The following is a 144,179-nucleotide window of genomic DNA, read 5'->3' as shown; positions in this document are numbered from 1 at the left end:
AAGTGGACCCTTCAAGCTCTATCATTATATTCAGGGGTCTTTTCAGACCCCCGAGTATAATAATCGGAGCCCCAGGGGAGATGAGAGAACATAATAAACACTGTTACTTTCATCGGTTTGGGTAAAGGCAGTTCTATATACTGCTGGAAAGCCGACAGTGCGCTGAATTCAGCACACTTTGGCTTTCCTGATCTGTGCCCCGGGTGAAGAGCTATCGGTGCCTGTACTGTAGCTCTTCACAGTCAGAAGAGAGAGAGGGGCCATCTTCCACAAGGAGGACGGTCCCTCTTTCACTTCACAGTCAGAAGGGCATTCCTGACAGTCTGTCAGGGACGTCCTTCTTCCCAGCAGCGCCAATAGCACTGTACAGTGTGAGTGGGGAGGAACGCCCCCTCCCTCTGCTCACATTGCTCGCCCATAGATGAATATTATCAGGAGGGGAGGGGGGCGTTCCTCCCCGTTCACACAGTACAGCGCTATAGGCACTGCTGGGAAGAAGGACGTTCCTGACAGACTGTCAGGAACGCCCTTCTGACTGTGAAGAGCTACAGTACCGGCACCGATAGCTCTTCAACCGGGGCACAGATCAGGAAAGCCGATAGTGCACTGAATTCAGCGCACTGTCGGCTTTCCAGCGGTATATAACACTGCATGTGCCCCAAACCCATGAAAGGTCCTCTTTAATCCTAGCAGGCTTTGGGCCTATATGGTTTTGCTAGCACAGGCTTTGGGCCTATATGGTAATATACCAGACCACGTGACATCTGGGCATTACCATATAGACCCGAAGCCAGCTAGGATTAACATCAGATCCCGGAGAGGTAAGTAACATTGTTTATTATGTTCCCTCACCTCCCCTGGGGCTCCGATTATTATACTCGGGGGTCTGAAAAGACCCCTGAGTATAATAATAGTGGCAGTGGGATCGCGGCTTGGCACGGGCCTATTCGCTGACGGCCTCAGTGGCCTATAGTACAAGGGAAAGCGGGGGTGGCAGTGAGCAAGTCCGGGGAGGTTGGTAAATAGGCCGCTACCTGCTGGAGATACTCCAGCAGTTAGTGGCCTATTATAAAAGAAAAAAAAATGTTATTATTCTTATCGATCGCGCTGCTGCTGCTCCCACTGCCTCCGCGATCCTCTTCTCTCGGCAGACGTCTACGTATCAGCGTAGGCGGCGTCATCACGCTGCCTACGCTGATATGTAGACGTCTGAACCAGCGCAAGGAGAGCGGCAGCTCTCCTGCGCTGGTTCTAAGGAAAAAAACCTAAAAAATAAATAAATAAATCGCCCGGGCTTCCGCCCCCCTCCCGTGCGCCGCCTGAGGCGGACGCCTCACCTCGCCTCATTAGAGGTGCGGTGCTGATTAGAAGCAAAGTGTAAGATTCAGCACTTGCCCGGGTATGCCGGGTGCTGACGCCGGCCCTGGTTGCCCGTACCGTAGCTCTTCAGCGCTGGAAGAAGACACATGAAGAGGCCGTTCCAGAAGAAGATGGAGGCTGCGCTGGAGAGTTATCTCGCAGCATATGGGACGCCCCCAGTGCTGTATAAGCGCCGGGGCCCGCCCCCAGTGCTGCGAGGAAACTCATTTTCCGACGAAAACCGGGATTTATACCGAACGGCGGCGCAGAGAAAACATCTAAAGGTAGGAGAAGTATAGCCTTTCTTAAGGCTATTCCTATGTGTTCGGGTGCATTCACACTACGTATATGGCAGCTTATTCTGAACGTAAAACACGTTCAGAATCAGCGGCGTATAAAGCAGTTCCATTCACATGGTAGCCGGCATTCGAGCGCTCCCCATAGAAATGAATGGGCTGCTTTTTTCACTACGAGCAGTCCCATTGAAGTGAATGGGATGTGCTGGCATGTACAGCTAGCTCTGTTCATGCCAAGCCGTACACGCGGGCACTTCCCATTCACTTCAATGGGACTGCTCGTAGTGAAAAAAGCAGCCCATTCATTTCTATGGGGAGGGCTCGTATGTCGGCTCCCATAGAAATGAATGGAACCGCTTTATACGCCGCTTATTCTGAACGTGTTTTACGTTCAGAAGAAGCTGCCGTATATGTAGTGTGAATGCACCCTTAGTCACAAAAAATTGCTTTTTAATGATAGGATCCCTTTAAGCCATATTAGGCTATTTTTTAATGAATTTAGTAAAATTTATGTTTTATACTCTCTGTTTGATCCTGAACTGAATAGACTATAGACTATATATTCTTATTTGGATCCATGGCGGTAGTGGACTCCGTAATAAGCAGTTTGGGTTTGTTTGTGTTAATGTTTTTTCATTCGGTAGAATGCTGTCTCCCCAATGTAGCCAAGCATGAATGTTTACTTCCAGAAGACAAGAATGAGCTGCTGCCAGACATCTCTGCCTCTGCTTATCTTAGGGGAACAACAAATTAGGATTATTACATTCCAAATTGTCAATTTCTGTTCTCCCTAAGAGTAGATGTCGGACTGCCCTGATACACACTAGATTTTCAGTGGATCTAGTGTATATCAGATGTGAATATTTTGTTCATAGAGCAGGGAACTCATATTCTTGTTAGCTCTTTTTCAACAAGCTGTGTTGTGCTCGTGATCTTAGTATAAAAAACCTGAGCTGAAGGTTTATCAGGACACTTCTAATATATAGCTATGAAATGTCAAGCTTTACCCCTTCTAAATGACCTTTAAAGTATACTTGTCATATTGGACATGCAGCCTGATCTGCAGGGACTATGTTATAAAGAAGGGAAACCGAGTAGACTTATATAATAATAATACTATAATATATATATATATATATATATATATATATATATATATATATATAATATATTTTATTTTTTTAAGCTAGTGATAAGTCACTTATTCATTTCTCTTTTTAATGTTCACTTAAAGGGGTTGTCCCATCACAAGGATCCTATCTATACTGTTTGCTAATATGAATATAAGACTTTTCCTAAATACATTGCTTCAGCAAAACTGCTTTGTTTGTCCACTATCTTACTTTATTCATTTTTTTGGGACACATCCCTTGACTTATCTGGTCATAAGTTAAGTGATGTATCTGCCTGCCCTGAGGGGGAAGGGAGGAGGGGCTATGTGCACGGGAGCGAGCCTGGAGGGGGGGGGTAGTTTACCCTTTGGGGGGAAGGGGCCGCCAATACAAACCCGGCATCCGCTGTAATAGAGAGGCGGATGCCGGGGAGGGTTAGAAGCCAGCACAGATGCCGGCAACATCGCTATGCTTCTGCCCTGCATGAAGCCAGCAGCTGCAGGAGCGATGCTGCTATTCCGAGGGGGCGGAGGAGCGGAATAACAGCATCGATTCTGCCACTGCTGGCTTCATGCAGGGCAGAAGCATAGCGATGTTGCAGGCATCTGTGCCGGCGTCTGTGCATCTGTGCCGGCGTCTGCACTCCCCAGCATCCGCCTCTCTATTACAGCGGATGCCGGGTCTGTATTCACATATGCAAAGCCAAGCGGCGAGATGCCGCTGGCCCTGCGTGCGCGCTCAAAGACCAGTCTAGCCTTCACAATGCGAATACAGACCCGACATCCGCTGTAATAGAGAGAGGCGGATGTCGAGTCTGTATTCGCATTGTGAAGGCTAGACTGGTCTATGAGCGCGCACGCAGGGCCAGCGGCATCTCGCCGCTTGGCTTTGCATATGTGACCCCGCCCACCAATGACGCAACAAAGCCGGAAGACAGAAGAATTTATAGCAACGAAGACTGGTGAGTATGCGACGTGGGACAACCCCTTTAAGTTCTCTTTAGTTACAAAAAGATTCAGTATAACCTGCCATTTATTGATCTAAATCTTTGCTCATTTCAGTGGGTGGTTCTACTCATTGACATCATCCCATGTATGAGTGCGCATACAAAAATAACTGTTAATGTGAGTGAGACCACCCACTGGACTCCAGGATGAGCTGAGATTCTGCTAAATAAAAGAGAAATACTAAATGTTCTTCTGTATAACTATATATATCAATTCGCTTAGCTCTCCAGTTGTGGCCACAAATTTTGACACTGACACAAATATTGGTTCTCACAAACTTTGCTCATTCAGTGAGTTTAGATCTTATAGTTGGATGTTTCTATGCGGTGGCATAGCTAGCGGGTGGCAGGAGGGCGACTGCAATTTCAACTACTGTATATCAGCGTCTACAACTGCATCGATACAGTTATTATGCATGGTAGAGTAGGAAGCTCTAATGACTTCTTGCTATACCATGGTTAATTTGGCTACTGCCAGGTGAAAAGCCTATTTAGGCCTGTGGCCTACAGGGTGCCTTGGCCACAGCTAGGACGTCTTTGTCCCAGCGTCTTGTAGGTTGCAGGACTGAAGAGGTTTGCAGCCTACAAGTAAGAAGGAAGAAGTGGAGGTGCAGTTCCAGTCTGACTCCGTGCATCTCTGAATTGGAGGAGAGTATAATATTTTTTAAACTAGGGTGGCGTTATTAATACCATAGTGTAAATAGGCATAGGATTAATATATGGGGTAATAATTAAAAGAGGCATTAGAGCCGGTATTTACCATTATATGGTCATTGTATAGTGGTAATATTGGAATACCTGGGTAGAAAGGCCACTTAGATGTATTTGTCCACCCTGTACCAAACCTCTAGCTACGCCTCTGTTCCTATAGTATACTGAAGTACAGTTAGGGCTAGTTCACACGGGGGAAAAGAGGCTGATTTCGCTTCAAAATCTGTCCCTTTACAATAGTGGTCTATGTAAACTGCTAGCTGTTTTTTTTTCTGCTAGCAGAAAAAAAGCGACATGACCTTTTTTCAGGCGTTTTCCACCTGAAGAAAGCAATAGAAGTGAATGGCCCATTCACTTTACGGAAGGGGAAAACAGCCTGGCGTTTTTTGAAGCTGTTTTTACAAAAAAAAGCTCCAAAAAGTGCGGCAAGGTCCAAAAAAAGCTTCCTAATTAGGAAGTGTTTTTTTCCAGTGCCAAAATAAGCCACACGTAATTTACATGTGAACTAAGCCTTATAAGCATTTCAGAAGTTTTTACACTTTTATTAACAAATAAAAGAAGATTAAGCAAAGACTATTTACAGTGTTGATGCTTATTTTGCCTGTTTGCACTCCGGGTATGTTGGATATCAAATTCTGACTGATGACAACCCATTCTTACATAATCAGTGTATGGAGTTTATCACAATTTCTGTGTTTTGTTTGTCCATTAACCAGAGGTTCTCAATGGGATTAAAATCTGGGGCGTTCTCTGGCCATGGACCCAAAATGTCAATGTTTTGTTAACCTAGCCAGTTAGTTATCACTTTTGCCTTGTGACATGGTGCTCTATATACATTACCAACACACATAAGACTGACCCCCACAATCACAGGCTTCAAGAAGGCCCTGAAGACCTATTCAGGAAGGCCTACATCCTCCAATAATGCTACTGCCACCACACCACCATCTGCACAGTCTCTACCCTCACCTTTTGTCTCTATCCCTCTTCCTTCATAGATTGTACGCCCTTGCAGGCAGGTCTCTCTATCACACTGTGACAGTTGGTCACTGTTAGCATTGTTTGTTTTGTATATTTTGTGTACAGTATGTAAACCTGCAAATGTAAAACACCATTGAATTATTGGTGCTATATAAATAAAAATTAATAATACTGTAAAAGGGATTGTTAATCACCAAATTGTTCCTGGATGGTTGGGAGAAGTTACTGTTGGAGGATGTCTAAATACCATTCTATATTCATGGCAGTTAATATACTGTTCTCTTGACTCTCCTGGGAGTCTTATGGTTTTCAAGTCCCCTCAGCTAGTGAATAGACACTTTGGCCTGGCTGCTGGCTCAATAATATTCACAGCACGGTGAGGTCACCTCAGTACAGTGAATCAACTTTCTTCAATGGGTGCTTTAAATATAGTTCCACACTACTAGGGGGAAAGGACTTATTCTATAGTACTACTTGGTGGTGTCATGGCCCATGGCACATGTCGGGAAATGAAGAAGATTAAAGCAGACAAAGCGGGAGGACTTGATGGTATAAGTGCAAGAGTTCTTAAAATGTGCAGTGAACAGCTAGGTGGCATTATTACGCACATGTACAATATGAGTCTAAAGCTGGGAGTGGTACCAGTCCCAAAGAAACTCAACCCGATGGGCTACAATGACTACCGACCTGTAGCACTGACATCCCACCTGATGAAGGTCCTAGAGAGACTGGTCCTGACACAACTACGCCCCCTAGTGAGCTCCACTCTGGACCCCCTCCAGTTTGCCTGCCGGCCGGGCATTGGGGTAGATGACGCCATCATCCACCTTCTTCATAGAGCTCTTTCTCACCTAGAGAAACCCGAGAACACTGTGAGAATAATGTTCTTTGATTTCTCCAGTGCGTTCAACACCATTCAGCCAGGGCTACTGAGGGAGAAGCTGAACCTTGGTGGTGTAGACCACCACCTGTCCAACTGGATACTAGACTACCTGACAAACCGCCCTCAGTATGTGAGAGCCCAAGACGGTGTGTCTGACACTGTGATCTGTAGTACGGGGGCACCACAAGGTACAGTTCTTGCCCCATTTCTCTTCACACTGTACACTGCTGACTTTAGGCACAACTCATCCAGCTGTTACTTACAGAAGTACTCCGATGACTCTGCTATAGTAGGCCTTATCACTGATGGCGACGATAGGGAATACAGAGACTTAAACCGGGATTTTGTTGAATGGTGCCAGCAGAACCAGCTCAGGATTAATGCTGGGAAGACCAAGGAGATGGTGGTGGACTTTAGTAAACGGAGAGGTGCTCCGACCCCGGTGGAGATCCAAGGGACATGCATTGAGATAGTCAGGACCTATAAGTATCTGGGCGTACTCCTCAATAATAAACTAGACTGGGCTGATCACTTGGAGGCGCTGCACAGAAAGGGCCACAGCAGACTCTACCTGCTCAGGAGGCTGAGGGCCTTCGGAGTCCAGGGGACACTTCTTAGGGCCTTCTTCAACTCTCTGGTTGCCTCAGCCATCTTTTTCGGTGTGGCCTGCTGGGGGAGCAGTATATCAACCAGGAACAGAAATAGACTTGACAAGCTGATCAGGAGGGCCAGCTCTGTCCTGGGGAGCCCCTTGGACCCAGTACAGGTGGTGGGTGACAGAAGGATACTGTCTGTGGTGACCTCCATGCAGGAGAACCAATCCCACCCCATGTATGGGACCCTGATGGGACTTGGCAGCACTGTAAGTGACCCTTTGCTTCACCCCAAGTGTGAGAAGGAGCGCTATCGCAGGTCCTTCCTTCCAACCGCGACCAGGCTGTATAATCTACATCAGACCAAGCGAAGATCACTCCGCACAGAGAACTAATGAGTATGAGTATGACCATGAGGTCTTCCTCTTTCTCTTCCGTTTTTCCTTAGCTGCTATGGACTCCTAGTATATCTTCTCTTCTCAGCTTATGTGTCTACGTCTGTAATATATTACTGTGTATTATCCTCTACCTGGATTACTATGCTGCTGTAACATGCTGAAATTTCCCCAATGTGGGACTATTAAACGGTTATCTTATCTTATCTTTCATTAGTCCCCAGCAAACTCTGCATAAGCAATTGCCTATTTCTAAAGGGAGAAGTTTGTTCCATAAATCACTAAACATCATTTTTTCGGTATGATACTTCATCCTATAAATATTTCTACCTCAACCAGAGGTCTTCATTGTGTTCCTACTGCCCCCTAAGTATTGGCCCTTACTTTATACCCAGCTATACCAGCAATTAATTAAAATACCCCAACATAAAAACTCTTTATTTCATACTCATTTAAAAAACAAATGCATCTAAAACTATTCAGTATAAAAGTGACAGTGTGAACTCCAAATAAGCAAACCTAAATGACCCCAATACCACAACCTGGAACCCCTCAATCTTCATACCATGTTTTTCTTAATAATTTCTTGAAAGTGAGTGACCCTCTACACCTTAATTAAAATGTTTTGTCATGGCACCACAAGTACACATTTCTACCTAACAAATTAATATAACACTTACTTAAACTAAACATTCTTATAATAAATAAAACCGAGACACAAAAAATTAATGGTGAAACTGGCCACGGTGTTTTATTGTATACATAATTAAGAAATTAAATAATTCATTAAAATATTCAAATTAATTTCATCAATACTAAAAACAGTACTAGCTGGTAGACCAACCTACAAGCCATGAATCTAAGAGACATGCCCCATCCCCCCCAAAAAAAACAAAACAAAAAAAACAACAAAAAAACCGCAACCAATATTCTATCATGTTCTGCAGGCCAACATTGAAAATGTCATTGCCCACATCTGATAAATAAATACCATCCATTCTATAAAGACCAACAACAAAGCCCTCTAAGTCTACATATCTGTAACTGAAGCCATTAATAGAAGGCAATTTTTTTTTTTTTTTAACAGCGTAGGCGCATTTTTCGCCTTTCTCATACTGCCTCCATCAGCTCTCGCCACCAGGAGGCCAGCTACAAAATCTTGTCCCGATGGTATAGGGTTCCTACGAGACTCCATGCTATGTTCCCTCAGGTCTCCCCATTATGTTGGCGCTGTGGCGACGAGGAAGGCACGCTGCTACACATTTTTTGGTCCTGTCCTGCCCTTTCGTCCTTCTGGGAGGGGGTCAAGCGGATAACCCTCCAGCTTACTGAAACTTCTCACCATTTGGGCCCTGCCCTGTTCCTCCTTAATCATTGTGAGTCTTCTGTAAAGGTCTTTAAGCGTTCCCTACTTAGATTCCTGATCCTCGCTGCCCGGGCTTGTATCCCCCTTTTTTGGAAACGAGTGGATCCTCCTCCTCTCTCCCTCTGGATTTCGAAGGTCAACAAGATAATGCGCATGGAAAATCTCACGTCTTTCCTGCATGGCACGACTGAGGCGTACATCAAAACCTGGTTCTACTGGTTCAGGTTTCAACAGTCTGCAGAGTACCGGACGCTCCTGGGCTCTGACCCCTCCTCTGATTGATACTCTTGTTGTTCGTCTCAGGTATTTGACCAGTGGTTGCTCCCGAGCCCTTCCCAACTGGCTGTGGTATGGATGACCTGGCGAGCGCTCTCACTGGTTTCCTGACTGCTCACACTCACCCCTACCTACCCTTTCACCCCCCACATTTAGTCCTCTCCCCCACTCATCTGTCCCACTAACCCCTCCCTCCCCCCCCCCTTTTTTTCCTTTTTCTTTTTTTTCTATGTTGCTTTCTTTGTCTTTAATTTTTTTTTTTTTTTTTTATTTTTTTTTAATTTTATTCTTCTGATTGTATTTTGTGTTGCACTGTGTGCTTTTTCTGTTCGCAGGGCGGGTGTTCGCCTTGTAACTTGTAATTGTTTTTTCTTTTCTTATTGTTTAAAAAAATTTTCAATAAAAATTTGAGTTATAAAAAAAATAGAAGGCAAATTTTTTTCCACGGCTCTGTATACTCTTCCGAATCTTCTCATAGAACTTACTAGCCTTCCTTACCAGCTCAGTCTCGGAACAGTTTCTGAAAATGCAACAGTGTTGGGTAAAATTCATTTAATCAATGCCAAGTCACGTCTCATTTCCCAAATTAAATTGATAATTTTGATTTTTGCAATGTCGTTACCTCCGGCATGGATGATTAAAAAATCCGGATTAGGCCAAGCCCTGCATAACAATTTAATTTAGTTAACTGCATTTTTCCATATCAGACCTCTCAAACCCCACCATAAAATAGTAAAATCATTAGTAAAAGTCAAGTTTTCTGTGCAAACTTTCTTCACAGCTCTCTTCTGCGCCCAATGAATAAAGGAATGGCCTAATATCCAAACAACCTATCTATTACCTGAAAAGAAAAATACAATTATCTAAGCATAACTCTGGTCTAACATAAAGTCTGAATCTATCAGAATTCCACCAACCAAGTTTTTGATTATTGACTCATCCAAACACATTCTGGCTACCTCTGTAGCAGCAACTATTCTAAAAGAGTGTGCTGTAAAATTAAGTTTAACCACACCAGGTCCTGTGAGAGCTTTATGTACCACATTAATTTCGAATCTTGTTAATGGTCTAAAGTCCTTATAAGTTAAAAAGGAACCCACAGCTTGTGGTCTAAATTTTTTTCATTAAAATCTTCATTAAAGTTTTTCGCAAAAGGATAAAGCCAACAAAAATCACAACTGAATGTGAAGGAGAGGTAGGATCAGGGGTCGCGGGAGGGTATAGATAATGAATGGGGGGGGCATATAAGGACTATGACGCAGCACAGTAAACATTACATCAAAGAAAAAAAAAATTAACTAACAGTCAAAACAAAGAACAAGTAAAGGGTGCACAACCCAACCAGGGATAAAGGGAATAGGAGAAAAGGGGGCGTAGTTGCCCTTCCAAGAGCCAGGAGGGCAGAAAGGGAACAGGGAAGAAACAGAGGAAGTGAGGAGCAAAGGGGAAAAGGCATGCGAGGGAAGAAAGAGAGGACTACTGAGGGTATCATGAGGATGGAAGAGCAAAGGCGGACTGGAAGTCAGCGGAGTGAGAGAAAGCTTTCCAAAGGAGCCATGTTTGTTAGTGGTTGCTATCATCACTTTTCAGCTCAGCAAGCAGACTTTCCATCCTGTGGACGCGGAGAAGTTCCTGCAGCCAGGATGCCAGTGAGGGTGGGGATAATGATTTCCACAATCTAGGAATGACCGATTGGGCAGCAACCAGCATTAAACCAAGCAGCCTACTAGTATGACTCTTAAACTTCCTGGAGAAGATGGAGAGGAGAATAGGGGCCAGGTCATCCTCCAGGGCAATACAGTCACCACCCGAATTATACATCTCACCTCTGTCTAAAACCAAGATAAAATTCCGCTAGCAGAAAATTCCGCTAGTGGAAAAAAAAGCTAGCAGAACCCATTGAAATCAATGGGAGGCTTTTTTTTTTTCAGTGCTGAAAACTCAGCGCCAAATAAAGCACCATTTTCCTCTGTGTGAATGGACCCTTAGAGGGAAGCGTCCTACTCATGGAGTGGAACAGGGCAGGGGTGTGGTACCATTGCATCCAGAGCTTATTCCAGATGACATCAAGTCTCACCTGAGTGCATTCTGCTTAAAAAAATATCAGAGTCTCCTAGGCCTGCTAGGTGCATGATGCAAGTAATTCTGACACATCTTTGTGCTGTTGGGGAATGAATTGAGACTGGAGTAATAATTGCCAATTTTAATAAATTCCCCCCCGAGGCCGAGGCTCATGTCGTGTAAACATCGCGATTTGCCTGCGGCGAAAAAGCTGCAATTTTTTTTCCTCCCCCATCCCCATGCCATTTCTACCGCAGGCAAATCACGGCATTTACGCCATGTGGGGCCCAAGCCTCAGGGGGAAATTTATTAAAATGGCGATTCTTACTCCATTCTGAATTCATTCCCCAACATAACCAAAATGCGTCAGAATTTCTGGAATCTCCTAACTCCCTTTCATTGCCGTTCCCCATCCATAAAGGGAGGCTCGAGGGTTGTCCTTTTATTCCCACTTTTATTCGCATTGTGTATAGAACCCCTGGCCTCCCAGATTCGATCTAATCCCGACATTACTGGGGTGACGGTAAGGGATAGGGACTTCAAGATTAGCTTGTTTGCAGACTATGTCCTCTTGATCCTTACTAACCCTCACACATCCCTCCCTAACCTCCTCCAGATATATGATGATTTCTCTGGTTACAAAGTTAATCCCACTAAAACCAAATCTTACAGCTGCTTCTTTCCAACTTCGAATTTCAGTGGAGGGAGTGTTTCCTTAGTTACTTGGGGATTCAACTATCTCCTTCTTACTCCACCCTCTACTCGGTTAACTATCCTCGCCTGTTTAGTGAATTATGTTTCCTTAAAGATAAATGGCACCCTCTCCAGATTAACCGCAGTTAAAATGTCCCTCCTCTCAAAGCTCCTTTATTTTTTTGAAACGCTCCCAGTCGCTGTCCCCCGTTCGGACCTGCGTGCCCTTCAAAAATCGATTTTCCAGTTTATCTGAAATGGTAACCACTATGCTACATTTGCCTACGTCTGAATGGTTCCACTACTAGCAAATTGCCCACTTCATAACCTCTCAGTTTAGTTCTTTGAAGGTCTCTGTACCTACTGCATTTGAGAGGATTTGCCAAGCAGGTACCACCACAATGAGCCTGATATCAAGCATCTACAGGTTCCTCTCCAGAGGATTGAGCCCCCTCTCTCATAAGTATATGGTTAAGTGGTCTGGGGCCCTGAATAGGCAGATCTCTCCCGGGCAATGGCAGATTATTTGGTTCCATGCAGTGGTACCACACCCCCTCCTTGCTCCACTCTCTTAATCCTAACATTCCTTCCACTTGTTAGAGTTTCCAGGTGAGGTATGTTATGCCACATTTTTGGGGGAATGCTCGGGAATCCATCTCTTCTGGTTAGAAGTTACATCCCTCACTGATGCCCTTTTTGTTCAGGAGGTTCCCCTGGACCCCCTTACCTATTTGCCTAATCTTCCCCCAATGCAGAGGTAAACTGACCTCTAAATTGCTCTCCACTGGAGAAAGGCTTCTCCTCCCACTGGTCTAGAGCTTATTGCTCAAGTTAAAGACATCTGTAGTATGGAGTTTTTGACAGCCTCTCTTAATCATACGACCAAAGCCTTTACTGTTGTCTGGTCATCCTGGGATGCATATTGTATTTTACACAGTCTTTGATTCCTCATTCTCCCTTCCCCTTTTTCTCCACTTCCCCTCTCTTCCCTGGTCATCCCCCTCCTGCCTGGGTACTTAATGTTGCATTTGGACGGCTTGTTGTAAATTTTTCTTTTTCCCTGTTTATTTTGATTCTGTTACTTATACTGTTATTTATAAAAACTTTAATAAAAATTACAGTTTAACCACTTCCATACCAGATCCTTTACCCCCCCTTCCAGACCAGACACATTTTAAGTTTTTTTTGTATGTTCTGTTTTGAGGGCTGTAACATTTCTTATGTGTTATTAAACTAATTCCTTCATCTTTTTTTTGGTGACACACAGGGCTTTATTTTTATGTTGTTTTTATCTTTGGATGTGATTTAATTTTTTTTATATCTGGGAAAATATAGACAAAATAGGAGGGAAATCTTGTTTGTTTTTCACTTTTCTTTCTTTTCTTTTTTTACTTAATAGCACAAAGTGCCACTAAAAAACTTTATAAAACATTTTTTTCTCTCCGTCACGGTAATTTTTATTTTGTATGGTGTCGTCGAGGGTGGCGCTATAACCGTTAATAACTGCGTATTATTTAATTTATTTTAATTATTTTATTTACTTTTTAAACATTTTTCTATTAATTTAATTAAATTTTTTACATTGTGTCCCCAAAAGGTCATAACAGACCTTTGGTGACATCTGATCACTGTTTCTTTTGTGTTGGAGGCTGATTTTCCCTGAAACTGGTGCTGGAATATTTAGCCCCAGTTGCAGGAGGAATACAGCCTCCTGTACGTTAATATATAGAGCCGATAGAGCTGATCTGGCTCGTGTAGGACCCAGCAGCTCTTAGAAGACGCTGACACCAGTGGATCACAAGATTGCCAAGTCAGAGGGCGGGCGCATTATGGCGGTGGATGTCCATAATAAACCTTCACTGCCTTCTCTCTGGGAGCTCCGGCTAAAGTTACAGCCGGCTCCCAGTTTCAGCAGCTGCATGAGATTGTGCAGCTGCTGAGTTCTGCTTGGATGTACCGATACGTCCTTGCAGAACAAGGCAGCCACCTTCCGGAAGTATATACCCAATGGGTGGTCTGGAAGTGGTTAAAAAAAAGAATTACTGGTATCATGCACCAAGCAGGACAAGGAGACTCTGACGGAAAAAAAATTGCAGCGTCTTAGTCAGAGCAAAGTGGATGGGATTCTAGCTAATCACATGCCCACTTTGCGGTAAAATCTGTGGTGCGGTGTCAATTATACCCATGGAAAGCTGGCTGTTTTCCCCATAGGTATAATTGAAACAAAAAGTCCGCAGAGGAAAGCACTGCGGGAAGAACACAAAATGGCAAAACAAAGAAAAAACAAAATGTATTGAATGGCGGACTATTTAAAAATGTATTATTGACTAAGGCTATGTTCACACTTGAGCTGGTCTCTCCGTCATACAGTTCTGTTGGGGAATCTGAACTGCTAAAACACTGGTTATTCGTGGACACCCACAGACCCCATAGACTCCTTGCAGGACTTCTCTCTCCACCAATTTTCAGCAGATTCTGCGGCGGAGCCTCTGACACAGATGAGAACCTAGTCTAACCTGTAAAAGCTGAATATAGTGTTTTTCAAGGGGGGGCAAAAAAATGCCAGAAACATGACAAACGCGCAAAAAAAAAAATCAGTCACTGTACTTTGTGATAGATTTTTGCTTTTATGACAAGGGGTGTCCACTTGAGGCCATTAATTTATGGACGCATATTAAATGGACACTAATTCTGTACTGTATCCTGTATACTGTCTATATACTGTGTTCATCCTGTTATCAGCTACTACCTTAACTATAGTGTTCTTTGATGGGATGACCTGACAGTCCATTTAGAAAATGTCTCCACTAGTCACTGGTTATCCCATCTACAGTATAGAGAACATTTCCACACGTGAGCATGGATGTCCATTTTGCATCACTTGTTACTTGGGCTACAGGTTATTTACTTTCCAAAGATCTTCTGTAGAGGAGCACTTGAATTGTATGTCATGTACACAAAATGCTGTAGTGCACTTCAATGTCATTATAGGAAGCAAACAGAGCTTGTATGTAGATGGCACACCATGGTGCTGGCAGGACTTGCTCCAGCTTCTGCAGTACTGTATGGAAGGTAATTGCAGTATGATTGCCATGGAATTGCAGAGCCCATCACGTAAGTTCTGCTCCCCGTAGCTGTCTACTTCACTCTGCAGGATTCAGGCGGCGAGTAAAATGATGACAGATGATTCCGGTGATGGGGAAATAATTCTTAATTTTTCCTCCTCACGGGTTTCAAGGCATCAGAGCGTGTTCTACAAGCAAGTCCCACCCTTCCACTGCTCAAGAAGAAGCCCTCCCTCTCATACACATTCATATAACGTGCCCAGCACATAAACACTGCCTTACACACAGATCTGCAATGCAGACTATTAACCCTTTCAGTGAAGCAAACCATAAGTCGCTCCGTTTCACCGAGAACTGACAGAGAACCAATAGAAGCTGTAGCATAGGTTTATACTTACGGACAAAAAGAACTTTTGCTTCTAATGTCAGGATCAACAAATGTTTAGTCCAGATGCCATAGAACCAATAAACCTAATGCACATATTCTACATGAATTGTTAATGCCATTGGCACATACAGTGCAGACCAAAATTTTGGACACACCTTCTCATTCAGAGAGTTTTCTGTATTTTCATGACTATGAACATTATAGATTCACACTGAAGGCATCAAAACTATGAATTAACACATGTGGAATTATATACTTAACAAAAAAAGTGTGAAACAACTGAAAATATGACTTATATTCTAGGTTCTTCAACGTAGCCACCTTTTGCTTTGATTACTGCTTTGCACACTCTTGGCATTCTCTTGATGAGCTTCAAGAGGTAGTCACCGGAAATGGTCTTCCAACAGTCTTGAAGGAGTTCCCAGAGATGCTTAGCACTTGTTGGCCCTTTTCACTCTGCAGTCCAGCTCACCCCAAACCATCTGGATTGGGTTCAGGTCTGGTGACTGTGGAGGCCAGGTCATCTGGTGTAGCACCCCATCACTCTCGTTCTTGGTCAAATAGCCCTTACACAGCCTGGAGGTGTGTTTGGGGTCATTGTCCTGTTGAAAAATAAATGATGGTCCAACTAAACGCAAACCGGATGGAATAGCATGCCGCTGCAAGATGCTGTGGTAGCCAGGCTGGTTCAGTTTGCCTTCAGTTTTGAATAAATCCCCAACAGTGTCACCAGCAAAGCACCCCCACACCATCACACCTCCTCCTCCATGCTTCACGGTGGGAACCAGGCATGTGGAGTCCATCCGTTCACCTTTTCTGCATCGCACAAAGACAAGGAGGTTGGAACCAAAAATCTCAAATTTGGACTCATCAGACCAAAGCACAGATTTCCACTAGTCTAATGTCCAATCCTTGTGTTCTTTAGCCCAAACAAGTCTCCTCTGCTTGTTGCCTGTCCTTAGCAGTGGTTTTCTAGCAGCTATTTTACCATGAAGGCCTGCTGCACAAAGTCTCCTCTTAACAGTTGTTGTAGAGATGTGTCTGCTGCTAGAAGTCTGTGTGGCATTGACCTGGTCTCTAATCTGAGCTGCTGTTAACCTGTGATTTCTGAGGCTGGTGACTTGGATGAACTTATCCTCCGCAGCAGAGGTGACTCTTGGTCTTCCTTTCCTGGGGCGATCCTCATGTGAGGCAGTTTCTTTGTAGCGCTTGAAGGTTTTTGCAACTGCACTTGGGGACACTTTCAAAGTTTTCCCAATTTTTTGGACTGACTGACCTTTATTTCTTAAAGTAATGATGGCCACTTGTTTTTCTTTACTTAGCTGCTTTTTTCTTGCCATAATACAAGTTCTAACAGTTTATTCAGTAGGATTATCAGCTGTGTATCCACCTGACTTCTGCACAACACAACTGATGGTCCCAACCCCATTTATAAGGCAAGAAATCCCACTTATTAAACCTGACAGGGCACACCTGTGAAGTGAAAACCATTTCCGGTGACTACCTCTTGAAGTGACTATTTCCGGTGACTACCTCATTCTCATCAAGAGAATGCCAAGAGTGTGCAAAGCAGGAATTAAAGCAAAAGGTGGCTACTTTGAAGAACCTAGAATATAAGACATATTATCAGTTGTTTCACACTTTTTTGTTAAGTATATAATTCCACATGTGTCAATTCATAGTTTTGATGCCTTCAGTGTGAATCTACAATTTTCATAGTCATGAAAATACAGAAAACTCTTTGAATGAGAAGGTGTGTCCAAACTTTTGGTCTGTACTGTATTTATGTAAATATTCCAGTTAATTGACAAAGTGAATTGAAGAATATTTGCCATTCTCCAAACCACTGTATGCTGCCAAGACATTGTAGAGTCAAGGAGATGAAAAGAGTAATAAAGTGTGCATCATTGCCACGATGATTGACCAATGACCTACTAGATAAAACTGAGACTCCTTAATACTTTTACCTTTTAATTGGTCATTAACTATTCAGGCAACTTAATCTCATTTAATAGAGCGTGTGATTCTGAACTAAAATATAATACTTATATTATATATAATTACATTTATATTACTTATAATTATTATACTTATATAAGGATGTTGTTTTCTGCCCGAAAACCTCTCTAACATTTCCAACACTCTGTGTCTCTTATCTCTCAATTTGCTGTTCACTCCATTACTAAGGAAGTTCTGACTATAGAAGCAAATAGTCTTAGACCAGGGGTCTCAAACTCAACTCAGCATGTGGGCCGCAGAGCAAGATCCCAGCCAGTCGGCGGGCCGCACCGTGGCAAATTTAGCTCCACCCACTTTTATGTTGACTCCGCCCATTCATTTTCCATGTGGCCCCCACACTGTATAATCCTCCTACAGTCACCCGTAAACTATATGTCCCCCCTCCATCTTTTCCCCAGTTACATATACACCCTTCATCTGCCCCCAGATTCATGTCCCCCCATCTCTGTCCCCAGATTCATGTCCCTCCATCTCTGCCCCCAGATTCATGTCCCCTCCATCTCTGCCCCCAGATTCATGTCGCCTCCATCTCTGCCCCCAGATTCATGTCCTCTCCATCTCTGTCCCCAGATTCATGTCCTCTCCATCACAGCCCCAGATTCATGTCCTCTCCATCACAGCCCCCAGATTCATGTCCTCTCCATCTCTGTCCCCAGATTCATGTCCCCACATCTCTGCCCCCAGATTCATGTGCCCCCATCTCTTCCCCCAGATTCATGTCCCCCATCTCTGCCCCCAGATTCATGTCCCCACATCTCTGTCCCCAGATTCATGTCCTCTCCATCTCTGCCCCCAGATTCATGTCCCCTCCATCTCTGCCCCCAGATTCATGTCCCCCCATCTCTGCCCCCAGATTCATGTCCCCTCCATCTCTGTCCCCAGATTCATGTCCCCCCATCTCTGCCCCCAGATTCATGTCCCCTCCATCTCTGCCCCCAGATTCATGTCCCCCCATTTATTCCCCCAGATTCATGTCCCTCCATTTCTGCCCCAGTGTCATGCCGTTCTCCCCCCTCCCTTCATCTGCCCCCAGTGTCATGAGCCCCTTCATTCCACCTCAATGTTTAAAGATGACCTTTCACCATTTTGCCCACATGCAGTTCTATATACTGCCGGAAAGCTGAGTTCAGCACACTGTCGGCTTTCCCGATGTGGGCCCAGTGTGAAGAGCTTACGGTCCGTTACCGTAGCTCTTCTATGGTCAGAAGGGAGTTTCTGACAGTTAGTCAGAGACGTCCTTCTTCACAGCACAGCCAATCGCGCTGTACTGTGAGAGCCGGGAGGAACTCCCCCCACCCTCTGCTCGCAGTACTCGTCTATAGACGAGCATTATCAGATTCATGTCCTCTCCATCTCTGCCCCCAGATTCATGTCCCCCCATCTCTGCCCCAGATTCATATCCCCCCATCTCTGCCCCAGATTCATGTCCCCCCATCTCTGCCCCCAGATTCATGTCTCCACATCTCTTCCCTCAGATTCATGTCCCCCCCATCTCTGCCCCCAGATTCATGTTCTCCATCTCTGCCCCAGATTCATGTCCCTCCATCTCTGCCCCCAGATTCATGTCCCCCATCTCTGCCCTCAGATTCATGTCCCCCCCATCTCTGCCCCCAGATTCATGTCCCCCATCTCTGCCCTCAGATTCATGTCCCCCCATCTCTGCCCCCAGATTAATGTCCCCCATCTCTGCCCTCAGATTCATGTCCCCTCCATCTCTGCCCCCAGATTCATGTCCCCCATCTCTGCCCCAGATTCATGTCCCCCATCTCTGCCCCCAGATTCATGTCCCTCCATCTCTGCCCCCAGATTCATGTCCCCCTATCTCTGCCCCCAGATTCATGTCCCCTCCATCTCTGCCCTCAGATTCATGTCCCCCCCATCTCTGCCCTCAGATTCATGTCCCCATCTCTTCCCCCAGATTCATGTCCCCCATCTTGCTGACACACAGCCTGAACCTCCTATCATGCTCACACACAGCCTGAACCCCACTATTATGCTGACACACAGCCTGAAACACCCCCATCTTGCTCACACACAGCCTGCATCCCCTCCTATCATACTCACACACTGCCTGCATCCCCTTCCCACCCCCACCCCCTCTTGCTTACACTTGCTGTCTCCTCCATCCATCTTACCTTCCAGTCTCCACTCACTGCAGCCTTCCCTTTCTGTGTAACTCGGCACTGTACTGAATAGCTCCGCCAACACCAGAGTCCGATCACATGGTCCTGACGTCATCACAGGTCCTTTACCCCACTAGGATCTACCCTGCTGCAAAGGCAGTGCGGCTTCTCAGCGGCTAAAGCCATCAGAAATATGTATTTTCCGATGGCTTTAGGCGACCCCTGTGTTTTGGTCATTCGACCCCCGCCGGGGTCGCGACCCACAGGTTGAGAACCGCTGACGTAGGACCTAAACTGTATTATGCGTCGTAGGATGCTTCTGCGGGCCACACAAAACTGTTTGCCGGGCCGCATGCGGCCCGCGGGCCGCGAGTTTGAGACCCCTGTCTTAGACTATGTTCACATCTGCATTGGAGATTCTGTTGCAGTGTGGGTTGAAAATCGCAGGATATTAAAGTGCTGCAAGTCCAACTTTTTCAGCAAGTGGTTTCAGTTTAAAAGAATGGATACCCAACTGATCCCATAAAAGTTAATGGGGTTTTTGTTGGGCTCTAAATATGACCATTGTTGTAGCAGTCTGCCTATCCATTGTTCCTTTGAATTTGAATTTAGGGTCAATACAGAACACAGGAAGTGTGGGGAATGTATCTCTGGGACCTAGTGACATCACAGACATGCTCTGTAACATCATAACAGAGCACTGTGACATCACAAGAAGTCATTGTAACATCAAAATGCTGCTTCTTGACATCATTTATAGTGGGGCACTGTGACATCACAATTGTGATCTTAGTCATCACAATGGGTCATTTGTAACATTATAGTGGTGCTGTAACATAGCTTATTTATTTTGTGTTACTTATATTCTACAACATTGCCATGACTCATTGTCCCAAGTAGGGATGATAATCTAAATTCTATTTGTATGACTTTTAAAGGGATTCTACCATTAAAAACTTTTTTTTTGTCGTTGACACGTCGGCTATCCTTCTCCTACCTTTAGATGTCCTCCACCTCGCTGTTCGGTTAAAATTCCGTTTTTCGTCGGTATGCAAATGAGTTCTCTCGCAGCACTGGGGGCGGGCCTCAGTGCTCAAACAGCACTGGGGGCGTCCCCAATGCTGTGAGAGAACTCTCTAGCGCTGCTTGCATCTTCTTCTGGAACGTCATCTTCATACGACTTCTTCCGGTGCAGGCGGTGAAACTTGTAGGCCTCAGGCAGAGCCGACTGCGCATGCCCACAGGCCACAAGAAAATGGCCGCTTACTTACCAGCGTTGATTTGCCGCAGGCTCGTCTTTGCTAGTCGGGAGAGCTGGCAGCTTGCGGTTACGAGGGAGCTTACTTTTTATCAGCGCAACTGCAAGCGCTGTGCAGTTAAAGCGCACGGACCCCATTATACTCTATGGGGTCCGTGCGCTTTACCTGCACTTCGCCCCTCCTAAACACTCTCCTCCTGCTACTCGTGGACTTGGTGACTCTCCTTTAATCAAATAGTGGCTTCCCCTGAAACGAGCATTTTTTCCCATAGACTATAATGGGATTCGACATTGGATCGAGTAGTCGAATATTGAGGCTCTAGTTGAAACGAATATCAAATATTTCACTATTCGCTCATCTCTAGTCAATATGATACTGCAATGAGGAATTTTATCATCACAACAGGTCATTGTTACTTCACAATAGTGCATGGATGACATCACAATGTGGCACTATTATGCAGAGCAGCAAGTATGCATTTTATTAATCGATGGCTGCATGGTTTCCAGGGGGACTGGTCCGACTCCCTAGTAGTAATTTCTAGAATGAAAGATGAACAGCGCTCCAAATGTTTTTAATGATTTAGTTTTTATGTTTATTTAAGATATATAACAGTACCCGGGAATTTTAATAAGGCTGCTAAAGATTCTTTGGTGAGCTGAGGCAAAGTGAAAGATATCAGGAAGATAAGAAGCAAACATGGCAGGATGAGCAGGGATTGTGGTTGAATATGGGACCATTATTACATTACAACAGTTCTCTTTGATATCATGGTCTGGCACTGTGACATCAAAATAGTGCGCTTTAGCATTGACTGAATGTGATATTACAGTGGTGCTCTTTGGCTTAACAATGGGTCATTTTGACATCACAATGAAGGCAATGTAACATTACAAAGGAGCATTGTGACAACAGAATGATACTCCTTGACATAATAATGGGGCATTTTGATGTCACAATGGTGGATTGTGGCATCACAATGATGCTCTGCGACATTGCAATGCAACACTATGACATCATAAAAGGTACTCTAACAGAACCATGTTGCTCTGTGAAATAACAAAGGGGCATTTAAAAATAAAAGGTATATGGCACAATAGAATGGGAGAGTGGGGTGCAGGTCAACCTTGACCTGGTTGAATATCCAACCCTCCCTCTAAACTTGTCACAACACAGAGCAGCGCTTCCCTCTGGGCCTTCACTTTTGTTTTCCTACTACCACAATGGGGCATTGTGACATCCCAGTTGTGCATTGTGAAAAAAAGAACAGTTTTAAATGGCATCACAATAGACATGGTAACACCACAGTGGTTCCCCTTGTCATCACAACAGGGCACTGTGTCATCCCAGTTGTTCTCCAGTGTCTCAGGCATAACAATGGTGCTCTATGGCATCACAATGGGGCATTTTGCCATTGCCCTCACCATTGGGCATGATAACATTACCATGAGCTATTTTGACATCACATTGGGGCAGGGTCATAACGTGTCTTTTTGATATTATGATGAGAAATTGTACCATCACAATGGTGCTTTGTGACAGAACACTAGGGCTTTGTGACACCATGCTGCTCCTTGGCATCACAAAGGTGTTCTGTGTTATGGGGATATTGTCACTCCTTAGGGAGAGACCACCATATAGGTGTGTGGAGACTCATTAAGCCTTTAGCACTCCACTTTGCAAAGGACCATGGGAAGAATATGCAAATCTGTCTTCCATGATGTAATTAGGAAGTCAGATGCTGCCTCTGTATTGCAAACCAATAGAGGGCGCTCGCTGGAATGTGCAAGCCTGTCTTCCCTGATGTAGTTGGGAAGACAGAATTTCAGTGAAATAACCCAATAAAGTTTGCTCCCTTTTGCGTCATGCCCGACCTTCCAAGAGGCCTTTGTTTTGCAATGATGCTGGGATTATTACCAGGTATAGTCTCTCAATCGAGGACAGGTGTTCTGTGTCATTAGAGTGGGGCACTTTAACATCGCAAGGAGACATCATAATGGGTCGTTTTAATATCACATTTGGACATTGTGACATCACAGTGATGCTCTTTGACAGAAAAATTGGGCATTATGTTACATCACAGCTGGCCTTTGTGACATCACAGAGCCGCTCAAATTGCCGACAAGAGCTGCTAGCTCATAATAAATAAAAAAAGGCAATACAGTTTTATTAAAAGAAAAGCAATGCATACGTCGATCTGCTTTCTTCTTTAGGCATAGAAACAGATACACAATATAGGCTGAGCAACTGTTGTTAATATTTCACTTCAATGTACATTTTCTTTGTACTCCAGATCTCCAGCCAAAGGAAATTTCAGAATCAGGTAAGAAATTTCTACTTTGATTCAGCACTTGACATCTATGACATCCACAAAATATGTTTCCCGTCAACTCTTACCACATGGGTTATATTTTGCTGCATGTTACTCTTACCTACTGAAGCCAAAAAGGGTTTTAAGATCCAATTAACTGGGATTCTCTATTCTTGAAGCAGGAACACATTGGTCTCGTCACCTCTTCTGCCCAGAATTAAGTCTAGACTGCAAAGATTAAAATTAATTGAATTTTCTCTGTTCACATCATATACATAATGGAACCAGACCTTTCCTCTTTCAGTCCTGCTATGTATTCTAGTAATGGAACAGTTAGAGTCAAAGAAGCATGTTTAATGGAGACAGCAGGAGGTATGAATATTAAGCTTCTGTCTCTGCCACTGACATGTTTCCGTATCTATTCTTCCTAACCACTTCTTTTTCCTATGTTATTAAGGAGTGTGACAGATCTGGTTATTTTAGAAATGAATTTCTGAATGTACAACACTTAAGATTAAGATTTCTCATCCTATCACTTATGTACAGTAATAATGGACATGTAATCAGACAGGCTACACAAAGAAAAGACTTACTGACGTGGAAAGAAGCTTTTTTATTGCATTGATATGCATGAAATGAAATATTATTAAAAACTCGCATAAGCATTTGGGAGGAAGTGACTGGCTAAACTTATGGCCTCCTGCAAGTCCTTTTTCCATCAAACAAGAGGCAATAGAATAACCCAATGTGTTCTAGGGAGGCTACATCTCATATTCCCTTCTTGGCAAGCAATTCCTTATCTATTTATATTACTAAGGCCCGGTTCACATCTGCGTTCAGGCCATTCCGTTTCCCTATCTGCATGAAATATATGGAGAGAAAAGTCCTGCAAGCAGCAGGACTATGGGGTCCGCTGGTTTTTTAGGTAATCGCTTAGGTTTCCATTCGAGGGGTCCCGAAGCGGACTCCGCGAACGGAAACCTGAACGCAAATGTGAACCGGGCCTCCTGATGTATGTATGTGTATCTACAGTCCTATGAAAAAGTTTGGGCACCCCTATTAATCTTAATCATTTTTAGTTCTAAATATTTTGGTATTTGCAACAGCCATTTCAGTTTGATATATCTAATAACTGATGGACACAGTAATATTTCAGGATTGAAATGAGGTTTATTGTACTAACAGAAAATGCGCAATATGCATTAAACCAAAATTTGACCGGTGCAAAAGTATGGGCACCTCAACAGAAAAGTGACATATTTAGTACATCCTCCTTTTGCAAAGATAACAGCCTCTAGTCGCTTCCTGTAGCTTTTAATCAGTTCCTGGATCCTGGATAAAGGTATTTTGGACAAACAATTCAAGTTCAGTTAAGTTTGATGGTCGCCGAGCATGGACAGCCCGCTTCAAATCATCCCACAGATGTTCAATGATATTCAGGTCTGGGGACTGGGATGGCCATTCCAGAACATTGTAATTGTTCCTCGGCATGAATGCCTGAGGATTTGGAGCGGTGTTTTGGATCATTGTCTTGCTGAAATATCCATCCCCGGCGTAACTTCAACTTCGTCACTGATTCTTGAACATTATTCTCAAGAATCTGCTGATACTGAGTGGAATCCATGCGACCCTCAACTTTAACAAGATTCGCGATGCCGGCATTGGCCACACAGCCCCCAAGCATGATGGAACCTCCACCAAATTTTACAGTGGGTAGCATGTGTTTTTCTTGGAATGCTGTTTCTTTTTGGACGCCATGCATAACGCCTTTTTTTATAACCAAACAACTCAATTTTTGTTTCCAAAATGAAGCTGCCTTGTCCAAATGTGCTTTTGCATACCTCAGGCAACTCTATTTGTGGCGTACGTGCAGAAACGGCTTCTTTCTCATCACTCTCCCATACAGCTTCTATTTGTGCAAAGTGCGCTGTATAGTTGACCGATGCACAGTGACACCAGCTGCAGCAAGATGATGCTGCAGCTCTTTGGAGGTGGTCTGTGGATTGTCCTTGACTGTTCTCACCATTCTTCTTCTCTGCCTTTCTGATATTTTTCTTGGCCTGCCACTTCTGGGCTTAACAAGAACTGTCCCTGTGGTCTTCCATTTCCTTACTATGTTCCTCACAGTGGAAACTGACAGGTTAAATCTCTGAGACAACGTTTTGTATCCTTCCCCTGAACAACTATGTTGAACAATCTTTGTTTTCAGATCATTTGAGAGCGGGCTGTCCATGTTCGGCGACCATCAAACTTAACTGAACTTGAATTGTTTTGTAGAAAGAAATGGTCCAAAATACCTTCATCCAGGATCCAGGAACTGATTAAAAGCTACAGGAAGCGACTAGAGGCTGTTATCTTTGCAAAAGGAGGATGTACTAAATATTAATGTCACTTTTCTGTTGAGGTGCCCATATTTTTGCACCGGTCAAATTTTGGTTTAATGCATATTGCGCATTTTCTGTTAGTACAATAAACCTCATTTCAATCCTGAAATATTACTGTGTCCATCAGTTATTAGATATATCAAACTGAAATGGCTGTTGCAAACACCAAAATATTTAGAACTAAAAATGATTAAGATTAATAGGGGTGCCCAAACTTTTTCATAGGACTGTATATTGCTTATAATATAAATATTTTGATTATATAATACTAACATATTTTGTTGTTATCCTGCACAATTGAGCCCCCAACCTAATTGTGGGTCCCCAAATGGACCCACAACCAAATTTATTCCATTTTTTTCTTATGGCATTTAAAATGTGCTCTCAGTTCATAGTGGTATGGTTGGGGTCAGGTCTACACTAAATGCAGCTCAAATAAAAAAACAATAAAAAAAATAAAAATCTGGCTACTGTAAAACGTAATAGTGTTCTGAACAAGCATTAAAAATTTTAACAAGTTATGTTTATTACAGTCTGCCTCCTATGGGAGCTACACTTTATGGACGAAGGCAACATGACATTTCTAATTGTATAGGCACTAATATGGAATTGGTACCCTTCAGGACCGAGCCAAAGTATGGCACCTAAGAATGGGGTCTGGCCACACATTTGCTATTCATTCAATACCAAGGAAGTTAGGTTTTGGGTGCACTTACTTGACAGTTTTCAAAACTTCTACATCCATTCACTTTGGCCACAGGTTGTGTGCCCATGACCTCTATTCAAGAGAAAGGTGCAGTCTCCAGATGGGATCCACATAAGACATTTAAGGCATAGAATTTGGTCTTGTCATAAATATCTGATACTAGCTGGTACCCGCGACTTCGTCTGCGGTGATTGTAGAAGTAGGTAAATACAGGCGCGGGTAAGGTTTTCGTACTGTGTATAAGGGATGGGATATAAAATGTAACTTTGTATCTTGTTTTTGCTGTAATTCTGAGAATACGTGAGACTTTTGTGCTGAATGTAATTTGTATTTCAGCTGCTATACGGTGTTGTTATAAACTGTACATAGTGTCTTTGGGACAGAGGTATGTCAAGTTAATATACTTCGATATATGACATTGTATGATTTGTTATTTTCCGCCAGTACATGTAAGTTTTGCGCACAGGATACTCTTGAGCAAGCAACATAAAGTTGTCCATGTGAGAAGCCTGGTGTGGCCAAATGTATTTCTGCTACTTTCAGTGTTTGTCCTTGGGATTTATTAATGGTCATTGTAAAAGCCAATTTAAGGGGAAATTGTAGTTGTGTGAATTGAAATGGGAAATTGTTTGGTATAATTGGGATGCGTGGGATTAACACACTGTCACCTTTAGCTGCTCCTGTAAGAATAGTGGCTTCAATAATATTTGTTCCTAGTTGTGACACGTAGCCTCGTGCCATTACACAATCGGGGTGCATCGAGATTACGCATGAGGAGAACTGGGACGCCAATCTTGAGTTCTAGTTTATGTGAAGGGACGCCGGGTAATTCTAAGGTGGGCAGTAAGGCAAATTGGTGATATTATTATCAACTGTTACGTGTTCGTGGTGTGTTGAAACGGTACATCGGTGACTTTGGCTCATAAAACCGAAGCAAAATTTGCAACCAAAACGCTGTGTTAACGCAATGTGGTGCTTCAGCCTTAGGCCTCCTGCACAGAAATAGCACGGATATGGTTTTCACTGACCTATAGATTAAAAATAAATTGACAGGGCTGCAAATACGGACAGGTGTAGGGAAAGTATAGGACCTGCTCTATATTTTACAGCTCAATTTGTCCCGGACACACAGCCGCAAAAACAGGATCTATGTGTATGGGCCCATTGAAATGTACAGGACCAATCCTATTAATATTATAAATGTGAAAGTTTGTGAGTTTGGATGTTTGTGGGTTTGTGTGTTTGGATGTTTGTTCCTCAATCACGCAAAACCCGCTCGACCGATTTGGCTGAAATTTTCCACAAACATAGTCACTACACTCGATTGCGCAATAGGCTACTTTTCGTCACAACAGCGCACATACGTTTGTGCCAGGACCCCCACAAAACCCAAACTCACACCACCATCTCTGCAATCTCACACACTTTGGACCATAGCAAGCCACAAAATTCATATTGCCCTCTGCAGCCTAGCCCCTAACCCCACACAATCACATATACATATACTCATATACTTTACCACTTTGCCCCTCCCCTTAACGATACTCCAGGAGGCTCTCTTTAACGCTCCGGAGCAGCCATGTTTGCCGACCCCCACCGCTCTGACAATCCGCGACACCACCCACCCATGTCAATACCCCTAGGAAGTCTAATAAATGCAAAAAAAAAAGTTTTAAAAAAAGTAAAAAAAATATAAAAACAAATAAAAAGGATTAAAAATTCAAATCACCCCCCTTTCCCTAGAACACATATAAAAGTAGTTAAAAACTGTGAAACACATACATGTTAGGTATCCCCGCGTCCGAAATCGCCCGCTCTACAAAGCTATACAAATATTTTTCCTGTTCGGTAAACGCCGTAGCGGGAAAAATGGTCAAAAGTGCCAAACCGCCGTTTTTTCACTCTTTTGATTCTGATAAAAATTTGAATAAAAAGTGATCAAAGCAATAACATTTCCCGAAAATGGTAGAACTAAAAAGTACACCCGACCCCGCAAAAAAGACGCCCTATACATCCCCGTACACGGACGTATAAAAAAGTTACGGCTGTCGGAATATGGCGACTTTTCAAAAAAAAATGTTTTAACACAGTTTTAGATTTTTTTAAGGGGTCAAAATGTAAATAAAACCATATAAATATGGTATCCCCAGCATCGTAACGAAACACAGAATACAGGGGACATGTCATTTTGGTTGCACAGTGAACGCCGTAAAACCAAAGCCCCTAAGAAAGTCGCAGAAATGCATTTTTTTGTCAAATCCACCCCATTCAGAATTTTTTCCCTGCTTCCCAGTACATTATATAGAATAATTAATGGTGGCATCATGAAGAAAAAATTTTCCCAAGAAAAATTAAGACCTCATATGACTCTGGGAGCGGAGAAATAAAAAAGTTATGGGGTTTAGAAGGAGGGGAGTCAAAAATGAAAAACCAAAATCAAAAAATGCCATCGACGGGAAGGGGTTAACTTCAAATACCTCTGTCCCAAAGTCACTATGTAATGTTTCTCACAACACCGTATAGCAGCTCAAATACAAAGTAACTTCAACACAAAAGTCTCACGTATTCTCTGAATTATAGCAAAAACAAGATACAAAGTTACATTTCATATCCCATACCTTATACACATTACGAAAACCTTACCCACGCCTGTATATACCCACTGCTACAATCACCGCAGACGAAGCCGCGGGTACCAGCTAGTTGTAGATAAAAGTCTGGCCCTGTGCATGACAGTTTAGTAACTCCATGTGCCTCTTATTAATAGCAATTAACCCCATCATGTCCCTCACATTAACCCTTGTGTAAGAGTTACTGATATATGAGAGACTTGGAGGTAATAATTAAGTATCTTCATTATTGAGGTCTTTTATTAGTACCTCCATATGTCTCACATATTAGTAACCTTTATATGAGGCACACAGGGGTTAATATGAGTGACATGATGGGGTTTATTCCTACTAATGTGAGGCACATGGAGTTACTAACACTAAACTAATAACCCCAAATGCCTGACATTAATGAGAAAAGGAACTAAAGGAAGGAACCTGTGTGTTTCTTACTTGCACTTTGCTAGCAGCATCCTCTCCTCCTCGGGGAATCTTTGCAGAATGCAGACCACTATAGCAGGCACAGACCTGAGCGATTAAGATCCACCCCCTGGGTTTCCTGCACCCCTCTCAAAGGGGAGTGTCCTTATGCCTCAGCTCTAGCAGAGCACTGAAGGGACGCTCGGACTTAATTTAACTCTTGCAGGTCCTGTACTGCTGGCGTGCCAGTGAAATATGGCAGGAGTGCCACTCTTGGCATGTGTGCCAGGGGTTGCTGACCTCTGCTGTAGAGGGTAATATGAATTTTGTGGCTTGCTATGGTCCAAAGTGTGTGAGATTGCAGAGATAGTGATGTGAGTTTGGGTTTTGTGGGGGTCCTGGGAAAAACGTATGTGCGCTATTGTGACGAAAAGTAGCCTATTGCGCAATCCAGTGTAGTAACTATGTTTGTGGAAAATTTCAGTCAAATCGGTGGAGCGGGTTTTGCGTGATTGAGGAACAAACATACAAACATCCAAACTCACAAACTTTCACCTTTATAATATTAATAGGATTGGAAACTCTGTTCAAACTCTCCGTCATTGAAAACTAAGTCACCCAACTGCCCCATGTCATAGAGGTCTAGTACACCAAGGTCTATGCAGTTGTTTGTATGTTACATGCACTGAAAATCTATCCCTTTGGTTGGAAACCTTTGACCCTTGTAAGTATGAAATTTGCCTATGAAACCCCATGGCAGCTTCATGGGTATATGGACAACTTCAGTAGGATCAAATACAAGCATTTCTATTTCATGGCCCCTACATTATTTTGGGAATTAGAGTAAGGCGAGTACCGCAGTCATTCTTGAATTTTCTGGTTTCATGTGGTTAAGCTGATCGGTTCTGCTCTCTTCATATCATTATTTGTTCATTTTTTGTAACAACTTTTCCATTTATCTATTGTCATTAAGCCTTCTTAGATTTTATATCTCATATTTTCTAGATACCTTTATAATGCTGTATCACAAAGAGCCTAATTTTACTTGCAGTAGCAGTAAAGGTGGCACCTGATATGGGTAACCATATACTTTGAGAAGGCTGGTAGCCAAGAACAATAAAATATATTAATGGACCAAAATGTAATAAAACCTATGCATAACTCAGCAACAGCACCTTTTGTTTGAGAAATGTATATTACAAAGCGCAAGGCACCTGTCTTCAAGTATTGTGCATCCTTCCTGGAATGTTTTATTTGCTAGGTCACCCTGTAATATTCAATGCATATCATTCTACACACATACTTACAAGAACAGTGAAGGCAAGATCTAGTACAAATAAGAGGATTATTTTTTTGTGCTTGGTATAACAAGATCTTAAGGATCCAGACAACAGAAAATGAGCCACGCTGGAAATTGGTGCTCAAACATTAACCCCCACCATCAATTTCACAGTTTGGGGAGTATGTTCATCATGTTGTATGAAACACATGTCAACTTTATTTTATGAGTTTTACTAGTTTTTTCTGTCTTACCGCTTTTGTATATATTTTTTGCAATAAAAACACTGTTACGGTAGTTTTTGCTATCACTATATTCCAAAAGCCAGATTTTTTTTTTAATTTGCAGTTTGCAAGAAGTCATTCCCACCAGCACTGTGAAAAGATGTCAAGATGTTAAATATACAGTGGCTTGCAAAAGTATTCATACCCCTTGAGCTTTTTCACATTTTGTCACCTTACTACCCCACACTTAAATGTATTTTATTGATATTTTAAGTGATAGATCAACACAAAGTAGCAGATAATTGTGAAGTGGAAAGACAATGCTACATGGATAATTAGTTAATAAAGTCCAATATAAATACACCTGTTCTGTGAAGGTCTCAGTGGTTTGTTAGAGAACTCTAGTGAACAAACGGCATCATGAAGACCAAGGAACTCAACAGACAGGTCAGAGATAAAGTTGTGGATTAGTTTAAAGCAGGGTTAGGTTATAAAAACATATTCCAAGCTTGGAGTATCCCACTGTTCAATCCATCATCCAAAAATGGGAAAAGTATTTTACAACTGCAAACCTATCAATACATGGCCGTCCACCTAAACTAACAGATTGAGCAAGGACAGCACTGATCAGAGAAGAAGCCAAGAGGCCCATGGTCACTCTGGAGGAGTTGCATAAGACCATAGTTCAGCTGGGAGAATCTGTCCACAGGACAACTATAAGTCATGCACTCCACAAATCTAGCCTTTATGGAAAAGTGTCAAGAAGAAAACCATTGTCGAAATAAAAATATAAGCAGTTCCCTATGTAGTTTAACACAAGCCATATAGGGGAAACAGCAAACATGTGGAAGAAGCTGTTGAACTTTTGGGCCTAACTGTAAAGCGCTATGTGTGGTGGAAAAGTAATCCTACTCATCACCCTGAACACACCATCCCCACTGTGAGACATGGTGGTAGCAGCATCATACTGTGGGGAGGCTTTTCTAGAGCAGGGATAGGGAAGCTGGTCAGAGTGGATGGGAAGATGGATGGAGCTAAGTACAGGGCAATCCTGGAAGAAAACATATTTCATCCTACCAGCAGCACAATGCAGGGTTTTTCTGCCCGTGTGCTGGTAGGACAGGCAGAACTTTTAATTAACATAAATGAATATACCCTATAAGAGGGCACAGAGACCTTCCCCCCTCGTGGTTTTTTCTGTCCTGTGTGGAGGGACAGGTGGTGGAGGCTCTATGTCCTCCTATATGACCTCCTTGTTAATATGGTTGGGGCCTTAGGGCTTCAAAGTCCTCCATTTCAAGATGGATTAGGGAGGCTATTAAAATATCATTTTCCGTCCAGGGGTTAACTCCCCCTGAATTTCTTAGGGCCCATTCCACATGAGTGGTCTCTACATCCTGGGTGGAGAATAGGGTGGTGTCCCTAGACCAGATATGCTCCGCAGCCTCCTGGTCCTCTCAACTCACCCTTGTCAAGTACTAGAGGTTGGGCTTCCGTGCTTCAGAGGCTACCGCCTTTGGACTGTCTGTATTGAAGTCCGTAAGGCGAGGAAACCCTCCCTAGGGGAATTACTTGCTACATCCCCGCATTGTGCTGCTGGTAGGATGAAAGGGAATTGTTTATCATTTAGATAATCTGTTTTCCCTTAGTCCTAACATCAGCACAAGCTTCCCCTCCCTAAGTTATGTCTTTGTAGTACTCTTGTATTAACATGCAGGGGAGAGGTCTCTGTGACCTCTTATAAGGCTAGTCATGCATATTCATTTATTTTGATTAAAAGTTCCACCTGTCCTACCAGCACACAGGGGCAGAAATACCCCACATTGTGCTGCTGCTAGAACTAAGGCAAAACAGATTATCTACATAATCAACATTAGACTGGGAAGGAGATTCACCTTCCAGCAAGTCAATGACTCTAAACATACAACCAGAGCTACAGTGGAACGGTTTAGATCAGTGGTTCGTAACCTTTCTAATGTCATGACCCCGCAATACAGTTCCTCATGTTGCGGTGACCCCAAACCAAAAAATAACGGCGTGCGTTCCAGCTGAATAGCGCTGCTGCAAACGGTAGCGCGGCTTCTCAGCGGCTAAAGCAGGGGTCCTCAAACTTTTCAAACAGGGGGCCAGTTCATTGTCCCTCAAACCAGTAGAGAGCCAAAATATAGCTTAAAAATAAATTTAAGATTAAATACTCTACAGTAGCGCCCCCCCCCCACTGTATTATATGCTCAGTACACCCCCCCACTGTATTATATGCTCCTTATTATGCCCCCCCGCTGTATTATATGCTCCTCAGTACACTCCCCACTGTATTATATGCTCAGTACACCCCCCCACTGTATTATATGCTCCTTATTATGCCCCCCCACTGTATTATATGCTCCTCAGTACGCCCCCAACTGTATTATATGCTCCTCAGTACACCCCCCACTGTATTATATGCTCCTCAGTACGCCCCCCCACTTTATAATATGCTCAGTATGCCCCCCCCACTGTATAATATGCTCATTACGCCCCCCCCCACCGTATATGTTCCTCATTACAACCCCCCCCCCACTGTATTATATGTTCCTCAGTACACCCCCGTATTATATGCTTCTCATTACACCCTCCACTGTATTATATGCTCCTCAATACGCCCCCACTGTATTATATGCTCCTCAGTTGGCCCACCCACCCCACTTTATAATATGCTCAGTATGCCCCCTCACCCCACTGTATAATATGCTCATTACGCCCCCCCCCACTGTATTATATGCTCCTCAGTACGCCCCCATTGTATTATATGCTCCTCAGTACGCCCCCCCACCCCACTGTATAATTTGCTCATTATGCCCCCCCCACCGTATATGTTCCTCATTACAACCCTTCCCACTGTATTATATGTTCCTCAGTACACCCCCGTATTATATGCTCCTCATTACGCCCCCCACTGTATTATATACTCCTCAGTACGCCCCCATTGTATTATATGCTCCTCAGTACGCCCCCCCACCCCACTGTATAATATGCTCATTACGCCCCCCCCCACCATATTATATGTTCCTCATTACAACCCCCACCACTGTATTATATGTTCCTCAGTACACCCCTGTATTATATGCTCCTCATTACGCCCCCCACTGTATTATATACTCCTCAGTACGCCCCCACTGTATTATATGCTCCTCAGTACGCCCCCCCACCCCTTTATAATATGCTCAGTATGCCCCCACCCCACTGTATAATATGCTCATTACGCCACCCCCCCCCCCAGTATTATATGCTCCTCATTACACCCCACTGTATTATATGCTCCTCAGTACAACAAACACACACAATCACACACTCACTCTATTATACTTACCTATGAAGCGCGTCCTTCTCCTCTAGACTGCAAGCGCGGTGATGTCATCGCGCTTGCGTCAGGACAGAGGTCACTCTCTGCAGTCAGTGTAGGCCGTGGTTGCACAACTTACACTGATAGCTTTCAATTGTATGTGCAGTGATCCACTCACTATCGGGGAATCGGATTCTTCGTTAGTGAGCGATACAGGCTATGGCGCGCAGGATAAATGTCCTCAGCGGGCCGTGGGGTGTAGTTTGAGGACCCCTGTGTTTTGGTTGTTTGACCCCTGCCGGGGTCGTGACCCACAGGTTGAGAACTGCTGGTTTAGATCAAAGAATATTCATGTATTAGAATGCCCCAGTCAACGTCCAGACCTAAATCCCAGATAACCAGACACCTTCATGTAGCTTTGTAACAAACTATTTAAAAAAATAAATCAATAAGTAAAGCACAAACACATATTCGCACCTAAAACTCATTCAATCTTACATTCACACACACAAAATAATAAATCAAGGTGTACACTATATTTACTGAAAACATCAAAAACACTGATACACATGACAAGCAGGATTTTGCTGTCATTCTCTAATATGTTAAATGTCTATACTGCTTCTAGAAAACTCTTACTGATACCAAAATCTACATTTTTTGAGAGTGCACAGCATACGTTGTGCATTGCAGTGTATTACACATAGACTCTCTATGTGCAATAGGTAAAGGCATCCAGCAGGAAACTGTTGCTTGGTCTCCTGGCTGCCATGGCAAACCGGCAGACCCCATCTGAGTGTTGAGCGATCTTGCCCCCAATACACTCAGATGCAGTGATCTCACTATCTCGGGAGTTAAGCCGCCAGAGTTGAATTGTGCACATTGCATGATAGTTCTGCACTATTAGGGTGCTGAGCTTTAACCATATGGTAATATTATACGGAATAGAGCGGGTAGGGATAAACAGATGACAAACTTAAATATGGTTATGTTCATGGGCAAACCACTTTAATATGGAACCATAGTGAGTCAGCAAGTAAAAAAGCGGGTCATGTAGCTCTTATATTGTGGAGTCCAAAATTTTTTAGCTAGTGTTCAATCATTTCTCTGCTACCGCTCCCTGCAAGTGCCTTACTATATGCCCTCCTAAAGCACACATACAGGCAATAATAGTGAATTTTCCCATTGTATTGTACCTATAGTGTGCACATATCTGTGACAGAATGAAAATTTATGAAATTCTAACTACACACTGCAGGAAAAAATAACAGGGAAAATGTTTTCTTTGAGAATGGGTTCATACAAAAGAGGTTATCATAGAATTTAGTTCTGGATGTTAAAGGAGTTGTCACATTTTTGCTACTAATGACCCATTGATAAAATAAGTCATAGTATAAGATCGATGGGGATCCCTCACATGGAGACTGCACTGAGCACACATCAAAGCCATGAGATGTACAGCAGGCAGAGCCAAAAGAAGGCGGCACCATCAATTGTTTAGTGCAGAATACTACAGTCCTTCCCCCCCTTCACTTGAATAAGAGTGGAGCCTGGACAACCCCTTTAAAACCCTCCTGCCAAGTTCTTACCACAACCATTTTGCTCTTTTACATATATCATAGACCCAAACTCTGGTCGGCCTTTATCCGAGAACACTGAGCATTTATATGATGGACCCTGACTAAACAGATCCAATCTTATGCCACAAGAAATAAAACTTCCAAATGACTTGTAAAGAGCACGTTTAATAAGTTTGAAGGAGACATTTATTACTTTAAGGAACATTGCTCCAACACATTAAAAAATCCTAAGCCTTTGACAGAAAAAGCAAAAAAGGAATAAACATGTTATGGAGCCTGAATTCCCCTCGCTCCCCAATCACAAGGTAACCATCATATTGTGGAGCCTCAAACACCCTGTAGAACTGTACAATGCATGAGTATCCCCACGTACTAAACTAAAAAATATTAAGGCTCAGTCATCCCCTTGTACTTTTCATGTAGGTCAAGCACATCATCTTGTGACACACGCAGCCATCCGTCTTCTTTCACATGGTAGAGGTTCACCACTCCACCTGAGTAGGCATCACGATATGTAGCCTGGTAAATGGCGCGCCGTGCCAGTTCTTGGGCTTCCTCTGGTTCTAGATCATAGTTGTATCCTCTATCCAACACTCCATAAGCATACATAGAGCCAGAACCCACTGAAAAGATTGAACCAGACACCCGATTTCCTTCACTGTCCACGTAATAAAGACCTATGCATAGAGAAAAGATTAAATATATGTAAAAGTAATCTCCAATAAACTACTATTGTGATAGAAAAGGCAATACAAACTGAAACTCTTGTTTCCACAGGCATTTTTTTTTTTTTAAACTGTGACGTTTTACAGTTCCTGGAAAGGCTGAGATTTCCAAAGCCATTGAGTTTTTGAAAATCGCAGCATGTCAATTATGCCGATGGAAATGCTGGCAGTTTCCCTATAGATATAACGGCAGTAGAAAGCCATCAAAGAAAAACTGCAGATTTTCTGTGAAAAGTGATTTTTTTCCCCAGTGCTTTTTTTGTTGTGGCCCGCTACGTGGGGTCTTAGCCTAAAGGAAATTTCTGGGACTTGGAAGAGGACCTTTCATGTCGTCTGAGATGGGCGGTATTATATGCCACTAGAAAGCTAACAGTGTGCTGAATTCAGCTTTGCCAGTATACACTCAAAGGTGCCAGAAATATTCAGCACCAATATCCCTCCTCTGTCAGGAGGGTGGTTCTTACAGCTCAGTGTCATGGTTGGGCTATGAAGAACGCCCCCCTGATAGTACTCTTCCATAGCCTTGTACTGTCAGGGAGGGCATTTCTCACATCCCAGCGATGATGCTGATCTGTAAAAACCGGCCTTCTGACAGTGGAGGGATATCAGTGCCATAACTAATGGTAACAGATCTCTCTGGCACTCAAATGCATACTGGTAAAGCTGCCACCAATCTCTTCTATGATGTGATATAATATATACTTCTGTATAGCTGACAGAGCTCCAATTTCCGTAGAAGGATAGTTTTCGCAGGTATGTGCCCAAATGGCAGATATCACTGCACTGCAGAAGGGCCCGCCAGTACTCTTCTATAAACTTGTACTGTAAAGGGGGGCTCCTCACCACCAAGCGATGGTGCTGAGATGTGAGGATGGCCGCTGGATCAGTACAGCGATATTGATAGCTGAAACTAATGGCACAGATCTCTGGTACCGGGGCACATACTGTACCTGAAAAACTGACTGTGCAATGAATACAGTAACCAGCCGTCCTTCATCAGGTAAATGGGAAAAAAGGCTTTATAAGCTTTCGGAGTCACTACAAAGTGTACTGCTCTCAGTTGTACAATGTGGTTTTTGGGGGTCAATCCCCCCACAATCTGATACTGGTGTTCTATCCCAAGGATTTTGCTTCAAAATTCAAATCCCAGAAAAACCCCTTCAAGGAATAACATGTGTTGCCCTCAGCATGAATTGTGTGTTTGGTTACTAAGAAAAATCACAATTTCTATTGGTTCTCAGTATACAAAACTGGAAACTATAGAAAGCAGACAGCAAATTAATAAAAATGCAGGTATTCCCGTTCTTTACTTACCTGGCCCTCTTTTATCCCATCCACAGATCATGGTTCCCATGGAGAGGCCCATGCCTTTGTATTGATATACCATATTAGCAAGCAGTTTTGAAGCTGCAGCCACAGATATACGTTCCTTGTTCCTGAGTTCATAGATGCGGCACTGACGGGCAAGGAGCCTCTCCCAGAAGCTACAGTCGGCAGCGCCACCTGCCATTGTGCCCAACAAGTATGGGTTAATTTCAATGACTTTCTTCACTGTCTGTGAGGCGATGTAAGAGCCAGCTGTAGCTCTGGAGTCAACAGCCACAATTACTCCATGACGGAACTAGGGAAAGAACACACATGCTTACTGTTAGTTTCAATTATTAGTGACAATATAAACAGCATAAATAATGTTACATCAATGTGACATTAATATTTATACACCATGTCTTTCAGAATATTCTCATGTATTTGGCAAGTACCAACATATCAGTATTTGGCATTTTCATCAGCCGAATTGCCTGTTTGTTAAAGAGGACCTTTCATGTCCTCGGGTATATGCGCTTTTTCATACCAGTAGTTCGCTGACACTGATGAATTCAGTGCACTGTTGGTTTTCCCGTTATGTTAGTTTCAGCACCGATCTCTCCCCACTGTCAGAAGGGTGTTCCTCACAGTCTAGTGTCATTGACTGTCCATAGAATTATACTGGTAGAGGTGGCGTGTTCCTCATAGTTCAGCGTCATCGCTGGGCGGTAAGGAACGCCCCCTCTAACAGTGCAAGGTTATGTTAGAGTATTGTCAGGGGTGGAACATTGCTCACAGTCCAGCAATGATGCTAGACTGTCAGGAACACCCCTTCTGACAGTGAGGAGACATCATTGCCAAAAATAACAGAACCTATGTATCCAGCTCCAGGACACGTAACGGGAAAGCAGACAGTGTGCTGAATTCAGCACACTGTTAGCTTTCTAGTGGTATATAAAACCACGCACGAATGAGGACATGACGTGTCCCCTTTAATGGCTGGATTATTTGTATGAAAGAATCTGTTCTGGATAGACACCCTGCACAAATCTGAACAGAACCTGTAAATCATAACTTGTAGCCAAACGTCCAATAGGATTAGATACTTGCACCTATTGTGTTGCAGTCTCATTAAATCAAGCACATAGACAATCAGATGCAGTGTCGTCCCATCCTGCAGGTCTCAGTCCCGCACGCAATTCTAGGAGACGTCACCCACCATACATGTCTCTTACAGTATATGCTGGCTACTGTATAGGCTACCAATGCCTGTACACTATAGCTCTGTGACTAGCACCATCACCAAGCACTGCCATACCTTGAAGGCCAGGGTGGTTGTTCCGTGCAGAAACTCAATCCCAGGCTCAGCGGTTCCTTCCCCAAGTCCAGGCACTACCTGGAAGCTCAGCCCAGCGGTCTCCAAGCAGCAACTCACATGGAAATCCCGGGGCCGGTTCCACAAAGAGCCCTCCGAACTTACAACACTCGCCAGCGCCATGTTCACGGTATAGCAAGCAGAGCGGCGTGCAATGTCCTATTGGGTAGAGCGGCCCTTACGGCTGACGTCATAATGACAGTGCAGTATCAGCGGCCATGCTTGAAAAGGGCATGACTAGGGTAGTTACGAAGTGTCTGGCGCCATGTTAGCTGAGGGCATTATGTACGCTAATGTTGAAGTAGTGTAATTCGTATAGTAGATGAGTGTAGTAGTGGAAGGCTACTTGTACACATGAGTATTGTGTTAGTCAGTGAGCAGCTAACCTGAAGAACAGATTAAACGTGTATGGCAGTGAAATGTCTGCGTGGGGAATAAGTTATAGAATTTACAAACGTGTTCCCCCACTTATTGCATTACTATATACCGTATATACATACAGTATATATATATATATATATATATATATATATATATATATATATATATATATATATATATATATATATATATTCACAATAAAGTGTCTCATGCATCATGTCACAACTTTATTCTGACAACAATTTATATGGACATCAACATGCGGAACCACTCCACAGGTCTGTCTCATACTGTATGATACAGTAGGGACCATAATCATATGATACAGTAGGGACCATAATCCTGTAGGATATGTCTGTTGTACCAGAGCCTTAGACTGAGGTCACACATGGTGGAAAAGCTGCGTTTCTGTGAGTCAAACCCAGGAGGGAGCTTCAATGAGAATTTGGTAATGAATTCAAGGTCTCCAAGGGAGAAATTTAAATTTTCTTTTAATTGTAACCAGTGATCAGACATAGATCCATACAGAGCAAATGTTTTCAGCTTAATAGCCTATATCAAACTGATGCAAAAGTCTCAAATCCATCTGTAATAAAATAAGATAATCCTTTAATAGTCCCACCATGGGGAAATTCAGTGTGTTACAGCAGAATAGGTAATACAATAATGATACAAGAATACAACATACAAAAAGCTCAGATAAAAAGATAGAGGAGAGAAGATAGTAGGAGGCATTATCCCAACTTCAGGATCATTTAGTTCTCTGTGCAGAGTGATCTCCGCTTAGCCTGATGTAGATTATACAGCCTGACCACGGTTGGGAGAAAGGACTTCCGATAACGCTCCTTCTCACACTTGAGGTGAAGCAGTCGGTCACTGACAAGTGCTGCCCAGGGCCGTCACGGTCTCATACGTGGGATGGGATTTATTCTCCAGCATGGAGGTCACCACAGACAGTATCCTTCTGTCACCCACTACCTGTACTGGGTCCAGGGGGCTCCCCCAGGACAGAGCTGGCCCTTCTACTAAGCCTGCCAAGTCTATTTCTATCCCTGATTGGTATACTACTCCCCCAGCAGGCCACTCCAAAGAAGATGACTGATGCCACTACAGAGTTGAAAAAGGCCCTAAGAAGTGCCCCTTGGACTCCAAAAAGGCCCTCAGCCTCCTGAGCAGGTAGAGCCTGCTGTGACCCTTTCTGTGCAGCGCATCCAGGCGATCTGCTTACTCCAGCTTATCTTATTGAGGAGCACACCCAGGTACTTATAGGTCTTGACTGTCTCAATGCCTGTCCCCTGGATGTCCACCGGTTTTGGAGCACGTCTCCACTTACTGAAGTCCACTACCATCTCCTTGGTCTTCCCAGCATTAATCCTGACGTGGCTCTGCTGAAACCATTCCACAAAATCCCGGTTTAAGTCTTTGTACTCCCTATTGTCGCCATCAGTGATAAGGCCTACTATAGCAGAGTCATCAGAGTACTTTTGTAAGTAGCAGCTAAAGTCAGCAGTGTACAGTGTGAAAAGGAAAGGCGCAAGAACTGTACCTTGTGGTGCCCCCGTACTACAGATCACAGTGTCAGACACACAGTCCTGGGCTCTCACGTACTGAGGGCGGTTTGTGAGGTAGTCTAGGATCCACTTGGACAGGTGATGGTCCACTCCAACAAGGGTCAGCTTGTTCCTCAGTAGCCCAGGCTATATAGTGTTAAAAGCACTTGAGAAATCAAAGATCATTATCCTCATGGTGTTCCCTGGGTTCACAAGTAGAAGTGAAGAAATTAACAAAAATTCAGCAGGATGAAAGTCCTGTGTGACAGTCTTGTGACTGTCAAAGGTCCACATCTTTGGGAGGTACATGTATATACAACAGGACATAGTTGTTGGTTGTAGGGCTATCCACCGCTGTTTAGGCATCAAATTACCTCCTTCACGTTGGTTAGCCGATGTCCACCGCTCGTAGGCACTAACCACTGACACCAAGGTTGTCTCTATTTTTTAACAGCAGTCCTGGCAAATATTTATCCCAGGGACTGTACCATAAAAGTAGGACTGCGGAGTTGGAGTCGTTACGAGTTTCGGGTGGAAACAGGGAAATGGCAAAAATGTAACAGTTCTAACTCTAACTTCAAAATAAAATGATTAGCTCCTTCCCACTCTGCACCATACTATAACAGTGCATTGAGTGTATAGCTAACGTAATAGTACTGCACTGTAATGCCGCAGGGACAGGAGCTGGGCCCGTGGCATTACTTCCGGCCAGGGTAGCGATCATGACATCGAGGGGGCAAGAAGGTGTTCTGGTAAGATGAGACCAATATTGAACTTTTTGGCCTAAATGCAAAGCATGTGGCAGAAAAGGAACACACCATCCCCACTGTGACATATGGTGGTGGCAGCATCATGCTATGGGGTGGCTTTTCTACAGCAGGGACAGAAAAGCTGGTTAGAGTTGATGGGAAGATGGAAGGAGCTAAATACTGGGCAATCCTGGAAGAAAACCTGTTGGAGGCTGCAAAAGACTTGAGACTTGGAAGAAGATTTACCTTTCAGCAAGACAATTACCCTAAACATACAGCCAGGGCTACAGTGGAATGGTTTAGATCAAAGAATATTCATGTGTTAGAATGGCCCAGTCAACGTCCAGACCCAAATCCCATTGAGCATCTGTGGCAAGGGGGAGGGGGGGAGCAGAATGGGCGGCTGCCCTGGGCCCACTAACTCTATAGGGCCCACCCCAGGGCCGCCGGTACTGCTTTATTTTTAACTAGATTGGTGTCTGCACGTAAGGCCCCACGGGCCAGAAACGCCACGCTAAAGCGCTGCCGGAACAACTGCGGCGTGAACGCATTGAACAGAAGGTTCACAGAGTTTTCCTCCATGGGCTTTCTGTTACAATTATATCTATGGGAAAGCCGCCGGTGTTTCCGTAGATATAATTGACATGCTGCGATTTTCAAAACCGCAACGGTTTTAGAAATCGCAGCGTGTCCGCGCCACGTTTTTTTCCGCAAAGTGGACATGGGATTCGCATGAATCTCATCCACTTTGCAAGTACTGCAAATCGCTGCGATTTTTCCCGCGGCGTTTCCACTACGGGCAAATCGCAGCGTTTCCAACCCGTGGGGCCTCGGCCTTAGGGGCATAACATAAGGGAACAACTCATTTAACTAAGCTGGCACCTGAAATTTAATAAGGCTAAGGCCCCGTGTAGTGGGCCGCAGCAAAAAAATGCTGCAGAAAAAATCGTGGCGGAAACAAACCACATTTTTTCCTGCAGCACTTTTTCTGCTTCCATTATACCTATAGGGAAATTGTCAGCGTTTCCGTAGGTATAATTGACATGCTGCGATTTTCAAAAAAACAATATGTGGATGGAATTTGCTAAAATCCCATCCACTTTGCTGGAACTGTAAAATGCTGTTTTTTTTTGCAGCGTTTACACCATTGCCACACCACAGCATTTTCACCACATGAGACCTGGCCTTAAGCTAAGGCTCCACATTACGGGAACTCGCCTTTTTATGTTGCAGATTTTGTTGTGGTTTTTTGAGCCAAAGCCAAGAATAAGATAAGATAATCCTTTAATACTCCCACAGTGGGGAAATTTCAGTATCTTACAGCAGCATAGTAATACAGATACAAGATAAACAGTAATATACAGTCCTATGAAAAAGTTTGGGCACCCCTATTAATCTTAATCATTTTTTGTTCTAAATATTTTGGTGTTTGCAACAGCCATTTCAGTTTGATATATCTAATAACTGATGGACACAGTAATATTTCAGGATTGAAATGAGGTATATTGTACTAACAGAAAATGTGCAATATGCATTAAACCAAAATTTGACCGGTGCAAAAGTATGGGCACCCTTATCATTTTATTGATTTGAATTCCCCTAACTACTTTTTACTGACTTACTGAAGCACAAAATTGGTTTTGTAACCTCAGTGAGCTTTGAACTTCATAGCCAGATGTATCCAATCATAAGAAAAGGTATTTAAGGTGGCCAATTGCAAGTTGATCTCCTATTTGAATCTCCTCTGAAGAGTGGCATCATGGGCTACTCAAAACAACTCTCAAATGATCTGAAAACAAAGATTGTTCAATATAGTTGTTCAGGGGAAGGATACAAAAAGTTGTCTCAGAGATTTAACCTGTCAGTTTCCACTGTGAGGAACATAGTAAGGAAATGGAAGACCACAGGGACAGTTCTTGTTTTGCCCAGAAGTGGCAGGCCAAGAAAAATATCAGAAAGGCAGAGAAGAAGAACGGTGAGAACAGTCAAGGACAATCCACAGACCACCTCCAAAGAGCTGCAGCATCATCTTGCTGCAGATGGTGTCACTGTGCATCGGTCAACTATACAGCGCACTTTGCACAAATAGAAGCTGTATGGGAGAGTGATGAGAAAGAAGCCGTTTCTGCACGTACGCCACAAATAGAGTTGCCTGAGGTATGAAAAAGCACATTTGGACAAGGCAGCTTCATTTTGGAAACAAAAATTGAGTTGTTTGGTTATAAAAAAAAGGCGTTATGCATGGCGTCCAAAAAGAAACAGCATTCCAAGAAAAACACATGCTACCCACTGTAAAATTTGGTGGAGGTTCCATCATGCTTTGGGGCTGTGTGGCCAATGCCGGCATCGGGAATCTTGTTAAAGTTGAGGGTCGCATGGATTCCACTCAGTATCAGCAGATTCTTGAGAATAATGTTCAAGAATCAGTGACGAAGTTGAAGTTACGCCGGGGATGGATATTTCAGCAAGACAATGATCCAAAACACCAACTCCAAATCCTCAGGCATTCATGCAGAGGAACAATTACAATGTTCTGGAATGGCCATCCCAGTCCCCAGACCTGAATATCATTGAACATCTGTGGGATGATTTGAAGCGGGCTGTCCATGCTCGGCGACCATCTAACTTAACTGAACTTGAATTGTTTGTCCAAAATACCTTTATCCAGGATCCAGGAACTGATTAAAAGCTACAGGAAGCGACTAGAGGCTGTTATCTTTGCAAAAGGAGGATGTACTAAATATTAATGTCACTTTTCTGTTGAGGTGCCCATACTTTTGCACCGGTCAAATTTTGGTTTAATGCATATTGAGCATTTTCTGTTAGTACAATAAACCTAATTTCAATCCTGAAATATTACTGTGTCCATCAGTTATTAGATATATCAAACTGAAATGGCTGTAGCAAATACCAAAATATTTAGAACTAAAAATGATTAAGATTAATAGGGGTGCCCAAACTTTTTCATAGGACTGTATTACAGACGTAGACACACATATGCTGAGAAGAGAAGATATACTAGGAGTCCATAGCAGCTGAGGAACAGAAGAAGAGAAAGAAGGAAGACTTCATAGTCATAATCATTAGTTCTCTGTGCGGAGTGATCTTTGCTTGATCTGATGTAGATTATACAGCCTGATCGTGGTTGGAAGGAAGGACCTGCGATAGCGCTCCTTCTCACACTTGGGATGAAGCAGACGGTCACTTACAGTGCTGCCAAGTGCCATCAAGGTCCCATACATGGGGTGAGATTTGTTCTCCCGCATGGAGGTCACCACAGACAGTATCCTTCTGTCACCCACCACCTGTACTGGGTCCAAGGGGCTCCCCAGGACAGAGCTGGCCCTTCTGATCAGCCTGTCAAGTCTATTTCTGTCCCTGGTTGATATACTGCTCCTCCAGCAGGCCACACCGAAAAAGATGGCTGAAGCAACCACAGAGTTGAAATGGCTAAAAAAAATAAAGGGAAATATATAGGAAGCTCTTATACTTCTGCCTTTTGCTCAATCTAGTCCGGGTTTTGACTTAACAAAATCTGCAACAAAAAAAAGCTGTTTTTCCGCAATGTGAAGCCTCGCCTTAGGGTCAATGGGAGGCTTTTTTTTTTCAGCGCTGAAATTCCACACCAAATTCCTCACCATTTTCCTCCATGTGAATGAACCCTTGGGCTAAGGCCCCACGGGCTGTAAACGCAGTGATAAAGCGCTGCGGGAAGAACCGCTGCGTGATCGCATTGCGGTTCTTTCCACAGCACTTTTAAGAGAAAGTTCACAGAGTTTTCCTCTACCGGCGTTTCCGTAGATATAATTGACATTCTGCGATTTGCAAAGCTGCAACGGCTTTGCAAATTGCAGCGTGTCCGCGCTACAATCTTTTCCGCAAAGTGGAAATGGGATTCGCATGAATCCCATCCATTTTGCTTGCACTGTAAAACGCTGCGGGTAAATCACGGCGTTTACGTCCTGTGGGACCCCGGCCTTGAGTTTTCCAGCTCATTTTTATTGATGATCTCTCCACAGAATAGATCATCAATATCAGATCAGTGAATCCCCACTGACCAGTTGTATGTAGGGGCCATGGTGCTTGTTTATATCACATGCTGTCTGTTTATAGTGACCGTGTGATGTAATTCCAGCCTTGTCACGTAGACGAGTATAGGACAAGGGTGTAGTTACATTACATGGCAGCTATTAGATGTATGACAAGCTGATCAGTGGGGGTCTTGAGTACTGGAACCCCACAATTTTTTTTTTTACAAATTAGGAAACACCTGGGAATTTTTAATATGGGGCACTATTTAAAGTGGGTAGACAGGGAAGTTATTAATTTAGAGATGCACTTAGGGGTATTATTCATTATTGAGGATTATGATATATTTTATAATTGGGGGTAGCAGCACAATGTTTGTGCAGGTGAGGACAATGTGGGTCAGGTGCCTGGAAAAGTAAACAGCCAAAGATGTCTGTACTGCAAACTTTACAAAGATTGAAAGAAGTGGTCATGGCGGTCCAGATGGAAGAGAAATGGAATGGAAATGTGAACGATTAGATGAGACGTCAATCGTAAGTGACTAAATGTTATTGCACTGTATGCATCTTAATCGTCTGCAGAGCCCTGTGTAGAGCCGATATATACCGCTATACAGTCACCGTATAGTGATGATATTGATTTACCTAAGTTGGGGGCCTACTTGGACCTGTTCACCCCCTCTATGCTAAACCCCTAGCTATGCCTCTGGTTATACCTCAGTCAATTCTTACCAGTGTGTGAGGAGACTTTTATTGCCTGTTGGGGAGGGGGCATTATAACTGTAATAATGCCCTTATACTGGCCCCCACAGTTAGTGTTATTAACTGAGTGATGACTATTACTGTAATAGTGCCCTAGTAGTGCTTTCCCAGGTAATATTATTCAGGGGGCACTATTACTATGATAGTCCTAGTGCCCACACACATGTAAGGGCTCGTTCACACGGTGTAACGTCCCGCGAGATTTGGCACGTGTACGCCGCGTGACCCTTTGCGTGCCGTACACGCTCCCATTGAGTTCAATGGGAGCGGGGAGCGTATGCGCCGCGCTAGTTTGCGGCCGTGAATAAATGCACCCTAATAGGTGTCAACCGATGCTCCAGTGCTGCAGATTACATACATCATAGTATCAGCTGACAACTAGTAGCCTAAAGAGGTCCCTAATGTCCGAACAACCCAGTACCAAGTGGTCTACGACCTGGTACTGGTCCATGGCCTGATCATTGGGGACCTCTGTGTTAGGCGATGCATATACAGTAGCTTAGTCATTCATACACTGGTAACCTAATCACGAATAGTGCATATCGTTCCTGTTTCACAACACTGTATTCACGCTCAACCTACAGAATAAATACAGATCCCAAAATAAGTACAATCATCAAAAAATACAGATGCTAGATTAAGTACAGCCTCTAAACCCCAAAATACAACCAAACCCAAGCCAGAACCCAGAATAAAGTAAATTCTCTCTTCACAATAAATATAGACCCCAAAATAAAAACAGACTTTACACCAAACCCCTACAAGCCCCTAGAACACAGACTCCCATAACAAGTCAATACTAGATTCCAAATTTTATTTTAAATAAGACTCCAGACCAGGCCCTATAGTAAAACCAACTACATACTAGGAATTTGTGCCTTTTACCTTTTTTTTATTTTTTAAAAAAGAGAAAAATAGGTGCAAATGCACTCCAGTCTATGGGCAGAGTAACAGTGACCTGGATAGTAGCAGAGCTGAGGTGGAGGGGAAGATGGGATACTGGATGGAGGGCACTGTAGGGCATATGTGGAGGTCAAAGTGAGTGGAGTGGCTGGGGACAGCTGGAGCTGTGGGGTCCAGAAGTTGGCATGTGCGGCGCGGTAAGATTCACAGTTGGATAGGATGGAAGATTTTCCCGTGCAAGAGTAGTATCACTCCCCAAAGCAGTGCCAGGGAGACAGGGACACAGCGGAGGCAGATGGCTGTGGCTGCTTGTGCCAGGAAAGCTCAGGCTGCAGGCCCATTATCAGCGCTGGAGGAGTGCAGGTGCTTTCCAGCCTGCACCAAACCAGCATCACTGTCAGAAAAATGTCGGCAGTCCCCTAGGGGAGGAAAAAATTGGATACAGGCACATCGGGTGCTTGAACCCCCAGGGGCTTTCCTTGAGCGAGTTTTACTAATTTTTCAATTCTTGTGCCTTTTTGAACATAAAGGCGCAAAGTGGACAAAAAGGCGCATCTAAACTAACTTACACGTGCACCACATTTAACCCCTTGGAGACCCAGGATGTAATACTACGTAACTGAGTCACATGGGGATGTATGGAAAGAGCTCAGGTGCTGAGTTCTCTCCATACAAGGCGGATGCTGGCTGTATAATACAGCCAGGACCTGCCACTAACAGCAGTGATCGGTGCCCGCACATTGCCCCCAAACACCCTGGATGCCGTGATCACTATTGATCACGGCATCCAGGGGGTTGATCTGCCATAGAGTATTTTCCAACTTTGGCGGCTGGTATGACTTACAACGCTATACTATTACAGTGCTGAGCATTAACTATATGCTCAATGCGACATAATAGAATGGCACAGAGCAGGAAGGGGTTAAATTAACACTTTCACATGTGACTGTAAACTACTGATTGGGCACACGTTAGCAAATGGAAGTGAAGGAGCGCCCCCGGGGTTTAAAAATCAGAATTTGCTGGAATAATTTTCAGGTGCCATGTCATATTTGCAGAGCCCCTAGAGTATCAATACAATGGAAAACCTCAAAAAGTGACCCCATTTTGTAAACTACACTCCTCATAGAATTTATCAAGGTTTATAGTGACCTCACACCCATTTCACAGATTTTATTAATATTGGGATAGATAAATGAAAAATTACTAAAATGTCACTTTATCCCCAATGTTTTCATTTTCACAAGGGGTACAAGGAGAAAAGCCCTACATTTTGCTAAACAATTGCTCATGAACAGGGCAAAGACCCCATGTATGGTTATAATCTGTTGAAAATCCTCAAAAAGTGAATCTATTTTGGAAACTACACCTCTCACAGAATTTATCAAGGGGTATAGTGCACATTTTGACCCCACAGCTCTTTTTTTCCCCAATAAACCGTCAATTTATCCCCAATTTATTTTCACAAGAGAATTGTAAGGTACACCTTAGGCTTAAGGCCTCACATTGCAAAAACGCAGTTTTTTTTTCGCTGCAGATTTTGCTGTGTTTTTTTTAAGCCAAACCCAGGAAGGGATACAAAAATGGGAAATATATATGAAGCTCTTATACTTCTCCCTTCTCTTTAGGCTAAAAAAAACCACAGCAAAATCTGCAACCAAAAAACGGCTTTTCCGCAACGATCCTCTTCTCTGGGTGACGCTTTTGGACACAGAGAAGAGGATCGCGTGTGAAGGAGGCGTAGAAGAAGACAGAGGCGTCACTGGAGAGTTTTCATGCAACACTGGGGACAACCCCTGTGTTGTTTGAGAGCAGGGGAACGCCCCCAGTGCTGCGAGAAAACTCATTTACTGTACATATGGAAGAAAGAAGATATTTCTATGGAACAGCTGCACGGATCAGAATAATAAAGGTAAGAGAAGAATAGCCTTTCTTAAGGCTATTCCTACGTGCATTTACTGTAAAAGGGGTTTTTAATGAAGGAATCCCTTTAAATAGAGTAGGAAAATGATGTTATTAAGTATATGTGAGTAATTAAGGTATTTACATAATTAAGGTGTGTACCTGAGTGTATAAGGTATATACATGGTTACGGTATATACCTGAGTAAGTAAGGTATATATGTGATTAAGGTGTGTACCTGAGTGTATAAGGTATTTACATGGTTATGTTATGTACCTGAATATATAAGGTATACACATGATTAAGGTATGTATCTCAGTAAATAAGATATGCTCATGACATGCTTACTGTTGTCAGAAAAAAAAAAAGTTTGTTTGGTGGGCTAGTGCCTCTGCATCATGAAGCAGCTTCTCCTCATTTATCATCTCCTCTTCCTGCTTTGGCATGCACTTTAGCCCAACTATCTTATTTCAGAGGGATGCTGAAAAGGTATTGGATCTCCAAAGAGCATTCATTGCGTATTTTCTGTGTCTACAAATACCCCTTCCCTTCACAGAGTAAGATAAATTATCAGCTTTTTCATTCATAGAAGTTTGGACTTGGAAGAAACTGAAAGACTTTCACCACTATCATAGATGAAATGGCATTGCAGAGTGTCTGTGGTTGGGATGCTACTGATTTGAGAGGGGACCTGTTTTCCTCCTACATTTTAGCAAACAAACATTCTTCTAACTTTCTTCAGACATTCAAAGACTCTACTTCTCATCATCGTGATTCTGGACCTCCACCACCAGCACATGGCACCACCACTTTGGCTTTCCGTTATGCAGGGGGTATTGCTGTTGCCACTGACTCACGTTCCTCTGCTGGAAAACTTGTCTGCAGCCCAGATTCCCGCAAGGCTTTTCTAGTTCACAGTCACCTGCTGGCCACAACCTCAGGAAGTTCAGCTGACTGCCAGTTCTTTGGTCGAGCTTTGGCAAGAGAGTGCAGGCTGTATAAAGTGAGGAATGGGAACATGCCTAGTGTTCGAGGAGCAGCCAGAATGATGAGTTTCTTGATGATGCCATTCCGTGGAACTGATGTTTGCGCTGCCTTCACCCTTTGTGGCTGGGATCGAAATGGACCTTGTATTTGTTACGTATACAATGATGGAACCCGTCTTTGTTCTGATATAATTTCTGTGGGATCAGGCTCCCCGTATGCATATAGCATTATCGATGAAGGTTATAGACCTGGAATGGAGGAAGAGGAAGCCCGTCAGCTAGCTAGGCGCGCAGTTTGCCATGCAGGCAGAAGAGATGCCTACTCTGGAGGATTTGCAGATATATACTGGGTTAGAGAAGGGGGGTGTGAGAGGGATCCTAGGGAAGACCAGGTACAACTTTATGCCAAAATGGAAGAAGAGGAAAAGGAGAAGATGCAAAGCAAGGGAGATATCAAACCGGAAGAAGAGTCCCAATGCAAAGTCTGATTGGTAATGCCAGGAGGGCAAACAAACCTTGCCAATAAATTGCATGTCTATGTAAATAAAAAGTGTTCATTTATGTGTACTACATATGTTTGCTCACTTAACCACATACTACTAGCTTCATAACTGTATATTAGCATATTTTCAGATTGTATGTCATATCTGCTATTATAAGCTTGTATTAGTTTATCTTACCAATTTGAGTATAAAAGGCACTTGAAGAAAAACACAAAACTGTGTGAGATAAGCTAAGTGTTTAACATGATCTAAGTAGGAGATCAGACTAGAAGATGTAATATATGTATGTATGGTAAGGTATTGGAGATTAGAGAAGCGGTTTCCTTCCAGTTACCCATAGTGACCTATAAGACTGTTGCTATAATATAAGAGGTAGACTAATCTATATGCTGATAAAGTGACTCACTTGTGGCTTTCTATCTTCCAGAGCTCTTGGTTCTTGGTTGCTGTAGCTTAAAGTGCACTTGTCTCTTGACAGGAACAGGTTAAGGAGCCCTCCATTAATCAAAGCATTACCTGGAGATGTAGTTGTTCTCGCGTGTGAAATCTTTAATATTCTGTTCGGTTGTTTTGGAGTTATCTTGCCCTAACAGATGCTGGATTTCCAAAAGTGATAACTGTTTTTGGCAACTACAACTATGCTCTTAGGGGTTGTAACCCAGCCTTTAACAAAGCCTAACACATGGAGAAAATAAAACAAGAATAAATATAAAGGCTAGCTACACCTTTGTGTTCAATTGAATGGTTTCCGTGCATCTAAAATGGAATAAATGAAGTTTTTCTTGATAACCAACAGACAGTAGAAACAGGGACAAATGGATGGGAGTGCTGTATCTGGCCCTACACAGGGTTTGCTTATATACTGTAACTATGGGGAAACATAGGTTTGCATTGGAGCTGTATACACAAGACAGTAGAATATCATATAGTGAAAGCTTTGAACTGCTCATCTTAAAAAAAAATTACATATGATTCCAACTACCTAAAGTAGTTCAATGTAAAGTCTATCACTGCATTAAACGGAATCTACCACCTCCCCTAAATATATACAACTGCTACCACTGCACTACATAGCACAATACAGTGACATCCCTTTGTTATGTATGTGAAGCTTTGAAGTCTTCTGGGAAAGAGCCTTCAGCACTGCTCTTGCCGCTCAGACCCCTACTATCTCCAGCCTGTACCACCAACCAGTGCAGTTGGCGTTGATTCTCCACATCACTCTTCCTACTTGAGCAGCAACAGCTGAGTTTCTATGGTTGAAGGCCCGCCCCTAGTGCACCAACTATACACCACATATGGTTAAAGAGGACCTTGAAGTCTTTAAGACTTCAAAGTTGTTTTTATCCATATCTACACAAAGTGACAACCACGACAAAGGTATGTGTTTATCACTGTAATGTGTTCTGCAGTATCTTGGTGGTAGTTAAATATGCTTTGGGGAGGTGGTCTTTAAGAAAGACTATTTATTACATGGTCTTTATAAATCACATCAGCAGGTGTTATCACTGTGGGCCCCACTGCTGGGACCAAATCAATTACTAATATGAAAGTCCAAAATGCCTTGATCCTCCTACCCAGCATATTGGGAAATACGGATATTGCATTGAAATACAACGAGAAATTTACAAGCTACATCTCTGCATGTTGAGCTTGCTTCTAAAATAAATTATATTGTTTTCTCTTAATTATATAAAACAAAAACCATAGAACAAAAACATACACCTACCCAGATGTGTAAGGAGTGCTGAGCACGGCCGGCTCCAGGTTTGTGTGGGCCCTTGGGAGACAGAGCCCCAGTGGGCCCCTTTTGGAGTAACTCATGCACACTGCAGCAAAAAAGCAATTGAAATTGGGTGTTTTTTTGCTGAGGGAGATGTATGGAATGGACTGTATCGCAGTCCACTCCAGTAGAAGTAGATACAACCTGTTTGAACATCGGAAAGTAAAGAGGAATTTGAGGCGGACATCTCGGATTCTTCTTTATTTTCTTCCCCCGATTCACGGTGCAGAACATCAGCCTTCTGTTGCAGTTTTCCACCACTGATTAGGCCCAAATGAATGAGTCTAACCAGTGGGGAGTCTAAAGCCATGGCCTCTGAATCAACTGCAGTATCTGCAGCAAGATCCACCAGGAGGCTTTTTTTTCCGGCTTCCTGCACAAATTAGTTTCAATAGGAGACAGAATTATGGAGGAATCTTCTGCAAAATCAATGCTAGATTCCACCGTGTGAACAGGGTCTCATATTGTTAATAGTGTCACTCCACAGAGGCCCCCTCCCACATATGACCACAGTGCCCCCCCCCACAGTATTATATGGTCACAGTGGCCCCCACACAGTATTATATGATCCGCAGTGGCCCCTACACAGTATTATATGATTCACAATGGCCTTCACACAGTATTATATGCTCACAGTGGCCCCCACACAGTATTATATGTCCACAGTGCCCCCCCTCAGTATTATATGCTCACAGTGCCCCCCCCCACAGTATTATATGGTCACAGTGGCCCCCACACAGTATTATATGATCCGCAGTGACCCCCATACAGTATTATATGATCTACAGTGGCCCCCCATAGTATTATATGTCCAGCAGTGGCCTCTACACAGTATTATATGATTCACAATGGCCTACCCACAGTATTATATGGTCACAGTGCCCCCCCCCCTCAGTATTATATGCTCACAGTGGCCCCCACACAGTATTATATGATCCGCAGTGACCCCCACACAGTATTATATGATCTATAGTGACCCACACACAGTATTATATACCCAGCAGTGGCCTCTACACAGTATTATATGACCAAACAATGGCCTCACACAGTCTTATATGAACACAGTGGCCCCACACAGTATTATATGTCCACATTGGCCCCCAACAGTAATATATGCTCACAGTGGCCCTCACACAGTATTATATGATCCACAGTGACCCCCACACAGTATTATATGATCCGCAGTGACCCCCACACAGTATTATATGATCTATAGTGACCCACACACAGTATTATATACCCAGCAGTGGCCTCTACACAGTATTATATGACCAAACAATGGCCCCACACAGTATTATATGTCCACATTGGCCCCCAACAGTAATATATGCTCACAGTGGCCCCCACTCAGTATTATATGATCCGCAGTGACCCCCACACAGTATTATATGATCTACAGTGACCCCCACACAGTATTATACAGTATGCTACCAAGACCCATTCTTCTCCTAGAGCTGGTGATATTATTATACTGTTGGGTCTCCTCATCAGAGGACCAGGGGAAGTAATTAAAAATAACAAACACTTATACTCACCTTACCTCACCTCTCCGGGGCATCCTCGCTCATCTTCTTCCTTGTGACTGAGGTCCTGCTACCCAGACGTCACTGCTGGGGCATGTGATTGGGCCTCAGAGGTCACGTGGGGGTGTGATCACATCATTACACCGATGTGCTCCATATGACCTCTGGGGGACCTCCGTCACCGGCTGGAAGAGCTCCAGAAAGGATGCCAAGCCCAGGACAGGTATAAGTATTTTTTTAATTTTTAATCACCTTCACTGGACTGGCATCTAATTGAAAGGGGTCTGGCGATCGCTAGGCCCTTTTCAATTAGCAGTATGTATAGTGGTCGGGAACCCAGCTTTCCCCGACCGCTATCATGGTGGTCCGGGGCTCCGGCCATTTCCAGCTGGTCGCAGGCCCCATACCCTATGCCACTGCCGAGCGGGCCCCCTCAGGAGCTTGGGTTTCTAGCACTTGCCCGGGTATGCTGGGTGCTTACGCCGACTCTGGTACTGAGCATAATGATATGCCTTTAAAGCTTGCAACATAAACTTTGGGTCCCTCTCCTGACAGCCTTTCTCCTGGTATGTAGGCCCTCATTCAAATCAGCATTTGGATTCCGTCCGGGGGAGTCTGCATGGGGACCCCCCGAATGGAATACCAAATGCAAGTGCAAAGTACTGTAAAAGTGCACGGACCCCATAGACTATAATGAAGTCCATGTGCTTACTGCCAGATCTCCGCAGGGATCGTGCGGACAAGAAACTAGTTCCCAATCTACTTTCCTGTCCACATGATTTGTGCGGGCAGCGCGTGGCAAGCACAGGGACCCCATTATAGTCTATGGGGTCCATGTGCTTTTAGAGGACAGCACTTGCAATTGCGTTTGTATTTCGTTCGGGGTGTCTCCATGCGGACTCTCCCCAGATGGAATACAAAAGCAGATGTAAACAGGGCATAAAGCTTGAAATGGTTTTTGAGATGCTTTCCTGACTTCTTTGATATACCATAGGACTTTACAGTATTGCACCACTACAGCCAGTAATTAGCTGCAATGGTCACATGGCTGTGTCTGATGGTCATCACTGTATTAAGAAGTACAGAGACTGTCAGGGCATTGGGAAGTGCAGGAACTGGAGCGCTATTTCTTCTTTTATTATTTCCTTCTGAGTTGTTTTGCAAATTATATTTCTGGACTGGACCACTTTGAAATGACCATAAACAAAATGTGAATGAAATATAAGATGAGTTTTGCTGGTTATACCACTCTCAAACCATCAGCCTTATATTCCCATAATGCTTTACTACCAATTTATTATTTAATAGTATAAAGTTGACTAGCCTCGCCTCTTGCATTCATAAAGTAAACCAATATTACCATACCAACCAATCATTACATTATGTTTTTCTTATCATAACTATACGTTTTCAAGACACAGGAAAACCAATTAATATGTTAGAAAAATGCATAGCTTTTATGTGAAAATCCAATACAGATAATTTCCTGCAATCTTATATAAACAGACAAAACTAACTAGCAGCTTAAGAAGCGACTTGGTATTCCACCCACACATGCGTTTATCAGTCCCAATAGAATAAGTCCTGTCCACCAGTAATAAAAGCGGGAGAAGAGAGATAGAGAGTGAAAAGGAGGATGCAGAACGGGAAAATACAGAATTCTGTGTCTACTTTTACATTTTCCATTAGTTAAAAGACTTAGGGGAGTGACATGGAACTATTTTCATGTATTCAAGAAGTCCTCTATTTTTTTTTTACTCACAATATTAGTGTACACATGGGCATAACTAGGAAAGACTGTGCTCCATAGCAAGCTTTTGACTTCTCCACACTATAAACATCCACTTTCCATATGGTCTAACACCCCTTTTACTGACCCCGCCACATGGTATATTGCCCTTTAGTGGACCTCAAACATTATACTGGCACCCCCACAGTATACTCCCCACTTTACAGGACACCATACAGTAAAATGCCCACTTTACAGGCCCCCAAACAAAAAGTGTTTCCCTTTACTGGCCCCCATAAAGTCAGGATCCCCTTTACAGGACTACATAAAGTAAGGTCCCCCTTTACTGGCCCCCACAGAGTAAGGGCACACCATACAGGCCACACACAATATAATGATCCTCTTACATTGAATTTAAATTGCTACCTATTGGATTACTCTAGTAGGTAGCGGCCGATACTTACTTACTAATCCCGGCTCCTGCCCAGGGACTCCCCAGCTTTGCCTTCAGCTGCTTGCTGCATATTACGTCCTATCGCTGAACAGCACCAGAACCCATCATCCAAGTACTGCTCAGGATCATGAAGTAATGTACAGCACCATGGAAATTAAGTCAACTAATAGGCTAAAACAGCATTACTATATTTGCCCCATTGAGTTGTATGCAAATGTACAGAAACTGTAAAACATAGCGGCATTTACACCAGTGGGGTCCATGGTTTAAGAGGTTGTCCACTTTCGGCAAGAAATTTCCCTCATAAGCTTGTGGGAAATCCGACGTCGGGTTTTATCCCAATGCAGGACACGTAAACACCATATGTATGAATCTTTGCCCATAGTAGTGTTTCATACCTTATAAAATTAGGTTAGAACACCTCTTGTGCCATATACTAACCAGGCCTGAGGTGTCCACTGAGCGTATCCTGTTTCAGATTGTCTGCTGACTTCAGTCCTAATCCAGCCCACCTTTCCTTGATGATTTAATTTCCTTCTATGCACCAATTCCCATCTAATACCTTAGTTACAAAGATGGGCTTGGTTAGAACTGCTTGACACTTCCAAGCTCTGCATTTACCCTGCAGACACTTCAGGGTTAATCTTTATATGGCATGGGATATAACTCGTATCTTCTTTAAGGGCAAAGTATTTACACATGCTAAAGAGTGGTAAGAATGCTTTATAGGGCAAAAATTAGTTATAGATTTTACATCAACATGTGATGTCAAACTGCTAGGACCCTTGGAGATCAGATGTAACCTGCTGGCTCCTCCAGAGCTAGAGATGTCCTGTAGTCTTTCTCCATTCTGGCTAATAGATTAGGGTAATTCCTTCAGTTGAGTTCACACATTCAAGTTTTCTGATAAAAGGAGAGAATGCGTAAATGACAAGTGGTTCTTCTTATCTTTCACTCCATTTCAATAAGGGTGTCAAAAAACTTAAATGTGTATACTATAATTATTAACACTCCAGAGTATACAGGAGGCTCCCGAAATAATGATGACCTCCTGGATTTCCAGGAAGAGCTGTCATGTCTCCTGGGCTCAGTGAAATACTCCTGCATCCGCCATCTGTTAAAACAGACCGTGAAAAAAACACAATCGTGTAAATAGCCTCATTCACATGAATTGATTTAAGTGTAGCCGTATAGAAGAAAAATCACCGTCACATGGATGTTAACATTGTGTGAATAGAGCTTTAGGCTTTATTCATACAGTATGTCAGTGTTTGGCATCAGTGCGTGTAGTCCAAACCAGGAGCAGGTTGAAAACACAGAACAGGTTTAATTCTTTCCATTATGGCCCTTTCACATGCCTCTATTGGGACCGAGAAATGTGGTCCATGTGTTGGCTTCATGTCCCAGCCTGGCCATAGCCCTGTCAACTGAATTTACAGCATCATGATTTATGATGCTTCAGAACTACTGCAGATTTACTATCCTGCACTCACAGTATATTGTTCATATATGTTTTTGCATCTATCAAATAAGATGTGTCTTATAGTTTAAAAATATGGCACAGTGTGCAAAGCAACACTTATGGTGTATATATGGCGGTAAAGTTGCCTGTAAATTAGTAATAAACTAGACAGGAATGATCCAATGGACATGGCTTCCATATCAATAGGCCATACACTGGTTTGTCACGGTCTATTGGATGTCTGCTATAAGTTTGGATTTCTTAATATGGAAGCCCACCTGTCACCAAAAGTGAGAATATACTTTAAAAGTAGCATTCTATATTACAGAGAATGTTGTAGTGCTTTCAGGTGATGGAACAATCCATGCAATCTGCAGTATATACTGTATATATATATATGTTTAGCCTTTTCCCAGTTTCTTCTCCACCTCTATATTAAACTATTGATATATGTAGTATTTCTTTATCTACTGAGGGCTCTAACCATATTCCTGAATGCATAAGTACAGACGCACATTATCAAGGCATGTTGTCTGTCCTTGTCTGGACCAGCAGGCGACTTCCAGTGTAGTCACTTGCCGACTGATCTACCGGTTGCTAGGTAACAACCACTGATACAATTGGCATAGCTGAGTAAACACAGCTCTTGAAAAAAATAGAACTCCCTTATGGCTAATACCAATAGACATTTTCCTGATAGTAAAGAGGAATGGTAGTAATTTTAAATCTGAATCAGTCTTGTGCAAAGTATATAGACTTGTCTTTATATTTCTGGCTCCTTTGGGTAATCTGCACGCAATAGCTGAATGTAATGAGCCATTCCCTGGCTAAAACCTCAGGTTATTCAAAATCTTGTGGCCTACAAAAGTTGTGGACAAGAGATTACAGGCGTCTATATCTACATACCTCTTACTGTATACAAAATCTGCCGTAATTCTGTTCCAGCGCCAAATAAAGCTCGTAATGCAGCAGTTTTCTAAAAAGCTTTGGCTACGATTCTTTGCAGATGCTTTTGAAGAAATCTCTAATAATTCTTTGTTCTTGCTATCAAAGATAAAGCGCATACTCTTACTTTCGGAATGTAACACATCTAAAGACTTATGACTTATTCATCCAAGACAGCCTGGATTTACTGAAGGAGATCATGTCAGACACTTTTATTTGATTTCTTTCAGTGTAACTAAAGTGACAATGCATGAGGGAGCACAAACAACTGGTTCACACATGGAATGGTTTAGTATTGAAATCAATTATGCCTCAGTGAATATCGTCTTGGTTAAAACAGACTTTTCAAACTCAATATCATAAGCTATTCGGCAACATGAGCTCCGAGAGTACAAAACGTAACGTGCGCGTTCACTCAGTGGGCCAGCCATTTTGTGTGCTGAACCAATATTTATTACAATGCAGCCTATCCAGTCACAGGGAACTAAAAAGAAACCATGAATAGTCAAAGGAAATTAACCAGAGACATACTGGCATGTATCTTGCTGCAATGGACACAAAAATATTCACAGTGTTGGTAAAACATACACGCACAGCAAATACACTCTCACATATTATACGCCCTGACATATACTTTGCTTATGTAAGCTTTTTATTTTGAAAATAAAATGTTTGCTTTCCACAAATGGCACACGTCTGACTGTGTCGGAGACACCCGCAGCAAGCGGTGGGAAGACTGGAATTTAATGCAATTTTGTAAACACAATACCTCTAGGAACTTTTAATGTCTGCATGACCCTCCTACCAAAACCAAGTTGGTTTCTGATAGCAAAACAGTTAATCTGTTGTTCCCTTTCTACAAGTCTACAGTTCTTTCTGGAGAGGAAAGGGATTCTCTTCTGATATTCTAAGTCTCTTTGCTGAAAGGAGGAAAATAATGATCATTCTGCAGTTCACTCACAAGAAAAAAAGTAAACAATCATTTGGCAAAGAGAGTTTTAATCTTCTGCAGTGGAGTTTCTTCTTTTCGCTCCATAGATTTCTGCTAGTGTCCTGAAATGGGGACCCCAATCCCATATGTCTTCACCCACAAGTTCCTCCTCTCCTAAACCTCCAGAACTGCTGGTCAAAGAGCTGAGGGATCCAGCTGAGGAACCTCCACCCTCAAAACCATAAACCTGGATGGAGTCGTAGGGTGGTGCCACAGGGTCTCTTTCTGCTTCTCTCAACCGGAGTGCCAGAAATCGCTGCACATCAACAGGGGCAGTTTGAGGTGAGCGTGGGGCTGACTGGTGAGAAACTCGAGGAAGAACGTCCATTCGAGGAGGGTGGAAGAAGCCTCCAGTAAGGCCTGTCTGTGGAGGCTGCAATGCTGACATGTCAAAAGCCTGAGTGTCTTGCTCTCCACCACCTTCATCATCATAGGTAATGATATTTTCTCTGATATCTTCATCCTCACACAGAGACAGAGGAGATGGCTTGTGTCTTCGCTGCAAGTAAAAAAGGGACACCAGGGCTGATGTGGAGAATGATGAGTAGAACATGAATGACAAGAGTGTACGCCATTATAAAAAGGGTGAAAAGATGTAACAAGAAGATTTGTGGTTTAGAATAAAAGGTAGACAAAGGAAAAGAATGTAAAAAGAGGATGAAGAGAGAACAGAAGTTTTATTATTATCAATAGGAAGACAACAGGAACTTTATAAGTGATAGTTTTAGTAGGGTCATAAGGAATAGAACTGATACATGTATATACAGTATAAGGTAAGCACTTACACTTATTGTCACTACAGTTCATAGTAAAACGTAATGGAAATTTCTCTGTTTTGTAGACAGTTTTGACCTTGTACAGTGGCCATGGCATCTTATTAGCATTAGTTCAATATATATTTGAACAATAGCTCAAAAGCAGAAAGTATTCGCTAACAAAAAATGGAAGACAACTGGATATTTACCCAGAAGGCTAAATGCGCAAGCCAATATAGCCAGCAAAGCAGGAGTACTGAGTCCAGCAGCTGATCCTGTGGTCATATGACAGGTCAAGACTGCTCCACCTGCCTCACAGTGACATAGAGAGACTGTCAGAGTATCAGTACTGCTAAGAGGAGGATCTCCACTGTCCTTAATCTCTATCGGTACTAAGAATATGTCTCTTTGTGACCTCCAGAATCCACTATGTTTCACCAGAAGTGATGCACTTCCATCTATAAAACAAGATAGGTTCTCCATTAACTTCATATATCTCTGTATTCTGTACAAAATAGTTAAGGATTTCATGGAAAAATGCCAGCAATACCTTTGTTGTCTTGAAGAGTGAAGTTTCCACCTGAGGCAGTACTAGGGCTTTGAATATGGAAAACACCATTTTCAATGTCAGCATCTTTAACTCTGACTGTCTGGATGACCTGCAGAAAAAAAATGCTATAGCCAGTTATAATAAAAAAAAGATAAGCTGGAAAAAAAAGAAAATTGACTAAGAGGTCTCATACACACTATAAATGTAATGTATTGATCTATACCAAAAGCACCACTTTCAGTTATCTATACTAAAGAATTGTTATATACAGTTGAGAAATGACATTGTATCCTATCTACGTTACATGAGCTGTATTGACTATTCCACACATAATCTCACATAGAGATAACTAAATGCCCCATTGCATGAAAGGAAATGAATAATCAGAAAATGGCAGATTTTATAGGAGAGTGAGTGGTGTCATGAAACCGTATTGTGCTGCAGAAGGCCTATATGCAGTAGAGCAGAATAGCAATGCAATATACTAAACACTCAGATAAGGCTTACTAGGCAGCTCCCTTGTTACAGGGGGATTTACTCTATCACTTTAATAATGTACTATTAATTGTACATTCATATATTTGTAATAATTGTATGATTCTAATATGGCCATCTTGCGTCGTACCTAACATTTTTCAAAAAAATGGAACATACACAATGGTCCACGTTTGTTCAGTTCACAACTTATCTTCGTGGAAAATTAACTGGTTAAAAAGTTGTATCCATAATTGTGACGTTTGCCTTATCACAGGCAAAAGAGGCCACAGTCAGTACATGTAGACTAATTTGTCAAATGCAAAAGGTTAACTTTCACATATTAGCAATGCAAATGACAGGTGTAAATCTAAATTTCTAATGCACAAGATTTAGTAAGACGTGCACATCCTTTAATAAATAAGATGTAATTCTTGCTAAATGCCCAGACCAATTTAACTGATGCAAAGTATATCATTATTAACAAATATAGGCCCTTCATGCTCTTCTATAGATTAACATCTATTTCATGAAACTATTAAATATATGAGACATTCCTTTTAAAAGAGCTCAGCTAAACAGTTTATGATGTATCTGATGACAAGCTAATGGACCGTTTCCAATAACAACCAGCAGAATTGTGAATGCAGCTCTGGAGTATAATAAAGGTTGTAGATCAGGATTAGTACAGCCATTTACCTTGTTACTATAACTTTTTAAGTAGAATGGCATAGAAACTGTAAAATGTTGTTCAGAGGTGATCATACTCATTCATCTTAAAATAAATACATCTTTTGGGGAATATAACAATTCGAACCATTGCCAAAAGCTGGATTTTTTTATTTTTTGCCTTTAAAGTGGCTTCTAGATAGAGCTTCATTCTAGGTAAATAACACAAGATGCCAAAATGTGGCAATTATTGGTCTCTGATGTGATACTTTACACAGTGTCTTCACAGGATATGGAAGTGAAAATGTGTATATGTTCATGGTTCCTATATTTCATGGTTTACATTTGAAGTACCATAAATTACTAGAAAATGGCAATATAATTATATAAATAATTGCAAAATTGTTAAATAGTAATGAAAACAAAACCCACAACTAGTAAATTACTTTACTCCATTTCAGAAGGGTAGCTCTATGCTTCAGGAGACTTTTTACGAATACATAAAGATTTATATAGCAGAGCACTGCAAAGTTAAAAACCAGGCTTTGTTTCAAAACTAGATTTATTTTCAGACCCTTTGTGGTTCTTTGGGGATCTCTAACTCTAAATAATTTCTTCCAGGAACCTGGTTCCCCACCTGTTTTTCCTTGCATTACAGCAAACCAGAACAGGAGGTAAGGGAATTACTAAGGAACAGGTGAGTTATTCCATATAACAGAGCCACTGAGCAACCCATCTCTATACAACATTTGGTAAGATGGAAATTGTTATAATATTTCCATCTTTCCATTGCACTGTCTGCGCTGTTTTACAAATAGTTGAGTTAAACAGAAGATGACATACAATGTTATGTAAAGTGTAATATACAAGGGTGGTTTTATAGTCCAGGATAGGAAAGAGAATGAAAAATGAAGTTTTATGCGCCCATATTATGGAGACTCAAGTAGTCTCTAATTACTGGGACTCATATTTAATGGGGTTGTCCAGAAATTGGAACAACCTTTCTGGAGGCCCAGGAAGGTGTAAAATGAAACAATAAAGCATCGTCACCTGATTCCAGAGCTCCCTTGTCTGCCACAGGCTTCTGTTAGATGTTGGGCTGATGCCTGGATGGCACTTAGCCAGTGGCTAAGTGAGACTAAGGACATCCGGCATTCAGGCATCAGTGCAACACCATGAGGACACCGATGGTGGACAATGAAGTGCTAGGGACAAGTGACTATACCTTACGGGCTGCGCCAATACCAGGACAACTCCTTTAAGACATAAAACACTAGTTATTTTATAATAAATGACAATTATTTTGAAGATGATTTAGATGCACATATAATGGGCAAAATAAGTGCCCAGTAAATCAGATACTTATTGCACACCTTTTAAATGCTTGAAAATACGTTACAGTACGAGGTCTGCTTTCAGATTGTGTCACTGCCGTTTCTTATACTCCTTTATATCTCCAAAAATTTACATCTTTATGTTACCTGCTTTATTTAATGCATGGACTGAACTTGCAAATTCTTGCAAATGAGATTAGAATATTCACTCAAGATCATGCTGTTTCCACCCTCTTCCATCATACACAGTCTTTAGGACCTCAAAATTAATCTGGTTCAAGGACATAAATAATTTTAACCCTTTTACTGTCTGCTATTTTGCCTACTGTATCTACTCTATGATGTTATAAAGACAATTGCGGAAGAATAGAGTTACAAATAGTCAAATGTAATTCTCTAATACAAGCGAATTTTAAAGAAATGCTACAATACATTATACCCCATTAAGGCTAAGGCCCCACGTAGTGGGCGGCAGCATAAAAGTGCTGCGGGAAAAACTGTGGTGGCAAAGTTTTTCCTACAGCGCTTTTCATAGAAACCTCTGTGGATTTCCTGCCTCCATTATACCTATAGGGAAACCGCTGGCATTTCCATAGGTATAATTGACATGCTGCGATTTCCAAAACCGTGATGGTTTCCTCAATGTGTGGATGGGATTTGCTAGAATTCCATCCACTTTGCAGGGACTATAAAACGCCGCGTTCTTTCAGCAGTGTTTACGCCACGTGGGGCCCCAGCCTCACACTATTTTCAAATACTCAGAATATAGCTGATTTATTTTCCATAATGGAGAAACACACCTGTCCAGCTTGTGCATTGTCACACACATGTGGCTTATACATCTCAGCCAGCGTTGGGGGATTGTCATTTACATCTAAAACGTGGATCACAACTCCAACCTGTGACATCCGGGAGGGGCTGTCTGAAACAAAAACACAACACAGAAACACAACCAAAAGAAAAAAAATCACAACAACAAGACAAAAAAAAAATACACAACACAAATACATGAAACAATTATAAAAACATCATACGGTACAGAAATACACAATACAAAAAAAACACATAAAAATACATTAGTAAATTCATGCATTAATGTACAAAATCCTCTGAATTTTTCATAATACACCATAATACATGTTGCTGTTTAGTTGTTTTTTTTCATTTTCCTTCTCTGTGCATACATACCCCTAACACAGTAAAGTTTCATGCTCTTTTTCAGACAGTCCGAATTCAACTGTAAGTGACACTCAATGTGGCCTACTTGATACTCTGCAAGGTCAAACCTTCCTGTCATCGATTTTAAATAGCATCCTTTCTATATCAGAACGGCTTTCAAGACCTTCACAGACGCTTCATATTAACCCCTTCCCGACATGCGCCGTAATAGTACGGCGCGTGTCGGGTCTGTAACTATGGCGACCGCCCGGGAGCCGGGCGGCCGTCATAGCCGCCGGGTGTCTACTGCTTTAAGCAGTAGACAACTGGCTCTAATGCCTCCGATCGGTCCCCGGACCGATCGGAGGCATTAACCCCTCCGGCGCTGCTGTCAAAGGCGCCGGAGGCGCCATTTTCCCGGCGGTGCATGGGCGCCGCCATTTTGGCAGGGATCGCCGGCTCCTGGAGCATGCTCCAGGGCCGACATCACGTTCCCATGACAGCCGGGAGCCTTGTTAAAGGCTCCCAGCCGGTCTGCAAAGTCTCTCTTTTGCAGGCTGGTGTATACAGCCTGCAAAAGAGATGATGATTTTTTGCAATGCATTAGCATTGTAATGCATTGCATTAGTGATCAGACCCCCTGGGGTTCAACACCCCTAGGGGGTCTAATAAATGCAAAAAAAAAAAAAGTAAAAAAAAATATAAAAAAATATAAAAAGTATTAAAAGTTCAAATCACCCCCCTTTCCCTAGAACAAATATAAAAGTAGTTAAAAACTGTGAAACATATACATGTTAGGTATCCCCGCGTCCGAAATTGCCCGCTCTACAAATCTATAAAAATATTTTTCCTGTTCGGTAAACGCCGTAGCAGGAAAAATAGTCAAAAGTGCCAAACCACCGTTTTTTCACTGTTTTAATTCTGATAAAAATTTGAATAAAAAGTGATCAAAGCAATAACATTTCGCGAAAATGGTAGAACTAAAAAGTACACCCGGCCCCGCAAAAAAAGACGCCCTATGCATCCCCGTACACCTATGTATAAAAAAGTTACGGCCGTCGGAATATGGCGACTTTTAGAAAAAAAATTTTTTAACACCGTTTTGGAATTTTTTTTAGGGGTCAAAATGTAAATAAAACCATATAAATTTGGTATCCCTGGAACCGTACCGAAACACAGAATATAGGGGACATGTCATTTTGGCTGCACAGTGAACGCCGTAAAACCAAAGCCCGTAAAAAAGTCGCAGAAATGCATTTTTTCTTCAAATCCACCCCATTCTGAATTTTTTTCCTGCTTCCCAGTACATTATATAGAATAATTAATGGTGGCATCATGAAGAAAAAATTGTCCCGCAAAAATTAAGACCTCATATGACTCTGGGAGCGGAGAAATAAAAAAGTTATGGGGTTTAGAAGGAGGGGAGTCAAAAACGAAAAACGAAAATCAAAAAATGCCATCGGCGGGAAGGGGTTAAGGGCTAGTTCATACGTGGCCAAAGGGGAGGATTTTGACAGCGGAATCCACGTCATAATCCGCCCCTTTACAATGGTGCTCTATGGAGACCACTAGCGTTCTTTTTTCCGCTATCAGCAGTTGCCCTTTCTTCAGGCGGATTCCGCGGCTCGCTGACCCGCAGCTTCCGCCTGACAGTCGCAACCTCCGGCATCAGCCCATTCATTTGAGCCGACTCCGGGGTTGGGGGAAGCCGCGACCGCGACATTGTGGCAGGCGGGTTTTGACCATATTTTGACTTGGCTCCCTGAGTCAAAATATGGTCAAAATCCGCCCCACCGCCCCCTGTGTGAACGAGCCCTAAAGAGGACCTTAGTGTTATATACAGTCCTATGAAAAAGTTTGGGCACCCCTATTAATCTTAATCATTTTTTGTTCTAAATATTTTGGTGTTTGCAACAGCCATTTCAGTTTGATATATCTAATAACTGATGGACACAGTAATATTTCAGGATTGAAATGAGGTTTATTGTACTAACAGAAAATGTGCAATATGCATTAAACAAAAATTTGACCGGTGCAAAAGTATGGGCACCCTTATCATTTTATTGATTTGAATTCCCCTAACTACTTTTTACTGACTTACTGAAGCACAAAATTGGTTTTGTAACCTCAGTGAGCTTTGAACTTCATAGCCAGATGTATCCAATCATAAGAAAAGGTATTTAAGGTGGCCAATTGCAAGTTGATCTCCTATTTGAATCTCCTCTGAAGAGTGGCATCATGGGCTACTCAAAACAACTCTCAAATGATCTGAAAACAAAGATTGTTCAATATAGTTGTTCAGGGGAAGGATACAAAAAGTTGTCTCAGAGCTTTAACCTGTCAGTTTCCACTGTGAGGAACATAGTAAGGAAATGGAAGACCACAGGGACAGTTTTTGTTAAGCCCAGAAGTGGCAGGCCAAGAAAAATATCAGAAAGGCAGAGAAGAAGAATGGTGAGAACAGTCAAGGACAATCCACAGACCACCTCCAAAGAGCTGCAGCATCATCTTGCTGCAGATGGTGTCACTGTGCATCGGTCAACTATACAGCGCACTTTGCACAAATAGAAGCTGTATGGGAGAGTGATGAGAAAGAAGCCGTTTCTGCACGTACGCCACAAATAGAGTTGCCTGAGGTATGAAAAAGCACATTTGGACAAGGCAACTTCATTTTGGAAACAAAAATTGAGTTGTTTGGTTATAAAAAAAGGCGTTATGCATGGCGTCCAAAAAGAAACAGCATTCCAAGAAAAACACATGCTACCCACTGTAAAATTTGGTGGAGGTTCCATCATGCTTTGGGGCTGTGTGGCCAATGCCGGCATCGGGAATCTTGTTAAAGTTGAGGGTCGCATGGATTCCACTCAGTATCAGCAGATTCTTGAGAATAATGTTCAAGAATCAGTGACGAAGTTGAAGTTACGCCGGGGATGGATATTTCAGCAAGACAATGATCCAAAACACCGCTCCAAATCCTCAGGCATTCATGCAGAGGAACAATTACAATGTTCTGGAATGGCCATCCCAGTCCCCAGACCTGAATATCATTGAACATCTATGGGATGATTTGAAGCGGGCTGTCCATGCCCGGCGACCATCTAACTTAACTGAACTTGAATTGTTTGTCCAAAATACCTTTATCCAGGATCCAGGAACTGATTAAAAGCTACAGGAAGCGACTAGAGGCTGTTATCTTTGCAAAAGGAGGATGTACTAAATATTAATGTCACTTTTCTGTTGAGGTGCCCATACTTTTGCACCGGTCAAATTTTGGTTTAATGCATATTGCGCATTTTCTGTTAGTACAATAAACCTCATTTCAATCCTGAAATATTACTGTGTCCATCAGTTATTAGATATATCAAACTGAAATGGCTGTAGCAAATACCAAAATATTTAGAACTAAAAATGATTAAGATTAATAGGGGTGCCCAAACTTTTTCATAGGACTGTACCAATAGAAAGCCAACAGTATGTGCCCTGGAGATATTGGTGTTATTTTTGGTAACGATATATCTGCACTGTCAGAAAGGTGGGCCTTAATGCCCGGCATCATCGCTGAGCTGTGAAGAATGTCTTCCTTGACAGTACAAGGCTATGAAAGAGTACTGTTGGAGGGGGTCATTCCTCACAGTCCTGCGATGACGCTGGGCTGTAAGTCCTGCCTTCCAGATAGTAGAGAGATATCAGTACCAAAACTAACGGTCCCAATATCTACAGCACCAGGGAGCATACCGGGAAAGCTGAATTCAATGAAATAATGTGCCAGATATGGCTTCACAGTCTATGAAGCACTGATGGGGAACTGGTCCTTCCACTGACAGCACCCTGCCCGCCCAGTAATAAGTTTATTAATAGGATTTACAGTTCTGTTGTACACTGCACCAATGTTTTTGATAACTCCCAGGTAATGGGATTCAAAACCCTTGAAAGGCCAACTTTATTTGCCTGCTCCATTACTCTAGAATATGTCTCCATGAATGTTAAACACCTAGCCAATTTTACTCTCCCTTTCTGGAGCACTGGACAATCACAAGCCCTACACTCTGGGCATCAGGATGGCTCTACAATCCAAAAACCAAGACTACTACTAGACTGTTCATTGGTCTACATAAAGTAAGTGACTGACACATAATAAGTAGGTCCAAATTCAAAGTACAGCAAGGAATCAATGATGTAATAATAATAATACATTTGGGTGACTGTTACATTTTGTCTGATATATATTTTATCATACTATGCATGTTCTACTAGTGGAGGATATATGACAATTTCTGTGCCTCTAATTTAGGTTTAATATTTTGATTGTTTATTTATATATTAAAATATATTTAAGAAATTCTGCTTTCTCCATCAATATGTCTCAAGCAACACCTTCATTTTATGCACTTGACCCCTACTGTCTGGGTCTCAAGTGAAATTGGTTCTGACTGTTACAGCTAAAGTTGCCTAATGACTCTGCAACCTTAAGAAGTATTCCTATAGTATGCGCTTACTAAATTATTCCTGGTCCTTATAGTGCAGCAGATTCGATTTTTATTATATTTAGTTGTGAAAGGACTAACCTACTGGATCTTCAAGCATTTGTATTTTGTACATGGGTCCTATAATAACTTTGTCTTCTTTATTGCCTATATGCTTGTATGAGGTTTAAAAATCCACTAAGAAAAAGGAAAAAAAAATAAATAAAGCTGAGAACTCAGTGAAGAACTTTTCTGAAGATTAAGTTAGTCTAATGGGTGCTTCTAGGCAGCAATAGGTCCATAAAGAGCAATATTTACCATGTATGACGTGTTACAGAGCCTAAAAGAAGCCTATTACTCTGTAGGTAAATGTAGGTGCACTACATACAACCCTGACATGTAACGTGTACTCCTTATTCCTAAGGATTGGCTGACCACCATACAACGCACTGAAGATCCCTCTCACCGATCTCGCTAGCTGTTATAGTGACAAGGTGCTCTTTCTTGTTTTCCCTGTCCAAGAAGACACTTGTTCTGAGAGTCCCATCTTCTGGATTTATTGTGAACAGTTCTTCAGGATTGGAGAGGGGCTCAATCGAATAACTGATTGAAAAACAATATGGTAAAAACATGAAAAATATGAATACAGTAGAAATGAACACTGAAAGTGTTGTAAAGTCTTTACATTTGGGTTCTTTCATCCATCTTATCTACCTCTGGCACTACCATTCAAGTTACTGGAAGCGTGTATGTATCCTTTCCACCAAGGGGCATTCAGTCTGCCGATAGCTGGAGTCAGGCACAATTTGCAATGGAGAACACCCAATATCTAGGCTGTGCAGCTACATTAAAATTAACCACCCTGCTGTACAGTCTGTACAGACAAAATAGGAAGGAAGCAAGTGCCACCAATATAGTCCCTCCCAATAGGGCTACAACATTTCAGAAGTTAATAAATTAGAGGGAATTTATCCTACAATTTACACCATTTCCTGATGTATAATGCATAATAAAAGTTACAGATTCAGGGTCATGGCTGTTTTTGCACAATTTGTCACTTTTGCTTTGCATGACACATTAGCCAAAGCAGGTGTTTTGAGCAAAGGACATAGTTCAAGGGGACATGGCATCCTTTGGCTTTACACATTTACGATAATTTACTCCAGAAACTGGTGTATAGTTTAAATCTAACCTAGGAGCTAGTGTAAATTTAAGGTTCTGGAGCACAGTGGGCAGGAGAGTTTTTATGTTAAACATATTTTTAACTTTTAAATTTTCTACGCCACTAAAAATATATTACAAAACTATATCCTGCAATTTCAACCCTGGCCACTAAGTCTAATAATAGCCTTACTCTTGCCAATTCTATGGGGAAAGAATTACAATAGCAGATAAAAGCTCTATAGATAACATAACTGGCGCATCATTGCATCCACCACTGACAATAGATGGTCATGTTTTATCTACTTCCCCTCCCTGCACAGAAAATGCATAGAAAACTCTCCCACAGTCCTCAGGTCTGAGTCGTCTCCAGACTGATGCTGCCTAAAGCCATGACTATGCTGTGAAGCATATCACTAAATGATTTTAACAGAGCAGAAAAGAAACTCAGGCAAGATGGAAGTCATCATAATCATGTACAGAAAATAGATTAAAATATACAATAAAAAACAGATTAGAAAATTGATTTGAATTAATGAATAAATTAAATAATTTGCAATACATTCCTTTTAAACATAAATAATGAAGCATATGTTAAAGGCAGTGTACCTTGTATTTAATCTATATCCACTTGTGACTATGTATTATACAGAATATGAATTTACACTAGAATTTCAGCATCTCTCCACTAAGGACATCAACAGATTTTAATGTTACCTGATAGAGCTGCTCTGTAGGTCTGGGTCACGGGCCTGGACCACTCCTACAAGTGTTCCAGGAGGCTGGTTTTCCAACACGCTTAAGGTATAAGGGTTTTGGGTGAATAGTGGGGACTCATTTACATCTCCCACAGTCACCCTCACAGTGGTGACATCTTTAAATGGTCCTCGACGAATATATTGAGGATCAATCACAGTGTTCATCACTTCAATACGAAATGTGAAGGAGCGACGGGACTCAAAATCTAGGGGCTGAAACACAAAGAAGTCAAGTGAAGTCATGTTGAAGTAACAGCCCATGCAAAGACTGATGTAATTCGTGTAAACCATGGAGTAGGATGTTAGAGGTAAGAAAACTAGCACATGAAATTGACATGCCTTTTCCTTTTCTAGAAGGTTTATTGGTCTAGATAAAATATGAAGCCTCATTATATCTGCTCTAAGCAGACTACCTTTTCCATAACTTATAGGCTAAATGGTGGATGACTTCATAACATTTTTATTGTTAGTCACTCTATGAGTAATTTAGTAAGGGATTTGATCACATTTTTGTGAATATATTAATTTCATGTTTTCACAATTCATTTTGTAGTGTATAACCTTTTGTACTTTGAGAATTCCATCTTGTCCAGCAGAGTCTGACATCACAGTAAATGTGTCCCCGGCATCACCATCCAGGATACTGTAGGACATTACGGCATTCTCACCAATGTCTGGGTCATGTGCTCTCAGCCTGCCAATTACAGATCCAGGAGCTGTATCCTCTAAAACAGTGAACTGATACAAACCTGTAATGAAATAAAAGATCACAGTTTTTTTCATAGAAATTTGGTTGATACATTGTTAAAGGGGCTTTCTCATTGGGAAAAGTAATTTTTAACTAAGCTCATCCTTGCATAGTCTTTAGAAAGGCTATTCCACACATACCTTTTGTATGTAAATCGCCTCAGTAGTTTTTGAATGAGTTTTTGAACAATTTATTCATATGCTAATTAGCCTCTTGCATGAACCCCTGAAGTCTCATCGTGCTTTGCAGTGGCACCTCAATGGTCTTTGGGTAGGCTGTCATGTACACCAGGACTACTCTGAAAGGTAACAACCTGGTAGTCTTCTCGTGGCAAATACCAGACCCTGTACAGGGGTTAAAGGTTCAATACTGGGGAGGCTACTCAGATAACGTCCTTGGTAGTGACCCAAAGTTAAACCAGTTAGGTCCAATGGACATCATGTCACGTTCCTGAGAAGAAAACATGGAGCTCTTTTTGAAAGAAAGCAGCCATGTTTTTCAATCCTGGATACTCCCTTTATTTATAGTTGAAAAGTACTTATAAAAGTTTGGTTTCTACAGTAAAAATATGATAGGGTCTTCTAACCTTTTTTTTCATATCAAAACTGTTTTATTGTGTGATTTATTAACTTCCATCCTAAATTTACTCCATAATATATATGCTACTATATACTGTATTATTACCACAATATTTAAAATCAGTAAGTACTATGGTAGACCAATGGTTCATACAAATAATGCATAAGTAGGTTTTCTGGGATCTTGATACTGATGGTTTATCCATCATTATCAGGTTAATGGTCCAGGTGAGCCTGGTACAACTCCATATATTTTGTAGTGAGTGAGCCTGGTATTACAACTCACTACAGCACAACACATTCAAGTGAATAAAACTAACCTGCAAAACAAGACATAGTCAATATAAAAATTACAGAGTTGTGTCTTGTGATTGTAGAGTAACTACATTCTTATAGGTCATCAGCATCAGCAGCCTGGAAAAAAACTTTACGTCAGGGCCACACATTGCAAAAATGCAGCGTTTTGTTCACAGTGGAAACTCTGCAGCAAAATATACTTTGTTTTACTTTACCTGCAAAGTGGATGCAATTCTACAAAAAAAAAAAAAAAAAAAAAAAATGCACAGAAATGCTGCAATTTAACAAATGTGATCATTTTTGCAAATCATAGCATTATACCTGTATAGGTATAATGGAAGCAGAAAGTCCACAGAGGAAAATTCTGCAGACTTTCTGTGAAAAACAATGCAGAAAAAACTGTTTCAGGCTGTGGCTCACTACGTGGGGCTTTAACTTTAACCTATCAGCTACAACCATTTCCCTCCTCGTCCCATCTTCAGCTCCTTCCCCTATCCAATAAATGGAATAGTGGAATATACTTGGCAACCAATTATGAAAATAGACTAGAAACCAGTATTCCCTCCAGTTGTTAACGTTACCTTTCATTTGCTATCTGTCACAGAAAGGGCAAATTATAGGCTTTATCTTTATTTAAAGGAATTGTCCGGGTTCAACAAATGTTATTGTTGGTATATTGAAAATGTATCCAATATACTTTTGGTATCAATTCCTCAGGGTTTTCTTGATCTCTGCTTGCTGTCACTTTGTGATTACTTCCAGTGTATAAAAATCTGTCCATGGTCATGTGATGAGAACATAGATGCACCGCTCATTATAGTCACAGCATAGCAAATAGAGCACTGTCTTGTAACACGCTGTGCACCTGTGTGTCCATCACATGACCATGGACTGATTTTTCTCACTTGGACTAAACAGAATGAATGACATCAGGCAGAGATCTAGAAAACCAAGAGGAATTGATGCAGAAAGTATATTGGAAAATTGTATAACTTTTCATTTTACAAACACTAACATTTATTTTCTGTAACTTGACAATCCCTTTAAAGTGGGTCACAGCGAGATTAGCTGACCAATAAATTACCATCTTTCATGATGCCCACACGAACATACCCATTTGGCTCATTCATTTTGGTATTCCATATTTATGGTTGAAGAGTGATAATACACCACTGATGGTGCTGCTCTAGGGAAAGCAATAGGATCAGGCAGAATTAGGCTATTTTGCCAAATGGAAGACACCAGAAGACAGATGGGCTCTCCCCATAGAAAATCTCATTGTAAGTTCATTCTCTCTAAACTATCAATAAAAATCTCACTACCTGTTTTATCAGGAACTGGCCCGTGAACGGTTAAATTCTTTACTATTTTCACCAATCATTAAAGGTTGGACAAAGAGTCTTTTAACAATGTACCCTATACCCAAAAGAGCATGTTGTAAAAAGCATTTCATGTATATCCATTTAACTTCTGCATTTACTGAGCAAGTATGAAAAAATATATATTTTAAATTGTAGAAATTATAATAAAAAAGAATATGTTTAATTTAAAAAAGTTAAGTTTCTAATATTAAAACCACTTATAAAAAAAAGCTTGTCCTACAATACATGTCTCTCTTAGGTCACAAAAGCATACTTATGGTGTCCCCGTTGTTTTTTTGATGAGCTCGCAGAGAGTACACCTAATGTGCTGAATAGTGGTAAAAAAAAGGAGTTTTTAGTGAAGTTACTGCTTCTCTGGTCTGCACACCAGCAGGAATCACATTTATAAAAGAGGAGGTGAAAAGACTGACTAAGGTACTGGACATGTGTGACCTCCAGCACTGAAGTGTAACCGCAATATCTAGGTAAAGACAAAAAAAATAAAATAAAATATTAAATATATATATATATATATATATATATATATAATGTACAATATATTATCTGAAAATATCACTGTAATAGTTAGTTATAACAATATAGAATGATCTAAGTGCGATAAACGTGTTGCTCTTACTTTGTGGGAATTTGGGTGGGTTGTCATTGACATCTGTCAATGTGATAGTAACAGTGGTGGATCCTGAAAGCCCTCCTACATGGCCTCCCATATCTTTGGCCTGTATGACAACAAGAAATTCATCCTGAGTCTCTCGGTCCATGTTTGGGATTGCAGTACGTATTACCCCTGAGAAGAGAGGAATAATAACAAATAGTAAGTAGATGCATTTTACTGTGTAATCTGTTTTAAATTAATGAGGACATAGATTCACATATTCTAAAATGGTTTACTTTACATATTGCCTGCCATGATATCCATACCCTAAGCTATAGCATCGGATCACTGGTACCCCAAAATTTTAATTTTCCAATTAGACTAGTTTAGCACATCAACAGGAATCCAAAGAGGAGACGCGCTCATTGTATAATGCATTTACAATTTATTTGTTGAAGTATGTTACAAGTATAATCTGATTTAGCATTATGCACATGCAGAGTATATAACGTGAAGTGGTCTAATCCCTTAATTACTAATCCAAATAGGAAATAAATGAAGGATTATATTGCTTGATGCACCGATTCTCTGGACTCCTACTGAGGCGCAGGTTTACAATCAGGCTGCTGGAGGCCATTAAAATTTCAAGGTAGAATTGAACCATTTCAGAATATGTGAGGGACAAGGTGCAACAACGATTAGGTAACTGCTTATAGCAGCATTGGTGGACTAGGGGTGCAAGTGCAATTTATGGCTTTAAAAAAAAAATTATATATATGAAAACAACAACAAAACTTTCCCTCGAGGGTCAAAGGGTGTATCCTGAAGCCCATGTTCTACTCCGGCCTAGGAAATCCGAGGTTTGCAGCCCTCCAGCTAAGTCATTTAATAAATGGCATGAATCTGTTTATTTCCAGTTACTTAATCACTCTCAGTTTAAAGGAATTAGCTCCTTCCATTACTAATCCAAACAGTAAATCTGAATTGTCTGGCCATCGGACAGCTAAAGTGTTTACTTCAGGCGCTGAGGGTTGTAGGGTGTATCCTGAAAGGTGAGTAAACAGAGTGGTTGCCTGCCTCTGTCTGTCATTCCAAGTTCAGCAGCCCTCTAACTTGCAATTTCATTTTGTATGAATGGAAAATATGGGGTGGACTGGTACATGCTTGTAGCCAAACTACGGTAACAAACAACAATGGCAAGCACAGGTGCAGCATGGCAACTAGATCCATGATCTGGTGTTTGAATGCAGTTTTTAAAGCCAAAACCAGGAGAACAGACTGTTGTAAAAAAAAAAAACAGAAGTTTGAATGAAGACATTGTAATCAATGTGCACGTATGGCGTCCGGACAGCACATGTACATGAAATGGAGATATGAGAATAAGGCCTTAGATTAGACAATCTTAAAATGTGACAGATGCTGGATGATAAATCTGCATTCTTACATTGTCTAGACCATGTTGAACCTAGAAAATACAGCTGTATTTCTGTCTGTATTTCTCTGACTGACTACACTCACCTGAAACTGTTCTAACCCTGTAAATGGCAGGAATTTTTATGTTTGGTTTATAATGTGGCATGGGCATCTCAATTTTCTCATAAAACCACTTACTTTTTTCATACAAGTCATAAAAGTATCTAAACTATTTGAAAAATATGGCACCTAGCATGTAACCCAATTTTTTGTGTGCAAATGGTGCATTCACACGGAGTGAAAATCACGGCCGCAAAATAACGTGGCGTTTACGATCCACACTCCCATTTAAATCAATGGGAGCGTATACTGCCCGCAAAATCTCACACGGCGTATACGTGCCAGGTCAAGCGGCATGTTACTCCGTGTGAATGCACCCTATCCAGAATTGCAGCACATTTTGGTTAGTAAATCTCCCCAGTTTAGGTGAAGCTGAGTTCAGGTTCTTTAGCTCACAAAACTGGATAAAACTGTAGCAAACTCTTTTCATTGCAATATTATTATTCCTTATGCAAAGCTGTTATTATAATGATAGCAAAGTAATCATGACAACTAATGGCTACATTTAGTGAACAATTCAGTCCTGCTTCCACTTGCCTGTTTGAGGGTCCACAGAAAAGTATGGTTGCCCTTCCAGCACAGTGTATACAAGTCTGGCGCTGTTCCCATATGACGGGTCATCAGCATCAGTGGCGGTCACCTGGATCACCGAGGTTCCTGTAGGGGTTAAATGATTCAGTATTGTTTTATATTGAACATAGTAAATGTTTGCATTGATAACTACAGCAGGCATGTCAAACATGTGGCCCGCGGGCCGCATGCGGCCCTTTACAGGCATATCTGTGGCCCGCACTTTTGTGCGGGCCGCAGATTTACAAGGAAAGTGAGCGGTGGAAGCAAGTAAGCTTCTGCAGAAGAAATTGTGATTTTTCAAGTATTTAACCCCTATCCTACGGATAGGGGATAAATACTAGATTTATGATGATGGGGGGGTTGGAGTGCTGGGGAAGGGTTGGGGTGCTGGGGGAGGGGGGCTTTTTGATGTCTGTCTGGCCCTTCCTTGGGCTTGAGGACTGTTTTTTTTCCCACACACCTTGTAATTCTTTCACTTGGGGGTTAATTGGAGCATTACAGTCTGTAGTGCTCCTATTAACCCCCAAGTGCAAGAATTGCAAGTGAGTGGGAAAAAACAGGGAGGGCCAGGCATCCAGAAGCCCCCCTCCCAAGCCCCCCCAACCCCCCCCCAGCACTCCAAAACAATAATGGTGTCTGCCAGCTTTAACTGAGGTGCCATTTTACCGGCAATCGCAGGCACCCGGAGCAAGATTCAGGGCCTGCGTGCATTTTTATGGCAGCCGGGAGCCTTGTGAGGCTCTAGCCTGTCATTCTATACTTTCTATTGTAGGCTACTCTATGTAGCCTGCAATAAAAATGCTAGATTTTTGCGATGCATGGTATTAGTGATCAGTCCCCTAGGCCCTAGCCATTAGCTGCTGTGTGCAGCCCTCGCAACAACCTCTTGTTACTCATGTGGCCCTCGGGGTACCCTGAGTTTGACATGCCTGAACTACAGTATCCTCAGTACTTTTACAACTGCTTTTTGGTTTCTGTGTGCCACTGTCAACATATTTTAAGTTACTATTGTCCCCTATTATTATAAATTTCAGGCACACTTAATATTTCAAGTGTTGGTTTATCTTTGGTGAATCTTATCTTATATGCTAAATGCAAGGATGCTGAACTGGTGGCCTTCATGTGTCTGTTCTTTGAGAAAGACATATCTATCATATACAGCTGCTTTCCCTAGAATGAGCAAGCATATGCTGTTGTGTACGCTCTGCCCAACCTTAAAGGGAACCTGCCACCAACTACAAAATGCGCTCCTGATCAATCTACCCATCCATTCAGTCAATAGATTGATTGGATGGGTATCAACCATCCTCATCAATAGATTATATGTAAATGAGCTCTTAGTCACCAAGTGGGTGGTAACAAAATAATGTAGGAATTTATTAAGCCTGGCATTTCCTACTCCAGCCTTAATCCAGAGCTCCTAGCTCCGACCTCTTAATAATTGTGGCACATGTCAGGAGGTTTGCGGTGCCTCAACCGAAATCTATACCGGCCATGGACTTGTTTAGATTTCTGTCATAACTCACATCAATTTTATGGCATGGGTTACAATAAATCTGACAGTCCGTACTCTGGGCTATCTAGATTGCTGCCCCGCTCACTATCTAAGAAAGTGGAGGGTGGGGCGAAAAATTGTCATTTTGGCAAATCAGATATGCTGTCAGATTTCTTGCAGTGATAGTAAATTCCTTTAAATGTGTGTCTTGGTGTACACCACTTTAGCACAGTTGACCACCAATGCACTTCATTGTCCTTAACAATCCGCTTTTTGAATAAGCACATTGTATATTAAATAATAATAATTTCCTGCTGAAAATATATTTCTCTGTACAGGGTGGTCCAAAGGTAAGGAGACAACAGGGTGGCCCAAAGGTTTTGAGAAACCTTAATAAATGGAAAACGGTGGTTGGGATATGCCATCCTGTGTGTGACATGTCGCTAAGGGAAATGGGACAAATCTGTGTGGGGCAGTGTCAAAGCAAAATCTAACACATACATAACCCTAGCAGCATGCCACACACAGGATTGCGTTCCCAAACACCATTTTCCATTTTCTCAGGTGTCTCCATACCTTTGGACCACCTTGGTGTCTCTATACCACTCTGTATATGAAAATAGTTCACTAATGTATTTGGAATTTAAGAAATGAATTGTACTAAACTAATTAGGTGTTACAGAGGTTTACCTAAAATGCTATGTGTATGTCATCCCTGGTCTATAATCAGAATATATTGACACAATGGAGCAGGGTTACTAGTTATGCTCTTTCTACCTTAATATTCTGAAAAGTGTTAGAGATTAGAGGCCATGTCCTCTGCAATGTAGAATTGGATTACACTGGCTGTAGCTTGGCTGTAGTAACATTCCTGGAGAGCTGCCCAAACACATTTGAGCGCACCCAAGCAAGCATATCATATAGCATAACATATACCGGTAGCTATTAGTCATATAAAACATACATCACGTGTGCTGTAGTAATTCAGCTAATATCAGTAATCCTTTAGGTACTGATAATTCACCGTGTCACCAAAAAAATTTAGTGTATGCAAAGGATTGTTAGTTAGAGTTGCTATTATGTTCATTGACTTTTGTTTCCCAAAATGGCTCTCAGTTCTGCATTCATTAATTCTAAGTTATCTTCTGCAAACTGTCAGCACAATAGGATAGCTATACATTCATCACTGTCACTTGTGCTGTACTACAAACGCATCCCTGTACCTCAGAGTATAAAAGTGCTAACTTATGTTTAAGCACAAACACCTCAGTTCCCCCCTCACCTACGTTGGACATCTCCGGCACAGAGGCCCTGTAGGGAGGGTGCAGGAAAACAGGGGGGTTGTCATTAATGTCCTGCACCTTGATGATGAACTGGGAAGGGGGTTCAAGTGGTCGAAGGGTATTTTTGTCCACAGCCTGCGCCAACAGGATGTACTCTTCCTTTTCTTCACGATCGAGGGATTTGGTAACATGGATATTGCCAGTTTTTTCATCAATGACAAACACAGAACCGGCACCTTCTCCAGTCAAGATGTACTTGGCTCGTCCTTCCCCACGATCCACATCTGTGTGCAGCTGTGAAGCCATACGATGCATTAGATAAGTGTTAGAAAGAGTATAATTGTTATTAGTATGCTTTATCCAGACCAAGAGGCTCCATTTCAACAGTTGTCCCATATCATTTTATTATTCATTACCTAAAGCCTCTTAGGCACACAACAGTGGAATGCCGCCAGCTGCCAAGATAAGTGATCGGTAATGTAAGCTATATGAATGATCCGTGCACCTGCTTGTGTACAAAAGCCATTATAGTTACACTGCTTGTAGCAAAGCAACCTGATAAAATGTAATATTCAGATACAGTGGGGGGCATGTCGTGTTATGGAAATACCTTACTTGGTTATTATGATTTGAACCCTTTGCACATTTGAACTAGAAGTATCTGCAGACTAACAAAGCTTGCCATGGGCTTGAAATACTCATCCAAGAGCTATTCTACTCAATTTCTTGATCCCTGTAGTCTGTAATCTTACAATGGATGTCTGGTCACTAGATGTTAAAAACAATTGAGGTCCAATCCACAGGATTATGAGAACTGAGAATTGGAGTGGCCGGTCGTAAATGTGCACTATGGCTCCATTCACTTCAAGAGGGACCACTAGAAATGCTCAAGTATGGGGTAACTTGTTTTTAACTTCTAGTCCTTTCAGTATCTATTAGTTTCCAGTGGAATACGACATGATAATCTTAGATGTGAATGCCAACCTGCATCCTTTCAGCCTACATTTGACTGGTTTTTAATATTATAATCCTAGAAACACACATTTTTCAGATATATCTTCATAGATTCCTCTTATTACTATAAGACAGTTTTTTCCAACCCTTTCAGACTGAGGGCACCTCTGGGAGAAAAAAAAATTCCACAGGGGACTCCCACTAAATCATTTTACTAATTACTTCATTTAAGGACGTGGTCATCTACCCAACTGGAGTGTCATGGCCACCTGGTGGGATTCCAAGGCACCCCTGTTGAGAATCGCTGCTGTACGGTATGATTTCTTAAATATTTGCAGTTTTATTTTGATGACTCTTAATTCTTCAACATGATTCCTTAGTTCACAATGAAATTACCATATAAATGATGCCTATTTATTTGTATTATTTTCTTGTGAGTGTAGTACATCAGTCAGGTAGTGACAGGCCATATCACAAACCTGCCGAGTGAATTTATAAATGTCAAGCTTTAAAACATTATACAGTAGCACAACACCTTATTTAGTGCAATGTAAGGGTGTATCTGTCTATACACACAATCTGACAGATCATTAGTCAAAATCTGGCTGACCCCCACCGACTTCAGTAGGATCCAATGACGATCTAGAGTGTATGAGGACCACCCAACTCTCCCCCAATGGCAGATGTGGAAATAAGGCTCACGCACAATGGATTTGTTCCCTCACTGACAGAAATGGATGGCAGCAACATATCTCAAAAAGGATGGCACAAAGTTAACAAAAGGGCTGAAAAGTAAATGGAACTAATGGAAAACAACTGGAGGGTCAATATTTAGGTTCACCAATCTATAAAAAGAACTGGGTCTAAAAAATGTGGAAAAATTTCAGAAAATTGTTCTTCAATGTAAAAATTGCAATATTCCACCATTTACAGTACATAATATTATCAAGAGTCCATGTGCACAACCAACAACGGTGGTGGTCAACATTGGGTGCTTGTGAGCTACACTCTTATGAAAAAGTTTGGGCACCCCTATTAATCTTAATCATTTTTAGTTGTAAATATTTTGGTGTTTGCAACAGCCATTTCAGTTTGATATATCTAATAACTGATGGACACAGTAATATTTCAGGATTGAAATGAGGTTTATTGTACTAACAGAAAATGCGCAATATGCATTAAACCAAAATTTGACCAGTGCAAAAGTATGAGCACCTCAACAGAAAAGTGACATTAATATTTAGTACATCCTCCTTTTGCAAAGATAACAGCCTCTAGGCGCTTCCTGTAGCTTTTAATCAGTTCCTGGATCCTGGATGAAGGTATTTTGGACCATTCCTCTTTACAATACAATTCAAGTTCAGTTAAGTTTGATGGTCGCCGAGTATGGACAGCCCGCTTCAAAATTTGGTATCCCCGGAATTGTACCGACCCATGGAATACAGCTGACAAGTCATTTTAGCTGCACAGTGAAAGCCATAAAAAACGAAGCCCGTACAAAAGTCGCACAAATATAGTTTTTCTCAAATTCAATCTCATTCAGAATTTTTATAGCTTTCCATTACTTAATAATGTATTAAACAATACCATTGTGAAGTGCAATTTGTCCCGTGAAAAATTAAATATACATATAGTGAAAAATGGTCACAGCTTTTGGAAGGCGAGGAGTGGTTAGAGCTGTATCATACAAAGCAGAAACCATTTATCAACATAATCAAGAAATACCTCCATTTTCTCTGAGCCAAAGGTCAGTTAAATGGACTGGGACAAAATGGAAAGCTATTCTGTGGTTAGATGAATTGAAATCTGAAATCTTTATAGAAACAATGGATGCCGTGACCTGCAGACTCAACAGAAGAGGGACCATCCAGCTTATTATCAGCACATGGTTCAAAATCCTGCATGAGGGTATGGGGTCGTATTACTGTCTAAAGCATAGGCAACTTACACATGGGCACTGTCATTGGTGAGGAGTATATAGAGATTTTAGAACAACATATGCTCTCATCCAGACAATGTTAAACCACATACTACATCCATCATGGCTTCACAGTAGAAGAGTCCAGCTGCTGAACTGGCCTACCCGCAGTCCACATCTTTCACCAATAGAAACATTTGGCACATTATGAAGCAAAAATTCTAGCAAAGAAGATCCAGGACTGTTGGGCAGCTAGAATCCTACAGCAGGCAAGAATAGGACAACATTCCTCCCTCAATTGGCCTCCTCATTTCCCAGACATTTAAAGGCTATTGTAAAAAGAAGAAGGGATGCTGCACAATGGTAGACATGACCAAGTCCCAACTTTTGTGAGATGTGTTGCTGTCATCAATTTCTAATTGAAATGGAAAAACTTTGTAATTCTGATATGTGTTCTATGTTCTATTGTCAATAAAATATCGTTATATTAGGTTTACAGGTCACTGCATTCTTATTTTCTAAACATTTTATCTAGAGTCAGAATTTTTTTGGAAATGGGGTTGTACTTATCTTTTACCTATCTTTAGTTGTGTCATTCTTTACAGTTTATTCTAGTACACAGCTATTTTCCAAATTGCATGCTGGCCTATGACACCATATCTCAGAAACGTAACATATTTGGTTCAGTTTTTGTATAGAGAGTACTCCTGCTGATTTGCATTCCTACAGTAAACACAGTACAGTAATCTGAAATAAAAATGAAAATAAATAAGATAGATATACACATGTGGACAAAATTGTTGGTACGCCTCATTTAATGAAAGAAAAACCCACAATGGTCACAGAAATAACTTGAATCTGACAAAATGGAATTGGCCAAACTACATGTTGACAAGCCACAAAGCTTCTGGGAGAATGTCTTATGGACAGATGAGACAAAAATCGAACTGTTTGGCAAGGCACATCAGCTTAAGGGCCCCTTCACGCGGTGTAAGCGCTCGGCTCATTCCGAGCCGTACACGCGAGCGCTTCTAAACACTTCCCATTCACTTCAATGGGAGCGCGCTTAAAGCCGCCTTACGAGCTCTCCCATTGAAGTGAATGGGAAGTGTTTAAAAGCGCTCGCGTGTACGGCTCGGAATGAGCTGCGCGCTTACGCCGTGTGAAGGGGCCCTTATGTTCACAGACAGAAAAATGAAGCATATCTTGAAAAGAACACTGTCCCTGCTGTGAAACATGGAGGAGGTTCTGTTATGTTCTAGGGCTGCTTTACTGCATCTGGCATAGGGTGTCTTGAATCTGTGCAGGGTACAATGAAATCTCAAGACTATCAAGGGATTCTAGAGAGAAATGTGCTGCCCAGTGTCAGAAAGCTTGGTCTCAGTCGCAAGTCATGGGTCTTGCAACAGGATAATGACCCAAAACACACAGCTAAAAACACCCAAGAATGCATAAGAAGAAAACATTGGACTATTCTGAAGTGGCCTTCTATGAGCCCTGACCTAAATCCTAATGAGCATCTCTGGAAGGAGCTGAAACATGCCGTCTGGAAAAGGCAGCCTTCACACCCGAGACAAGTGGAGCAGTTTGCTCATGAGGATTGGGCCAAAATACCTGCTGAGAGGTGCAGAAGTCTCATTGACAATCACAGGAATCGTCTGATTGCAGGGATTGCCCCAAAAGGTTGTGCAACAAAATATTAAGTTAAGGGAACCATCATTTCTGTCCAGTCCTGTTTCATGAGTTTTATTTTGAAAAAAAATTCTGTTGAAGCGAAAAGCAATGTCTGACTTTCATTTGTTCATTTTCATACAATTTTTATTTATTATTACTTTTGTCAGATTCAAGTTATGTCTATGACCATTGTGGGGGGTTTTTCATTAAAAGAGGGGTACCAACAATGTTGTCCACGTCTGTATATATGATCAATATCACATCACTGGGGGTCTGCCACCCACCATCTTCCCCAATCACCTCTTCTCAGCAGCTAATACACAGAATACAATAGGAAGCAAACAGTTTTGTTCTTTGCGTAGGGGCTGAACAACATATACTGAATTCTATATATTTCAATTACACACTTCTGAACGCCGAACAAGATCTGATGAAGGGGTGGTGCCTGTGGAGTACCAAAGGACCCCGAAATGCGTTATCTTAAATAAATCATGTTCTTGTTATATCAGCATACCAGCATTTCATTCCAGCGAAAGGAGCGCGCAACCGATTCCTCCATTTTGAGGGTATATCCCTCAGAATAAGTTATTCATATATTTCAATTAAAATAATTATTTAGGGGTTATCTGGCCTCAAATCAATTTTACATACTTATGACCTATCCACAGTATGTGATTTGTTGGGGTCCAACACATGAAGCCTGTACTAGTCCGCTGTACTGGCAGTGTGTGTGTGTCGGAAGCTATAACAGTGCAAAGGAATCCGATGGCCAGATTCAAATTGTACAATTAAAATGTGTCCAAAATTTTCATATTAGATTATTCCCCAATGTGGGACTATTAAAGGATTATCTTATCTTATCTTATATACTTATGAATTGCTTTCAACATCATAAGAAAGTACAAAAATAATGTGCTATGAAAAGAACGTAAGATCACATTCTTTCCATACCGAAAGCATTCTGAAGATTTATACATTTCCAATACACCTTGAGCCATAACATAAAGTTTGCGGTTTAACTCTCATGATGAAGATTAAATAAGATATTTTTGCTGTGATTTATGATAACAGAAATACTGTAGATTAAAGGAAAAGGAAGACAAATATACCATGTGAAGATGATAAGAAAAGGCAGAGGAAAGTAAAAGAAACGATGGAGGAAAAGAAAGTGACGAATATGATGGACTACAAATGGTGAGCCATAAGAAGGGGGGGGGGGGTGTCACTGCGACCAATGGCAATTAAGGGGCTTTAAGGTTTGATAAATGAGTGTAGTATGGACAAGCCAAATAGTTATACATAAGTGAGTTAAAGATAGCGCTTGGTAGCCAGGGTAGGAAGAGGTCTTAGTGTCAGACTAAGGCCCCACGTAGCAGGCTGTAGCACAAAGGCACTGTGGGAAAACCAAGGTGGCAACACATTGCGGTTTTTCCCACAGCGCTTTTCACAGAAAGTCCGCAGAGGTTTCCTCTGCGGACTTTCTGCTTCAATTATACCTATAGGGAAATCGCTGGCATTTCCATAGGTATAATTCACATGCTGCGATTTCCAAAACTGCAACGGTTTTGTAAATTGCAGCATTTCTGTGGCACATATTTTTTCGCAAGGTGTGGATGGGATTCGCTAGAATCGCATCCACCTTGCTCTTATTGTAAACAGCCTTGCTTTTTTCCATGGTGTTTCTGCCACAGGCAAACCACGGCATTTACACCACGCGGGGCCTCGGCTTCAGAGAGGTTGTCTAGGGAACAAAGAAACATACTTTTATTAGGAATAAAGAACAGGTAGCTTGTAAGTAGGGTTATCTGTATAAAAGGGCTGTGCTTAATGGGGATAGTCAGATGTGGGAACTAAAATCTTTCTGCAATGTACTCACTATATCATATAAGCTCACTTAGTAATAAACACCTCAATGCTCTGTCTGACTTTCATAGCACTGCAGGGAGTGAGAAGTATTGTTGTCTCCTCTGCTGACGCTACAACTTTAGGTCATGTGAATTACCCCAGTCTAGTCTTAATGCTTGTACACTTAAAGGGTTTGTCCCATCACAAGGATCCTATCTATACTGCTGGTTAATGTGGATGTAAGACTTTTCCTAAATACACTGCTTCAGCAAAACTGCTTTGTTTGTCCACTATCTTACTTTATTCAATTCTTTGTGGCCACAGCCCTGACTTAGCTGCTCATGAGTCAAGTGATGTATCTGCTGCTCTCAGGGGGGGGGGGGGGGGAGGGGCTAAGTGCAGGGAGCGAACCTGTGTTTCTAGCTAATTCAGTTGTGTTCATTATGATGGCAGAGACAGGCAGTCTCTGTATGTAACACAGAATGGAGTTGCTGCTGCCTGTACTTCATAGTCCAATATGGCTGGGCGGAGATACACGCGAATTTGGGGGCGGAGCTAAACGGCAGGTTGCATGTGAAACCCCGCCCACCAAATGATGCAAGAAACCAGGAAGAAAGAAGATTTTACAGCAGTAAAGACTGATGAGTATGTGAGGTGGGAATACCCCATTAATGGAGTCACGTGAACCAGAGTCAGAGTATCAGCAGAGGAGGCAAAGGGACAAAACTTCTGGCACCCTGCAGCACTGTAAAGTCTAAAAATTGTTGCAATGGGGGATTGGAAGGTGCTTATATGGTGCAGCAAGTACATTGCAAAAATATTTTACTCCCCAAACAACCCCTTTAAAATTGCAATTGTTGTGCTGATAGTGAGTTAGGATGTACAAAATTAAGTTGGGTTGGATTTTTTCCAACAGTGAGTTTGCAGGGTTTCAACGCAACGACATTCTCTAACATTAGCTGCCATGTACAGTAGTAGTGGTCTTATGTCGAAGAAATAATAGTCACCGAGTAGCTTTTCATCCCAAGGTACTGTATATCAAACAAGAAATGTAAAGATTGTGATATGACTAGAGATGAGCGAACACTAAAATGTTCGAGGTTCGAAATTCGATTCGAACAGCCGCTCACTGTTCGAGTGTTCGAATGGGTTTCGAACCCCATTATAGTCTATGGGGAACATAAACTCGTTAAGGGGGAAACCCAAATTCGTGTCTGGAGGGTCACCAAGTCCACTATGACACCCCAGGAAATGATACCAACACCCTGGAATGACACTGGGACAGCAGGGGAAGCATGTCTGGGGGCATAAAAGTCACTTTATTTCATGGAAATCCCTGTCAGTTTGCGATTTTCGCAAGCTAACTTTTCCCCATAGAAATGCATTGGCCAGTGCTGATTGGCCAGAGTACGGAACTCGACCAATCAGCGCTGGCTCTGCTGGAGGAGGCGGAGTCTAAGATAGCTCCACACCAGTCTCCATTCAGGTCCGACCTTAGACTCCGCCTCCTCCGGCAGAGCCAGCGCTGATTGGCCGAAGGCTGGCCAATGCATTCCTATGCGAATGCAGACTTAGCAGTGCTGAGTCAGTTTTGCTCAACTACACATCTGATGCACACTCGGCACTGCTACATCAGATGTAGCAATCTGATGTAGCAGAGCCGAGGGTGCACTAGAACCCCTGTGCAAACTCAGTTCACGCTAATAGAATGCATTGGCCAGCGCTGATTGGCCAATGCATTCTATTAGCCCGATGAAGTAGAGCTGAATGTGTGTGCTAAGCACACACATTCAGCACTGCTTCATCAAGCCAATACAATGCATTAGCCAGTGCTGATTGGCCAGAGTACGGAATTCGGCCAATCAGCGCTGGCCAATGCATTCTATTAGCCCGATGAAGTAGAGCTGAATGTGTGTGCTAAGCACACACATTCAGCACTGCTTCATCAAGCCAATACAATGCATTAGCCAGTGCTGATTGGCCAGAGTACGGAATTCGGCCAATCAGCGCTGGCTCTGCTGGAGGAGGCGGAGTCTAAGATCGCTCCACACCAGTCTCCATTCAGGTCCGACCTTAGACTCCGCCTCCTCCGGCAGAGCCAGCGCTGATTGGCCGAAGGCTGGCCAATGCATTCCTATGCGAATGCAGACTTAGCAGTGCTGAGTCAGTTTTGCTCAACTACACATCTGATGCACACTCGGCACTGCTACATCAGATGTAGCAATCTGATGTAGCAGAGCCGAGGGTGCACTAGAACCCCTGTGCAAACTCAGTTCACGCTAATAGAATGCATTGGCCAGCGCTGATTGGCCAATGCATTCTATTAGCCCGATGAAGTAGAGCTGAATGTGTGTGCTAAGCACACACATTCAGCACTGCTTCATCAAGCCAATACAATGCATTAGCCAGTGCTGATTGGCCAGAGTACGGAATTCGGCCAATCAGCGCTGGCCAATGCATTCTATTAGCCCGATGAAGTAGAGCTGAATGTGTGTGCTAAGCACACACATTCAGCACTGCTTCATCAAGCCAATACAATGCATTAGCCAGTGCTGATTGGCCAGAGTACGGAATTCGGCCAATCAGCGCTGGCTCTGCTGGAGGAGGCGGAGTCTAAGGTCGGACCTGAATGGAGACTGGTGTGGAGCGATCTTAGACTCCGCCTCCTCCAGCAGAGCCAGCGCTGATTGGCCGAATTCCGTACTCTGGCCAATCAGCACTGGCTAATGCATTGTATTGGCGTGATGAAGCAGTGCTGAATGTGTGTGCTTAGCACACACATTCAGCTCTACTTCATCGGGCTAATAGAATGCATTGGCCAGCGCTGATTGGCCGAATTCCGTACTCTGGCCAATCAGTGCTGGCCAATGCATTCTATTAGCTTGATGAAGCAGAGTGTGCACAAGGGTTCAAGCGCACCCTCGGCTCTGATGTAGCAGAGCCGAGGCTGCACAAGGGTTCAAGCGCACCCTCGGCTCTGATGTAGGAGAGCCGAGGGTGCACTTGAACCCTTGTGCAGCCTCGGCTCTGCTACATCAGAGCCGAGGGTGCGCTTGAACCCTTGTGCACACTCTGCTTCATCAAGCTAATAGAATGCATTGGCCAGCGCTGATTGGCCAATGTATTCTATTAGCCTGATGAAGTAGAGCTGAATGTGTGTGCTAAGCACACACATTCAGCTCTACTTCATCGGGCTAATAGAATGCATTGGCCAGCGCTGATTGGCCAGAGTACGGAACTCGACCAATCAGCGCTGGCTCTGCTGGAGGAGGCGGAGTCTAAGATCGCTCCACACCAGTCTCCATTCAGGTCCGACCTTAGACTCCGCCTCCTCCAGCAGAGCCAGCGCTGATTGGCCGAATTCCGTACTCTGGCCAATCAGCACTGGCTAATGCATTGTATTGGCGTGATGAAGCAGTGCTGAATGTGTGTGCTTAGCACACACATTCAGCTCTACTTCATCGGGCTAATAGAATGCATTGGCCAATCAGCGCTGGCCAATGCATTCTATTAGCGTGAACTGAGTTTGCACAGGGGTTCTAGTGCACCCTCGGCTCTGCTACATCAGATTGCTACATCTGATGTAGCAGTGCCGAGTGTGCATCAGATGTGTAGTTGAGCAAAACTGACTCAGCACTGCTAAGTCTCTGCATTCGCATAGGAATGCATTGGCCAGCCTTCGGCCAATCAGCGCTGGCTCTGCCGGAGGAGGCGGAGTCTAAGGTCGGACCTGAATGGAGACTGGTGTGGAGCGATCTTAGACTCCGCCTCCTCCAGCAGAGCCAGCGCTGATTGGTCGAGTTCCGTACTCTGGCCAATCAGCGCTGGCCAATGCATTCTATTAGCCCGATGAAGTAGAGCTGAATGTGTGTGCTTAGCACACACATTCAGCTCTACTTCATCAGGCTAATAGAATACATTGGCCAATCAGCGCTGGCCAATGCATTCTATTAGCTTGATGAAGCAGAGTGTGCACAAGGGTTCAAGCGCACCCTCGGCTCTGATGTAGCAGAGCTGAGGGTGCACAAGGGTTCAAGTGCACCCTCGGCTCTCCTACATCAGAGCCGAGGGTGCGCTTGAACCCTTGTGCAGCCTCGGCTCTGCTACATCAGAGCCGAGGGTGCGCTTGAACCCTTGTGCACACTCTGCTTCATCAAGCTAATAGAATGCATTGGCCAGCACTGATTGGCCAGAGTACGGAATTCGGCCAATCAGCGCTGGCCAATGCATCCCTATGGGAAAAAGTTTATCTCACAAAAATCACAATTACACACCCGATAGAGCCCCAAAAAGTTATTTTTAATAACATTCCCCCCTAAATAAAGGTTATCCCTAGCTATCCCTGCCTGTACAGCTATCCCTGTCTCATAGTCACAAAGTTCACATTCTCATATGACCCGGATTTGAAATCCACTATTCGTCTAAAATGGAGGTCACCTGATTTCGGCAGCCAATGACTTTTTCCAATTTTTTTCAATGCCCCCAGTGTCGTAGTTCCTGTCCCACCTCCCCTGCGCTGTTATTGGTGCAAAAAAGGCGCCAGGGAAGGTGGGAGGGGAATCGAATTTTGGCGCACTTTACCACGTGGTGTTCGATTCGATTCGAACATGGCGAACACCCTGATATCCGATCGAACATGTGTTCGATAGAACACTGTTCGCTCATCTCTAGATATGACCACTAAAGATTCAGTACAAAGCACATGGCACGATCTGCAAGACGTTCGGTTCTCTTATGGCTGTATATGACTAAGATTAGCAGCTTCTACTTAGTAATCAGCATCATTGTTCTAATCTAACCGCATAGACATCCTATTGTATTTACATACTGATACAATGTGGTGCCTAGAATACAACACCAAATAAAGCAGCATCACATTTTACAAAATGCTACTGACAAGCTGAATACGTTTATGCATCTCACGTTTTCCAGCTCCAGCTAAAATGAAAATAAATAATAACGATAAATAATAAATTGCTACGAAGTGTCCTCTACTCCTGCCATCCTTCCTTACCCACTGGTGCTCAGTAGCAGGATGTTTATTCCAGACTGTTTTGGAGAATAGGTCAGTACACTGCATGAGGATGAATTCTGAAAAAACTGGGACATGAGACCTATAGTGCTGCAAAGCTTTTGTATGGTATGGGGTTTGTGAAAATGGCAAATCCTTTAGGACCCTGGGACCAAGCTGCTCCGCTCTTGCAGTAATTATGTTTTCTTCTAAATCCGGCTCAATGTTCAGCACAGTCAGCTGTTGCTATAATGGGGTACCCACACACTGGTGCTCATAGAAAGCAATTGATTTCTAAAGTCTAATCTTGGTTCAGCTTAAAATAACACTGAGAATTACCTGTCTATCAGCTACATACAGTTCTGTGAACAAGTCACACAATACCTTTATATTTAACCACTGTCAAATCAAACACCTACCCTAGCAAAGTAATGGTTTGACCAAGAGGTCCTTTAGGGTGTAGTTACTGCTAAAGCAAAGGCTCTGAATGATGCCCAAACTTCCAACTGGGAGCCATAATGAATGTGCACAATATATGCTGACTGGTCAAGAGGGATTACCCAAATAACTCTGCACGGCCTTGTTCAAGAAGGGTCTGTGCCAACATAGTGACAGATGCATGCCGACAAATCCCCGCCTATATGCACAAATATACAGGTGTACAGACTATCCTCCTTGAGTGCCAGCAGCACTTTATTCAGAATACAGGTATTCTGCTACAGCTGTATTCACTCCTTTTCAAAAAAAAAGAATGCTCTTGTCTATGTAAAACCCATCATGGACAGGTTCCCTGCTGTTGGGAGAGGGTTTGATGTTTATCAGCCTGACAGAACACCTGAGACAGTGACTATGACTGCACTAACGCCAGAAGATGGTGCAGCATGGTGTCTCAGTGGGGCAGCGCAGTGGCCCCCTGTCTTGCAGCCAATCTGCATGGAGTATATTTATTCTTCCAGTCTGTGTGGGTTTCCTCTTGGCACTCCAGTTCACTCCAGAGACATACTGATAGGGAATTTAGATTGGGAGTCCTACTTGGGACAGCGGGTGATTTGTGCATATGCTGGAGCTATATAAGTAAGTAAAATAAAATAATTGGTGGAGGAGCTGAGACGTCACTGTCACTGCCTCATAATTCCCTTATAGCTGATACATAGCCTTGCCCAATGGCAGTGAAATGAGTTCCTTACAAAAGGGTACAGGTAGGTAACAAAGCAAGTATTCTGACTTTTTTTTAAAGTTTTTATGTTTTGGCCTATTCCTGGACAATCCCTTTAAAAACAGTTAAATGATCCCATTTTGAGTAGTGTTTTTAATGAAATATTCACATTGGTATCACAAGTAATTTAGTTTGATTAATTACTCTTTTATGATTATGAGGAATAGTAAACCATTGATGTAACCCTTATCAGTACAGAGCTGCTTGTCAATAAACTCTAAAGACTTTTCTGTAATAACACAGTGTGCAAAGCCGCCAGAGACCAGGCGTAAACCTGCAGCCCTCCATATTTTAATATTAATAACATGATTAAATAGCGGCACATAGACAAATGCAAACAGGAGTCCAATATATACAGCATCATTACTTTAATGCGGACCGCAAATTATAAATGAACTTATCAGAAATGAATAGTACATAATAAGGAACTCTGTAATATATCTAACAAGCAGAGTTAGAGGATGGGGATGTTGCAGGAAAATACATTTATACAGCAACTACTTAGCTCTGCTATCCTTGGTATTTCTTTTGACACTGCTATATCTAGCAAGACCGTGCTTTACCACTGTACAGAATGAGACAATAGTGAAGAGCAGCCTATTAAACAGAGAAGGTAACACATTTCTATAAGATATGCTACAAAGTTTCTTCTATTCACATACAGTATCCATTTATGAAAAGTTGTTTTATATTTTGGAGACATGAAACTTCAACCTACAGCCAAAGGAAATATAATATACTAGGTCCCAGGCTTTATAGTAGGGCTATTCACATTGCTATGTACATGTACGTGATTAGGCGTGAAGGGCTGTATGGAATGGGCTCCATGTGTATGTGCCGGCACTGATCGCGACCGTTAATACTTCAGATGCCATGGTTACCACCCTCTGGAACATCATTGAAGGGTGGCGATCGGATGCCATGACACCAGTGAGCCTACTGCAAGCCCCCAGGCTTGTCATTACTATAGTTCTAGTACACGCTGCCTATTGCAGTGTATTGTATGAGCGATCAGACCCCCCTAGGGTTTAAGCTCCCTAGAATATATGAAAATAACAGTAAAACAAATGGCCAAAAAGAGATCAAACCATCAGAACTCCTTGGTTTGAATCCTGCCAAGGACAACATCTGCAAGGAGTTTGTATGTTCTCCCCATGTTTGCGTGGGTTTCCTCTGGGTACTCCGGTTTCCTCCCACACACCAAAGACATACTGATAGGGACTGTAGATTGTGAGCCCTATATGGGACAGTGACTGTCAATATCCGTAAAGTGCTGCGGAATATGATGGCGCTATATAAGTAAGCATAATAAATAAATAAATAAAAGACGTCACACCCAGATTCATAAATAAAAATATGAAAAAGTTACAGGTGTCACAATATGGCAACACAAAGTTTTACATTTATAAAAGTTATCAAAACATTAAAAATAATATAAATTTGGTATCGCCGTGGTGTCATTTTTACCACATAGTGAATGCCGTAAAAATGAAACCCATAAGAAATTTGCACAAATGCATTTTTTTCCAGTTCCACCTCATTCTAAATTTTTCTTCCAGCTTCCCAGTACATTGAATGGTGGCATTACAAAGAACAATATGTCTCACAAACAATAAGCCATCATGTGACCTGAAAAATAAAAGTTATGGTTCTTGGAATGTAGGGAGGGAAAAACGGAAATGCAAAAACAAAAATTGGGTTGGTCCTGAAGGAGTTAATTCCATTTCTTATTAGGGTAAAATCACACTATGAGACATATTTATTTAGACTGGCATTACAATAGCACACTGACCCATTAATTTCTATGGGCCTGTACACATGACTGTGAATGACACAGTCCTGGGTGCAGGCTAACATTCCGGGCAAATATGGAACAGGTCCTAATCCTGTCTGATTTTGCGGCCCTGCTTCTGCGGCTCCTATTCATTGAATGGAAGGAGCTACGGAAACACGGCTGGTGTACAGCTGGCACACGGGTGACATCCGCGTGTCCCCCATGTGTCGCCCATGTCATTCATTCACGGCAGTCAGTTAGCACATGGTCATGTGCAACTGCCTTAAGGATGCGGAAAAGCAGCTTTTTTTGTTCCAGATTTTGTTGCCTTTTTTTGAGCCAAAGCCAGAAGTGGATTGAATAGAGGTAGGGCTCGTTCACATCTGCGCCAGCACTCCGTACTTGAGGTTTCCGTTTCCTGCCTAAAACAGAGGCAGGAGACAGAAACCTGCAGGAGACTTTCTCACCCATTCATTTGAATGGGTGAGAAAGCTGTCCGGCCGTGAGCGGCGGTGAGCGTTTTGCGCTCTCCGCCGCGAAACCGGGTTTTATAATCCGGACACAGAGTCGGACATGCAGTACTCTGTGTCCGGATAAAAAAATCCGCTTTCGCGGCGGAGGGCATAAAACGCTCACCGCCGCTCACGGCCGGACCCGGTCTATGGTTTCCGTCTTCTGGCATGCAGAAGACGGAAACCATAGAACGGAGACCAGAACGCAGGTGTGAACCTAGCGGTAGAAGTATAAGAAACTTCCTATATATTTCCCATTCCATCTCTAGCCATTTTTGGCTTTGGCTCAATAAAACACAGCAAAATCTGCAACAAAAAAGCTGCATTTCTACAACGTGAGGCTATAGTCTTAGGGTTAATACATACACTCATGTTTTTTTGATGCCTTTTTGCAGTCATAAGGCAAGTGTGGATCATAAAAGCTGAGAACCTATAAAGAATAGATAGTACTTCCTATTGTCTTTCAATCCAATCCAGGTTTTGGCTTTAAAAACTGCAACAACAGAACGTGCAAGGGTGTCTTTACACTGAAGGGGCCTTATCAGCCTTCATCAGATAATGTAACAAGTGTGTTACTGCAGTAGCATGTCTCACACCTTTTTAGTGTACAGAAAACACAGTGGATAAAGAACAGCTGCAAATAAATCATTCTGCTGCCATTCCTTGTTGCGGTGTGCTGAAAACTGTGTAAGCACACTGCTTGTGATGTATATGCCAAAGAGAGAGACATGACTAGCAATAGAATAGGCAAACATTCTGACAGTGGAGAGTAATACTGTTGACAGACAGCGTCCTTTACTCAGAAAAATAGAATAATATAATTTACCATTTACAACTATTTACACACCCTTTGTTTTTTCTGTTTGCAATGTGACATCATGTTTCTTGTTAAAATGAAGCGTTACCTTTGATAAACATGTATTAGAGACACAACAAATGGAGTAATTCTGAAATGTATCTTCATGATGTCTTTTGCTATCATTTCTTTTTCGGTTTGTTTTTAGTTTATACAATATAATGTATATAGTTAAATGAGCCTAAAGTCTGATAATATTGGGTATTCATGTGACAATGGTCAGGGCTGCAGGGAGTGTTCTAGACCAACACACTTTCACCAAACTATGTGATGTGTTACTATAGGGGCAGTCACACACAGGCAATTGCTTTCCATATACTATTAAGGCTTATGGTTGTCATAGAAGGGGGTCCCCAACTCAGAGCAATCCTCTATGAACCAGAATGTAGAACCATTCTGTAAGAGCATATCCTGATCTGATTGGCTCAAGCCGTTCATTTGAATAGCTACTACATAATAATACTACATTTCCCCAGCAGTGGGTGCTGGTGTCTAGGCAGATATGTGTGGCAGAAGCCAATCAGATGAATGTTTCAAGGGCTTTAAAGCATATCTCCATGAATATAAAAAAAAATGCACAACGTGAATAGTACACATTAATATCAGCAAATTTGTAATATAACTTATTAAAGAAATGTCTTCTGCTCCACTTTTCATGTTACCTTGCACATATTAGTCCATGGAGAGGGGAGGGGAAAGGTACAATGAACAGGCTGCTCAAAAACACACTCAAATAATTGCTGCTGTTAAATTCAGCTATTTTGTTCTCCTTTATCACTGCTACGTTGTAGATGAGGACACCAGTGCACAAAATGAGGCAATAAAGTTATTAACTAGAAGATATCAGTCTAATACTCCACCTCTCCCTTCTCCATAGGCTTCTACTGTATGTATGAGGCTGAACATGGAGATCTTATGTAATCAAGCAGTCGGACTGAAGAGAGGAGCAAGAGAACATCTTACTAAGAGGATAAGGAAACAGATCTTATTAATAAGATATATTACAAAGTTTCTTACATTCACATGCTCTATTCATTTATGAAAAGTTGTTTAGAACTGGCGGCACAATTTAACGGGTAATATCTTGTTTTGTACAACATAAAGTATTATATAGATATGAATAATAGTGCAAATACATCAACATTGTGGTAAGAGGTTCTATGATCTCATGACACCAAACCTGAGGCATAAAGGCTCATGGCCATGTTTTATTGCTCTATAGAACCTCCCAGTTGGATAAAGTTGTATAATATGTTCACATGACAGATGTCACAAGCTGCAGTTATGTCTATGTTAGCTCCGCTGAACTGTGCTGCTTTACTTATCCACATTCTGTAGAAATTGAACAGTTATTAACCCATCCAGTTCTGGATTCCTAGGTTTTGCAACTGCTGCTTTCCCGTTGGCTGTTGCTGACAGTCTTTGCTGGAGGATTAAGGTCCATTCTGTTTCTCGGCCTGTTCTGTATTCCTGTGGATTTTCCTTCTTGCCATCAGGTTTTAATCCAGCCTGTGAACCCTGAAACCTGTATCTGTAGGATACCACGTTTCCTAGTATTCTGAGTAGGCTTCATTGATTATGTTATAAAGTGGTGTAAAATATAACTTTTATTGTAAATCGATAGAAATAAATCATATATAAATAACATAGGGAGTGCTCAACAAAAATGTGCTATAGACAAAAATAATAATGTTAAAATTATTATTAGCAGCAAAGGGATTGATCTGTATCAACACAGATACGTCCCTTGCAATTGCGAAATCAGGGCAGAGCAGACTGCACATGCCCACAGGCCACGGGAAAATGGCCACTTACAATACTGTGTAAACGGCCATTTTCTTGTGGCCTGTGGGGATGCACAGTCTGCTCTGCCCGAGTCCTAGAAGTCTGAAACCTGCACTGGAAGAAGAGGATGAAGAGGACGTTGCTGACGAAGCTGGAGGCGGCGCTGGAGAGAGTTCTCTCGCAACATTGGGGACACGTTTTTTGACGTGTTTTTTTAAACGTGTAAAAAAATGTCATTGAGGTCAATGGGAGTCTTATTTTTACACATGTATTCTTTACACGTGTATTTTGCCAAAATGAGCTCACGTTTACTCCGTGTGAATGGACCTGTGCGTTCTGAAAACTGAGCCTGTATCCTGTGTACCCTATAAACTTTGCATGTTTCCTGATATTATGTGCTCTGCCGTACGTGTACCATGTAGTCTGTGACCTGCTGCCTCTCACATTAATCATATGTCTGTTACAAGACCTCATTCCTGTGATAAGGCCCCACCTGCTTCTAGATGTTATTCCTGGTCCAACCTTGGTCCAATCCTGTTCATGGTATCTCTTGCTTCTGAGTCTACTGCTTTTGTCTGCTCATCCTTTCTTGGTTACATCTAAAGCTTATGTCTGGTTAAATCATTTAACCCACCTACACACATCTAGAAAGTCAAAAGTTTTTATCCCAAACCAGATTTGTCAAACTGTACCAAAGTTGAGCCATGTTTACCCGTGTCTTAACCACAATAGTAAATCTGGGCCTGTGTGCAACAAGAAAGCCCACATACCCACGTGCCTGCCCACGTACCTCTTTTTCCACATAAACACTGTAAGCATCATTAGCATACAATCCCAGCATAAAGTGTGCTGGACAAGACTGTGTGAATGTCTGTCTGTAGAATGCCCAGGAAGATATGATAAAGTAAAACATAAAAGAGATGTAGAAAAATACAGAGATCCAGAGAAATCTAGATCAAGACAACTGCAACGTGTAAGTAGCACTTATTTCTTAACCAGACAAATTTCAATCCAAAGTTATAGCCAGCCTAATGATCTATATAAGACGTCTCAATGTAGGTCATATTAAACTAGTCAAGTAGCATATCATGTATATTTAAGTCTAGTTATCCATTTTTACTTAGGGGGAGCTCCAGAGAATTCAAGTTCCTGTGGATTTATGCATTATGGTTGTATTCAGCTACTGACAGTGTGGAATTGGAATTACTTAGGATGCGATTGATCACATAATATATAAACCAAGTTAACACCCAAATTAAAGCTTAGAACATACTACATAATACATACTAGTCTGTTTTATCCCTGCTAAATGAATGGCCATGAAATGCATATTTTATGTTCAGACAAAGTGGGATTTGTCTGCTGCCCCTCACTGAACACACTGCCCTGCTATACTAAAGGCAGAAGACAAATACCTGCAAACTCCTTTATAATCTAAATATAGATATATGTATCTATAGTTTACCCATTATATATAATTTATTTACTGAAGAAAAGATTAAGGGACTATTCTCCAGCGTGTCTCATCTCTCCCATAGTCATGCTTCTCCGCGTAGCTCATTCATCCAACACTGAGCTATTTAAGACACTTTATCTGTCCCAGGTGAAAGGAATAATAACCTTTGATGAAAAGATGCTTAAGTGAGTTGTTTTTCAATTGGTGACTGGCGCTGGAACAGCAAATGCTCGTCCCTTGTGCCTTGTTTTGGAGTTTTTACAAATGCAAATTTTTAAAAGAGTGATGGAATAAAGAATTGTACATCATTTAAAGGTAATGAAAGTTACCTGTCATGCACAAAGTAATGTCTTCATTTTATCTAAAATTGTATAATAAATACAGTTTTGTCTTCAGCACTTTCCCTAAGTGTCTGTATAAGACAATTATTAGAACATAAGCAGCAGCTATTCTTAATTACACACAATTGTACGGAAATATTGTATCTTTCATAATATGCACAGTACAGGCAGTCTGCTACTGGGTTCATCAATCCTGTAGTATACATGAAATTCTTGTTAATAGTCATTAGCCTACTGAGGTTATGGCTAAAGTCCCACATTGCAGAAACACTGTGAAAATACCGCAGAAACAGCATTTTACAGTACCTGCAAAGTGAATGAGATTCTGGCTAATCCCATCCACACATTACAGAAAAAAATGCTGTGAAAAAGGCTTCGCCTTATGAAAATTGCAGTAAGGGGCAACATGGGGGTTCAGTGGTTAGCACTACAGCCTTGCAGCGCTAACATCCTGGGTTCGAATCCCGCCAGGATCTACCTCTGCAAGGAGTTTGTATGTTCTCCCTGTGTTTGTGTGGATTTCCTCCCATTCTACAAAGACATACTTAAATGAAAAAATAAATAAAAATGTACATTGTGATCCCTATATGGGGCTCATAATCTACATAATAAATAAATACAATTGCAGTATGTTAATTCTACCTGCAGAGGTGCTCAAGTTTTCTCTATAGGTTTAATAAGGGAAGAAAAGCCACAGAGAAAAATGCTATGAAAAACTGTGATGCGTTTCTACTGCATTTTTTTCCACTGCATTTTTAAGCTGTGTTTCACTACGTGGGGCCTTAGCCTAATAGAGTTACATGAGCTCAGAGTTTCCAAGTTGTAATGATTCATAAGAGGGTGCACAGCAGCAGATACGTAGCAATATAACTAATATGTTAATGACAACCTCATATCTCCATTCTCCTGTATAAGTACTGTTAGTAAGTATCCACCTAGCACTTCCCGCCCAGTACATCAGGAAAGAAAATATCAATATTAGGGCTAGGTCACACGGGGCTAGTGACTGCGTATTTTGGTCCTGAATAAGGACCAAAATGCGCATTCCCACTCTGGAGTAGGCTGAAATGAATGGGCATAGTCTGGAGGGATTTTCTTGACGCAGACACGACAATTTCCGCCGCGGCATCCGCCTCAAGAAAGGGCAGCTCGTTTCTTTTTTCCGCGAGCAGGAACAAACTGCTTGCGGAAAAAAGGTCGCTAGTGGTCTACATAGACCTCTATTGTGAGGGTGCGGATTTTAAGGTGGATTCCACGCCAAAATCTGCCCCCTCTTGCCCCGTGTGAACTAGCCCTAAGGAGTGCAGTGCAGGCTTGCGGTGGCCATGTGACTGGTTAAAACATGAATTTTTAAGTTCAAAACATCTTCTGATTTTCTGGGAGAATACAGTTTGTAATATTAACACCTTTTGTTTCATTTCTGTGAAATCTTCCATCTCTGTATACTGTCCCCTGCTTCTCACTGTGTACAGTGCATAGGCTTGTGTGTAATGAAGAAGTAATGATGGTGTAGGAGGGTTACTTCAAACACTTATAACAGTTACAAAACATAGAAACTTGATTCTGGTGTTGTATGAAAGAGGAGATTCTCATCTGAATAGTCGCCCAGATTTACCACAACGGCTCAAGTAAAATAAATCTGCAGCATGGATAGCATCACCTATTGGTTGGCCAAGTCTGTGCTGAAATTGTACACTATTGCCGCAAAACCACATTATATTAGCCCCCATGGATATTTGTACTAGAAATGTTTTCTTGTAAATGAGAACACTGAACAATTGAACATCATGCCTTTAAACTTTTAGGCTACATGCACACAAACGTCTAGGCTTGTCCGTGTTACGTCCATGTCCGCCATGACCCATTCATTTCATGTAGTGAGCCCAGGCTGCAAAACAGAATTATAAATTTACCTTTAGCCAAGAATAAAGGATGCTATGTAACTCCCCATCGGTTTTGCAGTAAAGCAAACTGTTTCACTCAACATTTTATGCAGATTTTAATTGTGAAATGTAAATGAAATTCAAAATTCAAAATCCGAGCCAAGCGGCTCCCAAGTCACAGTCCAGCAACGTTGCGTCCATCAGTTATAGTACCTATTTGCAGCTCGGTCCAGAGGTGTTACTTGCAGTTTCTAGACCCCAGTGAAAAATCTTCAACCTACCTTGTGTCATTTAGAATAGTTGTATAGTTCATGTGGCACAAGGATATTTAGGGCCCAGTAGGAACTGCTACCAGTGCATCCCTATAGCTACTCAGCTGGTTCTGTCCCTTGTTCTGTATGTGAATGGGGCTTAGCTACGGTATAAAACGGCACAGACCGTAAACAATGCAAGTCACTGTGCTTGGCATTCAAATAGCTGATCTGTGGAGGTCTTTTCAAAAGCTTGATCTATGGGGATCCCTAGTTTTTGATCTCGCCCACTGATCACATATTTGTGACGAATCCTAAGGATACTTAATCAATATTTAACTCTTGTTAAGCCCCTTTAAAACCATTGACAAGTGAAGTGAATAAAACTTATTGTCTTGGGCCAAATTGTGATTGCTAGATGACTGGGTTAAAGCATCTCGAAAACTGGAGAGGTTAGCGCCTATGGAAAGTGTTCCAAGGACAATTAGGGAATTAGTAACTGGATTACGTGCACCAAGGCTCAGTGATGCTGGTCTGGTTCCATCCCACAGAAGAGCTTCTTTAACAAAAAAACAATGTAATACTGGTTATAACAGAAAGGTATCAGAACACGCAGGGCATCACAGTTGTGTATAGGCTGCTAGCCTTAAGCTGGACATAATGTCCATACTGACCCATGTTTAATGCTAAAGTCACTCACAGCAGGAATGTGAGCATCAAAACTGGATCATTAAGTCATGAACAAGCTTGTCCTGATCTGATGAGTCAAGTTTTCTTTTTCATTGTGTAGTGGCCTTACTGGGTATGATGCTTAACCCAAATATCAAATCATGCCATCTAGGTGGTTGGAGGTCAAGATCGCCCCCCCCCCCCCACTTCTACCCCTCATATCCCCTGCGATAAAATTGCAGGGTCCAAGAACTTGCAGCCAGGAGACCAATAGCGTCTTGGCTGCCTTTCCATACTGCAGATACTGTGATGCACTGCAATATAATAGGCAGGAGATTTGTAGGATGTTGTAGTTCTAAGGGGTACTTAGAGCTGCAACAAAAATGGCGCGGGCACAGTAGCGCTCCTTGCTTTGCACGCAAGGGATTTGAACACAACCGGAAGAACAGAAGAGCTAGAAGGTGGGGAAAAGTCAGGACAGGAGGACATTGCTGGAAGAAGAAAGAAGAAGAAGGCGTGACAGCAAGATGACGTCAGACAGTGCACGACCGCCCAGCGTGCGCGGTAAGTATCATTTGAATAATCATTTTTAGGGTACTATTTTAAAACGGGGGGGGGGGGGGGCTGGGGTGAAATAAGATTAGCGGTGCCTGAATAGCCTTTTTAAAGGCTATTCAGGCATATGTGGGGCTCATACAGCATAATTTTGCTGATAGAGCCCCTTTAAATGAAATTTGTATCTACTGTTTGACCTTGCTTATTATGAAATCACATGTCCTTGTGAGAAGGATTTTCATTCTTTCATGTACTGTGATGATAAAAAAAAGTGAAATGTCAGTACTGTACTTTTTTACACCTATGAATGCACTTTTGAAATCTGTATAAAAGGTGTAAAAAGCATCTCAAAAGCAACAGCAATGTAAAAAAGTTATTCCATAGGTAAAATAGGTCCTGTGATCACACCTGGATAAGATGTCATTAGACGACTATGTAAGTCCTATAAAACAGACTGTGCAATACAGAACTATGTATGCTGAGGTATACATAGCTGCATCGTCTCATGTGGTGTGCTTCGTCATGAATTGAGCTTTCTAGAAACATGATGTTACAAAGTTTGGCGGCATGCAACAGAATAGAAGTCCTCAACCTTCTGTACCTTGTGCGCCATATTCAACATTAGATGGTGGTCAGGAGCTATGTTCATTAAAAACAAACGCAAGTATGGTGAAAATGACACTTCTCTCCAAGCTTTTATATTTTTTCGAGACCCTCCCAGGTGAGGTCCCTTGCTCAGATCTCTGTGATCCACCTCACAGGCTTTTATGACATGGGTGCAGATCTAGAAGCTGTGGCTTGCTTCTATGCACCCTTATGCTCTTTTGTGGGCCTGGTCCCCCTTCTCCCCTTTGGCACCCACCTTGGACCCGATATGTTATACTACAGCATTCTGAACCACTTGTAATAAACATTTTCCCCATGCCTCTCAGAATTCCTCCATGGTCTTCTTTCTGTACAAAGCATTGGAAAAAGCTGAGACCAAACAACCATTAATTTATAACAGAAAAATTAATTATATAAAAGTATAAATGCATTTGTATATTTTCATACAAAGAGAAATAGTCAATTAAACAACAATAAGGGCTAGTTCACACGTCAGTTTTTAGGTCCGGACTGCGTCAGTATCCGGACCAAAATGCGCCTGCCGCGGTTAGCTGCAACTGACGCGGCTTCCGACAGTCACGGCTTTCCACTCCAGATTACGCCCAAATGGATGGGCCTAATCCAGAGGGTGTTGCCACGAGGCGGACGTCTGAAACAGCCGTGGAATCCGCGTGGAGAAAGGGCAGCCGGCTCCCATTGATTTCAATGGGAGGTGTTTTTTTGAGCAGGATTTTGACGCGAATTCCTGACCATTTTACCCCGTTTGAACTAGCCCTAATAATACAGCAGGGCAGATGGAGTATGCCAGAAAACAGAAAAACAAAGACATCAAAAACAAATCCACTAAAGGGTAATTTTAAAAGTCACCTATCAGTAACAGATCTCATGTGGGCTTGCTACAAAAAATTGGACCAAAATACAGGTATAAATAAACAGATTTATAACCTAGACTGAAAAAAGAAATATACAGACTTGAAGAATACCAATGGAGGCAGAAAGATATGATATATAAAATGTAAAGTATGTAAAGTAGACTCTATATATCACATATACAATACAATGTACCATCTAGTGTATAATTGACCAAATGGTCTTATTAGGTAACAATCATGATTTGCACACCATATAGGAAAACATACCCAGACACCCTAATAGGTCATATAAATAGTAGTAAAAATAAAACATTAAAGGAAGGAAGTCCAATATAGTCATAAGGAGAGTCTATGTTGCAGCCTAGAAGCCCAGAGCCGGAACAGAAAGAAACATGCAGTACATGTCTACGCGTTTCGCCTGCAAAAAGGCTTCCTCAGGAGATGTAACATACCTGAGGCATGTTACTGATAGGTGACTTTTAAAATTGCCCTTGAGTGGATTTGTTTTTGATGTCTTTGTTTTTCTGTTTTCTGGCACACTCCATCTGCCCTGCTGTATTATTATTGTTTTTATCAAATATTTCTCTTTGTATGAGAATATACAAATAAATTTATACTTTTACATAATTAGTTTTTCTGTTATAATTTACAACTTTTGCCAATGCTATGTTGAATTCTGTGTGGCTATTGTGTATGTAATTATAAGGTCCCTTTGCAGTATGTTTCTGTACAACCCACTCCTCCTGGTCGGACTGTCCTCTTCCATGGTTCATCCCTGGTCTAGGGCTGGTCTCTTCAGACTGGCTAACTTGGCTGACCCGTGTCCCTGGAGCTCAGGCCCTTTGACTATTTTACATCAGTCAGACTGAGTGTTTCCATTACTGACAAGTTATCCACCTCACATTAACATTTTTTGGCCCCTTGAGGTTCTCTACCCCATCTCTTTGAAACATTGTGCAGGGTGGGCACCTCCACTAATAGACTGATCATCACGATAGATCAATTTATCTCCTCCCCTGAGGGTCAGCCTTTCCCCTGTTCATAGGTACATGACCAAATGGGAGGAAGCCCTAGGTCGTCCAATCACCTCTGCTCAATGGCTGATTATTTGGTTTTGTGTGTCTAAGTCCTCAACGTGCGTAACATTCAAGGAGACACAATACAAAATTACTCATGTATTGGTACCACACTTCTGCCTTTCTCTACTCCCTGAATCGCTTGATCCCCACGACCTGTTGGAGATTTGACTTTGTCATGGGCTCACTATACCACGTTTTGGGACTGCCCCTAAATACAGGGTAGAGGGGATAAGCACCTGACAGCCTCTTCTTGCATGGAGTCCCTCTTGATCCCCTCACCTATTTACTTAATCTGCCTCTGAGACAGATGGTCAGGAGGTCCGCAAGGCTCTTTACTTCTATACGGCTGCTGAAATGCTCATTGCCGTGCGTTGGAAATCTGCCCTCCCTCTGTCTGACACAAACCTCTTTGCTTGTGTTAAGGATTTTCGTAACTTAGAGTATGTGACGGCCAGCATAGATAGCACAATCCCACCCTTTGATTCAATTTGGTCCCCCTGGGATAGCTACTGTACACGGCAGGGTTTCTGACCTCCATCCTTCCTCCCTCCCCTCTCTATTACTTCTTGTGACCATCTCCTCCCCTGTCATCTGGTCTTGTCTGTCAATGCTTTCTTCTCATTGTTCATTTCTTTGACTTTGATTTTATTGATGTATTTTTTTCTACTGTTGTTATACTGAAAACTTTAATAAAAATTGCAATTGGAAGAAAAAAAACAAAAAGAAAATGCAAGCAATATATATTAAATGTGGCAAAAGACAATGGAAGACATTCATTTTTATATAGATAATGCTGGTATATATAGAGTCAACAGGTAGGCAGAAGGTAGGGACTGTATAAATCCACATTCTCTAAATTATTTTGGCATGGTTAAAGGCGTTGTCCAATGACATACAAAACATTACAATTTCCCAAACTGAAACATTAAAAAGCACTGTCCTCTGGAACGGCTGTGCTAAGGTACTGCAGCTAATCTCCTACTTACTGCAATAAGAACAGAATGGCAGCACTAAAGCATGGTGGCTATCGAGTGGTCAGTGTCTTATCTTTCCGGCACTGTCCCCTGTATTGCCAAAACAAGTGAATACTGATAGTCTGAGAACAGGTCACTATGAAAATTTCTGGGGTCCTAGAAAACCCCTTAAATGTTACAGCAAACTTGATAACACATAGCACATTTATCCAGACCTACCATAGACATGTTTAGCTTGTAGTATGAACAATGAGTAATTTAGTTGGCTAACAGTTTTATTGGCCTCCAACATCATTTGTGCTTTAGGCTAACCTTGAAATATTTAATGGTTCATGTAATATGTGTTATAAATCTATTATGTTATACCTACAAGTTACTTAATTCTGAAGAAATGCATAGTTCTGCTGACTGTAGACTACAGCATATGTGACAATAATAATAATAAATTGGCCAGTAACGTAATGTTATTGGTATGAACAGAAGAAAAGCAGAAGTGACATTGCCAGGCTATGCTATGCTCCATGGTGCATTACCCGGCAATGAGATTACCTTCTGAATGAGAACAGAGCTGCAGCAACATATTTTATTTTTAAAAAGTCATAATTCCTCTTTATGTAGTCAACTGATAGGGAGGTTTTACAAATAGAGTCATACATCTGACTACTGATCCTCAACACGTTGCTGTCCAAAATAATATTCCCCAATTAATGACTTGGGGTCATTTTAATGTTCTTGTAAGACTTCCTAGATGTTACCTTCTGCTGAAACTATTCTGTAACCTGCAGTTGTGAACGTGCACACAAGTCTTATAGATGCTTATCAAGAAATTTAATAATATAGCATATATGCATTTATGCATTAAATTGGGTTTAAAGGGGCTGTCCAGGACCTAGTTAGTGAAGTGGAGTATAAATGCAGTTCCCAGCAGCACCACTACAGTGTACAGAGCTTCATACATTGCATACGGCTTCCTATTCATACAATGTAACAGTGGTAACAGGGAACTGCAGCTGCTGTAGATAGGTCATCAGTATCCAACTTTATTAGCTCCTGGACTACCCATTTTAGGCGGGACAAAATGTTTACCAAAGGGGCAGAATGGGTTTAACAAAAATAATGCAGCGATCCCCTGTTCAGTACCTTGCAAGATCCCTGCTGGTCTCAACTTCCTTGTTTGGCTGGAAAAGTCTGCACAGCAGCAATGACTAGTCTCAGTCAAGGACTAAATGAGCTGGAATTTATAATTAATTCCTGAAATGGGACCAAGAAGTAGAGATCAGCGGGGACTCAATAAATGTTGACACAGCAATAAAGGGAGGGGGGTTGTTGAGGTTCCATTCTTCCTTTTTGATAAATATTTGCAATGTTAAATGAACCTAGAGAAAAATGGTTTGTTTAAAGTGATCTTTCAGTCGAAAATGAAATTAGCATAAAGTGTAGACAGTATATACAGGCTACTAACTAAAAACAAGGACAGCAACATGTATACATATTCACTACTCTATAGTTACTGTATAGAGATGAGTGAGTACTATTCGAAACTCCCATTTCGAATAGCATGCACCCATAGGAATGAATGGACGAAGCCGGCACGCAGGGGGTTAAGCGGCCGCTTCCATTCATTCTTATGTGTACGTGCTATTCGAAACGGCCGTTTCGAATAGTACTCGCTCATCTCTGTATAGTCCCAGAGCAGTATTTTGTAAATAACTTACACTGACTACTGCCTTGCAGCATCAGATCAGTAGTGTGTATACAGTATATGTACACTACTTCCAATAGTAAGGGTATGTTCACACTGAGTTTATTGCAGGTTGACTTTATGGCGGAATCTGCCTCAAAAAACGCCTCCCATTCATTTAAATGGGAATCAGTAGCAGTATTGTTCCTCTAGCTGATTTTTTTTAACTAGAGGGAAAAAAAAGCGACATGACCGATCTTCAGGCAGATTCCACCTTGAAAAACCCAATAAAATCAATGGGAGGCAGAAAAAAACATACTTTTTAAAAACGGTTTTTAATGCAGTTTTTTCAAAAACTGCTAGCCTTTTTTTTAAAGTCCATAGTTTGCTTGAGTAAAAAAAAATATTAAAAAAATACATCAAAAATTGTGGGAAAAAACTCACCATGTAAAAAAAACGCATCAAACACTGTTTCCTAATTCCCGAAGCAGAATGTCTCAGCTTGCAAGGCTCTGTATGAACATACCCTAAGAGATTTCTCAGCATGACTTGGAAACTCCATACTACTCAAAGACCGTATTTGTGTGGTTCATGACTTTTTCAGAACAATGACAGACAAGTCCATGACTCAGACTGTCCTGGATTTCTAGTACACAATATATTCCTTCTGCATGAAGGAATTATTATTCTACAATGTCAAAAGAAGAGATAAGTACACTGCATCGGCTGCTGATTGGTTACTCACAGTACATTAAAGAGGGGTGTAAGCAGTAACAATGGTCACCCCTGGTAAAAGTTTGGAATGGCCCTCTTGACCATGAGTGTATTCATCAGTAAATTCAGAGCATACACTGACATCAAAGTAGGAGAATAATGCACACAGTGATGTCACAGTATGAAGATAATCCACAGTGATGTCACAGTATGGGGATAATGCACATAGTGAGGTCATAGTATGGGTATAATGCACAGTGAGGTCATAATATGGGGGTAATGCACACAGTGATGTCACAGTATGGACATAATGCACACAGTGAGGTCACAGTATGGGGATAATACAAGCAGTGATGTCACAGTACAAGGATAATGCACCCAGTTATGTCACAGTATGTGGATAATGCACATAGTACGGTCGCAGTATGGAGATAATGCACACAGTGATGGCACAGTACAAGGATAATGCACACAGTGATGTCACAGTATGTGGATAATGCACATAGTGAGGTCGCAGTATGGAGATAATACGCACAGTGATGTCACAGTACAAGGATAATGCACAAAGTGACGTCACAGTATGTGGATAATGCACATATTGAGGTCACAGTACAGGGATATACACATAGTGTGATAACAGTATGGGAATAATTTACACAGTGATGTCACAGTATGTGGATAATGCACATAGTGAGGTCGCAGTATGGAGATAATGCACACAGTGATGTCACAGTACAAGGATAATGCACCCAGTTATGTCACAGTATGTGGATAATGCACATAGTGAGGTCGCAGTATGGAGATAATGCACACAGTGATGGCACAGTACAAGGATAATGCACCCAGTGATGTCACAGTATGTGGATAATGCACACAGTATGGTCGCAGTATGGAGATAATACACACAGTGATGGCACAGTACAAGGATAATGCACCCAGTGATGTCACAGTATGTGGATAATGCACATAGTATGGTCGCAGTATGGAGATAATACACACAGTGATGGCACAGTACAAGGATAATGCATACAGTGACGTCACAGTATGTGGATAATGCACATATTGAGGTCACAGTACAGGGATATACACATAGTGTGATAACAGTATGGGAATAATGCACACAGTGATATCACAGTACGGGGGTTATATTCACAGTTAGGTAATTATAGCAATTACAGTAATTATAATAACAGTGACAGTACAAGGGTAACACAATCCATCCTACCTGAGTAGTTATGCCCACAAATGCAGAATATCAGAATATTATATTAAAATTATTATATATAAAATTATAAGGATAGTGATGAATATGACCATGCTCAGGGCACTGCAATCTGAATATTTTAGAATCTCTTATTACCTTGCACAATGTTCTACACTATTATATTCTGTGGGGTGTCTAGTGTATGTCCAGTGTCGATGTTACTTCTGTGCTTGTACTGTACTACTTTACAATATATATTGCACCAAATTGTACCTACACAAATCAGTTTAATTGGCCACACAATGGTATATGGTGTCAGGGTCTTTGAGTGTATTTAGCGTAGATAGAGTACTGTTTCGCTGCACCTGTGATTTAGGACACTGTTTCCCCATATAAGGCTAAGGCCCCACGTTGCAGAAACGCAGCTTCTTTTGTTGCAGATTTTGCAGCGTTTTTTTGAGCCAAAGCCAAGAGTGGATTGCGCAAAAGGGAGAAGTATAAGAGCTCCCTTTATATGTTCCATTCCTTTTGTTGCCATTCTTGGCTTTGGCTCAAAAAAAAAAAAAACACAGCAAAATCTGCAACAAAGAAGCTGCATTTCTGCAACATGGGGACTTAGCCTAAGAGCAGGTTTTACAGATTGGGGTAATTCACCTTAGAGGAACTATGGAAACCCCACACCATGTATCTGAATATGCTTTTTCAGCTATAAAAGATTGGGGTATATTGATTGTACATCTCCATATTGATGAATTTGGACTATGAAGGTTACCCAGGATATGGCTATAGTAAGAAATGCCTTTGGGGCTTAGCACCCCTGAGGCACAGGACAAAGAAGAAAACATCTTTATTTACCTCAGTCAGACTGCATATTGATTTTTCTGCAAGTAGCAATCACAGTTGACAGCTACTGAGAGAAAAGAAAAGTCATGCATATATAGGTCAGACTGGTTTGTCAGAAGGGAATATATACTGTGAGATTAGTTAGTACATTGTACTGCGAGGTATTCTCAAGTTAAAGGACAAATCTCTATGGGCTGATTAGACTTTAGCAATTCAGTTTAGCTGTTCTTTGTACCTGGGGGCCTTATAAAAATGCTGATGATGTGCAATATCTGTGGCATCTTCTATGCATCCCATTAAGGAGAGCTGGAGGACTTGAAATACGTTCATATACCGGAGCTGTATGTCAAGCATGTAGAGGCGCGGGCACCCACTGATGCTAATTACTATGTTCTGTGCCCGCCTTACAAGAATTGTCACCACTAGGTTTTATCTGTACAACCCTCAGTATTCCAAAGGAATGATACTGAAAATTACTGGAGACTCATCATCATTCACAATTTCCTCCCAGAGGGACTTAACATAAAAAACACAGCCTTTAGAATTCCTCTACTTTCTTCCTTTCTAAAGAGCGACTGGCAACCTGAAATCACTGCCACATGCTATGCACAGTGGGCACACAAGTGTCCTTCCTTTCCTAATCCTGTGACTGGCTAAAAAACGATGCATGACAAATAAAGCTGGGATTTCACAGTGCCCTTACCACAAAACCCCGGCACGTGAGATGACAAGGGACTCAAATGTGCATAAACACTCAAGGCATTTTGGGGTGCCAAGGAGACTATTCAAGCCTTTGCACAAGAAAGGTCGTTCAGTAAAACAACAGATGTAAGGAGAAGCTATCCACTATCATACAATACAGAAATATAAAGAGAATCTATCCACTATCATACAATACAGAAATATAAAGAGAATCTATCCATTATCATACAATACAGAAAGATAAAGAGAATCTATCCACTATCATACAATACAGACATGTAAAAAAAAAACCGAAAACTTGGTGATCTTCAGTAGTTGATACCTTTTTAATGGCTAACTCATAATGATGACAAATGGCTAACGTTTCGGAACGCAAAGGCTCCTTTGTCAAAGCAAATTTAAAAACATTACTGAAGGATGCATATATATATATATATATATATATATATATATATATATATATATATATACAGAGCAGGCACAAGGGGTGTTAGATTTCAGGAGGAGGGGGGGTTGTTAGTAATTGGTGAGACAATGTAAGCACTTGATAGAGACATTAGGTAGAGACAATGTGGTAATTGGTAGAGACAATGTAAACACTTACAGGTCCTTATCAGTTCACACGCTACTGTAAAAAGACATGAAACCCTGTGATGCATTAAGTCCACACTCTAGTGTCTGAAGCAGTGTCATGAATTTATACTCATGTATATGCCGTTCGCTCTTTGATCTGAAATTCCCTCTCAAAACCAGAATTTTCATGTCATTGGTGATGTTGTGATCCCTACTGCAAAAATGTTTTGACACGGGAAGGTCAATTCTTTGTTCTTTAATGGTATGGCGATGTGAGTTCATATGCAGTCTAAGCTGCTGTCCGGTCTCTCCAACATACAGATTATCAGTGGAACATTTGGTACACATAATTAAATACACTACATTGGATGTGCTGCAGGTGAAGGTACCTGGAATGTTATATTCCTTGTTCGAGTTTGGTATCTCTATCCTGTTAGTGGTCAGTATGTGGGGGCAGGTTTTGCACCTCTTATTTCCACATGGAAATGTTCCTGTGTTGGTTGGGGATGATAATGAGCTACTGACCACCATATTCCTGAGGTTTGGTGGCTGTCTGTAGCACAGGAGAGGGGGGTCCAGAAATATGGATGTTAGACGGTTGTCTTTTTGCAGTAGTGGATGTAATTTGCGTGTGATACCTCTCAGCGTCTCCAGGTGGGGGTTATATGTGACAACCAGGGGCACTCGGTTGTTCTCCTGTTTGGTATTGTATCTTAATAACTCCGATCTTGGTATCCTGGTGGCCCTGGTGATTTGGTTATCAATTGTTCTTTGATGGTAACCCTGCCTCAAGAATGTGTCTCTGAGGACTCCGAGGTGTTCTTCTCTATCTGCAGGGCTAGAACATATGCGATGGTATCTGATGGCCTGGCTGTACACAATAGAGTTCTTTATGTGTTTAGGATGAAAGCTATCCCATCCTAGGTAGGTTGGTCGGTCAATCGGCTTCCGATACAGCGATGTCTCAATTTTGTTGTCCTGTATCTTGATGACTGTGTCTAGGAAGCTTATTTCCGAGAAGGAGTGATTGAGCGTCAGGTTGATGGTGGGATGGAATTGGTTGAATAGTTCATGGAAGGTTTTCAGCTGTTGTTCAGACCCAGTCCAAATGATTAGGATATCGTCAATGAATCGGTAGTAGGCCAGAGGCCTGGTGGTGCAGGTGGAGAGGAAGTCACTCTCCAGCTTGGCCATGAAGAGATTAGCGTACTGTGGCACCATTTTGCTCCCCATTGCCGTGCCAGTCTGCTGTAGATAGATACAGTCACCAAAAGAAAAGTAATTGTGGGTGAGGATGAATTTCGTGAGTTTCACCACTGATTCAGCGTTCATACCTCGCTTTTCCATGAAAAACTGGCAGGCATTTATACCGTCCTGGTGTGGGATGTTGGAGTACAGGGATTCTACATCCATGGTGGCCAGGATGGTTCCATCTGGAAGGGGACCTATAGTGGATAGTTTATTTAATAGGTCTGTGGTGTCCTGAAGGTAGCTGGCTGTATCCTTCACTAGGGGTTTCAGAGTGCCCTCCACCCATCCAGAGATCTGTTCAGTGAGCGTCCCCACACATGAAATGATCGGTCTCCCTGGGTTCCCAGGTTTGTGTAGTTTAGGAAGCATATAAAAGGTTCCCATTCTTGGGCTTGCTGGTATGAGGCTGCTTAGGCCTTTGGCTCCATCAGTTAGGCCAGAGATAACTTTTTTCAGTTTTTTTGAGTATTCCACTGTGGGGTCAGAATCTAATTTAGAGTAGTAGTGCGTGTCATTCAGCTGTCTGTGTGCTGTAAAGAGAAGCTATCCATTATCATACAATACAGACATGTAAAGAGAAGCTATCCATTATCATACAATACAGACATGTAAAGAGAAGCTATCCATTATCATACAATACAGACATGTAAAGAGAAGCTATCCATTATCATACAATACAGACATGTAAAGAGAAGCTATCCACTATCATACAATACAGACATGTAAAGAGAATCTATCCACTATCATACAATACAGACATGTAAAGAGAATCTATCCACTATCATACAATACAGACATGTAAAGAGAAGCTATCCACTATCATACAATACAGACATGTAAAGAGAAGCTATCCACTATCATACAATACAGACATGTAAAGAGAAGCTATCCACTATCATACAATACAGACATGTAAAGAGAATCTATCCACTATCATACAATACAGACATGTAAAGAGAAGCTATCCACTATCATACAATACATACATGTAAAGAGAATCTATCCACTATCATACAATACATACATGTAAAGAGAATCTATCCACTATCATACACTACAGACATGGAAACTTCTTCAGGGATATACCCCTGACAACGGCCCCGCCAGAGGCGATATGCAGGGGGCTCTCCCTGATGCATCCTGCCGGCCATCTCTGGGAATCTTTACTAGTCCAATTTACCATGGTAATATCATTTTACTTATGCTTTTTTATCAAATATGTTCTTAACCATTTTAATCACAGTTTCTAATATATTATTGTGTATCTCATCTGCTCATGCAGTTATACCTGAAATGTTAGAGGATGCAGTATATGTGGTGGTTTTAAAAGGATGCTAATAATGTGCTAATAAAGATTTATATTTTCTATATAACAGACGTAAACTATATATGCATGTAACAATGTGATCAATGACAATCATTCATCATGTGTCATCTGATCGCTGCAAATGTTTACATCGGACCATGATTCTGTCGCCCCATATAAAAGGCCCTTTATAAAGTGTCACTATCTACTGATCAAAATTGTCATGATCTACTGAGAAGTGAAATACTCTTTAAGGGAAAGGAGTTTAATGACTGTATTTCTAAGGTAAAGAGGGAATCCAGTATCATGGTATAGCATATCATAACATAATAGCTATTATTCGGCCCTCAGCATAAAATAATTAACAGCATGCAGTCAGTAGTTTATTGATATGGGTACAGGGATTAAGGATGTGTTCACACAGTACTGCAGAGGAAAACAATCTAGCAATACCACCTGTTAATGCACACAGTTTTGTTGCAATAAATAACTGTAAGGTTGAGGCCGCACATTACACAAAGGCTGCATTTTTTTATTGCAGGTGTTTTTTTGAGCCAAAGCCAAGAGTGAGTACCAAAGGAATGGGCAAAATAAAACAAGCACTTATACTTGTCACTTCTGCTAAATCCACTCCTGAATTTGGCTCAAATAACCGCATTAAAATCTGCAATGAAAAATGCAGCTTTTCTGCAACGTGTTATCCCAGCCTTAAATGGATGTTCCAAGAACTACTTCGATGGAAAACCACAGTGTTGTGCCGAAAACTAGGCCGGGATTTTCATACGCAATTTTTTCTCTAGTGAAATCTGAGAGCAAAAATCACAATGGGCAAAGCAATAAAAATGCTGCAGGCTGAGATCAGATCTGGTAATTATTTTCCGCTGTGGATTATACCACAAATCTGTGAAAAATCCACAGTCGTACCTGCAGAGGAAAAATGGCAATTTCTATCATAGTCTATGTACATGTCACAGTTTCCTTCAGCATTTCTCTGAACACATGTCAAAGCACAATAGGGCTGATTTGTTAAGACTGGCGCTTCGCATGCCACTCTTAATCCATTTGTGCACTGGCATGCGATGCACCAAAATACAGAGGCTCTGGAGGTCCCTTAAACCAGAAATAAAATCCACGACAGCTATCGACTGGAATAGATTTCAGCTATAACACACACCAATTTTCTGGCAGGGTTACAGTAAACATAATTTTGCAAATTTACAGAAGTGGTTACTGCGATGCAAAAGATAAAAAAAATCACACTTTCTGTAAAAAAAAACAAAAAAACAAGCCCATGACAAAAATTGTATTTTCCATTCCTTTTGGTGATACATCACCCCCAATGGCTTTGTGCAAATTACTGCCATAAAGAGAACCTGATTGCAATGTATGAACTGTAAACGTGCATTAAAGATATCTCTAACAAGTCACATACATGTAAGCGGCAGGCTACCTAAAGAACTGTTTTAGGCTGAGGCCCCATGTTGCGGAAATGCAGCTTCTTTTGTTGCAGATTTTGCTGCCTTTTTTGAGCCAACCCTAGGAGTGACCACAAAAGGAATGGGAAATATATAGGAAGCTCTTACACTTCTACCTTCTGCTCAATACACTCCTGACTTTGGCTCAAAAAACCGCAACAAAATCTGCAACAAAAAAAGCTGTGTGGGGCCTCAGCCTGACTCTAACTCCTTACCTATCATCAACACTGTCCCAAGCAAGATTCACAATCTAAATTTCCTATCAGCACGTCTTTGGAGTGTGAGAAGAAACTGGGGTACTTGGGGGAAAGCCACAAAAACACAGAGAGAATATACAAACTCCATGTGGACGTTATCCTTGGCTGGATTTCAAGTTAGGACCCCGATGCTGCAAGGAAATAGTGCGAACCACTGAGCCGCCAGAAAACAGGGAGGTTTATGAAAACTGTCTGAAAGAAAAACTGCCTTTGTTTCCCCACAGTAACCAATCACAGCACGGCTTTCATTATTCAACACCAGAACATAATATGAAAGCCATGCTTTGAATGGATGCTGTGGGCACCAAAGAACATCGATTTTGGCTGCTGCAGAAACGCAACAATTAAAAATGTGGTCTTTTACAGTAGCAGCAAAAAGAATGAAAATTCATCAATCATATCCACACATTGCAGAAAAAAGAGCTACAGCAAAAGCCGCATTTTCGATAAAGCGTGCATTATGAAAAATACAATTTGTTAATTTTAGCCGTTTGTTTTGCTAATTTTTTTCCAATATATTTCATAGAGAAAGAAAAAAAGAGAAAAGGTAGCAAAAAGTAAAGGAAATATCCCCATTTTGTGTTTGTTAGCTGCGATTTGCTACATGAGGCCTTAGGGTAATCCCATCCACACATTTCAGAAAAATATCTGCAGCAGAATTGCTGCAATTCAAATACCGTTGCATTTTTGGAAATCGCAGCAAGTCAATTATACGTATGGAAATGCTGTAATAAGCAATACATTCCTGCCATGTTCTTTTCTGCAGCATTTTTTTTTACGTGGGACCTTAATTTAAGACCACTTGCAGATGACTGTGGCAGTAATCAGTGTGCTACCACACATAGCACACTGAACCTTTCATTTCTATGGGCCCATACACATGACCGTGAATTACACGGTCACGTTAGCGTGCCGACAGTCTTTGCTTCCGTGGCTTCTATTCATTTAATGAAAGGGGCAGTGGAAGCACTTCCAGTGCACGGGCGGCACACAGGAGATATTCGCATGACCCCGTGCGCTGCTCATGCCTTTAATTCACAGATAGCCAGAAGCACATGGTCATGTGCAGCTGGCCTTAGATGGTTTTAGAAATCTTCCCATGAGTTTTAACAAGAGCCAGTCATGCTTAGAGGGGTTTGCTCCTCGCTAGCATAGACAAAACGGGAGAAAGCTATTAATCAAGCCAAAAAGTCTGTGTGTGGTCCTAGCCTAAGGGAGCCTGCACACGGAGTTTACTCTCACTCACTCTGAACATAAAACTCGTTCAGAGTGAGCAGCGTAAAAAGCAGATCCCATTGACTTGAATGGATGCCAGCATATGCGCGGTCCCCATTGAAATCAATGGGAGGCTTTTTTACCTATTGCTTTCAATGTGATACGCTTTTTTTGTTGCAGATTTTGTTGCGGTTTTTTGAACCAAAGCCAGACGTAAATTGAGCCATTGTTAGCATTGGCTCAAAAACCGCAACAAAAAAAATCTGCATTTCTGCAACGTGGTGCCTCAGCCTTACCCTATATTCACTTGACAGTGATTATCACCTGTGTGACGGACGTTTCTTTTAACAACCGTCACACGGTCGCATTAATTGAACTGTATCTGAATTGAGGCTATTCACGTGACCTATACTTTGAGGGTCCATTACAATGGACTATTACAATATCAGTCATGTTCTATTTTTGTCCCTTTCCACATATCCCTTCATACATTGCAATGTATGCAGGATCTGTTAAAATGGATGTGAAAAATGCACGTTTTGCATAAAAACGTCCATAAAATACTACGTGTTAACAAAAGTAAAAACAGCAGATGTAGGGTCATAGGTTGGACTTGATGGACCTGTGTATTCATCCAACTTCATCTACTATAAACATGTAGTATCCTCATGGTGCAAACTCACATAGCAGCAGCTGCATGCAGCCAAAACCCAGCCTACGTTCGGCCACCAGCGATTGCACAGTTAGGGTGCATGCACACTACGTAACGCCGGGCGTGTATGAGAGCCGTACACGCCGGCGTTACAGCAGGGCTGCCGAACACTCCCCATTCACTTCAATGGGAGCGCTCGTAAACGCCGCTGTTACGAGCGCTCCCATTGAAGTGAATGGGAAGTGTTCGGCAGTCTGCTGTAATGCCGGCGTGTACGGCTCTCATACACGCCCGGCGTTACGTAGTGTGCATGCACCCTAATTACTGAAATCTCATCCACTGGCAGTTACCACTACATCAGCATGCATCCTTAGGGTGCCATTACACACGTGGCTGAGCCACAATAACTGCATGAAGATTACCACTATTTGCACTGCTGCACCTGTACTTGCCATCTGATGAAACCATGACAGGTGCAGCATGGAGGTTAGCAGTAACCAATATCAGATCCTGTAGCTTGGGTGTTTAATAGCACCTGCAATCTGAAAGAACATCACAGCTTTTTCATAAATTTAGTGGACATCAGAGTATTTTCCAGGACTCTTTTTTTTAAACCTGACAAAACAATGGTAGATGGGACATTACTGTTGCGTGCCCATGAAGCTATATCTACAGTTGAATATTATGTATATTACATCATATTTTATAAACATCAAGTTATGATTTTACAGAACAATCATTTGGGTGAACATTCTAGTCACACAAGGAAGCTACTCGAGTCACTTGTTTATGCACTGTGGGGGTACATGGACCAGGGAATTACTGTAACCACATAACCACTTAAGGGGTTAGGAGGGACTTTGTGCACTCCCAATATCAACAACCACATGTCTCCATTTTTATTCTTCTTCCTCTGGATCAAAGCATAGGCTCAACTATTCTGTTTATTCTTAAGTAGCAATGATGACACTCTCTGATAAGGAATAAGAAAGACAATATACTATATAGCCGATCATCTGGGTATCTATTCCACACTGCTTTAAACAAGGAACATAGTTAGAGATAGATAAGCAGTCGCCAGACTTCCCATTAATGCAGATTAATTCCAACATGCCTGATCAGTTTCCACCTAACTGCTAAGATTGCAGGACAGCACCATACACAGTAGATTGGAGGTGGATCCCACTAGGATCTGCTGACCGCTATCTGATGTGTATGGTCAGCTTGTGTTTTGTAGCTGGAACTGTCAGTGATCTTCGAGCATGGAGGCGGTTGTGAGAGTAGAATCAATCAGCCATGTTTGATTTTTTTTTCAGCTGATTCTTTTGTTTTAAGCAGCTCAGGAGCAGTGCCTCGCAGCCGTTCCCCCTCCCTCCTCTATACAGATTAATATGCACTTTCTGCCTAGCTGAATATGCATATTAATGGGGGGCTGTCAATGGTGATAAGTGCTAGCATAACAACTTTCGACCACCACTTATCATTTGCTTTTGGGCAGCTTTATTTTACTGAAGGAGATCATAAAACGAAATTATTAAAGATACACTTTCTGATGAACTGCATGTACAGAGCCCTAGACATTATGGATGCTATCATGTGTTGTGAGGAAGCTATTTGCCTTAATGCTTAATATTACATACAGCTCACCTACTGTGCCACACTTCTACATAAGTACAGCTCATTGGTGGCTACGGATAAACCTCCGTGATTCACCTCGGGTGGCTGACATGAGTAGTTGCCTCCATTCATTTTCAAAATTATTGTTCTCCACAACAATACTCTTTCTGTATCCAGCATAATGGAAGGGGGGGATATACAACATTATATATAACCTAGAAGAAATAAGGACGGTGTTGTTGTCCATGGTAAATAGATTCCTGTTCTCATGCTCCTACTGGAGGTCACAAAAGGAAAGAATATAGAAAACACGCAACTTTTAATTAAAAGTCTTAATCTCAGCCTGTGGTATGGGGGCCCCAAGAGGTACATTCCATGTTTTACGGTATCCACACTATCCTCGAACCTTATTTTACAGTATATGAAGGTACCTTTCTGTGCATTTTGTATAGGTTACTCGAAAAACACTGATCAATTCCATTTTGCAATTCACTTTTTGTTTTTCATGTAGAGCTAAGGTTTTAAGCTCATTTCCAATAAATGTCAAGTATTCTCCTATATAATTTTTTTCTCCTAAATATAATGATTGCGTAAAGCCATTGTTTGCATCTGAACAATTAACAGTTAAAGGGGTACTTGGGGTCAAAGGAGTTGACCCAAGTTTTAATGTTATTCCCTGCTTCACATGCTGATTGGTGGAGGTCTAACTGCTGGTACTCCAATCAATAACTAGAATGGGATCATGTCCCCCCCCTCGAATGGATTGGCAGGTTCAGCAAACATACTGCTGCTCTATTCATTCTCTAGGGACTGCTGCAGTGCTCAGTTACCTTCAGAAGTGCCAATATCAACAATACCCACTGACCTGAGCACTGCTGCATGTGAACAACTAAACACTTCTATAGTATCTAGGTCCATACCTGACCCCTTCCTACTCTCTGTACATTGTACTGCAAACCTGTATACTTCATAAATACAGTATATTGCATAGGGCAGTGTTTCCCAAACTGTGCTCCGCGAACCATTTACAGGTGCTCCGGGATATGGCGATAATAAACGATTAACAATAAAAAAAAAGGTAAATGTGAAGGGTTTCAAAATGAAAATACTGGTTCACATGCACTCCTAATAGTCTACCGGTGCAGTACTACGGTCTGTTTGGCGAATATACGAGGCCAGCGGATTAACGCTTCACGGTCAGATGGCATTTCCAAGCTGGTCTCAGACCACCCTTTACGGCTTAATATGCCAGACTCGTATATTCGCCGAGCAAACTGTACCTACAGACGGAAGTGCTTTAGTCATCTTTCACGCTCGTATTGTGCGGTCACTCAATCCTTGCTGTGTCAGTTTAGTTCGCGCAGTATTTGCAGTTATTCGCCACGTTATTCAAAAAACATTCCTAATTTGATTGTTCAGCAATGGGTCGTTGGTTGAAGACTGGATCCTTCAGAAAAGCAGTTAATACCTCTGACACTACTCCAGTAGGAGCAGCGGCTTCAACATCGAACAGGTATGTTCAAATATTATGTTAAAAAGTTAAAATATGGATGTTGTGATTATCCAGAACCAGATTTGGGTGATGCGACTTTTCAATTGCAGTGTTGAAGAGATTACTGATGCTGAAATAATTCAACAGGCTGAAGAGTTTGGGCAGGTTCACACCAGCGCCTGATCTCTGCTTTAGTCATTCCTGCTGGGTTTCCTTTTGTTTTTTTTAAACGCAGATTGTGTGCCCCACATAGGGATCACAATGTACATTTCCCCCTCCCCCCCACCTATCAGTATGTCTTTGTAGAATGTGAGGAAATCCATGCAAACACAGGGAGAACTTACAAACTCCTTGCAGAAGTTGTTGCTGGTGGGATTTGAACCCAGGACTCTAGCACTGCAAAGCTACAGTGCTAAGCACTGAGCCACCATGTTGCCCCAATCCTGCTGGGTTTCCATCTTCTGCCCCGAGAAACTGGACAGAGGACAGAAACCTGGCAGTCAGTTTTCAATCCCATTCAAGTGAATGGGTTTGAAAAGTGAGCGCCTGTGAGTGTTTTGAACCTGTCCATGGAAAAAACGTTTTTTTTTAACCGCACACAAAGTTGGACATGGAGGACTTTATGCCTGGTTAAAAAAAAAACTGTTTTGCAGTGGAGAGGTACAAAATGCTCACCGGCGCTCACTTTTCAAACCCATTCACTTGAATGGGTTTGAAAACTGACTGTCGGGTTTCCGTCCACTGTCCAGTTTCTCGGGGCAGAAGATGGAAACCTGCCAGACTGGCTAAAGCGCGCACAGGTGCAGATGTGAACCCACCCTTAGTGACGCCAAATGTGTTCAACTAATTAAAATGTAATATCTGATATCAATTCATTAGAAATTCCCCATTGTTAATATCGCATGTTATGTTTGGCACCTATGTAGGTTTTAGGTAAAATATGTTAAGTGCTCCCTACAGAATTTCTGTCCTGAAAAGTGCTCCTCGACTCAAAAAGTTTGGGAAAGGCTGGCATAGTGTATGAAAGGGGTTCATGTACATGCCTGTTCATAATGTTTGCATGCAGATTGACAGGTATCATAAGGAGAGAAGGAGTTTTTTCAAACACAAGTAATTGGAAAGCCTCCCTATTTTTAAGGGAACATTTGAGGATTTTCCTTTATGATACAGCATAGGCTGTAATGTGGAGGCTTTCGTGCAAGCATATTCTTATTTGATGAGTGGTTTATGTATTATCTGCCATCTTGATTTCTTCTTATCCTCTGACAGAGGAGGTGGAGTCATATCTAAGCACAGCAAGTTTCATAGACCTTCTGTTTCCTACACTGCAGAGTCTCAGTACATTCCCATGTGATGCCTCCTGCTTGCAATAGGTTTCTTCCATTCAACTCAGAAGCAGGAGGCAGGGGAGAGAAGCTGCATGACATAGAATAAACTTAAAGGGGTTGTCCAGGCAAAAATGGACAACATTTTTAATTTTTAAATCAGCCAGGGGCATAGAAAAAAATAAAAAATGCATACTCACCTGTCCCTAATGTCTCAGCTCTTCTGCTCCGGTAGATTTTCATGGGTCTCTTCCGGAGTTCTGCTGAAGCTGCTGATTGGAGCAGAAGAAATGGGACACATGGGAGGACATCGGGAATAAGTGAGTATGTATTTTTTTAATCTTTTTCAATGCCCCCGGCAGATTTAAAAATAAAAAACGTTTGTCTATTTTTGCCTGGACAACCCCTTTAAGATTGTGTAAACAACAGCGAGCTGGGGAGGTAGTTTTATAAGTCTGAAGTCCCTAAATTTAAAATTGTAAGGACTCACCTATTATATCACTACTTTCATGGTCCTTTAGACCAGTGGCTCTCAGTCTGTGGTACCCCAGGTGGTATACCCTGCTATACCCAGGGTTATATGCGCTGCAGAGAGATACCTCCCCCATAATGGTAGATCATGCCTCATGACCATTGAGGCCCAATCACGGACCCTTGGAAGGCTGGATGAAGTCAAAGAGGACTGAGACCTGTTTCTGGGGCCCAGGGGAGGCCAGTAAACATATCAAATAGTGTTACTAGATCTTTGCTAATTATAGTCTGCAAATTTCAGGGTTCAGCTGAACTCAAAACTGTTCTAAAATTTCTATGTGGGATTTTTAAAATTTTAACATTGGAGCCACTATGGGACATAATACTGCATTGGGGCCACTATGGAACAATATACTGAGTTGGAAAGTCTGAAGAGTATAATAATAGTTTGTGAGTTGTAAACCCCAAAAATTTTGAGTAATGCCAAACCTGAAATTTTTGCAATATTTAACCATGCATCAGAAGAGCCGCTGTGGGACATTATACTGTGTGGAGGCAACTAAGGGACATCATATTGTATGAAGGTGCCTCTATGGGACAATATACTGTGTGGAGAGGTCAATATAATAATAATACATTTTATTTATTTAGCGTCAACATATTCCGCAGCACTTTACAAACTGTATTGTTCAAGTACAGGCAAAAAGATACATTACTGAGTAATAATCAATTCTCACAATGGGAACTTATAATCAAGAACTTATAATATATGAGGTAGAGGAACATTATGACATTAGGGACACTATAGGACATTATACTATGTGGAGGGCTGCTATGAGACATTATACTTTGTGGATGGATGCTATATTTTTTTGGGGCTGCCATGAAACATTACGGACCTGAAGGACAGAAAGCTGACGCTAGAATGAACCTAGCCTGAAGCTCATAGTATCATTAAAGTACCCTGGTGGTAAGTAATAAATGGAGCTTACCAATTGATCTTTAAATCTCACTGAGCAGGGGGCCATTATGTTACATGTGGAGGCCATTTTATTAAATGTAAGGGCACTGTGAGGGTAATTGTGTTACATATGGGGCACTGAAAGGGCCATTCTACTGAGTGTGAGGATCATTATACCACATGTGGAGGCACTGATGGGGACATTCCACTGAGTGTGAGGGTCATTATACTACATGTGGAGGCACTGATGGGGGCATTCTACTGAGTGTGAGGGTTATTATACCACATGTGGAGGCACTGAAAGGGCCATTCTACTGAGTGTGAGGATCATTATACTACATGTGGAGGCACTGATGGGGCCATTCTACTGAGTGTGAGGATCATTATACTACATGTGGAGGCACTGATGGGGACATTCTACTGAGTGTGAGGATCATTATACTACATGTGGAGGCACTGATGGGGAAATTCTACTGAGTGTGAGGGTCATTATACTACATGTGGAGGCACTGATGGGGGCATTCTACTGAGTGTGAGGGTCATTATACTACATGTGGTGGCACTGATGGGGGCATTCTACTGAGTGTGAGGGTCATTATACTACATGTTGTGGCACTGATGGGGACATTCTACTGAGTGTGAGGGTCATTATACTACATATGGAGGCACTGATGGGGGCATTCTACTGAGTGTGAGGGTCATTATACTACATGTGGTGGCACTGATGGGGGCATTCTACTGAGTGTGAGGGTCATTATACTACATGTTGTGGCACTGATGGGGACATTCTACTGAGTGTGAGGGTCATTATACTACATGTGGTGGCACTGATGGGGGCATTCTACTGAGTGTGAGGGTCATTATACTACATGTGGTGGCACTGATGGGGGCATTCTACTGAGTGTGAGGGTCATTATACTACATGTGGTGGCACTGATGGGGGCATTCTACTGAGTGTGAGGGTCATTATACTACATGTGGTGGCACTGATGGGGGCATTCTACTGAGTGTGAGGGTCATTATACTACATGTGGTGGCACTGATGGGGGCATTCTACTGAGTGTGAGGATCATTATATTAAATGTGGAGGCACTGATGGGGGGCATTCTACTGAGTGTGAGGATCATTATACTACATGCGGTGGCACTGATGGGGACATTCTACTGAGTGTGAGGATCATTATACTACATGTGGAGGCACTGATGGGGACATTCTACTGAGTGTAAGGGTCATTATACTACATGTGGTGGCACTGATGGGGGCATTCTACTGAGTGTGAGGGTCATTATACTACATGTGGAGGCACTGATGGGGGCATTCTACTGAGTGTGAGGGTCATTATACTACTTGTGGTGGCACTGATGGGGGCATTCTACTGAGTGTGAGGGTCATTATACTACATGTGGTGGCACTGATGGGGGCATTCTACTGAGTGTGAGGGTCATTATACTACATGTGGTGGCACTGATGGGGGCATTCTACTGAGTGTGAGGGTCATTATACTACATGTGGTGGCACTGATGGGGGCATTCTACTGAGTGTGAGGGTCATTATACTACATGTGGTGGCACTGATGGGGGCATTCTACTGAGTGTGAGGATCATTATACTAAATGTGGAGGCACTGATGGGGGGCATTCTACTGAGTGTGAGGATCATTATACTACATGCGGTGGCACTGATGGGGGCATTCTACTGAGTGTGAGGGTCATTATACTACATATGGAGGCACTGATGGGGGCATTCTACTGAGTGTGAGGGTCATTATACTACATATGGAGGCACTGATGGGGGCATTCTACTGAGTGTAAGGGTCATTATACTACATGTGGTGGCACTGATGGGGGCATTCTACTGAGTGTGAGGGTCATTATACTACATGTGGTGGCACTGATGGGGGCATTCTACTGAGTGTGAGGGTCATTATACTACATGTGGTGGCACTGATGGGGGCATTCTACTGAGTGTGAGGGTCATTATACTACATGTGGTGGCACTGATGGGGGCATTCTACTGAGTGTGAGGGTCATTATACTACATGTGGTGGCACTGATGGGGGCATTCTACTGAGTGTGAGGGTCATTATACTACATGTGGTGGCACTGATGGGGGCATTCTACTGAGTGTGAGGATCATTATACTAAATGTGGAGGCACTGATGGGGGCATTCTACTGAGTGTGAGGATCATTATACTACATGCGGTGGCACTGATGGGGGCATTCTACTGAGTGTGAGGGTCATTGTACTACATATGGAGGCACTGATGGGGGCATTCTACTGAGTGTGAGGGTCATTATACTACATGTGGTGGCACTGATGGGGGCATTCTACTGAGTGTGAGGATCATTATACTAAATGTGGAGGCACTGATGGGGGGCATTCTACTGAGTGAGGGTCATTATACTACATGTGGAGGCACTGATGGGGGCATTCTACTGAGTGTGAGGAACATTATACTAAATGTGGAGGAACTGATGGGGGTATTCTACTGAGTGTGAGGGTCATTATACTACATGTGGAGGCACTGATGGGGGCATTCTACTGAGTGTGAGGGTCATTATACTACATGTGGAGGCACTGATGGGGGCATTCTACTGAGTGTGAGGGTCATTATACTAAATGTGGAGGCACTGATGGGGGCATTCTACTGAGTGTGAGGGTCATTATACTACATGTGGAGGCACTGATGGGGGCATTCTACTGAGTGTGAGGGTCATTATACTACATGTGGAGGCACTGATGGGGGCATTCTACTGAGTGTGAGGGTCATTATACTACATGTGGTGGCACTGATGGGGGCATTCTACTGAGTGTGAGGATCATTATACTAAATGTGGAGGCACTGATGGGGGCATTCTACTGAGTGTGAGGATCATTATACTACATGCGGTGGCACTGATGGGGGCATTCTACTGAGTGTGAGGGTCATTGTACTACATATGGAGGCACTGATGGGGGCATTCTACTGAGTGTGAGGGTCATTATACTACATGTGGTGGCACTGATGGGGGCATTCTACTGAGTGTGAGGATCATTATACTAAATGTGGAGGCACTGATGGGGGGCATTCTACTGAGTGTGAGGGTCATTATACTACATGTGGAGGCACTGATGGGGGCATTCTACTGAGTGAGGGTCATTATACTACATGTGGAGGCACTGATGGGGGCATTCTACTGAGTGTGAGGAACATTATACTAAATGTGGAGGAACTGATGGGGGTATTCTACTGAGTGTGAGGGTCATTATACTACATGTGGAGGCACTGATGGGGGCATTCTACTGAGTGTGAGGGTCATTATACTACATGTGGAGGCACTGATGGGGGCATTCTACTGAGTGTGAGGGTCATTATACTAAATGTGGAGGCACTGATGGGGGCATTCTACTGAGTGTGAGGGTCATTATACTACATGTGGAGGCACTGATGGGGGCATTCTACTGAGTGTGAGGGTCATTATACTACATGTGGAGGCACTGATGGGGGCATTCTACTGAGTGTGAGGGTCATTATACTAAATGTGGAGGCACTGATGGGGGCATTCTACTGAGTGTGAGGGTCATTATACTACATGTGGTGGCACTGATGGGGGCATTCTACTGAGTGTGAGGGTCATTATACTACATGTGGTGGCACTGATGGGGGCATTCTACTGAGTGTGAGGAACATTATACTAAATGTGGAGGCACTGATGGGGGTATTCTACTGAGTGTGAGGATCATTATACTACATGTGGAGGCACTGATGGGGGCATTCTACTGAGTGTGAGGGTCATTATACTACATGTGGAGGCACTGACATAGGACATTATACCGAGTGTGAGGTCCATTATACTAAATGTTGGGGCACTGATAGGGGCATTCTACCTAGTGTGAGGTCCATTATACTACATTTTGGGGCACTGATAGGGGCATTCTACTGAGTGTGAGGTCCATTATACTACATTTTGGGGCACTGATAGGGGCATTCTACTGAGTATGGAGGCCATTATACTACAAGTAGAGGAATTGACGGGGACATTATGCTGAATGTGAAGACCATTATACTACATATGGGGGAACTGACGTGGCCATTACATATTTGTTAACAAATGTTCCAAATGAAACCTCATTTTATTAAAATGTATAACTGATGACTACTTTGGGGGTACTTGGTTGGGACACTTTCTCATTGGGGGGGGTACTTTGCTAAAGGATGAGAACCACTCTCTTAGACATAGCAGAAATGAGCACTTAAGGGCCATACGGAAGAACAAGGAGAATAGGGCTTAACAAGTTGCCAGGAGGATTGAATAGGAGATGTAAAACTGTAGTTCGCAGAAAATCAGTCACATAGGGGAGAATGACCTCCTGTCTACAAAGGTGTACAAGTTCTAGACTGGTATTTTATGTGGGATCCCATGACCAAGCTGCCCATAATGAAGGCCTGAAAACTGCATGGATGAAACTGAGCTGGGAGGAAACAAACTACACTGATACAATACTGCTAATGAGTTACCATTATAGGTACAACAACTTCCTGGGGTGCTTCTTTAATGGGCAAGAAAAAAAGAAATCATATAGCCAAGACAACCCCTTTAACTGGGGAATGATCTTATCTATGAGGCATGTGCCCAAACAACATGTGATGTAAAGGATGATCTGAATAACATTTATTTTCCTATTTTAATCCTCACCTACAATGTAACTGAGGTCTGTCTGTTTGATCCAGAGGAAAACAGAACAAAATGAATGAATGGGATTCCAGAAAGCCTAGTCTGTAGTGTGACCACTATGGCAAATAAAGCAGTGGAAACCCCAGAGGGTGTACAGTTACAGAAACAGTTTTATCCCAAACAATACAATGATACAAATCCATTTGTGCAACATTGTGGAGTATATATGTTGTAGGAAATACACCTACTCACCCTTCCGATCAAGACAGGCTCTGGTCCTGCATATTCTTCTATTACAAAGAATTGGTTCCAGACCCAACTACGTTTGGAACGGAGAGGAGGACCAGGACCCTGAGGAGGTGAAGATGGGGATCCAGTATCTCCACTTAGCCCTGGAGAGGATTCCTCCATCACAGGAACAGTGGAGGAACAGCCCAAAAGTAGTAAGGAAAGTAGAGGACACAATTGGAGGGCAGGCATTGGGAGGATGGTACCCCGCAATAACACAAATGGGCCAAGGTCACAACAGACTGCGACTTGTATGATGTATGTCAAAGTCTTCCATGTAGCAAAGTCTTTTTAGTTTTAGTTGTAACTTAAGCCATGAAGTTTGAAACTGGCAAAAAAAATGAGAGGGAGAGAAAAATAAAATAGATAACATTGTACAGTCAATCTTTTCAGTTCAGAAACACAGATGGTCACTGACATGTATCATACACAATGGCTTTAGGATTTTTAGACTCTGTTGGAAACAATGACCCTATATGGTATATAATCCTACATTTATTAACAGATTTATTATTGTGTATGAGATAAGCCCTGTCTCAGCTAACTTGGGTTCAGTAAAACATAAAGTGGACATCCTGCGTGAGTGTTAATAGGCGCTGCCCCACTGATTCCAGCACAGTTGGAATTTTTTTTCTCTAGCTCCCAGTTAGGTTTGGTGTCTGATGTGTGATTTGAGCTCTGTAATGTCAGAAGGTCAGTGTCAGGAAGGGGGGTGTGATTCAGAGCTCTAATCAGGGGCAGCCAATGTCAAGAGTTCAGAATCACACCCCTTGTCTTCTCCTGCCTGACACCGCCATTCTGAGAGTACGGAGCCTAAATAGAATATGAAGAACCAAAACTAACAGCATTGATTGCTCAGGAATGGGGGTTAGAGAAAAAATTCAACTGTATGACTGCCATATTTGGAGTCGGGAAGGAATTGTTTCCCCTGAAATAGGGCAATTGGCATGAGCCTCATGGGTTTTTTTGCCTTCCCCTAGATCAACACTGTAGGGGACTGTAGGGTTATAGGTTGGACTTGATGTACTCATGTCTTTATCCAACCTCATCTACTATGTAACTATGTAACTATGTGCCAAAATCAATGGAGCAGGACTTATTAATTGATGTAAAGAGGTGGACTTCTTGGAGTTGGTGAAAAGTCCTCTTTAAAGAGGACCTTTCACCATCTACGGCACATGTGGTTTTATATACCACTAGAAAGCCAACAGTGCGTTGAAATCAGCGCACTATCGTCTTTCCCGTTCTGTGCCCCCAGGCTGGAGCTATCAGTGCCGTTACCGTAGCTCTTCACTGTCAGAAGGGCATTCCTGACTGACTTGCTTACAGCAGCGTCTATAGCGCTGTACTCTGAGAAGGGGCATTCCTTACCGCCCAGCGATGACTCACAGTACAGTGCTATAGATGCTGCTGTGAGAAAGGGCATTCCTGACTGACTGTCAGAAACATCCTTCTGACAGTGAAGAGCTAGGGTACTGGCTACTGGTACTGCCGATAGCGCACTGTTGGCTTTCTAGTGGTATACGCATGAGCTCCAGGTAGTGAAAGGTCCTCTTTAAAGAGGACTTTTCACCATATCTGGGGACAGGCAGTGTTATATACTGCCAGAAAGCTGACAGTGCGCTGAATTCAGCGCACTGTCGGCTTTCCCGATCCGTGCCCGGTGTAAAGCGCTATCGGTCCCGGTACCGCTCCACAGCACAGCGCGATTGGCGCCGCGAGGCAGAAGGACGTCTCTGGCTAATGGTCAGAAACGCCCTTCTGACCATAGAAGAGCTACGGTACCGGGCCGTAAGCTCTTCACACCGGGCACAGATCGGGAAAGCCGACAGTGCGCTGAATTCAGCGCACTGTCAGCTTTCTGGCAGTATATAGAACTGCCTGTGCCCGGATATGGTGAAAGGTCCTCTTTAAATAATGTTTCTCTATAAAAAAAAAAAAGTTATCCTTTACTATGTATTACTGATATGACATCTATATAGCCACCATTAGGATCCATTCACATGGAGGAAAATGGATTTTCTGCACTGGAGAAAACGCAAGGTGTTTTTTCTGTGTGGTTTTTGCGCGACACGTTTTTTTGCTGAAAAACGCGTCTCGCCAAAAAAACGCATGGAAAAAATGCCTCGTGTTTTTTTCAGCGTGGAAAATTCAGCACCAAATTCAGTGCCATTTTCCTCCGTGTGAACGGACCCTTACACCACTCAGAATTTCATCACCTGACTTCTTGAAGTCCTGACTGGCAAACCTGCCTAGTTGTGAAAAATGGTATCACTGTCTACCTGTGTCACTCAGAAGTCTGGTAAAGAGTGTTATTTGAAAATACTCATCATGGATATAACTTGTATGATAACAACCTTTATATCATAGTTGTAGAATTTGTCAATTAGATCGATTACAGGTGTATGAAATGTAGGTGTCTCTATAGCACCATGATCCTCACTGAAAACAAGGGCTCAAAGTGCCAATTTAGGTAATGAACAGGTACCACTCTATGAGGAACAGACAGATGTATAGGATTGCCACGACTTGGGACTCCTAGTGCTCAGGAACGTGGCCGTGGGGTAATTTGTGGCAAGGGTTTTAACTAACGTTATAAAAATGTCAAATTATGAGATCAAAACTACAACCCCTTCCTTTTTAACAACTTGACAGAAAAGGTCAGCTCAAGTGCTCCTCTTTGATGGTAAGATTATTTTAGGGTTTAACACATAACACTCCTGCAGATCTAAACATGCAAACAAAGGGAACGAATGTGACTAAATTCAGTTAGTGCTGCACTGCCGCTTTTGTTTCTGCTCTCATCTCTTGCTTCTTCCTCTCACCATCAGCTTTTCCACCTCCTGTCTCCCTGCAGGCCTGATATTTCAAGTGAGAAGGTTCTGACTGTTCTTTTCTACCTCAGCTTTTCCCACAGACCACAGAAGGTTTTGTTTTGGTCTTATTCTGACCATTTCTCAGCCTCCTATGATTCCCACTGTTCCTCTGTATCTTCTCCCCGTTGCGCTCCCCCCCTTATGTAGAACTTATTTCCCCTGTTTGGATTTTGCTGCGTACAAATTGTACCATCTGTCTCTCCTCTCCACTTCTCCTTCCCCTTCTCCCCTTGCTTCTCCTCTCTTCCTCTGTCTCTTTGTATGCCCGTCATGTTCAACACTTTACGCTTTACTGCAATAAGAAGAGGATAAGAAATCATAGGGAGAGACTGAGAGAGGAAAAGGAGGGGGAGAAAGAGGGATAGATAAAGATACCAGTAAAGAAGAACAAAAACAAAACAAATGGGTGAGAGGGAGAGAAAAACAAAGCCTTCAATGTGGATGGAAATCATGATGAGGGGGGCATGAGGGCTGAGAGGACAGGAACGGATGCTTGAAGACAGCAGCTTGCCTGGACACAATTTGTGCCACTGCAGAAGTTCTGTGGCTCTCAGGGACACACATGACCATCTGGTGACACGTCTCAGTGATGGCAACACATCTCCTGCAGTCTCTCATAGGGGACTCGAGCAGGTGACCAGAATTTCAACTAGTCACAGTAGCCAACGCTGCGTGGATGATATGGAGTTTTATGTAGTCACATCCTAGGAGGTGGTTATCACTTTAGAAATATTCAGTCGTCCTTCCCCTCTACGCTCAGATCTTTCATTGTCCTTCTGTCTGAGTCTGTCTTCCCCCACCACTGTTTTTTTAATGCCACCCTCCCGCTATCTCTATTCCAACTGCTTGTAAAATTCATGTCTCTTTTCCCTGTAGGGTTTAGTGGATTATTCTAGGATGGTGAATGCTGGGTATTAACTTCCACATATAAAATACGATTTTTCCTGCGCCTGCATCTGTGCATCAGACGAATTAAACTCTTAAATATACATGTCAGGTGGATTGTCTGCCAAGAAGTGTGTACAGAATGTGTTATGTGATAGTCTAATTGAGGCATTGATCATCCCATAGCCATTCCCTTTACCTGTTTGACTGCTCCCAAAAACTCCTTCCAGAACCCCATTTATGGTCCCTCTAACTCTTCTAAGTGCTCCCCTTAATGAGCCATTAAGCCATTTGCTGCATATGATCCCATTGTTCAATTACATCTCCCTTCTCAGCACCTCCTTTTATCTCTCTTTTTACAATGCATTATATTGGTTCAGACCGTTTTGCTGCGACTCTTCCATTACTTATTATACTGCTCGACAATCCAGCCCTTAACTCTTCGATTGCTCCCCATAAATTCTGTAATTGCTCCATAATTACACGTACGCCTGCGTTCATTACCAATCGAACCTCTCACGATAACTGCGTCACGCAATATGTTGTCACCAATGCCCAACACTTAGAGCTCCTCCTCTTTTACAAGATTTCCATTCCGTACACTTCACCAGTATATACATCTCCCATGCACATGATTCATGTATACTAATAATAAATGATTCTAGATATTTATCTACATGTATTTTACATTTGTATTTATTATACAATACACAATCCATTGTAACAATGTAACAATTGTTACACATTTGCTCATGTAGTAGACACAGGCACAACTTGCATGGGCACTGCAGCTTCTCATGACCTGCCAGGCTGCCAGGTGGGTGGCATGAGTACATGATTCTGATCAATGGCAAGACCAGTCTGGAAATGTTTCCAAATGTGGCATCTGTAACCTTTAACCTAGGTTATGTATTATGGTTTTAATGGGTGTAGCTACAAAACATCTGACAGAAGTAGCACTTGGGTAGGGGGCGGGACTAGTGCATGCTATATGCTACCGCTGACCAATCACAAGCGCCAAGTGGGGTTTTATTCCCGCCCCTTAGACTTCTTGTTGGCAGAAAATGCTGCAGGAATGTATTGGACCCTCTCAGCACTTCTGTATATACATACAGCTCCTTGGGTAGTGCCAATGGGACTCTTTGAGGGCACATTTGGTTGGGGCAATTCTGGGTACAAATGCCCTGTCTTATCTGAGGGAAATGTAAAGCTGACCATGAATACTTCTCATCTGTAGTCTGGTGTAACAACCATGACCTGTACCCAGCCTGACCAATATGGCCCATATGCCCTCTGCCATAGACTGTAACTAAATAGAAGTTTCTCCGCTGCCTCCTGTGGCATGAAGTGAGTGAACTCCTCCTCCTGCTCCAGTCTCTGCCCTGGCACTGTGTGTGTGAGGCATCATGCAGACAGCTGGCTACTCAGCTACATGCAGTCCCATCTTCATGTACATACATGTATGTGTTATGCCCACCTCAATGCGCGCTGCCTACATAACCTGTGCCCATGTCTATACCATGCCATCTACTTCCCTCCTGCACTGTACACCCCTAGTGCCAGTAATGTACACATTCACACACGTGCTATAGGTGCAGGTACTGGCTCTCCGGCTACATACATGTACACACATGATCCTCTCACACTCGAGCAGAAGTTTGAACGCACCGTATAACTCCAGACGTGTGAGGCAGACCGCGCCAAAGACAGCTCAGGATGTGACAGAGACCTCTGCAGAGACACCGCTGACTGCTCGCACCGAGACCGCTCCAGCTGTGAGGCAGATGTGAGAGAGCCCGGAAAGACTGCTGCAGAGACAGCTCCACATCTACGAGAGGCTGCCGCTGCTGCTGCAGAGACCATGTGATAAGGAGGCACAGACAGTGTGAGGGCAGAGATAGAGAGAGACGGGCACACACAGGTTCCTGCAGATGCTGCCCTGGTTTTAGAGCGAGTGATGCTGAGAATACGAGTTGACATACTCCCCCCCCAAAAAAAAAATAAAATCCCCTGCACTCCCCCTCCTCCTTCAAGTCTCTCTCTCTTTCTAGCTCTCCTCCTCTTTCTTCCTCTTTCTCCTTTCCTCTAATACAAGAGGACACAAAGAACAGAGAGAGACACAGACAAAGTGACAGCCACAAAGCAGAGGGACAAGGAGTGAGATAAGCAGACAGCAGCAGCAGGACGTGTACATGGAGAAGATGATAGAGAAGATTACATAGATGACAGAGAGATAGATAGAATGAAGAAGGGGGGATAGATACTTGTGCACAGCGCTCTACACTGATGGATTACAGGGTTTACTGAATGGGCATCTGACATGGCTGGTTTTGGATGCAATGTGACTCTGTGCCCCTGGGGTACATACACAATTTTCCAGTATATGAGGAAAACAGCTATGCCATACTGAAGATATATGTCCAGTGTATAAGGGCTAGTGAGGGGAATACAGAGTACATATTAGCAGTGCCTGATGTAGAGAACAGACCAGGGATGGAGCGAGTGGAGGGCAAGAGAGGATAATAGTCTGGAAGGACAGACAAGTGTCTACTCTCCATATTATGTATGGAATAATACACGTCGCTGGAACATTATCTTACACAGGCTGGTCACATCTCCTGTTATACTGGACACTTGGCATCGTAACGCCTCAAAGAAGTAATGGGATGCCTATACGTATAACCATCATCATAGTTCAAGAAGGTTGGCAAACAGATAAATAGTACTCAAGTACAGATCGGGTCAGGATAGGAAAGTCTGCCATTATACTTACTGTATATTAAAAATTATTTCTGTTCTTATATACTTGGTATGGCACCCTGCTGTTATTTTGATTCCTTCTCAGAACACCCACATCATGGTCACATATGCTCAGTAGCTCCTGAGTCATTCCTGCTGTTATACAGACCAGTCAAGTGCTTATACAATGGTCCAGTCTTATGAAATGGCTGGACCACTATATAAGCACTTCTACCTCTTGTCTCACTCCCTGCGTCATAGATTGTAAGCTCTTTCAAAGAGCGCCTCATCTCTATTGTATGAATTGATTTATTACTCTGTAATGTATCTTTTTGTCTGTACATGAACACTATAACTTGTAAAGTGCTGTGGAATATGTTGGCGCTATATAAATAAGAATTTTTTTTATTAATAAGAATGTGTGCACTAGAAATGGCTACTAATCCATTGTTGCCAACTGTAACAAATTTACCAGGCCGGTTCCAATTGATGAAGCCATTTCAGCAACTTCCAGAATGTCCTGACTCAAAAGTGGAGTTTAGCTTACATAACTGTCCCCAAAGGTGGTTGTCCCTATATTACCCTATTAAGGATGAAAAATAACACTAGAAACTTTATAACCCCTTAAAAGGTATTTCTTACCGTACCATCATATTAATAGATAGCAATGAAATGTGTGAACAATAAGCCGCTGAGAGATTCCAGCAGAGGTATTAAAGGATATACTATGTCCAATTGAATGCTGAACAAACCATTAAAGGGTAACTAAACTTTCAAATAACGTTTGATTTTCTGGAGGAATTTTATCATTAATCCATGTTGTAATATACTTTATTAACAAATGTTGTCTCCTTTCTGTTAAAAGTGTACAGATGTATAGGATCTTGCATAATGCAAAAAAACTGAGGTTGACGGAGACTTACTTTATACAGACATATCTTGGGCACTGAAAAAAAAAACAGAATGGTGATTTTTGTGTCATTTGAGATTTGCAATTTTACTAAGAATTCAGTTCTGTAACATTGCAAGAGATATCATCAATTGAAAAGACAGTCGGGATTGGCATGTTTACTGTGTATGGAGCTACTCCCAATCGCGAATGCATTTTCAACTTTTTTAGGTTTTATATTGCCCAAGTTATAACGGTTTGAGGTTAGTTACCCCCTCCCTCCCCATCCTCAGCTTCCCTGCCATATACAAGAGCCCTTCATTTTCAGGTTTTGAAAGCAGTGTACATATTTCAGTTCTCAATAGCAAAATCTAACAAACCTCTAACCTAACTAACCTCTGAGGCCAGTTATTGGCAGAGCAGTCACGAAGATTTAGGTTTTGATATCACCATTTCAGGTTCACCAGGGACAAGAAGCCAAAGAAACCCGGTCTGCAGTATTAGAATGAAAGGACCTTTAGAAGGTGAGAGAGTTTTAAACATCTATCTGCTCCCTTTCAAAGGTTTAAAATTGTAAAAAAAAAATGCAATTTAAATGGGTTGTACCATGATAGACATTATGGCATATCCACAAGATATGTCACAAATGTCTCTTACATGCAGGTCCCTCTAGCACTTATCTCTAAAACCCCATTGAGTTATGCTGTTTTTATAACTTCCATAGAAATGACTGGGAGATATAGGGAGCCTGCTCACGGAGTTACGCTCCGCTCATTCTGAATGTAAAACTCGTTCAGAATGAGTGCATAAAAACCAGATCCAATTGATTACTATGGGTGCCGGCATACGTGCGCTACCCATTGAAATCACTGAGAGGCTTTTTTCCCTATTGCTTTCAATGTGATACGCACGTATGCCGGCACCCATAGAAATCAATGGGATCTGGTTTTTACGCGCTCATTCTGAACGAGTTTTACGTTCAGAATGAGCGGAGCGTAACTCCGTGTGCAGGCTCCCATAAAAAGCATAGCACATTTTGCTATTCTGTTTCCGTAACTAATGAGATGTGGAAACAGCATAGATCAAAGTAGTTTCCTGTTTCCAAAAGTCCCATTCAATTCTATGGAAGTTGCGCCAACAGCATCACTCATCAGTGGAGATTTATGAAGACTAGCGTATTCATTTCCAGTTATCATATTCTCTGCATTGGCAGAGGGTGTGCCTTATTTATAAGGAGACGCACACCTCTTCATAAATCAAGCACTCTATCCACTGAGTTTGTGCTTGTGTGTATGTGGTATAGACTTTAGAGATAAAAAAAATCTAGTGTGCCACCCACACTACACCTCTGTCCATGAAACAACAACATTTGTAATGTGCCTTAATTACAATAGATTTCAAAGTTCAGGCATGAAAGTGGCATGGGTGGTGCAAAACAGAAAAAAGTCGCAATTTTTTAGAGCGAAACCCAATTTGCGCAGTCATTTAGCAAATGTTTTGATGCCTTATACACCAGAAAACCTGTGTACAAGACATAAGGTCGGGGCCCTACGGGACAGAAACACCATGGGAAAAATCGCAGTGTTTTACAGTACGGGCAAAACGTATGGAATTCTAGTGATTTCCATACACACTTTGCAGTAAAAAAAAAAGCGCGGTTTTGGAGATCGCAGCATGTCAATTATACCTATGGAAACGCCGGTGGTTTCCCCATAAATATAATTGTAACAGAAAATCCACGGAGGAAAACTTTACAAACTTTCTGTCTAAAGCGCTGCGGGAGGAACCGCAATACATTTTTACCCGCAGTGCTTTATTGCTGCAGGATGTCCCATGGGGTCTTAGCCTAAGTGAGCTTGGCAGTCTCCATGAACCAAAAACTAATCCAAATGTTAAAGAGGTAAACGTTCATCAACCAATAATCAAAGAAATAAGAGTAGAGCCACTATCTAACAATAGAACGCTAAACTAGAAATGTTATCATACTGTCACTAAAATCATGTGATTTTAATGAGAATACAAAAAAAAATGTATAGTGTTAGCGTTCCACTGTTAGAGTAACTCTCCTCTTAGTTTACATGAACCAACCATTGCTGATAGCCTGGATTTGGCCGTTAGCAAGGCTGGGATTTCCTGGGATAGGGTTTTGGTGGGTCAGTTTCAGAGATAGGGCATCTACATCCTTTAGACTTTTATGGAGTATACAGATTTGGAAAAAAAAACAAGAGACCACTGCAAATTTTTCAGTTTCTCTGATTTTTTCTCATTGGTATATTTTTTAGTAAAATGTCCATTGTTCTTTTATTATATAAACTACTGACAACATGTCTCCAAAATTAAAAGCAAAAAATTTAGTATTTATTTGCAGCAAATGAGAAATCGACAAAATAATAAAAAAGAAGCAGCTCTGTCAGACCTCAAATAATGCAAAGAAAACAAGTTCATATTCATTTAGACACAACAATACTAAAGTTATAACTCCAGAAGAGTTCAGAAATCAATATTTGGTGGAATAACCATGATTTTTAATCCCAGCTTTCATGTGTCTTGGCATGCTTTCCACCAGTCTGTCACATTGTTTTTGGGTGACCTTATGCCATTCCCAGCATAAAAATGTACGCAGTTCTCCTTTGTTTGACGGCTTGTGACTATCCATCTTCCTCTTTATTACATTCCAGAGGTTTTCAATGGGGTTCAGGTCTGGATATTGGGCTGGCCATGACAGGGTCTTGATGTGGTGCTCCTTCATCCACACATTTATTGCCTTAGCTGTGTGGCATAGCGCATTGTCCTGCTGGAAAAAAAACAGTCCTCAGAGTTGACGATTTCTCATTTGCTGCAAATAAATACAAAATTTTTTGCTTTGAATTTCAGAGACTTGTTGTCAGTAGAATATATAATAAAAGAACAATGTACATTTTACTCAAAAATATACCAATGAAGAGAAAAATCAGAGAAACTGAAAATTTTGCAGTGGTCTCTTAATTTTTTTTCAGAGCTGTATATCTGTATGAATATTTATGGCATATATCTCCTGTGGTTATGCCATAAGTGTCTATTGTGGTACAACTCCTTTATGAAGACAGTGCTGTATATTACATGATTATTATGATAAGTTGCATTGTGAGAATAGTTCCTGTTTTGGGCATCACTCTGCTGCTATTTTACTCATGTGTGGGAACTATGTACCTTCTGTTCCGGCTCTGCTGTACAATTGCTGGTTTGTTGAAAACATGAACATCACTGATTTTTCTTCAACTTGTGCTTTCATGCTTTTTCCTTTCTCAAACATTTATATCATATTAACAGAATTTGCCATAAATTTCTGCAAGATGTGAGTTGCACCTCTTGGAACGACAATTATGCTGTGAATGGGGGTCACCAACCACTGCACCCTGGAGGGGAATGAATAACGCTCACAGCGCTCTCCGTTTAGTTCTGTGGAAGTTACAGTAATGAATAGAGATCTGCACACAATGGCGGCCACCTTTTCATTTATTCGTTGGTTACAGTGACTAGGTATTGTTTTATTACAGATTACGGGTTACCTGGAGAGATAAATACATAAGAATATTTGAATATTAAAAAGTAAGGTTATCCTTGGTGTATTTCTACTAGTTGAGCGGTGATGTACAGTGGTTTCTTAAGTTACAATATTATTGTTTCCAGAATGACTATTGTAAGTTGAAAATTTTGTGACTTGAAACCATAAGGGCCCCTTCACACAGCGTAATCTGACACTGATTTTGAGTCGGGCTGATTCAGCTGTAGACCCCTGCAGCCCACTGATTAGGCCCATTGATCTGATTAGGATGCCCCCCTCAAATTCTTCTTCATTTTGAACGTACCCTAAAACTAAGGCACCATGTTGCAAGCCACAGCCTAAAAGTGATGCCTGAAAACCTACAGCAGGAATGCAGGTCCCATAGTAGCCTCTGTACAATATGATGTCCCACAGTGGCCTCTCGACACAGTATAATGTCCCATAGTGGCCCCTTCACAAGGTATAATGTTCCATAGTGGCCACCACACAGTATAATGTCCCCTAGCGGCCCCTTCATACAGTATAATGTCCCCTAGCGGCCCCTCCACACAGTATTACGTCCTATTGCGGTACTTTCGCAAGGTATAATGTCCCATAGAGGCCCCTTCATACAGTATGATATCCCATAGTGGACCCTACGGTGCAAAAATTTTGGGTTCCACAAAACCCAACATTTTTGAGGTTCACAAGCCACACCATAGATACATGCTTTACTTTTAACTACATGGGTGTGCAAACACCTATCTAGTTATAATGCATCATGCAACAAACGGTCTTGTAAACAGAAAGCCACTTTAGGCCTGTGGTTTACAAGATACCAAGAACACAGACAGAGACGTCTACTTCTTGGCACAGGTGGAAGTGATGACATCATAGCATCGCACTGAGACGCAGGAGTCTTATGTGAGGAAACAGCGCATAGAGAGCAGCTCAAGAAGAGGAGGAAGCAGAGGCTCCATTCAACAAGGGTTCGCAGGTAGGTAAGTATAGCTTTTTTTGTTTTAGTGCAGTTGTGGGTATTTTAATAGTAAATAGGAACATTAAGAAGGGCATTATAACTATAAGGGAGGATTCATTAGGGGCATTGCCATGTTCAGGGGGTCATTTATATAAGTGGGCATTATGAACATAAGGAGGGTCATTTATATAAGAGCTAATAGGGGCATTATGAATATAAGGGGGCATGATTTATTTAAGGGGTCATTAATAGAGATGAGCGAACAGTGTTCTATCGAACTCATGTTCGATCGGATATTAGGCTGTTCGGCATGTTCGAATCGAATCGAACACCGCGTGGTAAAGTGCGCCATTACTCGATTCCCCTCCCACCTTCCCTGGCGCCTTTTTTGCTCCAATAACAGCGCAGGGTAGGTGGGACAGGAACTACAACACCGGTGACGTTGAAAAAAGTAGGTAAAAACCCATTGGCTGCCGAAAACATGTGACCTCTAATTTAACCCCTTAGCGACCTTTGACGTACTATTACGTCATGGATGCGAGGTACTTCGCGCACCATGAAGTAATTGTACGTCATGGTGATTCCGCCCGCTCACTAGCTGAGCGGGCGGAATCGGAACTGGGTGATGGCTGTTACTGACAGCTATCACCCTTTTCCATAACCTCCGGTCGGTACTTTTACCGATCGGAGGTTTTAACCCTTTGATTGCGATGGTCAAACATGACCACCGCAAACAAAGGGTGCCGCGATCTCTCCCCCCCCCGCCGGCACCCCCCGCGGTGAGATCGGTGGGTGCCGGTATCTGTAATATGTAGTCTGGGGTCTGGTTAGTGACCCCAGACAGCCCTGAGCACTCACTTACCTGGTGATGCTCCCGGCGTCTTCTGGAAGTGAGTCTGTGCCGTCCGCACAGCTCACTTCCTGTTTCTCGAGTGAGACACGTGCAGGCTGTCACTGCAGCCTGTGTCTCATTCTATAGTAGAGAATCAGTGATGCAATCATCACTGATCCATGTGTCCCATAGGGACACAAGAACAAGTAAAAAAAAAAAAAAAGTATTTGAAAACAATTAATAAAGTTATAAAGTCCCAAAAATCCCTTTTTTCTATAAAAAATGAATTATGTAAAAAAAACACAAAAAATTAATAAAAACAATACATATTTGGTATTGTCGCGTCCGTAACAACCTGTACAACAAAACTGAAACAATATTTAATGTACACAGTGAACGGCGGTAAAAAATAACGGAAAAAACCCGCCGGAAGTAGTGATTTTTCGCCATCTCACCTTACAAAATGTGCTATAAAAAGTGATCAAAAAGTCATATGCACCCCAAAATAGTACCAATAAAATGCACAGGTTGTCCCGCAAAAAATAAGCCCTCAACCAACACTGTCAAGCGAAAAATAAAAATGTTACGCCTCTCAGAAGATGGCGATGCAAAAATCACTGATTTATGTCCCCAAATGTGTTTTTGTTCTGCAGACTTAGTATCGCATAAAAAAATAACATAAATGAGGTATCGCCGTAACCGTACCAACCCGCAGAATAAAGGTCACATGTTACTTATACTGTACGCTGCATGGCGAAAAATGTAAAAGGTAAAACTCAATACCAGAATTGATTTTTTCTCTTTTAAATCCAGCAAAAAAAGAGTTAATAAAATGTAATCAGTAAGTTTTAGGCACCCCAAGATGGTGTCATTACAAAATACATCGCATCCCGCAAACAACAAGCCCTTATATGGCCACGTCAGCAGAAAAATAAAGAAAATATAGCCTCTACCAATGTGAAGACAAAATCACGCAAAATCGCCAAATCATTAGAACACAACTGGCTGCGGCAGGCAGGGAATGTATAAGCTGTGCAAGCGAATATCAGGGGACACCCCAGATTTACAGCTTATGAGGGAACAGACACCAGAAGTGACCCCCAAAGTGACCCCAGTGTGACTTCCCCAATCATAGGAGCTACTGGGGGTACAGTAGGGAATTTAGTATCTGCAATGTCCTCCGCACCGCTTATACATTCCCTCTTCGCCATCCGCTGTGCAGTCACGTCCGGGATACTAATACTCACTACACCCCCTGATAAATTATTTTAGGGGTGCAGTTTTCAAACTGTGCTCACTCCTTTGGGGAATCCACTTTTCTGGTACCTTACAGGCTCTACAAACATGACATGGCGTCTAGATACCAAACATCTGAATCTGTACTCCAAAAGCCGCATCGCGCTCCTTCCCTTCTGCCCCCTGCTGTGCGCCCAAACTGCAGTGTATGCCACATGTATGACACTGGTGTAACCGGGGTAATGTCATATGTGAGTATAAACTGATATTAGGGCACATATATGACACTGGTGTACCCGGGATAACATATGTAATGTCATATGTGGGTATAAACTGATATTAGGGCCCAGCCAGACACAGAAGGGAAGAAGGTTATTTGGTTTTTGGAGCACAGACTTAGACGGTTTGGTTTTTGGATGCCATGGCACTTTTGCAGAGACTCTAAAATTTCCCCTACAAAATGGGGTCACTTCTTGGGGAATTCCAGTTTACTGGCACCTCCAGGGCTCTGCAAAAACAACATGGCGCCCAGAAAGTCCCTCTAAATCTGTACCCCAAAAGCTAAAAAGCACAGTGCTCCTTCGCTTCTGAGCCCTGCTGTGCGCCCAAGCAGCAGTTTATACCCACATATATAATTTTTTTGCCCCTCGGGAAGGCCCACTTAATAGTTTTAGGAGTGCAGATCTCTGACAACACAAAGTGGGTGCAATGCATTGGATACCAAAATGGCATATTTCTTTAAAAATTTCAATTTTTGGGAAGCATTTTTAGTCTCAAAATCATAATACCACTTGATACATTCCTTGACGGGTGTAGTTTCTAAAATGGGGTCACTTTTGAGGGGTTTCTATTGTATTGATACTTTAGGGGCTCAGCAAATGCGACATGGCACCTCAAAACTATTCCAGCAATATATGCCCTCCAAAATCCAAATAGCGCTCTTTCCATTCTGAGCCCCAACATGTACCCATACAGCAGATTATGATCCCATATGGGGTATTGCCGTGTTCAGGGGAAATTGTGTAACAAACTGTGGGGGCTCTTAATTCTCTAACTACTTGCAAAAATTAAAAATATGGCGCTAAATGGATGATTTATTGGAAAAAAAGTAATTTTTCATTTTCACATCTCAATGGTAAAAAAATCTGTGAAACACCTGTAGGGTCCAAGTGCTCACTAAACCCCTTGATAAATTCCTTGAGGGGTCTATTTTTCAAAATGGGGTCGTTTTGGGGGGGGGGTTTCCACTGTTCTAGCACTTCAGGGGCTCTCCAAATGCAACATGGTGCCTGAAACAGATTTCAGCTAAATTTGCCCTCCAAAATCCCAATAGCGATCCTTCAGCTCTGGACTTTACAGTGTGCCCATAGATCACTTTACATCCACATGTGGGGCATTTCTGTAGTTGGGGCAAAGTGCTTGACAATTTGTGGGGTGCATTTTCTTTTTTAACCCCTTGTGGAAATGCATAATTTGGGGTTAAAGCTACATTTTATAGCAAAAAATGTCACTTTTCCTTTTGTTGGGCCAATTCTGTTACACTCCTGTAGGGTCAAAGGGCTCACTAAACCCCTTGGTAAATTCCTTGAGGGGTATAGTTTCCAAAATGGGGTGACATTTTGGGGGTTTCCACTGTTTTGGCACATTGGGGGCTCTGCAAAAGGGACATGGTGCCTGAAAAGTATTCTAGTAAAATCTGGCCTACAAAATCCAATTAGCGCTCCATCCGCTCTGAGAGCGACCGTGTGCCCGTACATTAGGGTACTAGCACATATAGGGTATTGTCGTGTTCAGTAGAAATTGTGTAACAAAATGTGGGGTGCAGTTTCTCCTTTAACCCTTTGTGAAGATGAAAAATTTGGGGCTACAGTGACATTTTATCGGGGCATGGCACCTGAAAAATATTCTAGCAAAATCTGGCCTACAAAATCCAATTAGCGCTCCATCCGCTCTGAGAGCGACCGTGTGCCCGTACATTAGGGTACCAGCACATATGGGGTATTGTCGTGTTCGGGAGAAATTGTGTA

The 144,179-nt window shown here is 42.1% G+C and overlaps 3 protein-coding genes across 3 annotated transcripts; 1 reads left to right on the top strand and 2 right to left on the bottom strand.

Annotated features, from left to right (window-relative positions):
• Positions 1–35,566: 35,566 nt before the first annotated feature.
• Positions 35,567–38,986, bottom strand: PSMB5 (proteasome 20S subunit beta 5). The gene is made up of 3 exons (XM_075276695.1): positions 38,770–38,986; positions 37,461–37,767; positions 35,567–36,098 (listed from the first exon to the last, which is right to left on the bottom strand). The coding sequence occupies exons 1-3, from the start codon at positions 38,947–38,949 to the stop codon at positions 35,809–35,811; spliced, it is 777 nt and encodes a 258-aa protein (XP_075132796.1). The 5' UTR covers positions 38,950–38,986; the 3' UTR covers positions 35,567–35,808.
• A 10,755-nt stretch (positions 38,987–49,741) lies between these two features.
• Positions 49,742–50,575, top strand: LOC142189605 (proteasome subunit beta type-11-like). Its single transcript, XM_075262213.1, has one exon. The coding sequence runs from the start codon at positions 49,742–49,744 to the stop codon at positions 50,573–50,575; it is 834 nt and encodes a 277-aa protein (XP_075118314.1).
• Positions 50,576–58,679: 8,104 nt separating this feature from the next.
• CDH24 (cadherin 24) lies at positions 58,680–133,909 on the bottom strand. The gene is made up of 12 exons (XM_075276761.1): positions 133,623–133,909; positions 128,158–128,521; positions 79,280–79,574; positions 76,467–76,586; positions 74,421–74,588; positions 71,361–71,548; positions 70,759–71,012; positions 69,347–69,483; positions 64,060–64,181; positions 60,783–60,891; positions 60,442–60,690; positions 58,680–60,002 (listed from the first exon to the last, which is right to left on the bottom strand). The coding sequence occupies exons 2-12, from the start codon at positions 128,383–128,385 to the stop codon at positions 59,485–59,487; spliced, it is 2,388 nt and encodes a 795-aa protein (XP_075132862.1). The 5' UTR covers positions 128,386–128,521; positions 133,623–133,909; the 3' UTR covers positions 58,680–59,484.
• Between the last annotated feature and the right edge of the window lie 10,270 nt (positions 133,910–144,179).

The sequence above is a fragment of the Leptodactylus fuscus genome, chromosome 1 (genome assembly GCF_031893055.1).
Source record: "Leptodactylus fuscus isolate aLepFus1 chromosome 1, aLepFus1.hap2, whole genome shotgun sequence".
NCBI classification, from domain to species: Eukaryota; Metazoa; Chordata; class Amphibia; order Anura; family Leptodactylidae; genus Leptodactylus; species Leptodactylus fuscus.
This window is presented reverse-complemented; position numbering and strand designations above follow the sequence as displayed.

What these genes read in the sequence shown, in the direction of transcription:
- LOC142189605 (XM_075262213.1), top strand. Translation starts at nt 49,742, where the DNA reads ATGGCATTGCAGAGTGTCTGTGGTTGGGATGCTACTGATTTGAGAGGG.
- CDH24 (XM_075276761.1), bottom strand. Translation starts at nt 128,385, where the DNA reads ATGCCTGCCCTCCAATTGTGTCCTCTACTTTCCTTACTACTTTTGGGC. An exon ending in GCCGGAGATGTCCAACGTAG is followed by an intron (nt 76,587 to 79,279) that starts GTGAGGGGGGAA and finishes TAACCCCTACAG; the next exon opens with GAACCTCGGTGATCCAGGTG. An exon ending in ACAATGCACAAGCTGGACAG is followed by an intron (nt 60,892 to 64,059) that starts GTGTGTTTCTCC and finishes TTTTTTCTGCAG; the next exon opens with GTCATCCAGACAGTCAGAGT.
- PSMB5 (XM_075276695.1), bottom strand. Translation starts at nt 38,949, where the DNA reads ATGGCGCTGGCGAGTGTTGTAAGTTCGGAGGGCTCTTTGTGGAACCGG. An exon ending in CAACCACCCTGGCCTTCAAG is followed by an intron (nt 37,768 to 38,769) that starts GTATGGCAGTGC and finishes TTCTTTCCCTAG; the next exon opens with TTCCGTCATGGAGTAATTGT. An exon ending in ATGGGATAAAAGAGGGCCAG is followed by an intron (nt 36,099 to 37,460) that starts GTAAGTAAAGAA and finishes CTCTATGCATAG; the next exon opens with GTCTTTATTACGTGGACAGT.